The sequence below is a fragment of the Arvicanthis niloticus genome, chromosome 4, assembly GCF_011762505.2.
Source record: "Arvicanthis niloticus isolate mArvNil1 chromosome 4, mArvNil1.pat.X, whole genome shotgun sequence".
Taxonomy (NCBI): domain Eukaryota; kingdom Metazoa; phylum Chordata; class Mammalia; order Rodentia; family Muridae; genus Arvicanthis; species Arvicanthis niloticus.
Window position 1 is genome coordinate 75913755 of NC_047661.1, and position 140463 is coordinate 76054217.

The 140463-nt window shown below is 45.9% G+C and overlaps 3 protein-coding genes, 1 long non-coding RNA gene and 16 other non-coding genes across 23 annotated transcripts in view; 9 read left to right on the plus strand and 11 right to left on the minus strand.

Moving 5' to 3' along the window:
- Positions 1–6320: 6320 nt before the first annotated feature.
- Trnah-gug (transfer RNA histidin (anticodon GUG)) lies at positions 6321–6392 on the plus strand. The gene has a single exon. It is a non-coding gene; the product is annotated as a tRNA-His (tRNA).
- Positions 6393–16758: 10366 nt separating this feature from the next.
- LOC117707965 (U1 spliceosomal RNA) lies at positions 16759–16923 on the plus strand. Its single transcript, XR_004606703.1, has one exon. It is a non-coding gene; the product is annotated as a U1 spliceosomal RNA (small nuclear RNA).
- A 1067-nt stretch (positions 16924–17990) lies between these two features.
- Positions 17991–18064, plus strand: Trnan-guu (transfer RNA asparagine (anticodon GUU)). Its single transcript has one exon. It is a non-coding gene; the product is annotated as a tRNA-Asn (tRNA).
- A 912-nt stretch (positions 18065–18976) lies between these two features.
- Trnah-gug (transfer RNA histidin (anticodon GUG)) lies at positions 18977–19048 on the plus strand. Its single transcript has one exon. It is a non-coding gene; the product is annotated as a tRNA-His (tRNA).
- A 2749-nt stretch (positions 19049–21797) lies between these two features.
- Positions 21798–21869, minus strand: Trnah-gug (transfer RNA histidin (anticodon GUG)). The gene has a single exon. It is a non-coding gene; the product is annotated as a tRNA-His (tRNA).
- Positions 21870–22781: 912 nt separating this feature from the next.
- Trnan-guu (transfer RNA asparagine (anticodon GUU)) lies at positions 22782–22855 on the minus strand. The gene has a single exon. It is a non-coding gene; the product is annotated as a tRNA-Asn (tRNA).
- Positions 22856–23922: 1067 nt separating this feature from the next.
- LOC117707977 (U1 spliceosomal RNA) lies at positions 23923–24087 on the minus strand. Its single transcript, XR_004606714.1, has one exon. It is a non-coding gene; the product is annotated as a U1 spliceosomal RNA (small nuclear RNA).
- A 3388-nt stretch (positions 24088–27475) lies between these two features.
- Positions 27476–27547, minus strand: Trnah-gug (transfer RNA histidin (anticodon GUG)). Its single transcript has one exon. It is a non-coding gene; the product is annotated as a tRNA-His (tRNA).
- A 10929-nt stretch (positions 27548–38476) lies between these two features.
- Trnaq-cug (transfer RNA glutamine (anticodon CUG)) lies at positions 38477–38548 on the plus strand. Its single transcript has one exon. It is a non-coding gene; the product is annotated as a tRNA-Gln (tRNA).
- A 7652-nt stretch (positions 38549–46200) lies between these two features.
- LOC117707942 (U1 spliceosomal RNA) lies at positions 46201–46364 on the minus strand. Its single transcript, XR_004606684.1, has one exon. It is a non-coding gene; the product is annotated as a U1 spliceosomal RNA (small nuclear RNA).
- A 1957-nt stretch (positions 46365–48321) lies between these two features.
- On the plus strand, positions 48322–48485 carry LOC117707953 (U1 spliceosomal RNA). The gene has a single exon (XR_004606692.1). It is a non-coding gene; the product is annotated as a U1 spliceosomal RNA (small nuclear RNA).
- Positions 48486–51506: 3021 nt separating this feature from the next.
- On the plus strand, positions 51507–51580 carry Trnan-guu (transfer RNA asparagine (anticodon GUU)). The gene has a single exon. It is a non-coding gene; the product is annotated as a tRNA-Asn (tRNA).
- Positions 51581–55166: 3586 nt separating this feature from the next.
- Positions 55167–55239, minus strand: Trnak-cuu (transfer RNA lysine (anticodon CUU)). The gene has a single exon. It is a non-coding gene; the product is annotated as a tRNA-Lys (tRNA).
- Positions 55240–55983: 744 nt separating this feature from the next.
- On the minus strand, positions 55984–56055 carry Trnah-gug (transfer RNA histidin (anticodon GUG)). Its single transcript has one exon. It is a non-coding gene; the product is annotated as a tRNA-His (tRNA).
- A 722-nt stretch (positions 56056–56777) lies between these two features.
- Positions 56778–56849, minus strand: Trnag-ucc (transfer RNA glycine (anticodon UCC)). The gene has a single exon. It is a non-coding gene; the product is annotated as a tRNA-Gly (tRNA).
- Positions 56850–57225: 376 nt separating this feature from the next.
- Trnae-cuc (transfer RNA glutamic acid (anticodon CUC)) lies at positions 57226–57297 on the minus strand. Its single transcript has one exon. It is a non-coding gene; the product is annotated as a tRNA-Glu (tRNA).
- A 2110-nt stretch (positions 57298–59407) lies between these two features.
- On the minus strand, positions 59408–73726 carry LOC143442069 (uncharacterized). The gene is made up of 3 exons (XR_013109974.1): positions 73582–73726; positions 66593–66839; positions 59408–59684 (listed from the first exon to the last, which is right to left on the minus strand). It is a non-coding gene; the product is annotated as an uncharacterized LOC143442069 (long non-coding RNA).
- A 34-nt stretch (positions 73727–73760) lies between these two features.
- Hjv (hemojuvelin BMP co-receptor) lies at positions 73761–76485 on the plus strand. Of its 3 annotated transcripts, none has more exons than XM_076932964.1 (4): positions 73762–73899; positions 74049–74149; positions 74295–74842; positions 75316–76485. In XM_076932964.1, exons 3-4 carry the CDS (start codon positions 74525–74527, stop codon positions 75937–75939), a joined length of 942 nt encoding a protein of 313 aa, XP_076789079.1. In that variant the 5' UTR covers positions 73762–73899; positions 74049–74149; positions 74295–74524; the 3' UTR covers positions 75940–76485. The 3 variants fall into 3 exon arrangements, with proteins under 3 accessions (XP_034356219.1, XP_076789079.1, XP_076789078.1); XM_076932963.1 differs by having other exon boundaries at positions 74053–74149; XM_034500328.2 differs by lacking the exon at positions 74049–74149 and having other exon boundaries at positions 73761–73899.
- Positions 76486–114996: 38511 nt separating this feature from the next.
- Txnip (thioredoxin interacting protein) lies at positions 114997–118926 on the plus strand. Its single transcript, XM_034500566.2, has 8 exons — positions 114997–115525; positions 115920–115992; positions 116107–116254; positions 116373–116475; positions 116609–116865; positions 116974–117130; positions 117243–117394; positions 117511–118926. The coding sequence occupies exons 1-8, from the start codon at positions 115276–115278 to the stop codon at positions 117559–117561; spliced, it is 1191 nt and encodes a 396-aa protein (XP_034356457.1). The 5' UTR covers positions 114997–115275; the 3' UTR covers positions 117562–118926.
- A 14211-nt stretch (positions 118927–133137) lies between these two features.
- Positions 133138–140463, minus strand: part of Polr3gl (RNA polymerase III subunit GL) — a 14958-nt gene continuing 7632 nt past the window's right edge. Inside the window, exons 2-8 of one of the 2 annotated variants that reach the window (XM_034499455.2) lie at positions 137453–137620; positions 137019–137148; positions 136251–136319; positions 135861–135917; positions 135424–135497; positions 135193–135306; positions 133138–133892 (exon numbers count right to left, since the gene is read on the minus strand). In XM_034499455.2, the coding sequence (XP_034355346.1) occupies positions 133806–133892; positions 135193–135306; positions 135424–135497; positions 135861–135917; positions 136251–136319; positions 137019–137148; positions 137453–137578 (657 nt within the window). In that variant the 5' untranslated portion in view covers positions 137579–137620 and the 3' untranslated portion in view covers positions 133138–133805. The remainder of the gene's footprint in view (positions 133893–135192; positions 135307–135423; positions 135498–135860; positions 135918–136250; positions 136320–137018; positions 137149–137452; positions 137621–140463) is intronic. The other variant, XM_034499457.2, reaches the window with a different exon arrangement.

The following is a 140463-nucleotide window of genomic DNA, read 5'->3' on the forward strand; positions in this document are numbered from 1 at the left end:
ATGCCTTTGTTTCACCCTCAGAATATAAATTGTCTGAATCTGTAAATAAAGTTGGTTGTTGCATGAAACTTTAGTCCTCTTCATTTTAAGGCTCCATTCTCCCAGATCCCACTGGTCTCTAGAGAGGTAACTGTGACACCAAAACAGGAGCCACATTGTCCCACATTGTTACTAAGTCTCCATTCCTTACAAGAATAAGCTTCCATTTCCTAAGCCAAATGTACTGCAATCCATGTTTTTCAGCCTACCCTGAACTTGTAACCTCATGATGCTTGCCCACCTCTTGTTAAACTCCTGAACCTATATGATGTATTCTTGCACTTCTACCCCACAGGTGGCCTTGAGTCCCAAGTCCCCCACCCTTCTGTCCAGGTGCTAACACCCAATTATCTCAACACTTGTTTTCAATCAACCCCAACCCTTCCCTGTAAAAGGGACCTCGAGAGGCTGGAGACATGGCTCAGAGGTTGAACACACTGACTGCTCTTCCAGAGGTCCTGTAGAGCTTAAAATTAATAAAAAAGCTCTGATTTCGGTTTTAAACTCAAATATTAACTTCCTCCAGGGACACATCCCGGGAGAAGCACATTTCAAAGACTCAAACATTCCAGGAAGAAAGACCCAAGATAAGAGTTTATGAGCCCTTAGCACAGTAAAACCTGGGTAAACAGAAGCTACTTAATCTGACCTTCTTTTAAAGATGAAGTGTAGATCTGAGTTACTTAGAAACCGAGCCTGGGAACAGAAACCAGGCTTGGGAACGGCTGTTTGAAATCTTTTTTAATATTGTCCAAGAAGCAATTAACTGTCCTTGTGAACTCTGTATATAAACCATCCTTTGCCTGAGTTTGGGGTTCCTTCTCGCTTGTGAGCAGAAGGGCTCAGGTGCACTGGCCACTATCAACTCATCAGTTCATCAATAAACTTCATGCGATTGCAGCGAGTCCAGTCTGTCCTAGGTTCCGCTCCCAGCAACCACATGGTGGCTCACAACCGTCTCTGATGGTCTCTTCTGGTGTGTCTGAAGACAGCAACAGTGTACTCATATACATAAAATAAATAAATCTTTTTTAAAAAAAAAAAAAGGACCCCAAAAGCCAGTGAGGAGCCAGCCTCTGAAATCCCCATTTCGGGTGAGTGAGGCAGTCATCTGGCCAGTCTTTTGTGCATCAGACAGTCATGAAAATGTTTTTTCCCTCAGGTCTATGAATGTGAAATGTCTCCCTGAGGCTAAAGTGTCTGAATAATTGGTTCCCAACTGGTGATACTGAGAGGGACTCCAAGACCAAGGACTCAACACAAAGGAGATTTATTTGCCCCAGAGAGACAAAGGTCAGGGAACAAGAGACAAAGACAGGAAATAGAGGACAGGGGAGAAGAGGAAGGGAACAAGGGAGAGGGGAAAGAGGTATTTGTCCCTGAGGGACAAAAGATGGTCTCTGGATAAAGAAGGAGACAGATGTGGCCTGAGGCAAATGGCACTATTTATAAAGGGAAAACCTCCTTTAGAATGAGGTGTTTAATTTTGATTGGTGACAGGTTAATTAGTGTGGCAAAAGGGGGTTTACACACTTAATTCCTGCATTTGGGAAGCAGAGGTCAGCAGATCTCTGTGAGTTCAAGGCTGGCCTGGTCTACATGAGTTCCAGACCAACCAGGGCCAGAGCCTGGAGAGAGAAGGATGGGGGTGGGGCTTAGATTTTTTTTTTTTTCAAAAATCTATTTTAATAAGGGTTCCCAAATGCTTTGACCCATCTTCTAGCTCACAGACCAAAGGTTGGGGAGAAAAGATGGTGAATAGGATACAGGGATGTGGACCTGTTTAGAAGTTAGGTCTTTGGAGCCATTCCAGTCTTCTTTGTCAAGAAACTAACAGTCCAATTCAAAAGTGCCACCAAACACGAATCAGCCGTGGCAGCAAGATCTAGCAGAAACAGCCAGGCCTCTGTGGGAGCAACCAGAACCAGCCGGAATGCCAGGAGAAGTTCTCTGCCATGCCTCTCTCAAGAAAGTGAAGATCAGCAAAGTAAAACCAATGAAGCATTGTACAGCAAGCAATGCAAGCAGTGTCACTGTTAGGCCCTACTTATACTCTCTCCAAACATCACGTGCCCTCTCATGGGTCTGCTTCAGCAAAACATCACAAGACACAGCCAGAAATTTCTAAGGGGGGAGGCATTCAAGGACTCAGTTATCACCATTGGAAAGCTTCTTAGAGACCTTGGAACTTCAGCTGCCCAGCCTAGACAACACAGCCCATGTAGGCTATATCTGCCATGGCTTTCCTTTATACCACCTGCTTACTTCTGTCAGGAAGGCATAGCTCCCTCACAGGTATATCAGCTGGATGTATATAATGTATGCTGTGCTGAAAAAACACATTAGAATACTAATGTTCACATGCCCCACTGAAGTAAAATGAAGAATAGAGAGGAAAGCCTTCAACCTCCGACTAAGGGCTCTAAGAGTCCGAAAATTGCTGAAGGAAGGCCCCAGACTCAGATAGTATGCAAAGACAAACAGCGTTTATTCTGCAGTAACAACCAGCATCCGTGGGTCAACCATTCTTCAAAATGGTAACCTTAGACAAAGGTACACAGGCCTTCTTAAAGGGAATTAGAGGAATTTTTAAAAGGATTAGGTAATGTAAAATTTCACTGGTAGGTGCTAGGGGGGTGGTCACAGGTGGTCAGTAGTCTGCATTCCTGTCATGAACGTTTAACCATAAAATGGGATAGGGCTGCCCAGCACAGATGGCTCATCCTAAGGTATTTCCCCATTCTGTGGTTATCCCCAGGCTGTTCTTTGGGAGGGGGTTTATGGCCTTGTTCCTGCATTTTGTGGTCTGTTCCTGGAGCTGGTGCCTTACTGCCTTCTTTTCTAAATCAATCCTGGTCCTTAAATAGAGGCAAATGGGGTTTATGTTGTCCTTTCAGGGGAAGTACAGAAACTTGACATAATCTCCTATCTGAAATCTCCCCCCACTCAGGACAAGAAGCAGACAAAAACCATGAAATGCCAGGTTGCCAGACTCTGGGAATCAGGTAAACCCTGGGAGGTGAGAAGGAACAAGGCCATCCTGCCATGGACCATCTCACTGCCTTCAGATAGTGCCCATACACCAAAGGGGTCTGAGCCCAAATCCCAGGAGCAAGGGTAGAGTCAATACCATAATAACCAGTAGAGAAAATTTTTGCAGTGTCTATACAACCAAGGAATACCAGGCATGCCAAGGCACAGGCAGTCATGATCCATAACAAGTAGAAAAATTCATCAGTGAAACAGAACCTAATATGTCAGGGTGTCAGAATTAGGAGACAAGACTTTTGGTTACTATGCCTGAATTTCATAGGCCCAAATCTTTAAAAGGAGATTCAGAATATTTAAAAGCAGTCAAATGAAATATTAGAGATTCAAAGATGCTAGAGAGGACAGCTTCCCTAGAGGGATTAGCAGCAAGTAACACGTTGCAGAATACCTGATCAGAGAAATAGATCCATAAGTAATTGAAAATATCCAAACTGGGGCTGGAAAAATGGTGTATTAGTTAAGAGCACAGGCTGTTCTTCCAAAGGACCCACCTTCAATTCTCAGTACCCACCCAGAAGCTCCTGTCTGTAACTCCAGCCTCGGGTTCTGAGGCCCTCTTCTGGTCTCCTAGGGCACTGGTGAATGTATACATGCTGGCAAAACCTTCACACACATACAAACAAACAAACAAATAAGTAAACATTTAAAAAAGAAAATACTTAAACTGAAACCTAAGGACAAAGAGAAACTGAAAACTTAAATTGCCTAATATGTGAAAACTAAGCTTCATGTAAATTGTGCATAGAGAAGGAAGAATGTTTGAAGAAACAATAGCTGAAAATTCTCCAGCCATAACAAAGATTACCATGTTATTGGGCATCCACTAGAGAGGAATACTTGTGTTTATGCAGATAGAAGAAAGTCATTTTTAAACTGGGCAGGGTATTGAACACGTTTAACCCCAGCACTCTGTGAGTTAGAGGCCAGCCTGGTCTACAGAGTGAGTTCTAGAACAGCTGTTATACAAAAAAACCTGTCTCACAAAACAGAAACAAACAAAAAAGAAAGTCGTTATTAGTCAGCTGGTGGGGAGTACACTGGGGGTTTTGGATCCTGACGTAGCCCTGATCCTTTCTCAAGGTGAGCTCTTAGGCAAACAAACAAACAGAAAAACAAACAAACAAACAAAAAAATCATACTGCTGGTTACATACATCAGTCAGCAAGAACAGTTAGCCAGAAGCAGACTACAGAAGCCAAGAAGCAAAGTTGGTGCATTCAGACTCTCTCCCAGAACTACCGACTCTGATGGCTAGGTCTCCGTTTTCATATGGGCAGGTGTGCTGTCTACCTGCTGAATTTTATGACCTGAATGATACTTCCATCGTGGTGTCAGTTGTGTTAAGAAAAGTCTGGGCGCCTGCTAAGGTCTAGGGGCCTGTTTCAATTAAAGGAAGAGACGCAAAGAGCCGAGGAATCCAGTCTAAGAGTCATGATGTAAAATAAACCCCGGAGAGGTTGGAGTCAACTCCAGCGAGGTGATGTTGCACAAAGACAGAGCTGATGTCAAACTTCTTTCTGTAATTTCCAAGACTATCAGAAAACATGTGACGACACAGCTAAGGCAGTTTTTAAAAACACTGGTGGCAAGAAAAACCCATGCCATAATATTTATCTTATAAAATTGGAGCCAGCCTTGATGGCAAAGACCTGAAATTCAATGCTGGAAAAGCTGAGGCAGGAGGATGAGGAGCTCGAGGTCTGCCATATTCTACTACTTAGGACACTGGAGGCCTGCCTGGACTGCAGACAAGTCTACTTTTTTTTTTTTTTTTTTAAATAAAGTCATTTAAACAAGGGCATTTCAATAAATGTGGGAATAACTCACTGATAGATGACATACCACACAGGAGTCCTCCAGGTAGTGAGCAAACACCAGATGGAAATCTAGTTCAACCTGAAGAAATAACAAACGTCACAAAAGGGTGTAGATGTCATTTATTTTAATAATAATAATAATAATAAACTCTTTTAATAAATTGAATTTTTAAACACTCAAATAAATGTAATAACCTGGATTATAAATCCAGAACACAAGAAGAAAAATGATCAAGAACAGCATTAGGAAGGGAAGAACGTCATTTAAACATGGGTCATGGAAAGTACAATAGAAACCCTAAAGGAAGCACTGTAAGAGTTTTAGAAAATAAGCCACCAAAAGAGAGGGGACAATTTTGATGATTTTTTTTTTTTGTCTTTTTTTTTTTTTCTTTTTCTGGTTTGTTTTGTTTTGTTTTGTTTTGTTTTGAGACAGGGTGGAACTCACTCTGTAGACCAGTCTGGCCTCAAACTCAGAAATCTACCTGCCTCTGCCTCCCAAGTGCTGGGACTAAAGGTGCGCGCCACCACTGCCCGGCTTTGATGAATTTTTAAAAACACAAACACTCCAACAGGGCAATTAGACTCCCCCAAGGAAAACTTAGATCATTGACAAAGATATGGGGACAAGAAGGGGGACCAAAGTTCATATCAGATTTCATGTATGATATGTAATCAGAAAATCCTACATCCAATTTAATTCAAGATGTCAATAGCAACACAAATCATTGATGCAGGAGAATGTCAAAAATACCTGCACGGTAAGGAACCCAGAGACTGACGGGGACTGTTTTGTTATTTGAAAGTGTCTGTTTCTTCCCTAACTCTTTGAAAGGATCCCAGGGAACGACTTTAACTTTTATTTTATTTTTTTTATTATTGTTTTGAGTAGGGTCTCACTGCATAACTCTGAACTCACTATGTAGACCAGGCTGGCCAGAACCACCATTCACAGCCTCTCGAAGCACCAGCCACACCAGACTTGGAGGGCAATAAAAGTGTCTAGCAAAAGTAGGGCAGGGTAAACAAAACCAAGACACACATGAGCACACAAAGAAAATGGAGTCTAAAGCAGGGAATCGAACTTTTAACCTTCCCACTACAAAACAACCTCACTACCCAGCTGGACCACAGAAGAAAACAGGAACATGTGTTTTATCGCAGTATGAGCAAGTCTCTATCTCAGTGCCAGTTGCAGCCACAGCCTTCTGGGTCACAGACCTCTTAGAAGCTTCGGAAATAAACAACAGATCAGTCTGTACCGAGCTCACTTTCATCCCTGTGCCGCCCGTAGCCGAATTACTGTGCAGGCATCCGGCAGAAAGCAGACACTGAGGTCAGGGCCAGGAAGAAGTGGATTGAGGCTCAGTCAACAGCGGGAGAGGTTGTAGCTCACTGTCTGGTGTGTGGTTCGCCGTGATCGTATAGTGGTTAGTACTCTGCGTTGTGGCCGCAGCAACCTCGGTTCGAATCCGAGTCACGGCATGACGTCATGGCTATCTTTTGCACCACTCTGAACTCTTAGCCACAGATCTACCTGCTTCTGCTCATCCTCCCCAAGGGAAAGTGGGAAGTGCAAACAACTGCTCTCTCCCAAGCTCTATGATCCTGTTTGCCACTGCCCTGCTCTGAATAGCAGGTCTTTGAGGCATCCTTACACGTACAGACATTCACTTACAGGCGATTGTTTCCAGCATCAGCAAAATTATTTGGCAGGAAATGGGAATGAACCTTTAATGTCTTCGAACCCATCTTTACCGTCTGCAGCATGCTGTTATCAGTCAGCGTTCCTTCTTCATATTTGTATACATATAGTAATACAACTACTGAAGCATCTTACGATAAAATGGTGCTGAAAGTCAACATCTGGATCAAATTACTGTGAACTTTCCTCATCCCAGCAAGGGCTGTGAGCGGAGGGGGTAGGAGAGAGAGGAGGGACAGGATGCATTTATGAAGGTCAGAGGAATTGAAGCAACTGTGCTTTACCACACTTGCAGGGCAAGTCCTCCCACCCACCTTAAAAAGGTGAGGCCTGTAGGCTTTGTTTGTTTGTTTGTTTGTTTGTTTTGGGTAGGGCCCCTCCTGCCTTAGACCCTGAGTGCTAGGATTACAGACATTAGCTAACAAGGCAGCTTGAGTTTTGTTGCTTGGTTCTCATGAGTGAATGCACCTCTGCTGTCCTGTCAGGTTTTCCCCATAGCTTTTGTGCCTTGGGAATCTGTCCTCCACAGAGTGGTTATCACTCTCTCGTTTGGTTTCCTTTTGGTTTGAGTGGGAGGGCGATGTGTGTGTGTTCCATTACACTGGATTCCATCTTGGGGGGCCTAGAGCATGCTAAGAACCTTCTCCAACACTGAGCTACAACACCATCCTTATTTTGGTGTAATGAATGAGTGTGGCTACCATGTGTGAATGGGTGCATTTGCTTCTAGTGTGTGAACTGTTGTGGACAGACTGTCTGGTCTGTAGAGTCTTTATACCTTCCACTCTAAAGCATAAGAAAGGGTTTGTGGACCAGAAGATTCCTTTGCTTACAGGACAGAGTTCCTACATCCAGTGTAAACTTACCAGATCTCATGCGGTAGCTCAATCTAGCCTTAAAATTCCTGTGTAACCTCAGTGTTGTGATAATCTCTTACCCCAGTAAGCCTGTATAGAAAACACACAGCCCAGTTATTAGATTTATAAGCTATATGTCTAGACTGGACAAATCCATCATTATACTAACTTATTCTCCACCTATGAGACCCCTTGTTACTTGCAGCTTCTCCAGGCCATGTGGATCTGCTCCATATTGGCTTCCACATCCTCTCTCTCTCAGTCCTTCCTCCTTCCCTTCTCTCTCTTCACCTGTCCTCACTCTCTTAAGACCTCCAGTCCCACCTTTCTGGTGGGGCTGTGTCCAGGCTGCTGGTGTGGAAAGCATACTCACCTGGCAGGGGAGAGTCGGTGGTCACAAAGGCGGCTTTTCCATGGGGAGGCTCACGTACTGGACTTGGAGTGTGCTGACCCCTGCGACTTCTCCAAACTCTCATATCTGAGGTTGTTCACAGACTTCAAAAATTGTATTTATTTTCCTCTGGAAACGTCAGGTTTTGTTCCCCATTGGTGTGTGCTTAGTGGCTGTTTATAGATAAAATGCATGCATGTTTATTTTAATTTCCTATACTTTTGTTTACTGGTTTCTTTGCAAAACCTGGGACACTGAAAAACTATTCAGGGAGAGAAAAGTGGTGACCGTGTAGTGATACGTTCTCAAAGAAGTTCCTTTGCCACAATAAAGGATTGAATTCAGAAACGTTCAGCGTTTGTTTTCACTTTTCCAGTGCTAGGTACTGAACACTTAAACCCATAGTCTCTGCTCCCTGTCATCTGAGGAGTGACCGGTCTATTTGTCAAGTCTTTAATTCTTTGAAATGACAGCTTAATTAGTTGTAATGAATGAGAAGGTCCCTAAGGTCTGAAGTCTGGAGTTTTTGTTTTGGTGTTGTTTCTTAAAACCATACAGCACACTTATAGGTGAGTAACTCAGATTTTGGGTTGAATTTCTTCTGTGCTTGTTTAAGGCTTGCACCAAGCTTGGGTTTAGTTGCCAGCACAAAGCTTCTCAGTAAGTTTTGAAATGAGTCCCTGGCAAGTGAAAGAACAGGGAAAGGGTTGCTAAGAGACAATTCCTCCTTTGTTTCTTTTGTTTTCTCTCCAGACATCCGCTGTTCTTCTTTAAAATCCAACCTTATGATTTTATTGTTTTCATGAAAAATCAACTTGCCCTTTCTCTTCTTGTCACCTCCCAGTTCAAACTGCTTTTTATCCCTTAATAGCCAGTGTTCCAGTGTTCTCTTAGATCTACAGTCAAGTTCCGAACACGATCTTTGTAAAACATTTTTTTTTCCAAATATGCTTTGGTGGCCAGTGTAGGTTCTCTGTCACAAGGACACTAAACCTTGCCCTTCCTTTACTGTCATTTTGTGGAGCTGGTGCTTTCCCAGTTCTTGCAGAAAGTTGAGTGAGTTTTAGAAAAGTTCAGCATACTTGGTGGTGTGCTATCCGGTCAGAAAGCTGTTACATGAGACTTAACAGTTGCTATGAGTGGGATAATCACCCTGGTTATTGGCATGTTCTTAGGAGCCAGATGGTTAGGCTCATACTCCAGGTTTCATATCCATGTTCATAAACTGACCCTGGACCAAAAGTTGATTCATGTCTGGGTCTCCTTTCCTATGTTTGCCACCCTAGGCATTCTGGGGTTGTTTATAAAGGTTTTGTTTGTTTGTTTGTTTTTACATTTGGAAGAGAAGTATGTTCTGTTACTCAGTACTAGGAATGGATCTGAGGGCTGTGTGCCCTCCACCACTGGGCTATCCTATCCGTACTTCTCACTTTTCATTTTTACACGAGGTGTTGATAAGGAGCCAGGGTGGCCTAGAACTCACTGCATTGCCCAGGCAGGCCTTGAACCACCTGCCTTAGCCTCCACAGCAGCTCGGATCATGGTCCTGAACAGTCAGTTGTCTCTGTATTTTGTTTTGTTCTTATAAATATAGATTTAATACAGAACAGAGTCCCTGTCCTCACTACTCCCCTCTCCCCATCTGGTGACATCTAGTTTAACTGAGGCTCTGCATCAAAACTAGGAACCCCAACAGGCCAGACTGCAGCTCTGAGTCCTCATTCATGGTTTAAGCTCGGTTTCCAGGCATGCACAAATGCATGTGGGCTTCTCTGCTACTTCCCCCACAAAAAACTCCCCAAATGGATCTACACCTCTCATTGGCTCCCTGTTTTCTGAGTGTGACCAGAACATTCTTCCTCTAAGGAGTAGGTTTTTGTATGTGTCTCACACTCCAGGGCCTTCAGCTCAAGCAGAAACGTAAGGCTTCCACTTAGCCAAGACGTGCCCAGGGACAGGTAGGGCACTTGTACTGTGCACCCATACGAGGCTCACAGAAAGTGGGAAGGAAGCACCCACCCAGAAAAACTGATGTAGTAGAGATGCCCGGTGAGTGGGAAGGGCCTTGGAAACCAGTTTTGAGTAGGTCAGGGAGACTGCAGGCAGGTAGTCTTGAGGGTCCCCACCCCCAAATCTTCAGCTCCCTTTCTGGTTCAGCATTCTGCTCTCTGGGATTCCACTCCCACCTCAGGTCTCATTCACTCTTCTTATGGCTTTCTATCCCCGCTCTGTCTTGTCAGGTCTCTTCCTCCCTCCTCTTCAGGTTGTGCTCTCTCTCTCTCTCTCTCTCTCTCTCTCTCTCTCTCTCTGTGTGTGTGTGTGTGTGTGTGTGTGTGTGTGTGTTCTGTTCTCTTGGGGCCAGATGCTGTCTCTCACTATCTGAGCCTTGCTCTCACCTGACCCTCTGCAGAGTCCAGTCGGGTCCCTAAACACTCTCCTCCCAACTGAGGACCTGTTTCATGTACTACAATATCAAGAACAAAAGAGGGACGGATTGCCAAGTGACAGCTGCCCCTGCTCTATGCCTGTATCTCTCCCTGTCCTTCTCAACTCTTTGTCTACCTCACTCTTCTGCCTATACTCTCCCACGGGTGCTATGGTGCCACAGAACCCTCACCATAGCTGCCTGTTCTATCTGCCCCAACCTCCTGTTTCCATGCCATTGCGGGTTCCAGTGCCGGCTCTGCTTCTTTTCCAACACCTTTGATGGCTACTGTCCCATGTGTGGGAGACTTGCTTTTCTTCTGTTGCTGCGATAAAACACCAAATCCAAGCGCAAATTATGAAAGAAAGGATTCCTCTGGCTTATGGTTCTAGAGTGAGAGTCGGTAACAGTGAGGCAGGCAGGCATGGCCAAACGTGGCCAAAGCCAGAGGTGACAGATCACACCTCCAGCCAAACACAAGAAGCAAAGAGGGAATTAAAAGTGAGCGGAGGCTATAAACTCTTAAAGCCCACGTTCCAGTGACACACATCCTCCAGCAAATTCCATATCTCAGTGGTCCCATGACTTCCCCACATCGTGGGACCAAGTGTTCAAATACATCAAACTACCACACCTACCCTACACATGCCTTTCATCCCAGCACTCAGAAGACAGAATGGTAGATCTTAGTGAGCTCATGGCCAGCCTTGTTTACACAGCAGGTCCCAGGGCATCTCCACTCTACACATCTCTACCTATCTCTCCACTAATCTCTGTACCTCACTCTCCCCTTCTCTGTAAAGGTCACACTAGCCCAGCTATGTTTGCCTTCCTCTTTCCTCTCCCTCTCTCAGCTCCTGCTGTGGTTGGTCTTGATGGGCATGCTTGCAAAAGCCTTTTCAGAAAAGATCCACCAAAGTGGGAAATGGACCTTCAAAGCAGATGGGGTTTGCCAGTCCAAAGCCTAGGTATAATAACATGGGCCGAGGAAAACCAGTGTGTGCCTGCCGATTGGCACTTCTGCCCTACCAGCCTTTCTACCTTCAGAGCATTAACAGTGTTGGCCTGACACTAGCCTTACAGCCTAGACTCAATCCCAGTGGTCCCTGGGAGCTCCAGGCCATCACCCCCAGCCTGGAACAGTAGAACCATCCTGTGAGATGATGGGCTGAATTGGTTTCTCTGCCTCCCAGTACAGTGATCGATGTGGTGGACTGGCAACCTGCCCTCTACAGAACGCTGCTGCATTAGTCACTTTGCTTCTTGCTGTGACAAAACACCAGAGGAGAAGCAAGTTAAGGAAGAACTTACTTTTGCTCATAATCTGAGAGTATATCACAGCTGGGAAGACCCAGCACCCCAAGTGTGGGGCAGCTGATCACACTGTATCTGCAGGAGAGAGAGAGAGAGAGAGAGAGAGAGAGAGAGAGAGAGAGAGAGAGAGAGAGAGAGAACGAGCCCCCACTGTGGACTGAGCTGAGATGGTCCTGCACACCTCATTCAGGACAAGCCTTCTCACCTTCATCAAACCTCTCTGGAAATCCTTACAGGCACACCTGTGGAAAGCTTCTGCTGTGCCCTAAAGGTGGAGCCTACTGCCTTAACCCTCTTGGGGTAAACAAGTCCTTATTTGGTGAGGAGGCTGGGCTTGCCAGTAGCCTGATCTCTCGTCATGGGCTGATGGGCAGTCCACTGGAGGCTACTTAAGCTGCACTCGAGGGAGGCACGGGGGTGGGGGGTGGGGGTGGGGGTGGGGGGGTGGGGGGGGGGTGGGGGGGTGGGGGGGGATGGGGGGTGGTGGGTGGTGGGTGGTGGGCACACCCTTGATGCTGTAACTGAAAGTCATTCCTGAGTAAAACTGTCACTGGAAGGAACTGGTGTGCTAGTCTTTCTTCCCTGCTGGTCAGGGTGGTCAGTGCGGCACACACACCTAGCATTTTCTAGGTGATTCTGAATCTAGGCCCAGTTGACAATGAAGATCAGCCACCATACTCCTACAAAGTTCCTTTAACAAAAAAACAAAGTTCCTCAGCCTTTAACAAATCCCACCCCCAGAGCAGTTACTTATTTGAGCCTCTCTGTCTCCCCTTGGTTCTGGATATGGCATGACCTGTGGTGAGGAGCACTGACTCTTCAGCAGTGTCTGGAGCACACAGCAGGAGCACAGTGCTCTGACTGGTGGAGTAGGGGAGCACTCAAATTTGGAGTCAACACTGCAGAGTCAGGACGTTTAAGTCATATGCTCGGACACTGCTACAGTGAGAAACTTGTCTACTTGTCCTCCCGATGCAGTTGGGCCGAGGGATCACAGAGTCCCCAATTGGCCTGCTCCTACTGCTCAGGGAAGCTGCTACAGCACTCGCTTCTGGGTCTTTGCTCATCACAAGAAGCACTGCTTAGAATACCAGCCTACAAACCGCCCATATGACACCTTTATTTTTAGAGACAGGGTTTCTCTGTTTGTCTTGGCATGTCCTCTCTGTAGACCAGGCTAGCATCTGTATGAACTGATAACATGAGCACTCCACAATACAGGAAGGTTTTATTGTAGATATGAGAGAAAACAGCTGTGAGACAGGAATAATATACCGTGCATGTTAAGGTTTCTGTTTGTAATCAAGATAGGTAAGAATAAGGTCCTGCTTGTCCTAAGTTGTTTTGCAAGTTAAGGTTTTTGTTTGGAATTAAGAAGTTCCTGTTTGGGTTGGAAGAATGGCTCAGCAGTTAAAAGCACTGACTGCTCTTCCAGGGGTCCTGAGTTCCCAGCAACCACATGGTGGCTCACAACCATCTCCAATGGGGTCTGATGCCCTCTTCTGGTGAGTCTGAAGACAGCTACAGTGTACTCATATAAACAAAATAAACTCTTGAGAGAGAGAGAGAGAGAGAGAGAGAGAGAGAGAGAGAGAGAGAGAGAGAGAGAGATCTCCTGTCTGCCCTGTGTTAAGTCCTTGGAAGGTGAGGTTTCTATCTGTAATTAAGAATACATTTCTGTGGCACCACCAATAGGTGTAGGTCAGCTCTTGTGTATGGGGGCCCAGTGGAGGCTAGGAATGACCAACTCAGCTGCCACCCAGGCCCAGATCCAGAGCATTGAGTTGGCCCACCCCAACATCTACCCCATCTATGAGCTGCTGGAGCATATGAAAGGGCCAGTCCTGTGGATATAGCTGCAGGATCTCCATGCCTCTTGGCAACAGCAGGAGATCCAAAAGGACTCCCAGTGAGGATCCAGTATCAATGGTGTAGCAGAAGCCAGAGGCCTTGAACCAGACCAGTGACTCACTGCAATGAACATTATCTAAAGTAATTTGGGCAAAAGGCTATATACTGTGCAACACAAAAGGGTATATATTACAGCTTCCAGTGCTACTGCATCATATGTGATGGGGAAGCTGGAAAGACAGAAGAGCTGAGTGGTAATGTGGGAATTTCTGGTTTCTTTGGAGAGTCATTTGTGTCATGTGATGTTTCTCTGGAAACTGCCTTTTGAAAGGATGTTTTGCTGAGGCAGACACATGCTGTTTGGAAGGAGTGTAAAATCAAACCCAATAGACAGTGAGTGACTCTCTTGCATTGGTTTGCCTTGCAACACTTTGCTGGTCTTTGCTTGTTGTGACTTTGTAGAGGGAAACTCGCCAAAGAACTCATGGTATTCTGGCTGCTTCTTGCCACTTCCTCTGACTCATGCCAATTTGACAGACCCTTGCGGTTTCTGCTAGACTGTGCAGCTGCTACTGATTTGTGTTTGGTGTCTGCTATTGTACTGGACTGTTGATATCTTGATATCAAAGATCAGACTCACCCCCAAAGAACTACTTCTAAACAGTTCCACAACCCCCTCTGTCCTATTAACCATCTTTCTCCCCTGCTTTTGGTTAGTGGGCTAGAAGGGAGGTTGAGACATTAAAGAACCCTAAATAAAGTAGGCTTTGAACAATCTAAGCCTACAGAGTGGTGTGTAAACTGCAGAACTGGAGACGTGACAGCTGTGACAGGTGTGAGAAAAGGCCGTGGTGAACAGAGGAGCAGGAGCAGGTCATTAACAGTAGTGTCGGCAGGGTCGTGTACAGCAGCCTGGAACTTTCTCAGACTCAGCCCATGTACAAGCTGCCCAGCTGCACAATTGCCCTGGCTCTGAACAACTCCAGGATGCTGAAGATGAAGAATGGACATTTACTGGATTGGACCTTTTCAAAAAGACCTCCATGGTCCATGCTTCTCCCAGAGGCCATGCTGGTCAGCGCCCCAAGCTTCAACAGAGGACCATATTGATACCTGTGAGCTATAACTGCTACTGGACACCAGGCAGAGGTCCTTGGCACATGCTGATGCCAGAGACCAAGTAGATGTTCCTGGTCTGTGCTGTTGCTAGAAACTCATGTGGCAGCCTAGGATCCATGCTTCTGCTGACTGTTAGAGGCAAGAAAGCTACCCTTGCAGTGTTATGGATAACCCAGACACACAGTAGACAAAGAACATGAAAGCCTTCTGTGACAACCCCTGCCTATACCCCACGTCAAAGGTGACAGTCCACAGAGGTGGCCATCAAGGAGAATTTTATTTTAAAAGTTGTGAGGTGGGAGTCTGGAGTATAGCTCTCCATGGTTGGTGGCTTCTGACTGGGGTGCAGGCAGAGAACTCAGCTTCCCTTGAGAGGTGGGAGATGGCCACTAGGACTTTGATCATGTTCCAGTGAGTGTATGGACGACATAAAATGGACTCTTTTTTTCTTCTCCTTTCCTTTTTGGGGGATCATGGGGCAGGGAGCAGACATGGGAGGACTGGGAGGTGAGGGGGATAGGAATTTATGACAGGAGATTCCCAAATAATTAATAAAAATATTATATTAAAATAAAGAGAAGTTCCTGTTTCTTAGAACTGATGTAAACTGCTTGCAACCTGTTCACATAATTCCTTGTTCCTTCCAATTCTATGGATCTTTTCAACAATGTGTAACAGCCACCCTCTCACCCCAGTTAACATCGTATCTCCTATAAAAGGGACTTCGAGAAACCAGCAGGGGCTGCTCTTTTAAACCTTGACATAGGGTGAGGAGCCGGTTGTCCAGTCCCCAGATGCAAATACATGTTGATTTATTTGGACAGTCATGGATTTGGTCTTTCCTTTGAGACTTTATCTAAGCTGCTTTGGAACATGAGCTGTCAGGATGAGCCTTCCCACAAATTCTAAGCTAACACATACACACACAGAGACACATACACGTAAAAGAAGTCAGTGTTTTGTTTTTAAGGAGGGAGAAGCAGCAGATGAGAGAAAAGCTTCTTTAATTAACCATAAATTTTATACACATTTTAAAACCCCACTGAACGCATTTCTTCCTGGCCAGCCGGGAACTAACTATATAGACCAGAGTGGCCCCAGACTCACACAGATCCACTGGCCACTCTGTTTTTCCCGGGTGCTAAGCTGAGTTAATGACTTTCTCCACCCGACTGTCGCAGTATTATATACTGAATTTTAGTGTGAGGAACGAGGAGAAAGTCACATTACAGATAAAACCACATAACACTATAGTTTCGTTTTGTTCTGTATTGCTTTTAGAACTTTTTGAGACAGAGTCTCTCACTTTGTCGGCCTGGTCAGCCTGGTCAACCTGGAACTCACTGTGTAGCCCAGGCTGGCCTCAAACTCCCAGAAATCCACTTGCCTCCTCTGCTTCCCAAGTGCTGGCCATGGAGAAGATGTATGTGCACCACATACATGCGGGAGCCGGAGGAGGTCCGGAGAGGGCATATTGGATCCCCTGGGCCAGGAACCCAGACTTGGGTAGCCCCACCTACCGACGTTCCAACTCAGTGTCAGTTTCGTGATGTTCCTGTAGAAGAGAACACAGAAAGCGACAGGTTAAAAAACTCAAGAGCCCTTTAAACTCCGTCGGTGGAGACCCGCGGCAGGCAGGTGGGAGCAGCGCAGGGAGGAGACCTCTGCGGTAGGGCTGGCTCCTGTGCTGCCTGACGACAGTCTCCGACTCGGAACAGGTGGGCGTCCGTGCGTCCACACCTCAAACAGTCAGCCACAAGGATGCGGGGACCTGGGGGGTGGGAGGAGGATGGGGAGGGGGGAGGGAAGAGCGGCTAGTGAGGGGTGAGAGACGATGCCAGATGATTTGTCTCTGGACCTTCAACGCTCCAGCACTGCGCAAAGCGAGAAAGTTCAACAGGGCCCGCGAACCGGGCGGCGAAAGGTAGGGACGTGATGTCACCTCTGGGTGCCTGACAGGGGCGGGGTTTATGCAGATGAGGGTCACGCAGGGGCTGCCGCGGCCGCAGGCGCCGGGAAAACGCGAGTGATTTCGCCGCGGCGTGGGAGAGACGCGGGTCCGCGGGCGTCATCGGAGCGCAGGGATGGCGTGTGCGTCCGGGGAGGCCCGCGGTCGGGCGGGTTGAAGTGACCATGCGTTAAGGGTGGCGGGCCGGCGGGTGTGAGTCGGGGCTGGGTGCGAGGGAGGCATACTTACCTGGCAGGGGAGATACCATGATCACGAAGGTGGTTTTCCCAGGGCGAGGCTCACCCATTGCACTCCGGGTGTGCTGACCCCTGCGATTTCCCCAAATGCGGGAAACTCGACTGCATAATTTGTGGTAGTGGGGGAGCTGCGTTCGCGCGCTTCCCTGATAATCTTGTACCAAAAGCAGACAGTCGCCTTCTCTCCCGTTTTTGAGGTTTCCGCGTGAAGCCTTGCTTTATCCTCACTCAAAGGTGGGGACTGCCTTGGTTTTCCTCATCCTATGTTTCTTCAAAACGTCAGCTCAAGCGGCTGAGCTCAAGGACGAGACAAGCATCAGGAAAATAATGCCGTAGCGAACTAGGTTGTAAGCTTCGGGAGAAAGGGAGAAAAAGTCTACTTGGCGATTTGACCTCTTGGAGACTTTGTCACTTATGCCAAACAGCACAAAAGGAGCAGGTCTCTTCAAACAGCCGTCTTCAAAGGTTCTCGGTTCCCGAACTTAACTCGCGACAGCCCTGCACACCACTTCCCGGCTCGTGGTTTAAAGTCAGTACACGAGTCACCCCGCACAGGCCTTCAAGTTGAAGACAGAGACGCTTGCTAGGAAGCGATTCTTCCTTTGCCCATTGGTGGGGTTTTGGGTTTTTGTTGTTTTGGCCTTCCCCCTCCCCCCCTTTTAAATACAACATCGCGAGTTTATTGTCTTCCTAACAAAGTTGGCTTCAAACTGCATCAGCTCGGTTCAAAACGCCCGAGTCTCTCAATTAGCCAACATTCTTTGGATACAGCGTGGGGCTCCACCGGCCCCCGCCGCTGGTACGCTGGTACGCTGCAGTGGGTACCCCCGCCTCGGCCCTCCGCCCCTCGCCGGTCCCTCTTTCACTCCCCGGTCATCTCCCTCCATCTCTCTCCCGGTCCGGTCCACACCGCACCGCCCGCCTCCCCCACGCGCACCGCGCGGAGGCTCTAGCACACGCCCCGGGTGACCGGCCCCTCGCGCGTCCGTGCTCCGGGTCTGCGAAAGGACCTGACCCCGAGGCGCACTGATGGGCGCCGGGGCTGCGACCCCGCCAGCGTGGGGCCCCCGTGGGCCCGCGATCCCCAGGTGGCGGCGGGATCCCAGCGTCCGGGAGGCGCCGGCTTCACGGTGCCACGGATCCCGCGGCCCTCGCAGGTGTGGCCGCCGCGGTGACGCCCGCCTGAATAAGGAACCGGCGTGAGTCTTCAGACACCGTCTCTGTGGCGCAATCGGTTAGCGCGTTCGGCTGTTAACCGAAAGGTTGGTGGTTCGAGCCCACCCAGGGACGACGGACGGCTACGCCTTACCTTGGCTTTTAGCAGCCCGCTTTCTAAACAGCCGCTCGCTCGTTTGGTGACTCGTGAGCCCGGAAAAGTCACATTCCTACACCCTACCCACCCGCACAGACGGACGTTCCCGTAAAGCCAAGGGCTTTACCTTGGCCTGTCCGTCGGCGAGGAAAAGGCCCCCACATTTTGCTGTTTGTTTCTTTTGGAAAGAGAACAACCCCCGCCTGGTGGCCTTCGTGTATTTGGGAGTGGGTAGAGTGGGAATCCCTTCTCAATAAAAGAAAATGACCGACGAGTCGCCAGATTATAGTAACACAGGTAAACGCTATAATCGGACCGTTGCTCCACCCTGTAGGAACTTTACAACTTTACACCACTGGACTGCTTCTAGGAAAGTCCGTGGACCGCTGCTGTGACACCCCCAGCTCTTTGGCAGGACCCCATACCAGTTCGCCCCCTCCCGAGGTGCCCCGGCCACCGCGGAGACCAGGGCGATGGAGGTCCATCGCGGGCTTGGGGGAAACAGCTGAAGGGCTCCCGCTGCGCCTGCAAGAACGGCCTCGACCCGCGCGCCGGCTTCACCCTCACCGGTGGGTGGTCCGGCTGAGGCGCAGGCCCGTGCACTCCGCGCCGCTCCCAACGCGGCCGGCAACCGTCACTTCTGCGGGACCACAGGCGGGGCTGGAGCCTCGGAGGCGAGCAGAGGCCGCTCCGCGGTCCGCACCGGGCGCTGGCCTGCGCTCCGCCGGGGCGGCCCGGGCGGGCAGCTCGGTCAGTCCGGGGGTCGGCGCCCAGCGGGGAGCGGACGCCGAGGGCAGCGCAGGAAGGACCCGGCGGGACTGGACGGAGGCTGGGCCCACAGCGCCAGCACCGGACGAACGGCGCATCGCACGCCGCCGGGCCCGTGGCTCGCCGTGATCGTATAGTGGTTAGTACTCTGCGTTGTGGCCGCAGCAACCTCGGTTCGAATCCGAGTCACGGCATATGGCGTCCTTCTTGCTCCATGTACTGCTTTCTTGCCTCCTGTTCGTAGGAACCCTGCATTCCCTGCGTGCCCTACATCTAATTAACGTCTTGCCTCAGGCTCTAGGCTCCTTCCCTGGAGGACCCCTACAGCTGACTTAGAGGAACAAAAAAAAAAAAAAAAAAAAAAAAAAAAAAAGCGTGTTGCTGTTGTTATTGTTGTTGTACACTCTGAGTCTTCAAAGTCAACCAACCACTCTGCCTCAGGCAGGTCAGTCTACCTCGCTTGTTTCCTGCGTCGGGGCTTTTTCATCGCCGTTCCTTTTGTTGTTGTTGTTTTTTGAGTCATCGCTGTTCCTGAGACCTAGGGCATACTAAGCACACTTTCCCGTACACCCAGATTTGGTCTTGTCACTGGATTTGAAGTAGACTCTGCTCTCTGTGTGTGTGTGTGTGTTTTAATGAAACACATATAGTCTATTCCACAGACTTTTAAATTCTGGTTCTTAATTATGATCTAATCCCAGCATTAGGAAGCAGTTGTAAAGCCCACTGGAAAAAGAACTCACGATCCCTGGAGAACTGCAGACACACCCCAAATCACTCAAGAGAAACACAACTTGATGCAATTGCATGAGGTTTACTGGCTAGCCAGGGCTGTCTTCCCAAAAGCCCACGCAGGGGCAGAGGAATTCATCCCCGAACAAAAGAATTTTACAGCTTTTAAGGGGGAATTACAAACTAGGTGGGGGTGGAATTTGGGAAGGGGGAAGGCTGAGAGTGGAGTTAGGGAAGGGGGAAGGAGGGGGAACAGGTCACTAGGTCATCAATACATTTGATCTCAAATTCTTAAGATGGATGGTATGTCACTTTATAATTGGCTATTTCAAACTAGTTTCACACTATATATCATGAGCTCCAGTTCAAGGGGGTCAGGCTAATCTCGAACTTTTAGCATCCTGCCACCAACTGTCTCAGGGTTGTTAGTTCAAAGCGCAGCCAGGCTAATCTCTGGCCCATAGCATCCTGACACCATACATCTTATGGTTTGTTTAGTTAAGGCCATCTATTCAAATGGTCAGCTAATTTCCTGGGACTGAGGCGACACAGTGTTTGACTTACAGGTTTTTATATCTTTGCTTTTAAGAGTAGGGTTCAGGGGATCAACTTATGATTTTTCTATCTTTCACAGTCACCTCTGAATTAGAGGTCAGCATTCTGTAAAGCCAGAACTACACAGGGAATCTATCTCAAAAAACACCCTTAGGCAGGTAGATAGGTAGGTAGGTAGGTAGGTAGATAGATAGATAAAAAGGAAATAAATTGATTCTCAAATTGATTCTCAATGCTGTATTCTTTTCTGACAATTAAGTATTCTTTAATTATTCTTGAGCAGTAAAAGAAAGGAAGGCAGGAAGGAAGCTTACAATAGTGATGCTCCCGCCCAGTCTATCATTATTCACAACAATTTGTAAATTACAACAATTTGTTTCAGAGGAACTGACAACTTGTCAATAAACCTCTTGATAGGTTTGGTGAGTGAGTTATCCTTTTCTTTCAGAAAGTTAATAATGTCGAGAAGATATATCAACAGTAAATTCTAGTCATTCCATTTCTTCTGATGGTGGACTAGCTTATTTGTGTGAATGCCAAAGACTAGCTTTGCCATGTCAGGTAACGAGGGGGATGTCTGTAGTCAGCGATTAATCACTCTTCAGACTTTTCTCTAAGGGCGCAAAACTTACTTCCTTGGGGCCAGCCAGAGAAAATGATGAAAACACACACTTTTAAATGTGTCAAGTGAGTTTCAAATTTGCCTGTCAATTTTTTATTCTGTAACACAATAAAAATGTTTCAAATAGAGCTATCTACTTTAAGAGTACGTTTGATGTAATTAGTCTCAGTCTTGCCATCCTGCACTATAATGAGAAGACCTTCTTGTTAAGTGTGCTAGTGTCGCGTCTCACTTCACATGGTCTTTAGAATAGACCGTGGGAGGCAGGGACTCATGCTTTTTAGAGCTCTTTGAACAGGAATATGTGTTATACACACACACATATGATGTAGATATAACATCTGGACACGGGGATACTGGGAGACACTGTGACACAACGTAACTTTCATGAGATGGTTTCTATGTTTTGTTTATTTTCTTGTTTGTTTTTTAATTTGTTTGTGGAGTTTGCAAGAGTGGAGGGCAGATACCAGGGAACTGGGAAATGAGTGGGACTGGCGTGTATGATGTGAAACTCACAAGGATCAATAAAAATTTGAAAAATCAATGGAGAGGACTATGAAGAAGAGGAAGAGGGAGAAAAAACCCTATCATTTCTAAGACAAAGTACCAGATAGAAATAGTCACGTCATGCATTACAGAGATGAAAAGGTGTTGCTCAAAAAAGAAAGTGTGCTTAGTATGCCCTAGGTCTCAGGAACAGCGATGACTCAAAAAACAACAACAACAAAAGGAACGGCGATGAAAAAGCCCCGACGCAGGAAACAAGCGAGGTAGACTGACCTGCCTGAGGCAGAGTGGTTGGTTGACTTTGAAGACTCAGAGTGTACAACAACAATAACAACAGCAACACGCTTTTTTTTTTTTTTTTTTTTTTTTTTTTTTTGTTCCTCTAAGTCAGCTGTAGGGGTCCTCCAGGGAAGGAGCCTAGAGCCTGAGGCAAGACGTTAATTAGATGTAGGGCACGCAGGGAATGCAGGGTTCCTACGAACAGGAGGCAAGAAAGCAGTACATGGAGCAAGAAGGACGCCATATGCCGTGACTCGGATTCGAACCGAGGTTGCTGCGGCCACAACGCAGAGTACTAACCACTATACGATCACGGCGAGCCACGGGCCCGGCGGCGTGCGATGCGCCGTTCGTCCGGTGCTGGCGCTGTGGGCCCAGCCTCCGTCCAGTCCCGCCGGGTCCTTCCTGCGCTGCCCTCGGCGTCCGCTCCCCGCTGGGCGCCGACCCCCGGACTGACCGAGCTGCCCGCCCGGGCCGCCCCGGCGGAGCGCAGGCCAGCGCCCGGTGCGGACCGCGGAGCGGCCTCTGCTCGCCTCCGAGGCTCCAGCCCCGCCTGTGGTCCCGCAGAAGTGACGGTTGCCGGCCGCGTTGGGAGCGGCGCGGAGTGCACGGGCCTGCGCCTCAGCCGGACCACCCACCGGTGAGGGTGAAGCCGGCGCGCGGGTCGAGGCCGTTCTTGCAGGCGCAGCGGGAGCCCTTCAGCTGTTTCCCCCAAGCCCGCGATGGACCTCCATCGCCCTGGTCTCCGCGGTGGCCGGGGCACCTCGGGAGGGGGCGAACTGGTATGGGGTCCTGCCAAAGAGCTGGGGGTGTCACAGCAGCGGTCCACGGACTTTCCTAGAAGCAGTCCAGTGGTGTAAAGTTGTAAAGTTCCTACAGGGTGGAGCAACGGTCCGATTATAGCGTTTACCTGTGTTACTATAATCTGGCGACTCGTCGGTCATTTTCTTTTATTGAGAAGGGATTCCCACTCTACCCACTCCCAAATACACGAAGGCCACCAGGCGGGGGTTGTTCTCTTTCCAAAAGAAACAAACAGCAAAATGTGGGGGCCTTTTCCTCGCCGACGGACAGGCCAAGGTAAAGCCCTTGGCTTTACGGGAACGTCCGTCTGTGCGGGTGGGTAGGGTGTAGGAATGTGACTTTTCCGGGCTCACGAGTCACCAAACGAGCGAGCGGCTGTTTAGAAAGCGGGCTGCTAAAAGCCAAGGTAAGGCGTAGCCGTCCGTCGTCCCTGGGTGGGCTCGAACCACCAACCTTTCGGTTAACAGCCGAACGCGCTAACCGATTGCGCCACAGAGACGGTGTCTGAAGACTCACGCCGGTTCCTTATTCAGGCGGGCGTCACCGCGGCGGCCACACCTGCGAGGGCCGCGGGATCCGTGGCACCGTGAAGCCGGCGCCTCCCGGACGCTGGGATCCCGCCGCCACCTGGGGATCGCGGGCCCACGGGGGCCCCACGCTGGCGGGGTCGCAGCCCCGGCGCCCATCAGTGCGCCTCGGGGTCAGGTCCTTTCGCAGACCCGGAGCACGGACGCGCGAGGGGCCGGTCACCCGGGGCGTGTGCTAGAGCCTCCGCGCGGTGCGCGTGGGGGAGGCGGGCGGTGCGGTGTGGACCGGACCGGGAGAGAGATGGAGGGAGATGACCGGGGAGTGAAAGAGGGACCGGCGAGGGGCGGAGGGCCGAGGCGGGGGTACCCACTGCAGCGTACCAGCGTACCAGCGGCGGGGGCCGGTGGAGCCCCACGCTGTATCCAAAGAATGTTGGCTAATTGAGAGACTCGGGCGTTTTGAACCGAGCTGATGCAGTTTGAAGCCAACTTTGTTAGGAAGACAATAAACTCGCGATGTTGTATTTAAAAGGGGGGGAGGGGGAAGGCCAAAACAACAAAAACCCAAAACCCCACCAATGGGCAAAGGAAGAATCGCTTCCTAGCAAGCGTCTCTGTCTTCAACTTGAAGGCCTGTGCGGGGTGACTCGTGTACTGACTTTAAACCACGAGCCGGGAAGTGGTGTGCAGGGCTGTCGCGAGTTAAGTTCGGGAACCGAGAACCTTTGAAGACGGCTGTTTGAAGAGACCTGCTCCTTTTGTGCTGTTTGGCATAAGTGACAAAGTCTCCAAGAGGTCAAATCGCCAAGTAGACTTTTTCTCCCTTTCTCCCGAAGCTTACAACCTAGTTCGCTACGGCATTATTTTCCTGATGCTTGTCTCGTCCTTGAGCTCAGCCGCTTGAGCTGACGTTTTGAAGAAACATAGGATGAGGAAAACCAAGGCAGTCCCCACCTTTGAGTGAGGATAAAGCAAGGCTTCACGCGGAAACCTCAAAAACGGGAGAGAAGGCGACTGTCTGCTTTTGGTACAAGATTATCAGGGAAGCGCGCGAACGCAGCTCCCCCACTACCACAAATTATGCAGTCGAGTTTCCCGCATTTGGGGAAATCGCAGGGGTCAGCACACCCGGAGTGCAATGGGTGAGCCTCGCCCTGGGAAAACCACCTTCGTGATCATGGTATCTCCCCTGCCAGGTAAGTATGCCTCCCTCGCACCCAGCCCCGACTCACACCCGCCGGCCCGCCACCCTTAACGCATGGTCACTTCAACCCGCCCGACCGCGGGCCTCCCCGGACGCACACGCCATCCCTGCGCTCCGATGACGCCCGCGGACCCGCGTCTCTCCCACGCCGCGGCGAAATCACTCGCGTTTTCCCGGCGCCTGCGGCCGCGGCAGCCCCTGCGTGACCCTCATCTGCATAAACCCCGCCCCTGTCAGGCACCCAGAGGTGACATCACGTCCCTACCTTTCGCCGCCCGGTTCGCGGGCCCTGTTGAACTTTCTCGCTTTGCGCAGTGCTGGAGCGTTGAAGGTCCAGAGACAAATCATCTGGCATCGTCTCTCACCCCTCACTAGCCGCTCTTCCCTCCCCCCTCCCCATCCTCCTCCCACCCCCCAGGTCCCCGCATCCTTGTGGCTGACTGTTTGAGGTGTGGACGCACGGACGCCCACCTGTTCCGAGTCGGAGACTGTCGTCAGGCAGCACAGGAGCCAGCCCTACCGCAGAGGTCTCCTCCCTGCGCTGCTCCCACCTGCCTGCCGCGGGTCTCCACCGACGGAGTTTAAAGGGCTCTTGAGTTTTTTAACCTGTCGCTTTCTGTGTTCTCTTCTACAGGAACATCACGAAACTGACACTGAGTTGGAACGTCGGTAGGTGGGGCTACCCAAGTCTGGGTTCCTGGCCCAGGGGATCCAATATGCCCTCTCCGGACCTCCTCCGGCTCCCGCATGTATGTGGTGCACATACATCTTCTCCATGGCCAGCACTTGGGAAGCAGAGGAGGCAAGTGGATTTCTGGGAGTTTGAGGCCAGCCTGGGCTACACAGTGAGTTCCAGGTTGACCAGGCTGACCAGGCCGACAAAGTGAGAGACTCTGTCTCAAAAAGTTCTAAAAGCAATACAGAACAAAACGAAACTATAGTGTTATGTGGTTTTATCTGTAATGTGACTTTCTCCTCGTTCCTCACACTAAAATTCAGTATATAATACTGCGACAGTCGGGTGGAGAAAGTCATTAACTCAGCTTAGCACCCGGGAAAAACAGAGTGGCCAGTGGATCTGTGTGAGTCTGGGGCCACTCTGGTCTATATAGTTAGTTCCCGGCTGGCCAGGAAGAAATGCGTTCAGTGGGGTTTTAAAATGTGTATAAAATTTATGGTTAATTAAAGAAGCTTTTCTCTCATCTGCTGCTTCTCCCTCCTTAAAAACAAAACAAAAATAAACAAACGAAACACTGACTTCTTTTACGTGTATGTGTCTCTGTGTGTGTGTGTCTGTCTGTCTGTCTGTTTGTTGGACTATTACTCGTGGTTGGTGGCCTGTGTACACTACTGCAAATGCCTCCTGGGGTCAGAGGCCTGAGGTCCTTTGGTGCTGGATTTACTGGTGCCTGTGAGGTGCCTGGGGTAGGTGCTAGGAGCTGAACTTACTCTCTGACCCATCTCTCCAGTCATCCTTTGACTTTGTTTAGACCGTTCTGTGTTTTTGATGTACAAAACACAATGCTTCTTCAACAAGGGGAACAGACAGACATGGCTGATTCTCTAGCTGGGTCTCCTGTGACTATGGACGGCTGGTGCTAGGATGGTACCAGTTGGCAGCCCATTTATCTGGGGCTATCTTAGCTGCATATTGCAATACTACTTATTGACCACCTTTGTGTTTGTGTTTCATTCTTTTGACTACTAAGTAGATATTAAAAACAAACAAACAAGCAAATGTAAAGATCCCATACTTGGGAGACAGAGGCAGGTAGATCACTGTGAATTCAAGGCCAGCCTGGCTGGTCTACATAATGAGGCACCCAGGCATATACAGTGAGACCCTTTCTTGAAAAACAAACAACGAAAAGCTATACCCTGGCTCTGGGTAGCTGCTTTTCAGTTTAATGTTGTAAAGGATATTGCAAATTCTTTGCCCTGGCTTATATTCTAGGTGGATGGGAGGGAGGATGGTCTAGGCACACTCCCAATCCCTGGCCCTCTAAGGCATGGAAAGGACAGGCAAAGGCAGAGGTCTCATCAGATCTCCCATGGAAATCTGCCTACAGCTTCCAAGGAAGAGAGACGAGTTCAGAAGCCTTTTGTAAGTATCTCCTACCTAGCTTCTCAACTACTGCAGTGGAGAGCTGAGTCCTGAGTGCTCCGGCTGAAGTTTCCAGAGTTTTGTGTTCCAGAAAAGCAAACTGCACTAGGGACACAGGCTATTACTAGAACTGAGACATGTTTACTGGGAAAGGAAAAGCAGAGGAGCACAGACTCAGGCCCCTTCACGGTCATTTACATAGCATCCTCGTTTTCCTTTTGTGTATCATGGGTTTTCCTCACCCATGTTCTTTTTCTTTTATTGTAGTATCCTGGCCGTGGAAGTGGAAGTGTTTGCAGTCTCTCTCTCTCTCTCTCTCTCTCTCTCTCTCTCTCTCTCTCCTTTAAAAAAACAAAAACAACTGATATCTGTGAAAAACAGGAGGTGAAGCCCCCCAAGGAGCCAGAAGGAGCTCCTTTCTAACAGCAGCTGGAAAAAGAGGAAGAAGTTGGGGGAATGGACTAATTAAATGTTTGCAGTTGCTGAGTAGCTCACAGGAGACAGTGTGCTTCCTGCTCTGTGAGCCCCTCGGTGGCGGCAAGTCTCAGGCCCTTTCTGGAAGCATTCTTGCCCTATCTCAGAAACCAGGCTGAACTCAGCTCATGCCTTAATCCAGCCGTTGGGAGACTGAGGCAGGAGGACCATAGCAACCTGAGGCTGTACCACACAAGGATCTGAAAATAGCCTGGGCTACCATCCTGTTGCAAACAAAATCAGTGAGCTGTGTAGTGCTAGACGTGAGGACTGTTTGTCTGTAGGTGAGGTAGTCATCCAGGCTCCAGTGGGGGATGGAGAGAGAGTAGTTCTTGCTTCCTCTCCCCACATGGGACACACAACACCTACTGTTGCATGAGGTGTATTGTTCATACACTGTGATCATACTCATCAAGACCAAAATCTGGTTTGGCTGTCGCTCAAAGATAGAGCAAGTGTTCAATATGCCCTACGCCTTAGGATAACTGCCCAGTGTGCATACACACACACACAACACACACACACACACACACACACACACACACACATATATATATATATATGGATTAAAGTAATTTACTGTAAGAACCTGAGTATGGATCCTTTTTTCAATGTCTAAGCAGTTGTATATTTTAAGTGAAATAAGCTTTAATAAATGTATGTTAGCATAAAAATTGTGGGAAGGATCATCCTGATACCACATATCCCAAAGCAGCTGAGAAGTGGCAAATACTGAAAAATCCGGGAACAAAATGAGTGTGTTTGATCTAGATAGCAGAAACAAAAGATCGCTGGGCAGAAGGACGATAGTGCCGAGACTCGGATTCGAACCGAGGTTGCTGCAGCCACAATGCAGAGTACTAACCACTATACGATCACGGCAAGCCACACGCCCAGCGACAGGGTCTTCTGTCGGAATACTAAGCACTAAACGATCGTGCTCTATGGTCCCGAACAATTATAAAGACCCGCTGGGAGCTGCAGTTCTTTAGCGCCCTGCCCTGACCTCGGCCTTTTGCCCCTTTGCTTCCTGCCGAGCGCCTGCGCAGGGTACTTACAATGGCTTGGCGGTCTAGGAGGCCCGGAGGCGTCTCCTGGTCTACGCTGGTTTCCATGCTTCCCTTCGGCCTGTAGTACAGAAGGCGGCCGCAGTAGCTAGTGCTGAGCCTGAGAGTTCTCGAGTTAGTTGAATGATGAGGGCTGCTGCTGAGAAGGCCGTGGGCCCATTCCACTCTTGTAGTTGCTATTTTCCCCAGGGCACGTGATAAACGAGGCCTCCATCGCTGTCTATCTCCGGAGGGGGGAAACCCCATAGGGTCTTTTAAAAAAGCTGGAAGAAAAGCAGTGGTCTATAGAAGCAAACCTTTAGAGACCAAAACCATCACCTCCAGTCCCCGGATTCTTTACCGCGCGGCCGACTCTTTGTTTCTGTGATTTATTTTGCTTTTTCCATATACTGTGTACATTAAATTGGTTCTGGAATTTTCTGACTGAGAATTATGCTGCAGTCTCTCTTCTTGTATGAATTTCTTTAGCCATGGTGTGTTTCTGTGAGGTAGAATAGCTACCCTAGAATAATGTCTCCGTGTTTTATTAAGACCCTTTTTGTTTTCTCTGCTTTGGGAACTGGTCTATAACTTTTATTATTTTAAGGTTTAATTTTTATTACTTTAGGGTTTGAGACACATGCCTTTGGGTCCCCACAGCCTGTGTTTGAGTGACATGCTCCTGTTTCTGGTTTCTACTCTACTGTTGAGTATTTTTGCTTCTTCCCATGTTGTGGACCCCACACTCCACGTTATTACTTTTGTCTAAAGGGTCAGATGTGTCTAAAAGTCATGTCAATATCAACATAAGTGATATCTTCACCATATCCAACATTCTTCCTTCTTTGTGCCTACAGGATTCCCTCCTACGGTTGTGTGTGGGGAGGTATCCCATGCTAATGGTTTTGTTTATTTGTTTGTTATTTTGCCTGGAGGTGGGTTCTCCGCAGCCCTGGCTGTCCTGAACTCCCTATGTAGACCAGGCTAGCCCTGAACTCCCAGATCTGCCTCCTGAATGCAAGAAATAAGCGTGTGGACCACTGCTCCTGGCTGGTTATGAATTCTCAAGGTATTTATAGGTCTTGATGTACTTTTGTTTTACTGTTTTGTTTTGTTGCTGCTGCTGTTGCTGCTGATGCTGCTGCTGCTTCTTCTTCTTCTTTTCTTCTTCTTCTTCTTCTTCTTCTTCTTCTTCTTCTCTCTCTCTCTCTCTCTCTCTCTCTCTCTCTCTCTCTCTCTCTCTCTCTCTCTCTCTCTCTCTCTCTCTCTCTCTCTCTCTCTCTCTCTGTGTGTGTGTGTGTGTGTATTAAAAATTGTCTTTGTAGTCCAGGCTGGTAGGGTGCAATGGCTACTCTTAGTTGTCAACTTGACTACATCTGGAATTTCCTAACACCCAAATGTCCAGGTGCACCTGTAAGAGATTTTTTTTTTTCTTAATTAAATCACTTGAATTAGAAGACTCATTTCTAATCTGGATCTCTGAAGTGGGAAGATACACTTTTAAACCATATCTTTTGAGATTTATTATAACAGTTATATATATTTATTATAACAGTTATATGTATAGAGAGAATGCTATCTATATATAGATATCTATATATCATTCTATATGTTGTGTGCCTAGAGGAATAATAGAGCAGGGCATGGCCTTGAACTTTTGATTCTCCCGGTTTAGCCTCTCCTGTGTTGAGATTACATGCAGGGGCCACCAATACCAGCTCGATTAACTTTAAGAGAATTTATATGGCACAGAATTTGCAGTTAATTTTTCATTGTTTTTTGCTTCAGCACTTTAAAGATTTGGTGTAGCTGTCTCCTGACTTACATGGCTTCTGGTAGAATCCTGGAAGTGCAGAAAAACCTTGATACTATCCTTCTTTTTGTTCCTGTGTATATATACATTGTGTTTTTCTTGGACAACTTTGAAATGTTTCTCTTGGCCCTAGGATTTGATTAAAATGTGTGAGCTAATTTGACTTGATGTTTCTTGTATTTATTAGCTACAGAACAAAGCCAGTCATATATCAATGCATTTATTAAGTAGGTTGGTGGGGACCACAGGAAAAATCTCAAGGGTTTCAGATGCTGTCTGGTGACATACTTAATTTTTTTGATTGGCAGAGCCTACTTGTGTACTTTTTTCGAGACAAGATTTCTCTGTGTAGCCCTGGCTGTACTGGAAATCTTTCTGTAGACCAGGCTGGTCTCAAATTCAGTGATTCTCCAGCCTCTGCCTCCCAGGTACTGGGATTAAAGTCCATGCCTCCGCTGCCCGCCCACATAGTTGCTAGGGATACATTTTAGGGGCTAGGGAGATGGCTCAGTAAGGACCCGGGTCCAATTCCCAGCACCCACATGGCAGCTTACAAACTCACTGTCTGTAACTCCAATATCTGGCACCCTCATACACACATATATACAAGCGAAACACCAATGCATATAAAATAAAAATAGACAAATTATTTAAAAATTATCTTAAAAAAAGAATATATTTTAAAGATTTTAATAGTCACAAAGATGGTAGGTGTGACACAAGTGGGCAATGAAAAGCCTTCAAAGGGACTAAAAACAGCCCAAGATAATTTGGCTCTGGGCCTTACAGAAGATTTAACATAAATAGGTTTTCCTGTGACCACCCCACCATGGGAACTTTGGTTTATAGACATTTGGGATGCAATAGGATGACATCCTCAGGGGAGCAATTGCTGGAGGCCAACTGTACCATGTCAGTAGCACACCTTCTGGTACATCCCTGGCTATGGAGATAATTCTGCTCAGAGAATTCTAACAGGTGAACAAACCATGCTTTGATTGCTCCTAGCATTTAGGTTGAGGTATACGGAGGCACAGAGGGAACCACAGGCTCGTGATTTGTTGAGATGTGGCAGATATCTCCCACCATATACCTGTCTTAGCAGCAGGATCCTGGCTGGTTCTGGTTGCCCTAAACTGACCTTGGTTGGTATACTAGCTGCTAGCTTCCCAGCTGTATGCAGCAGGAGAGGCCTGTACCTACTCTGAGAGGACACTGGGATCTCTGTTTCATAGGTAGTAGTCTCTTCAAAGTCCCCCCTCCCCTTTACTCACACTTTTCAAGTACCCCAATTCTTCATGAGTTACGGTTCTTAAGTTTTCCTTATATTTCATGAATCTTGGTCTTTGTTGTTATTTTAGTTTGTTGTTGTTCTTGTTTTGTTATGCGATTTATTTAATATATATGAGTGATCTATCTGCATCAACACCTGGGCATCAGACCCAATTATAGATCGTTGTGAGCCACCACATGGTTGCTGGGATTTGAACTCAGGTCTTCTGGAAAAGCAGGCAGTGCTTTTAACTGCTTTTAACTGCTGAGCCATCCCTCCAGCCTCAGTTATTTTAGTTTTTGTTTGTGTATGTGTACATCTGAGTGCGTGCCTGTGCACCATGTGCATGCAGGAGCCCGTGGGGCCAGAAGAGGTATCAGTTCCCTGCAACAGGAGTGGTTGTAATCCATAGTGGAGTGGGTGCTGGGAACCAAACCTGGATCTTCTGAAAGAGCAGCCAGTGCTCTTAACCATGGAACCATCTCTCCAGTCCTTGCATCATGTTTTTAACTTCTAAAATATAACTGAGCCATATTCCACATCTTTACAGTTTGGCCTGTGAAACACAGGCAGAAGTCTCCTCTCCTGCCGGGCATGTTCACACATGCCTTTAATCCCAGCACTTGGGAGGCAGAGGCAGACAGATCTCTGTGAGTTCTAAACTGGCCTGGTCTAATTAGTTAGTGCCAGGACAGCCAGGGCTACACGGGAAGGGGGGGGGGGGAGGGGGTGTCTTTTCTCCTACTTCTTTTGAGACAGGGTCTACTATGTTGCCTGGAACTCAGTATGTAGATCAGGCTGGCCTCAGATAGAGAGCTGCCTGCCTTGGCTTTCTTAGTTCTGGGATTAAAGGCATATGCCATCATGCCTGGCTGTTCTCTCCTAATTCTAACCTAATGACACATCCGATTCTGTTTCATTGATGGATTTTTCTACCCATGGGTCATGGCAACCTATGCCTTGACATGCTTGATGTCTTATTTAGGGTTAAAACTCCCTGTCTGTCTTAGTTTGAGTTTTATTGCATCAAGGAGACACCGCTACCATGACAACTCTTATAAGGGAGAACATTTAAAAATGAGGCTGGCTTACAGGCTTACAGCTTCAGAGGTTCAGTCCATTATCACCATGGTGGGGAGCATAGCATCATGCAGGCAGACACGGTGCTGGAGAAGAAGCTAAGAGTACTACATCTTGATCTGGAGGCAGAAATAGGAGATTTTGTGTCACACTGGGAGTAGCTTGAGCACTGGAGACTTCAAAGCCCCCCCCCCCAGTGACATACTTCCTCTAACAAGGCCACACCCTCTACCTAATAGTGTCACTCACTATGGGCCAAGCATTTAAACATAAGAGTCTATGGGGACCATACATATTCAAACCACCACAATGACGGAAAGTCAAAGGGGGAGGAAAGGGTTTATTTGGCTTACCCTTCCATGTCACTGCTCATTATCAAAGGGAGTCGGGGCAGGAACTCACACAGGGCTGGAATCTGGAGGCAGGAGCTGATGCAGAGACTACAGAGGGATGCTGCTTACTGGCTTGTTCATCATGTCTTGCTCAGCCTGTTTTCTTATAGGACCCAAGACCAGTAGCCAAGCAATGCTGGGTGGTAGGTCCTCACCAACAATCACTAATTAAGAAAATGTCCTATAGGCTGGCCTATAGCCTGGTCTTATGGAGGTCATTTTCTTTATTAAGGTTCCCTCCCTCTCAGATGACTTTAACTTGTGTCAAGTTGCCATAAATCTATCTAGCACACTTGGTATTCCTTAGTTGTATACAAACATTGTGAAGTTTTTCTCTACTGGCTATTATGGTAGTCACGCACATTCCCCAGAGACATTTGACTCTCCGATTGACCCTGGGATTTGGCCTCAGACCCTTTGGTAGGTGGGCACTATCTGAAGGCAGTGAGGTGGCATGGCAGGACTACCTTATTTCTTCTCACTTCCCAGGGCTTACGTGATTCCCAGGGTCTGGAAACCTGCATCTCATGGTTTTTGTTTGCTTCTTGCCCTGCGTGTGGAAGGGAGAGTTCATATAGGAGATTATGTCAGGTTTCTGTACTTCACGCTAGCCAGAGGCTGGAGACGGCTTTGTTCTTTGTTTCACTTCAGTGGGACATGTGACCATCGGTATTCTAATGTGCCTTTCCAAACATTTTCTTTTGTGCATTGTCTTTTTGTCACAGCATACATTATAGATTATATACATGCACCTGACATACCCACAAGGGAGCCGTGTCTTCCTGATGGAAGTAAGCAGGTGATATCAAATAAAGCCATGGCAGATATAGCCTACATGGGCTGCTTTATCTAGGCTGGCCAGCTGAAGCTCCAAGGTCTTTAGGAAAGTTTCCAAAAGTGATACCTGAGTCCTTGGGTTTTGCACAGGCCTAGAGAAGACCAACTGGAATGAGTTCACCTTATTTCCTATCAAGCAGCCCCTTTGCAATAGGAGGAGAATACTGCTGGTACCAGATAAGCGAAGGATGTAATTCCTTTTCCTGGCCCCCATAGTGTGATGGGCACACCTAAAGCTGTGATGGAATGGCCTGCCAACCCATCATCTCGTTCCTGGTGTGTTTCAAGGCCTGAGGACTCTCTGACCTGGCTTGGTCCCCTGCCGTTGACTCTGCCTACCTGACTGCTTTCCAGTCCACCAGTTCCCTGTCTGGACCATTTCCTGTACCCAGCCTGTTTTCTGCTTCAGGTCTGGTTCGATTCTGCAGTTTCACAATTAGACCTTACTCAGCCTCTCCCTCCCAGCACTGGTCTACTTGATTATCTTATCAAAATGGACTCTTTCTCAGCCTACTTCTGAAGCCGGTTAAACTATACCGCAGCCTTTTAAACTTGTACTCATTCTGTAAACCATATAGATATACAGATTCTGAAATACATATATAAAGATTATTGCAAGATGTGTGATATGAATTAATATTAACAATTATTATTGGAATAAAGAACTTGCATTGGACTTAACCAAACTACCCAGGTAGGTTTTTTTTTTTTTTTTTTTTTTTTTTTTGTGGTTTGTTTTTTGTTTTGTTTTCCAAATTGCCATCACTGAAACTGCTGAATCTTGTGAATTTTTTGTTATTCAGTAAATTCTGGCATAGTGGAAAGACACAGCAATTTCTGCCATAATAATGCACACTGGTTAATACTTCTGCTCTCACGGCTATAGAAAGCAGCATGCAGATGTGTGGGGAAAAAAAGGCTTGGGGATCCCAGGGTTCCTCCTGCCATGCTGTGGGTAGTCGGCTGGGAATGCTCTGGGTTCCTCCAGCTGGAAGTTGGGCCCGGCTGTTCATTAACTAAAAGCCTCTCCCTGGCTCCTCACTGTTCCTCATAGTGGCGCAGCCCCAACACACGAGGAAGCCCTTGGGTTTCCAAAACTGGTGGATTGTGGATGGATCTGGATGCATTCCCCTCAAACCCAGAATCGACCTGAGTTAAAAGGGGAGGGGAGGAGGGGGGAGGGGCTGGGGAGGAATGTTTAATCGGCTCCACCTCTGGCTTTCAGGTACCTCATTAGTATGTAAATCTCTCTAGGGCCCTCCACCTGTGTACATGACTGAAGGGTGGAGGTGGAATGGAGATTAGACCTCGTGTTAGGCCCAACACAGATGGATAAAAATTCTATAGTAAACCCCACTAATCTGTATGATAATCTAAAAAATCAATAACTTCTATGTATTTCCTTCAGGAATGAAGGCTTACATCCAGAAGGGCTCTTCGTACAGTTTGACTGCACTGCTTCTTTCATGCACGTTCCCCTTTCCTAAGACGCCTTAGCTCTAGAAACTGACGAGAGCCGAGGACCATCGTGTGTCTGGCTTTTCTCTAGATCGGTTGCAGTTGCAGAAGATAACAGCCATTGGTCCCACGGCACTTTTACCAAATGCTGGAAAGATGGGAAGCTTCCCTTACTGCTGCATGCTCAACAGAAAATACAAGGTTCTTCAGGATAGTAACAATTAAAAAAAAAAAAAAAAAAAGAGGGTACATATGAATGTCAGCTACCATACAAATACTCAGAAACCTACCTTATAATACCAGAAGCTCACTGACAATACACTGATGGAGAAACTGAAGCCAAAAAGAGGAAAACAGTAGCTGTTCTGTAAGCTCACAGCCGTCTAAAGGCAATGCTTGTCAATTGCACATCTGTCTGTTACAGACTTCCATTGGCTCCCACAGTGTCTCGGGTGGATTTCTAAGGACAACAACCTGCCAAGAAATAACAGAGCTGTGGTGGTTCTTCCTGGTTGTCACCTTGACTTCATCTGGAATGAACTACAATCCAGAAATGAAGGCACACTTGTGATCCAGATCTTCAGGCATAGTGGCTGTGAAGAGCTTAGACCCAGGCAAAGTAGTACATGCCTTTAATTCCAGGGGACTGAGGCAAGCAGATCTGTGTTCAAGGCCAGCATAGGACAGAGCAAGTTTCAAGTCCAGGTGTGGGGGTACACATTTTTAATTTAGACCATATCTTCTGCTGGAGGCCTATATAAGGAAAGGGGAAGTGTTCGTTCTTCTTCTTCTTTTTTAAAAGAATTATTTATTTAATGTATGTGAGTACACTGTAGCTGTCTTCAGACACACCAGAAGAGGGCATTGGATTCTATCACAGATGGTTGTGAGCCACCATGTGGTTGCTGGGAATTAAACTCAGGACCTCTAGAAGAGCAGTCAGTGCTCTTAACCACTGAGCCATCCTCCAGCCTGTGTTTGTTCTTCTTTGTCTGCTTGTACTTAACTTTCCAGGACATCTGTTGGGACCTACTTCTTCAGGATTCCAGCTTATGCAGACCAGCTAAAATACCTGGCCTCTTGGGACTGAGGAACCATTAGATTCTTGCATGACCCATTTGCAGCTGCCCATTGTTGGGTTAGTTGGACTGCAGACCGTAAGTCATTCCAATAATTTCCCTTAATATATGGAGTCATTCCGTAAGTTCTGTGACTCTAGAGAATCCTGATTAATACAGTGGCCAAGGGCTAGAGAGATGGCTCAGCAGTGTAGAACACTTGTCCTTGTTGGGGAACATGGGTTTTATTCCTAGCACCCACAAGGTGGCTCACACCCATTTGTAATTCCAGTTCCGGGAGATGTGTCTAGGTCACTGTTCTATTGCTATGAAGAGACACCATGACCAAGGCATCTCATAAAAAGAAAGCATTTCATTGAGGGCTTGCTTACAATTGCAGAGGTTTAGTCCGTTGTCATCACAGCGGGGAACGTGGCGCTGGAACAGTAGCTGAAAGCTACATCCTGATCTGCAGGAATTGGGCACCTCTCCTAACCCTTCTAGTCCTTCTCAAATAGTGCCACATTCTGATGGCTGAGCACTGAACCTTATACACCTAAGGGAGCCACTCACTCAAACCACCACAGGACCTGATGGGTCTTCTGGCCTCCAGGGACACCAGCATTCACATGGAACCTGTGTATACATATAGGTGAAGCACTTATATGTGTAAGATAAATAAATCTAAGTGTAGCCACTACTATCTGCATGCTATTCTCTCTCATGTGGAAGAAAACAGCAGCCACAAAAAGAAACCAAAGGTTGGTTTCTTTCTTTCTTTCTTTTTTTTCTGAGACAGGGTTTCTCTGTGTAGCCCTGGCTGTCCTGGAACTCACTCTGTAGACCAGGCAGGCCTTGAACTCAGAAATCTGCCTGCCTCTGCCTCCCAAGTGCTGGGATTAAAGGTGTGCACCACCACTGACCACCTAACCAAAGGTTTGTAAAGAAAGTTGGAAAGGCAAAGAGGAAAGGAACCATCTGGGTAATCTTCCCCCTGGACAAGCAGTTTGTCAGGAAGCTAGCTAAGACAGTGGTTCTCAACCCTTTCTTCTTCTTCCTCCTCCTCCCCCTCCGTCCTGGAACTTGCTCTGTAAACCAGCCTGGCCTGGAACTCAGAGATATGCGTGCCTCTGCTTTCCAAATGCTGCAATTAAATGTGTGCTTCATCACGCCTGACAGGTTTTCAATCTCCCTCTCTCTCTTTTAAAGATGTATTTATTTACTCATTTTATGTGTATGAGTATACTGTAGCTGTCCTCCTCTTCCTCGCATTCTGCACCCCACAAAACTCCATTCCTTCACCCCCTACAGCCGCGCCCTGCACGCGACTGTCTCCGCAGGTCTTGCTCCAGGCTCCTGCCCTGCGCTGCTACCTGACCGCACCCTGCTACCGTCCCTCCCGTCCCGCCTCCCTGAGCTCCTGCACCGCGCTCTCCCACGCGGACCGCGCGGAAGCTCCAGCACACACCCGGGGTGACCAGCCCCTCGCTCGTGCTCGGGGTCTCGGAAGGACCTGACCCTGAAGCCCACTTGGGCTCTTTCGCAGAACCCTGCTGTGTCCCTGGAACTGGTGGATCCACCAGTCTCTACTATAAGTTCTGGGATTAAAGGTGTGCACTACCATACCTGGGAAAAAAATAAATGTTTATTTAATTATTCTGATGTAGGTGATTTAGAGTTTCTTGCTTAGCCTCAGACAAAGCACCCACAATGGGGACAGGGACAGGTGCTGAGGCACAAATTTTAGTCATTTTCCCACAAACAAGTGTCATTTTTGAAGGGTGATGTTGAGTCAGGGTTTCTTTGTGTAGTCCTCGCTGCCCTGGAACTCATTCTGTAGACTAGGCTAGCCTCCAACTCTGAGATCCGCGGGCCTCTGCTGGTATTAAAGGCTCCACTCTCCTCCCCTTTCCACCCCCCCCCCCCCATCACCTACCACCCGGCTACAAGTGTCAGTTTTGAAAATAAAGACGTTTTTCTCCTGGAGAAGCTGTCAGACTGAGAATGCCTGGAGGTGTGAAGTTGCTACTTAGCAAACGGAAGCCCAGTGTGAACACTGGAGCAAAATTAATCATGTCACCAGTCAGAAAAGGACTAATCTCCAGCTAGCTGCCTCCCACCCTGACCATCTTGTTTTGCTGCTCAGGGAGTGTCCTCCATTGCTCTGCCAGCCGAGTGCTAAGCCGGCATGCAGGATGCGAAATATTTATTTCTTTAAAATATTAATGTGTTGTCGGTCACTCCTACAACCCCACCCCACCCGTGCTTTTGTTTTTTTGAGACCTGGTTTCTTATTATGCAGCCCTGGCTAGCCTGGAACTTACAGAGCTATATAAATCTGCCTCTGCCTCTCAAGTGTTGGAATTAAAGGAGCAGGTCCAGGTTATTTTAATTTTAAAAAAAATTAGATACTTATTGTAAGAAACACAAAACCTACCAAAGATATACAAATGTGTATATTCGAGGGAAAGTATGAAGCCTCCTTCCTTCACATCCCCACTCCCTCCCCACTCCATGGTGGACTCACTTTATCTATTACAGGAAGTAAAGGTGTGTCTGCAAGCAAGACAGGAATTTCTGAATCCCAATCTTGGTGTTTCTGGGCAGTGGGGTAAGGCAAAGTGCGAGGCAAGAACACTATCACCATTTATTAGGGAAATTTCACATCTGGTCAGGATTGAAGGGTAATCTGAGAAGGATGACGGAGGCTGGAAGGACTCTTTCTCAGCTCTAAGTTGAGTAAGCTTGATCTTGTTTTCATAAATGCAGAAGAAATACAGTAGGACCAGCAGGAAGTTAGATGGTAGGTAATTCCACAATCCTAGGTGTATATAGAACATATACATGGCATGTGGGTTCCATGGTGTAATGGTGAGCACTCTGGACTCTGAATCCAGCGATCCGAGTTCAAATCTCGGTGGGACCTTTCTGTTTACCTTAAGAAGAAAGTTGTTGTTTTCTTTCACTTAAGTGAGACTTCAGCCCTGTGTCTGAGGTATGAGACTGGGAATAAGAAAGCACTGAGAGAGAGGCCATACAGAGGAAAGTTGCCCCATACTACCTGGCTCCAAGTCCTTACTTTGCCAATCACTAGACCCCAAACTCACCCAATACCCGCTGCCCCCTACACAGGTAAACTGTACCAGGATGTCTGAGTGACATCCCGTGAGCAAGTTTTTCAGTGCAGGCTGGATCAGATGCTACAGTTGCCTTTCTATGTTGGTCTGTTTTGTTCTGGATCTTGTTTTACTGGTTTTCAGGTAATACTGTGGCCGAGCATCCTCTGGAAGCATCTTCATCCTGTAGCAAAGGCTTGGTCTAGGCTCAGAGAGATAGCCAGAGTCTGAGGAGTAGACTCCTTGCTGGCTTCCCTGGCATGGCCTAGGTAGGGTACCCACAAAAGCTCCAAGTTCCCTCTGCAGGCCGTTCCCAGAACCTTTTTTTTTGTTTGTTTGTTTGTTTGTTTGTTTTGTTGTTTTGTTTTTTTTTGAGACAGGGTTTCTCTGTGTAGCCCTGGCTGTCCTGGAACTCACTCTGTAGACCAGGCTGGCCTCGATTCCCAGAACCTTGTATGGAGAATGAGAGCACCAAGGAAAAGCAAGTTACTAGAGATAAGATATATACCAACCACCACGCTGACTGCATTCATGGATAACAGCATTTCAGTTTGTTTGTTTGTTTGAAGATTTATTATGTATACAGCTTTCTTCCTGCATGTATACCTGCAGGCCAGAAGAGGGCACCAGATCTCATTATAGATGATTGTGAGCCACCATGTGTTTACTGGGAATTGAACTCAGGTCCTCTGGAGAGCAGATCTTTCCAGCCCAGATAATGGCATTTCTTAGGGGACACACTGAAGTGTTCAGAGGACTGCAGTTTCCATAATTAACATTGGACAAATAAACTTGAGAGAAAAAGTGAATACAAACTCGCATTCCTTTGTATAGACCTAAGCATTTGAAGCTAAACTTCACAGTCACTTATATTACTGTTTTGGATTCTGGGGTTTGCAATCTTAGGTGTGATGGGTTTGGGACACACTGTCCCTAAACATGGCACCTTGGTACATTAATTATGTTAAGCAGAAGCTGAAAGGACTCTCGTTCCTCCCTGTCCTTTCTCCCTGGAAGCAGGTGCCAAGACCCTCATGGGAGAGGTGCCATTGTGTAGCAGTTCCTAGAAGATTAAAACCTTCCATATTGGAGGTACTCTGAGACAGATTTAAAGGGGAAGTAAACAATAGCTGTTCTAAGGGGAAGTTTAGACACTAGATGCGTTTTTAAAGGGAGATGAAGTGAAACACTGTATCCTGCAAGGAAACTCAAGAAGTAAACAAATCAATAGCTCCAGGAAGTTCCTGAAACTGACCAGAGTCTCTAGGGCCCTCATTCCTCAAGCACACACACAAGCTGTGAGACTGCAATGAGATGCTCTCAGACTACCTGAGCTACCTGGGAAGCACACTGTCCTACCTGTGAGTGTCCTGCAGGTTGTGCAGTGCACTCCAGGCTTCCTGCTTTTGTGAACTGCCATCCATGCTATGAAGGGCTTTGGGGATGAAGCAGCTGTCTTTGAGTTGTTTCTGCTTCTGTAAGTAATCCCAACAAAATTAACTGGTTATCCTGTGGCCTTGGTGGTTTCTTCTCTGTTCCCTATCTGAGATGATTTGGTGTGTGGGAGTGAGTTTATAGCTCTCTAATACAGTGTGGTTCTCCACCATCTTAAGACTACTACCCTTTAATATAGTTCCTCATGTTGTAGTGATTCCCAAACATAAAATTGGTGTGTTGCTTTTCTTCATAACTGTAATTTTGCTGCAGCCATGAATCGTAAATGTATGATGTGCAAGATATCCTATATGTGACTCCAAAGGGGTTGCGACCCACAGGTTGAGAACCACTGCTGTAACATTTACGTCAACAGGAAGGGCCTTCACTAAGATTCAGAAAGGGAGGAACATCTTTACCACTGGAGACAAGAACACAGAGGAGGGAACAGGAGGCCTGGCTGAGTTTCCCTGAGTGTTAGCAGTGTGCCCCAGACCTCTAGCTCTGGCATTATTTCTCCACAGCCTGCTGTTCCTCAGAGCCCATGTTTGAGTCCTGCGGTTCACTTACTTCCTCTTTTCAGTCATGAGAATGAACTTGATGTTAGGTTGGAACCCCGGTTCATTTCCCGCCCTCCCCCAAGCTAGGAAACCCCATCTGCCTCCTTTCCCCAACTCTTCCCACACAGAGAAACTCCTCCACATGTTTGGAGAAAACTCCGGGCTAACATGCCATCATTCCTCTTCTTTGAGTTTCCAGCAACCCACTCAAGAGTGTCTGCCCAAGAGCTCAGTTTTTGACCCTATATGGACACATTCCCACCTCCTAGATACACATCAACATCCCACACCAGAGACCCATAAAAACGCCTTGTTTTAGCCTCGATGTGTGACTTCACTGACCTCCCCTTGAGATCTGTGAACCCATCCAAGAGCTGCCTCCTAATAAACCTGCCTTTATCTACTTTTAATCTGGTCTAATCTGGCCTATATCTGCATCACTGAGGGAAAGAAAAAAAAAAAAAGCTTTTCACTAAAGAGCAGATGGAAGAGTGAAGGCTGTAGCAGGTTCTCTGAAGGTCCTTGAGGAGCAGATCTGCTGGGAACTCAGGTTCTGGGATCCCTCAGCCCAGGAATGGCTGCTGCACAGAGAAGACAAGTGTCCTCTCTGTCACAGGGTCTGCAGCATGGATAACTACCGAGGGTGTAACCTGGATACAATCGGTTTTATAATGCCTTGTCTGAGGTGTTGTACCCCGAATAGAAAAGCTCCCATTCAGTGAATCCATGCAGTGTGCCAGCCACCACCGAAGAGCTGTGTGTTCGTTCATCACTCATTTGTTCCTTAAAACAGGTCTGTGTCATGGCAGCATGTTTCATTAAATGTAAGAGGAACAAGGAGAGACGGGCCCAAAGACACACCTCCACAGGTAGAGAGATCAAGGCCAAGGGAATTAAGGAGACGCATGAAAGCTGAGGAAGCCAATGCAGGTGGTGGATGTGACGCCGGGAGGAAATCCCCAGTCACAGAGATGCACACAGAGAAGAACGTGGGTATGTGCAGAGAGCAGGGATCCATACAGGACAGCAGCAGTGATGGCGGAAAGGAGACAAAGCCAGAAGGAAATGGTAGGAAGACAGAGGATGAGGATAGACAGAAAGGGCAGGTGTCAGTGGGGAGACAGGAAGCCATGGCACCCACAGCTGTTGGGCACAGTCAGAGGAGGAACACAGCAGTGAAGTCAGAGAGACTGGAGAGACTGGGGGAGACGGAGATCCAGTAGGGACAGGGCAGGCAGATCTGGTTCTTGATAGCCTGTCCCCATTTTGTTCTCAGCCTTTGGGTGTTCATGGTCCTAAATGGTGGGTGAAGCAGGGTCAGCAGTGGGAAGGAGCAGGGTCATGCTATAGGTGTGAATCAGGAGTCCAGAGAGCACCTCCCAGGATTTCCAGGTCATTGTGGACCAGAAAAAAGAGCTGTAGCAGAAACCCATGAATAGTAATAAGCAACAGAGAACATTTATTCAAAGCACTTGCAAGTGGTTGATGGAGCTGGGAAAGGGTCATGAGAGTCATGGCTCTGTGTGTGGTCTGTGTAGTATCTATCCCTTCCTCTACATTTATGCTCCACACTTCCTCATGTCGTATCTCTCACGGGCGTCCCTCGTGGGCAGGGGCTTCCAGGCTTTCTGGCCACTGACTTTTGACATCTTCATCCTGAGTCTTCTCTCCATCTTCCTCATTGCCACAGTCTACTGGACCCTTTGATCTTCAGCCTGGGCTCTGCAGAGGCAGGGTGGGCAGCAGACCCAGAGAGCGGGGAGCAGACACCAAGAGATTGAGAAAGAGGTCCAAAAAGTGGGGGACAGGGACCTTAAGGCCTGGTGTAGGGTGGACAGACATGCAGAAGGCAGGAGGCAGGGAGCCCAAGAAGGAGCTAGAGACTTGAAAGAAGGAGGGGAACCTACTCAGCCCTAACCAACTGCCTGCTTGCAGTCTCACCTGCCTGGAACGAGTTTCTAAGGCCCGGTCCTCTGGCCTTTCTCTGCATAGGTCCCAGTGTCCCATGTCTGGGCTGGTGCTGTACCCAGATCTATCTGTGGGCCTTGTTGGAATTCACACACTTGGCTCTCCCTGGGTTCATTTTTGCTAACCAGAATCTTTATTTTCTCTGTGGGCTGGGGGTCTTGGAGAATGGACTCTATACACAGACAACCCTCTTGTTAGAGAAAGACTGCCCTAAGGGACACAGGGCTGTATAGCATGGGTAGTGGCTCTGGGATTTCTTGAGTGAGGTGACAGGAGAGCCAGCAAAACATACACACCACTCACAGTAAATAAACTGTGAAGGCCAGGAGGGTGTGGTGGCCTGTTTTTGTAATCTAAACACTTCTGAAATTGGCTCAAGAATGGTAGAAATTCAAGGCCATTTATGATAGGTAAGAAGAGCCTGTGCTATTTGAAACCTGGTCTCAAAAACAAAAACCAGAAGGGGCTGGAGAGCTAGCTACATAGTTAAGAGCTCTTGTTACTCTTGCAGAGGACCTGGGTGTGGTGTACAGTAGCTGACAATGATCTGTAACCACATTTTCAGAAAGTCTACTTTGGTGGACACCAAAAATTATGTGCTACACATACAAAAATATATGTATACATACATATATGCAGGTATAACAGTTGCGCATAAGAAAAAGTAAATCTAAAAATAAAAATAAGGCTGGTTATTGTAGTACACTTAATCCCACCACTTAGGAGGCAGAGGCAATCAGATCTGTGTGAGTTCTAGGCCAGCCAAGGCTACATAGTGATACCCCTTTTGAAAACAACAAGGAGTCAGATCTACAGTGTAGTCCCAGGTATCAGACATATACAATGTTTTCCAATCTATAATGAGGAAGAGAAGAACACGAAGATTCCCTATCCTGTATGTGCCATTACTGGTGAAAGTACAGTTATCTTAATTTTAAAAATTAAAACAATGGTGTCCAGGCCAGCTGGACAAGCAAGTGGGACCCTTAGACCCTGTGGAGAGGACTGAGATGCGGGAGAAAATAAAAAGGCACAGCAAATCAAGAAGTCTGATCAAGCTGGCAAAATTTTTATTGTTCACACAGGTTATATACTCTGAAAACAGGATATGGGGAGGGGTAGGAAAGGAAAGAGGGCTTTTCAGGTGGAGGAAGCTAGCTGCAGCTGTGGGGTCTACTAAGTTATTCCTACAAAGCCTTGCCATTACCAGGGATTCTAAAAAACATCTATCTAGCAGGATGTTGGCTAAATCTAGAGATCAGGAGGAAGGGTTACTAAGGTGTGTTGCTATGAGGCCTTGTTTTGAAGTTCTGAGAACTGACAAGTGAATCATGGAAGGTAAGCAGAAAGAAGACTATTGTAGATAGGAAAGCCAAGGGTGAGTGTTTGCCAAGAGTAAGGCCTTGCCATGGCTTCCCACACCGTGGTGGGAGCTTGACCTGTTACTTATGTCCTTAGTTCTAGTTACTTTGAAGCCTAGGGCAAGAGGACCTAAAGTTCAAGGTCTGTGTAGACTACAGAGCGAATTCACAGCCAGCCCTGGCAATTCAGCAAATAAAAGGTAAAGGAGAGCTGGAGATCTGTGGAAGAATGCTTTGCTAGCAGCAGGAAGGTGGTCCGAGGGTCTATATCACACTATATACCTCAGGAATGACAATTTAGGTAGAATTTGGAACTAGAGAGTTTTCTCAGTAAGTAAAGGCCTCTAGGCCTGACTACCTTGTTTTCCAAACTCTACCTGGCTAGCACATATACTAAGATGAGTGAATAAATAATTTTAAAAGTCTTTAAAGAGCCGGGCAGTGGTGACACACGCCTGTAATCCCAGCACTTGGGAGGCAGAGGCAGGCAGATTTCTGAGTTCAAGGCCAGCCTGGTCTACAGAGTGAGTTTCAGGACAGCCAGGGCTACACAGAGAAACCCTGTCTCAAAAAGAAACCAAAAACAACAACAACAAAAAGTCTTTAAAGATAGAATTTTCTTCCTAGTCTAGTGGCCATACCACCCTGATTTCACCCAGTCACCCCTGATCTGAGGCAGGTAATCGGAGTCAGCCCTGGGTAGTACTAGGACAGAAGAGTTTGAATCCCAAAACAAGCTTACTCACAGTAACTGAGCAACAGGGATTTTGGGAAACTAGAGCGGGAAAGACAATTCGACTTGGGATTTGAAAGGGGAACTGGAATCAAAGGCAGTCTGAAGAGTCAGTGCTGTAGAAGCAGATTCAAGGATGGCGGTTCCTCATGGTGACTGAAGAAAATGCTCTTCCAATCTTCCAATGAGGTTCAACATGTCTTAGACTCTTTGTTTGCCAAATAAATGTATTGCAGTTTTTTCCTAGACTACACAGACACCCCATCTGAGTGCCTTTCCTTCCCTCACAGAAATCAGGCCAAGATCCCCAACCTGCAGTTTGTCTTCCGAGGCAAAGGGAGCTTGGCACCTGAAAACGTCCGAAGTCACCGTGCGTCCACGACACACTTAAGAAATACTGACTTAAATATTTGCTTAAAACTAGAGAAAACCCCTATGACGGGAAAACTTGCCGCCAATGTCCTCGTTATATGTATGCACCTTATAAAAAAAGAGAACATAACGAGCCCTTCACGTGTAGTGGCTCACAAGTGCCTGTAACACCAGCTCTCGGAGGATCTGATCTCTGATAACACCCAAACGTCCTATACAGAGACACAACAGAATCAAACATACATCTTTTAAATATTTTAAACACACACACAAAGAGAGAGAGAGAGAGACAGAGAGAGAGAGAGAGAGAGAGAGAGAGAGAGAGAGAGAGAATGAGAATAAAAAGATACCATAAGGAATCTCCATACTCCCACCACTTGAAAGTACGGTTACAGACTATGACGTGTGTTACAGTAACCTTCGTCTTTCCTTCTATACTGTACGTCTGTACTTGCAGGAGTATAGGCATGTATCGAGTGCAAGTTGCAACCAATCAGGAAAAGCATACAGGTGGCAAGGTTTTTCTCTTAGCACCCCAGGTTGAGGAATGGCTTTTATGAACAGATGGCCATTGTCGCTCGGGCCATTTTTGTTTGGTATCTCCACAGAGAGAAGACCCAAGGAAAGCAGCAAGGCTTGCAAGGCGGGTTCGGTTGGCTTGTGCGGAAAAGGAAGCTGAGGCAGTTCCCTCCAGAATTGCGAGTTATTTGGAGGGAGAGCTAGCCTCAAGTGAAGGAACTGGAGAGGTAGCTGTCACGGACAGAACAGGACAGGACAGGACAGGACCACAAAGAAACCCCAGGCCCCCAGATCTGTGTGCTCTGAGTTGGAGGGTTCAGGACAAAGACACCGTAGGTGCAGGTTGAACTCCTCAATCAGGAGGCAGAGGAAACCCAAAAGTCTTGTACCCTAGCTTCGAGGGCATAGCACACGGCACGGGACAGACAAAGAACTGGAGCAGGCTGACAAGACACTGCGCGACAAGAGGAAGTTGCACTGATGGAAAGCAGTCTTATTTTTCGCACCAAGAAGATCAGGGGAGAGCGCGAACGCAGTCCCCCACTACCACAAATTATGCAGTCGAGTTTCCCGCATTTGGGGAAATCGCAGGGGTCAGCACACCCGGAGTGCAATGGGTGAGCCTCGCCCTGGGAAAACCACCTTCGTGATCATGGTATCTCCCCTGCCAGGTAAGTATGCCTGCCTCGCACCCAGCCCCGACTCACACCCGCCGGCCCGCCACCCTTAACGCATGGTCACTTCAACCCGCCCGACCGCGGGCCTCCCCGGACGCACACGCCATCCCTGCGCTCCGCTGACACAGGGGATCCGCACTCTCCTCCACGCCGCGCACGAAATCCCTCGCTTTCCACGGCGGCTGCGGACGCGACAGCCCCTGCGCGACCCTCATCTGCATAGACCACGCCCACGCACTGACATCTAGGATGACGTCCCAGTCACTCCCGCTACCCTTCTACGCGTTCCCCGCCGAACAGTGCAGCGCGCCCGCCAGCTGGGAGGAGGCGAAGTCACCCTGCCCTGCTGCCCTTCTCTGCGCCTCACCGGTACAGACCACGCACCATCCGCGGCGACCCGGGGAGCACGACACGCCCCTCCCCTTCGCCGGTCGGCGTGGTGAACTTTCTTGCCTGCGGGCAGCTGGAGTGTTCAAGGTCCTCTGGAGAACAATCGCCTTGAATTATCTTAAAGCCTTTAAATAGCCATTCTTTGCCCAACTCTGTGACCTAACCTTCTTGTAATGGCTTTTAGTAGGTATGAATTGAGGACTGCTGTGTTTAAGTAAAAGGCGTGTATCACAGGAAATAGAACATGTGCCACGACTTCGAAGGAGAAATGCACCAGAAAACTTCTGGTCGTGTTTCAGTGGCTTCTTGCCGCTTACCCGGACTCGGACCGATTGTCAGAGACTTGCGGTTTCTTCTGGATGGAACTGCCGTTACCGATTCATAAACGGTGTTTGCAAATGGATCAAGCTACAGCGGCAGATTCGTGCAAACTAAACTGCTATCTTGACAAGGAAAATTGAAATTGTGCCCCCAAAAGATTTATAAACAGGTCCGCACCCTCTTTTACCCTATTAACTTTTCCTTTCCATTATCTCTGGTTGGTGGTGGGCTAAAAAGAAAGGTCTATTAAAAATACGTCTATTAAAATACGTTTTAAAAATATCAACAATTGTCCTCCATTCCCATAATAAAGAGAAACAACCTCGACTTGGAACCAGCCTTTACGGCTCGGTTAGGCTCCGGGTCACAAATAACTTATGTCATGGTTGCCACTAACATCCCCTGCACCTCACTCTTAGAAGAAAAATATAATTCTTCAAAATGGACAGATGTCTTGGGTAACAACTATTAGAAAAGAACAACACTGGTGTACTTAGAAATAATTCTGTCCCTTTAATCCCAGCACTTGGGAGACAGAGGCAGGCGGATTTCTGAGTTCGAGGCCAGCCTGGTCTACAGAGTGAGTTGCAGGACAGCCAGGGCTACACAGAGAAACCCTGTCTCAAAAAAAAAAAAACAAAAAACAAAAACAAAAACAAACAAACAAAACCCCAAAGAAATCTGTCAATACCTTTGCTGCGTAAATCTCTGACCTGCCTAAGTTCCTAAGTTTACAGTATTGTCTCTGTATTTAAATTGCTCCATGTATAACAAGGGGACAAGACCGAAGAGAAATATAAATATATAAATATATAAAGACCGGCGAAGGGGAGGGGCGTGTCGTGCTCCCCGGGTCGCCGCGGATGGTGCGTGGTCTGTACCGGTGAGGCGCAGAGAAGGGCAGCAGGGCAGGGTGACTTCGCCTCCTCCCAGCTGGCGGGCGCGCTGCACTGTTCGGCGGGGAACGCGTAGAAGGGTAGCGGGAGTGACTGGGACGTCATCCTAGATGTCAGTGCGTGGGCGTGGTCTATGCAGATGAGGGTCGCGCAGGGGCTGTCGCGTCCGCAGCCGCCGTGGAAAGCGAGGGATTTCGTGCGCGGCGTGGAGGAGAGTGCGGATCCCCTGTGTCAGCGGAGCGCAGGGATGGCGTGTGCGTCCGGGGAGGCCCGCGGTCGGGCGGGTTGAAGTGACCATGCGTTAAGGGTGGCGGGCCGGCGGGTGTGAGTCGGGGCTGGGTGCGAGGCAGGCATACTTACCTGGCAGGGGAGATACCATGATCACGAAGGTGGTTTTCCCAGGGCGAGGCTCACCCATTGCACTCCGGGTGTGCTGACCCCTGCGATTTCCCCAAATGCGGGAAACTCGACTGCATAATTTGTGGTAGTGGGGGACTGCGTTCGCGCTCTCCCCTGATCTTCTTGGTGCGAAAAATAAGACTGCTTTCCATCAGTGCAACTTCCTCTTGTCGCGCAGTGTCTTGTCAGCCTGCTCCAGTTCTTTGTCTGTCCCGTGCCGTGTGCTATGCCCTCGAAGCTAGGGTACAAGACTTTTGGGTTTCCTCTGCCTCCTGATTGAGGAGTTCAACCTGCACCTACGGTGTCTTTGTCCTGAACCCTCCAACTCAGAGCACACAGATCTGGGGGCCTGGGGTTTCTTTGTGGTCCTGTCCTGTCCTGTCCTGTTCTGTCCGTGACAGCTACCTCTCCAGTTCCTTCACTTGAGGCTAGCTCTCCCTCCAAATAACTCGCAATTCTGGAGGGAACTGCCTCAGCTTCCTTTTCCGCACAAGCCAACCGAACCCGCCTTGCAAGCCTTGCTGCTTTCCTTGGGTCTTCTCTCTGTGGAGATACCAAACAAAAATGGCCCGAGCGACAATGGCCATCTGTTCATAAAAGCCATTCCTCAACCTGGGGTGCTAAGAGAAAAACCTTGCCACCTGTATGCTTTTCCTGATTGGTTGCAACTTGCACTCGATACATGCCTATACTCCTGCAAGTACAGACGTACAGTATAGAAGGAAAGACGAAGGTTACTGTAACACACGTCATAGTCTGTAACCGTACTTTCAAGTGGTGGGAGTATGGAGATTCCTTATGGTATCTTTTTATTCTCATTCTCTCTCTCTCTCTCTCTCTCTCTCTCTCTCTCTCTTTGTGTGTGTGTTTAAAATATTTAAAAGATATATGTTTGATTCTGTTGTGTCTCTGTATAGGACGTTTGGGTGTTCTTCTAAGTCAGATCCAGAGCTGGTGTTACAGACACATGTGAGCCACCATATGTGGTCTTAACCAGCTAACCATCTCTCGTTCTTATTTGAGTTTTTAAATTCAAAATGTTGATGACATGTCTTTTAAGAACAGGCTGTGGAACGGATGTGGGTAAGCGAGAGCAATGTATGAGAGGAAGAAAATCCCAGGTTTAGAAAAGAGTGTTGGTTGAAGATGGGTATTTGCAGGCAGCAGACATATACACTGAAGATAAAGAAGAATGTAATAAAATTTTTATTTTTGTAGCTCGCTCAGTAGGTCAAGGTGTCCTAGAACTCACTGTGGTTCATCCACCTGCCTCTGCTCCCCAAACTAGGATTGAAGCCCAGAAGAAGGGGTTGTTTGTTTTGTTATTGTTGCTTTTAGGGTTTTATTTTTTGAGACCAGGTTTCTCCATGCAATAGCCCTGACTGTCCTTGAACTTGATTTGTAGGCCACAGTTAACCTAACACAGAGATCCACCCACTTGCCTCTGTGCAGGGTCACCGCACGGGGCTTTTGTTCCGTTTTGTTTTAAGAGAACTATTTGGAGGCAGTTGTAAGACAGTGATTATGGGGTGGCCATCAGAACATGGGGACATTAGGGCCGATCTCACATGATCTCTCTTCTGGGTTTAAACAAATACACAGTTGACTTTCTTCATAGTGGTATGTCAGCAAAGTGATTCTGAGCATGTTTTCAGGAGCCATGCTACCCTGCTTTCAAATCCCGAGGTTGACATTTCATGTCAGTAGATGTGGCTGTCTTTGTCCCCAGTGTTCTCACATCCCTCTTCTTCCTGGCATCGGGGTCCACCAAGGTCCTCTGCTAAGCACCTATCACCCCGAGCTAGCCAAATTCTGCTATCTTTCTGCTATTGTTTCTCTCAGTACCTGGAATAGAATCTGTGTCATCCCTGTCTGTCAGAAAGCCATTAAATCCATTATCTGTATTTACAGCCGACTACCTCCAACAACCAGGCATTTAGTTCTGCATTATATACCCCCAACACGCACCAAAGCCCCCCCCCCGCCCCCGAACCTTCCCCCGCACTACTTCCCAGACTCTTATGTCCCCATTAACACATACCTGCAACATCCAAGTTCCACGCTAGTCCCCAGGCTGTTCTGGTTTGCACACTTCTCTCCCCTGCAGCTATCTGATCTGGTCCTCTTAAAACTGGCGAGGCTTTCCCTACCTTTCCTGGTCTCTCTGTCCCAGAGAGATTGCCATGGAACTTTAAAACTGACCAATAAACCGTGCTTTCTCCCCATGGAGTGGTCCCCATCCGCGGTGTCACTGTGTTCTCGATTAGGCGATGGACACTCTACCGCTGCGCTGTCCGCAATCCTCTTTTTCACCTTTGATTTGCCGTGATCACGGTATTACTCAACTGTACAGGATGACTATATATAGTCCAGGCTGGACTTGTGATCCTCTTGCCTCAGCCTGCCAGAGTCTGTGGATTACTAGCCTGGATAAGTAGGCTCGGCTTTTGTTTTCAACAGTTCCCACAGCCACTGGAGGAGACCCAAAGACTAGGCCACTTTCCCCTGAGAGGCGGGGCAATGGGTTTGTCTTTAGTGCACATGGAGTTCCCACTGAGGACCTCTGCCAGATTCTAACAGCTCGGGGAATGTAGGAAACATTCCTCCAAAAAGCAGGTCTGCTTTTCTCATTCTGGAGTCCTCGTAGAACTAAAAGCCCTCCGGGACATTTTTTTCTTTGGAAGTCATGTGCTGGAATGTCTTTCTCTCCAAGCGCACACGCGCACGTGTGTCCCTGGGTGCCTGGCGAGCTCTGGAAAAAGTGAAGAAGCCGCGGGGCACGCGGCGGGCGCAGGGGCTCGACCCACCTGCACTCGGGCCTGCGGGGCCCCGGGTGGAGGCTGAGGATGCTACCTGAGTGGACGAGTGAGCGGCTGTGGTGACCAGTAGAAGGCAGGCGACTCTTGAGACTGAGAAACTGGAACCCCGCGTTGGGAGGAGGTCTGAGGCACAGAGCTGAGTTCCGCCGGATTAATATGCAAATTTGCTAAAGACAATTAATGTTCTCGGTGTCTTGATTTAGTTTCTGGAATGCTGGGAGTTTTGCAGATCACAAAAGCTGAAGACGGCCGGAATAAACCGGAAGTTAAAAAATATATTCTAAGATTAGCAAATGGATTTACAGCCTCCACTCTGCATGTCTCTGTGGCGCAATCGGTTAGCGCGTTCGGCTGTTAACCGAAAGGTTGGTGGTTCGAGCCCACCCAGGGACGGTGCCTTTTGCCTAGTTAAAATTCTCTTCTCTAGTCATTTAAAATTAGATTTGTCTTCCTTAAAAGTCTGAAGAGTCCTTAAATAATACAAGAAGACTCCAATTCTACAAAGACTTCTAACCTGCTACTAATTCAGCAAACGTAGCTTTCCCATAGTCTATGTCTGGGGTCTCAGAATTCCTAGATCCCCTAAATAACTATTTCTTTGCTTCACAAAATGACAGTATTGCATGCTGGTCCCCCAACCCAGCCCTCAGAATAAGACTTTGAAGAAAAGGGCTAATAGAAAAACTTCTCAAATTCACCCACTATTTGATGAGAAAAGCTTGGAAACATTTGTGTACACAAATCAACGTTGATTAAAAATTAGCCAGTATAGTAGTTTTTTTCAGTTACAACATCAATATTTCCATTTTTAATTTTATTTCTGGCTGTTCAAGTCTGTAGCCCTGTCTGTCCTGGAACTCACTCTGTAGCCCAGGCTGGCCTCGAACTCAGAAATCCTCCTGCCTCTGCCTTCCAAGTGTTGGTATTGAAGGTGTGCGCCACCATTGCTCAGCCCTCTTGTACTTTTAAAGCAGGAGAGGTGAGATTAAATTTATTCACCTACTTTGGCCTTTTCCCTTTCTTTTTTTCTTTCGTTTCTTTCTTTCTTTCTTTCTTTTTTTTTTTTTTTTTTAGGCGGAGAGGTATTGTCCACTCTTAATTTTGAGACAGAGTTTTATGAATGGCCAAGCCTGCCATTCTAAGTGTGTAAAACCAAGTAGGCTTTGACTTGTGACCCTTGCACCTCTGCTTCTGGAGGTAGGTGGGATTATACACCTGTACTGCCAAGCCTGAACAACCCTCAGATATGTTACATTTCTCCCTAGTTTTTGAAAAGAAAACAAGAGCGAAGTGTCTTTGACTGCTGCCAGTGTAGAGGAGATCTGATTAAAACACCTCAGCCGGGCTGTCCTGTTCAAAGTAAAATATTTGCTGGGCCTTTAATCCCAGCACTCAGGAGGCAGAGGCAGGCAGATCTCTATGAGTTCAAGGCCAGCCTGGTCTACAGATTAAGACCTTGTCTCCAAGGGCAAAAGAGGTGAAAAATCTATAGTTGGGAGGCTCAGGTCAGAGGACCTTGGGGAGCCATAGCAAGACCCTGTCTAAGAGCGCGCATGTGCATTCTCCCCCTCCCCTCACAGTCACATCTGAGCAGAAATAGAGCACTTTCCTAACCACAAGTGTGAGAAACACCATCCATTGTCAGTTCTAATAGTGACTTTCACTTCTTTACCAAGTATGTTTTTTAGCTTTGCCCATTCACCTCACCCTCTAGATAAAAAATTATTAAGATTTTCCAACATGTGGAACAGGGGGCATTAGCTAGGACTTATTGCATAGCCATAACCTATTGGTAGAAATCTGTATAATTATTATCAAGATGAAGTTATAATTTCTTAAATGGTACAAAATTTACTTTGATTTCAAATTTAAGGTTTTCATTGGTATGAGCCTCTTATTAATATAAAAATGAGATGAATATTGATACTCTCATGGGCATTGTGCCTGTATAACACATTTAGGAATACAAGGCCTAGACCCAGCCCTTTTTTAACTGATTTGGGACGGTTAACCTATGAGTTAAGGGACTATAGCAAATTCATGGTTTTGAGTTTATTGTTAGGGTGTTTTCCATATTTTATTTAGAAATAGCTGAGAGGAGTGAACAGACAACAGTCCAGGTTACCTTACATGGATAGTTGGTTTTCAAAACATCAGAAGTCCATAGAACTGATGCTACAAATATTTATATATAATGTTCATTTTGATTAGAGACCTGTCTGCTCCTGACAGCTTCCTGTTGTGGATTCTAAGAAAAAATTGAGCATCCTTGGAGATACTCCAGTTGTGCGGTGACAGCCACTAGGCAAGAATTGCCTCTCTCCATCTACAGACAAATTACTGTCCAGAAAAGGACACACTTGCAGAATAGTTCACTGATTATATCTGCCTAGACAGAGTAATCAGCCCTTAATAATCCTGCATCACTAAGGTCTGTCAGATGATTCTGGGCCAGAAGGCTGAAGATTTGATGCTCCAACGTTCGGTAGTATAGGGGCTTTTCAGGTGTTCAGTGGTCTCTATAAATTGGCTAAGTTTTAGAAGCTATGCTTAGTGCTTCCCATAACTTCAGTTAACTCAGTCATTCTGGATTTCTGATGGGGTTGAAGACCTATAGTCTCATAACCAATCCTGGCTATTTACTTTGAGAGAAAAGATCTGAGTAGATGGTTTCCAGCTGACATTCATTCTAAAGCCAAAAAGCCAGGATCAAAAGTAAGTGTTTTAGTTAGAAGAGATGACAGAGGTTCTGGTTAGTCAACAGAATGATGGACTGGGTATTAGGACTATCTTGTACCTCACTGGTACAATTAGGAATAAGTATGCTCTAATGTATTTTGAGAGAAAAGTTCTACTTTAACAGGAAGAGTGATATGTAGGAGGAGCTAAGTGGGAAGGAGTACTGAGAGGAAGAGATGGAACAAGGAGAGAAGATGAAGAAGAGGAGAAGCTAGGTGATGAGAGAGAGAAAGAGAGAGGGGGCATGGAGGCAGATGTTTACATGTCTCCACCAGTCAAAGATAGTTTTTATATCTAGGCTGGGTTTTGGGTTACGCTTCTGATTGAGCATTACCAAACTTATAAATCCTTTGATTAACATTTAAAAAAAATCGTATAAAAGCAAAAAGGAAAGGGGGGGCATGGGACAGGGGTGTTCTAGGGAGGGGAAATGTGGAAAGGGGATGGCATCTTAAATGTAAATAAAATATAAAATAAAAATAAAATTTTCCAACATGGGAGGCTGACACAGAAGCATCATATTTCCTGGGCTAGACTGGGCTGCAGAATGAATGAGTTCAGGTCCAGCTTGGGCAAATAAGCGGGAATCTTGTCTCCAACAAAAAGGAAAAAGGGTTTGGTGGGGATAAGGACTTAGCTGAGTGGGAGAGAGTTTACATAACGAACTTGAAAGCTCTGGATTTGATCTCCAACACCCAGAGTAACTCAATAGTAACGTGTTTGCCTGGGTAGAAACTCTCCTACAGTTCTTCTATGGATGCTATTTGGTCTTCTTAAAGCAGAGTCCTGGATAAGATGAAGGAAGGGACAGAGGAAAGCCATAGGGCGCTGTTGGGCAGTTAGCATGGAACAGGGACCCAGGTCTCCCACGACTCTGAAATCCCTGGCTGGAATCTTTGTAAATCTAGAGTTTGGAATAAATGGGGTAAAGTTTTGGAGTAATTTGCAGGTTTGTATTATCATCGTCATTATCGTTATTATTAATGGTTATTTTGTTGTTGCTGGGATTTTTTTTATTGTCGTTTTGTTATTTTTTTTCAGCCAAGGATTCATTTAATCCAGGCTGATTATAGAACACCTTGTGCCTTCTCCTCCTAAGACCAGTTTAAAACAGTGGTGTAAATGAAAATTTTGATGCTTACGAGTCGATTCCCAGCTGAGATGAGAATCAAAATTGCAAGGAGCAGGGTTTTTAAAACAAAACAAAAACAAAAACCAACCCAGAAGTACTAAAAGAAAGCGCCCAACGTGGGGCTCGAACCCACGACCCTGAGATTAAGAGTCTCATGCTCTACCGACTGAGCTAGCCGGGCCCTGTAGATAATACCTCTTTCTATGTCTTTATAATCTTGTGTATAATGGCGCAATTGTTCCAATTGTCGTTAGCAAAGTTCCAGAACCTATAATTTAGTGCCTTTTGTCTGATACTCTTGATACACAGAGACAGGTGGGTCTCTCTGCCTCCTCCAGCTCTTTCTGAATGGTATCACTGAGAGCTGGGTTTCTGGGGCGCGTAGCACTGAGGAGCAGCCGAGCGAGCGCGCGGACGCGGAAGGCAGTCCTTGTGGCGTTCGGGTAGTGCGGGACGGGTGTGAGGGGACTTGTATTTCCGGAAGCTGGCTCTTCTACCCTGGTGCCTTTTTCGATGTAGACCTCTGTGATGATGGCTCCGGGTGTGAGAGACTCTTACTGGGAAAATAGGTACTATTCATTCTTCTTCGGCAGAAGTTTGTTTTTAACACCAAGTTTGTGATGCCCGAGTAACAGGCCATCTGGTGTAGAATCGACAGAGACACGGGCGCTCTCCTCCCTAAGTGTTTGGTTCTCCGACAGAGAGTGGATGTGCCAAGTTTTAGTATCACCGGGCTATTTCTCCCTTGCGTTTGGGAAGGCAGGAACAGGCTCCTTTGCAGATCTGGCTCTTCCCAAGAGTTTAGGATCCTCGTATTGGATAAGCCGCGTGGAATTATTTAGCGGACTCAGTTTTACCGCAAAGGCAAAATCAGAGCTTTGTTAATTAGTAAATAAAAAGGCTGCAAAGGGACGGTACTACTAAATGCCGTGACTCGGATTCGAACCGAGGTTGCTGCGGCCACAACGCAGAGTACTAACCACTATACGATCACGGCGAGCCACCGGGCAAGCAGCGGGTTGCGGCCTCAATTTAATGGCCTTTGAATGAGAGTAGCCTTCCTGCGTTGTCTGGTTTATTTAATGTACTCTATATGGCCGTAATGTCAAAAGTCTGGCTTTGTAAGCTTGATGCTTCCGCAATACTAGCGTGAGCATCAACTCCTCGCTTCCCGGGATTTCCTGACCTGGGATGAGAAACCGCCGCCCGCCGCCCGCCGCCCGCCGCCCGCCGCCCGCCGCCCGCCGCCCGCCGCCCGCCGCCCGCCGCCCGCCGCCCGCCGCCCGCCTATGTTGTTTCTCTCCAAAGAAACAAGCCATTTTGCAGGCATTCCCAAACCACATTCTCATTTACGTCTCCACCCTGTGCTCTGGAATCAATGGTTTTGTTACCAGAATGGTGCAACCAGAAAAGAAGCAGAGCTGGTGAGGGAGCCCTTCTCCAGGGCGGTGTTTCCTGGCTCCACTCATAAAGCGATACCTCCCTAACCGAAGGCGGGGCTGCCTGTAAAGTATCAGAAGAGAGTCAGCCATCATTTTAGATACTTCCCTAAAAAAACCGAAAAAGATTATCCGTAGATGTCTGTGACGCCATTCGCTGTTCGAACAAGATCCGCATAGTGTATGACACATAAACGCTTGGAAAGAAACTCGGGAGGGTTGGATCTCAGGGATCAGGGATCGTTGGATAGCTGAACGTAAAACGTAAAAAGTAACCCAATGCGTTGGCCGGGAATCGAACCCGGGTCAACTGCTTGGAAGGCAGCTATGCTCACCACTATACCACCAACGCAGGTCATGTCTGTGCTCGCTTAGTTTTCTTATGAAGGCTAGAACAGACCTTTTTTTTTTTTTTTTTTTCCTTGCAAATTTATTCTGATTGAAGAGAAGAGAGAGAGAAAAAAAATTTATAAGACAGAAGAGAGATGACAGACAGACACTCTAGGATTCGTCCTAGATCTTTAAACTTGATCTCCAAGTTTAAAGAAAATAATTTTTTTTAATCGTTTGAAGGAAGCTTCTAGAATCGTGAGATCCAGTAAAAGGCTCTGCTATGGATATTACTCATATGTGATATTCTTTAGAATAAATGTAGAAACGATTGCACTTTACATTTTCATATTTCTAGTGATTTTTATATTTTTCTAGAAAATTGAGAAAAAAAGTATTTCCCTGACCGGGAATCGAACCCGGGCCGCGGCGGTGAGAGCGCCGAATCCTAACCACTAGACCACCAGGGAAGCTGACTGGCTCGTCCGGTTAAGATCATATGACTCGAAATAACTGTGTGATTCCGTTCATCTTTGGTGAAGTTTTAAAATTATACAGAGTATCTTCTTCGTATTGAAACTACTTTTCCAGCGCATCTCTTTTAAATAAATAAAAACAAAAACAAACAAACAAAAAACCAAAAGAGTTCTCAAGCCTAGCTCTTAAGCCCTGGAGAGAATTCCGTACACAGGATCACACTCCCAAGACCAGAGAGACAAACCTCTGTAGACAAATCGCCGGATCTAGCAGGGGCTTTGGCAAAAGTACCAAGCAGTTTTCTTAGAGGGTATAAAGAGCATCGTGGAAGGAGCGCTAAAATGTTCTAGCTAAAATGTACGGTATAGCAGCTCCAGCTGAAACTCCTGCCACAAACAGGTTGTGCCGAGACTCGGGAAAGGAGCCTGCTGCTTACTGCGTAACAGTGCTTCAGTTTAACTCCCTAGGGCGTCGCCCAGCCTTAAAAAAAAAAAAAAAAAAAAAAAAAAAAAGGAGTATTCTGAAAGATTGAGGAGAAAGAAAATTGGTGTGGATTCCCAGATGAAGAAACCTTGTCAAGTCCTATCCCTAGCCACCCATTTCCCAATCAAGGTATAGAACCGAACGTGAGGAAGACAGAGACAGAGAAAACAACAAATATGGCAAAATGGTGGCAACAAGGCAATGAATAGAACGTTTGTTATACTTTTTTTTTTTCATTTTTGCTGTAGTTTTGAAACTGTTTAAAACAAAAATTAAGTAAGCAAAGGCCGCTATTGGTCCTTGTTTGTTGTTGGGGGCGGAGGGCATGTGTGTGTGAACTATCCATGAAGAGATTACCTGTACACATCAGTTCAAATAGAATACTTTTTAAAAACAGCCCCCTACACCTGGGTGGGATTATCCTTTGGCTTATCGTCAAACCCTTACCTACAGTGAATAAACGTCACTTTTGATAATGAATTATAAAGAAGCCATTTAAAAACTGAGTCATTAACGATGCGCGCCTATCAACAGGGACTAACAGAGAAGGGAAGGGCAGCGTATGGGGGTGATCAGGGACGGGTGTCTTTCTGACTGCTTTGATTTGTTTTTGAAGAGTGTGCTAAGATGTTAAGTAGTAACCTTCTAGTTCTCTAGCTCTTTTGCTCCAGATGTTTTCACTGAACCGATATCTGACAGTATCAAAACCCTCAGGGCAGCATCTTGGAATTGGTAAAAAGGAAGCAAGCGTATTTCTCGCTGGACTTGCAGCTATTTTCTTTGGATTGCAACATTCCCTGCTAAGGAGAAAAGGAGAGTCTCAAGAAGCTCACAAGATCCCTTCCAGTGGTTCTATACTTAATAAACAATAGCCAGGGAGAAGACGCTTTGTGACGCTGCCTGCAAATTGTACAAGGGACTGACTGCAGTAGCTGATCGGTCACCCAGGCAAGGCTTTTCAGGGATGCTAAGAACCCCGGAGTTCTTGTAAGTAACTCAAACTCTGGGGCAGCAACATAGACTTGGGTGGAATTAATTCTTTGGTTTATCCCCGGAGCCTTACACGGAGTGAACAGACAGACACACGTTCAGTGTCCTCAAGAAAAGTCATACAACATTCACAAGAAATCATAAATTCAAAAGAAATAAGCTTTTGGAGGGTGAAGATGAGTAAAATATATTGTATGAAAAAAAATTAAATAAAAAACAGCTCATGCTGCTCTTCAAAAATGAAGGGGGGAGAGTAGTTCAGCCTGCCTCCGTTTGGTCGACAGTGCCTTTTCGCCGATTATTCTGCCACCTGCTGGTGATTTGGGGCAACACAGAAAACCTAGGAAAGCGTATGTGCTCTGAGATGGAAATTTGCCACTTGTTAGAAAATGGGTCTGGGGTCCCAAAAAAATGACAACACAATCCAAAATATTTCGGCAAGGCAAATAGTTTTTCTTTCGTGGAAGGTGCGTACCAAAGCCAAATCAAGCAGGCAGACACCCGCAGAGAGCATCCCCCTGGGTTTTTTCCCCCAACGCAAAGAGATTCCTGTGCTTCTCAAACTTAGCCCATTGACTAATTTAAAGTGCAGCTCATGAAAATAATTCAAGTTGAGCACCCAGTACAACCTGGAACGCAGATTTTTTTATTTCAGGAAGTACTGACCCTAGAGGAATTCGAATTTCTGCGGTACCATTTCCTTGTTTTTTGTTTGTTTGTTTGTTTTTATGAAGTGTCGCCTTATTTATCTCTTTGGAAAAAAAAAAAAACCTTCATTTTCTTCACATTTTTCCACACCACATCTCAACGTCAAAGCACAGGACAGGGTTACTCTCCTCCTCCAGGCGTGTAAGAGTGGATACATAAGAGGTTTCATTTTGTTTTGTCAAACATTCACAAATAGCACCTGAATACAGAAAAATAATACAAAGAAAAAATTTTTAAACTACCCCATCTGGTTAAAAACAACACATTAATCCCCTGAGTCCACAAGTCCACAAGTAAGATCAAGCCAGGCTTTTCTCTAACTCCTCCTGATATGAGTAAAACCCCTGGACATTGTGTATAAAGAGATAGAAAACTGAAAGGTGGAGAGAAGGAAGCAAACCAACCAGAAGTGGGGACTTTTCTGGGCTCCCCAGCCACCCACATAGTCCAGATTTGGAGTCAAAAAAAGGCTGACAACTCGGATGGCCAGTACTTCGAGGTAGAGGCAGGAGTATTAGTTCAATGTCATCTCAAAGGGAGTTTGGAACCAGCCTGGACACATAAGACCCTGTCTTCAAAAACAAAACATAATAAATAAACATTAAAAATTCCTAAACTGCATGTGGTACCACATACCCCTAACCCAGAAGTTCAAGGCAAGCCTGGACTACACAGGCTTGTGTGTAAATTTTGTTATATTGTGTGTGTGTGAATTACACAAAAGCCTGCTGTGTACAGACAAAGGACCAGGAGAAAGGCTGCCTCACAAGACAGAAAATGTCTTAATAATAATGGCTCTGTCCTAGTCAACAGCACAGAAATAAGCTGTGGCTTACTCTACTCAGACTGCAGCGGGTGCCCAGACTTCTGCCCTCAGCTGGCCTCAGAGAAGATGCTCATCCCTGCTGGGATGGTAACAGAGAAAACTTAAGGCATTTGAATTTCACCAAAATTCAGTGATAACAAAGCAACCCCATCTCCCTGGGTCACCATGGGCCACCTGGGGTTGGTAAGGAGCTGGTACCTGAGATTGGTCCAGGCTAGTTACAGGTGGTGGTGGTGGTGCTCACCTTTAACCCCAGGACTCAGGAGGCAGAGGTAGGAGGATCTCTGTGAGTTTGAGGCCACCCTGAACTACAGTTAGTTGCAGGACGGCCAAGACTATACAGAAGAGACCTTGTCTCAAAAAACCAGGTAGACAGACAGACACACACATATATACATACATACATACATACATACATACATACATACATCTATACATACATAGTCCTTTAATTAGAACAATAAAGATGGCAGTCTCTCTGAGGGACTGGGTACTGTGTGCCAACATACAGGAGGGCTTGAAACTTTTGTAAAGCAAAAAAGGGAACTTTGAGGTAAAAGATTCCATCTGCAGATCTGTTACCCTGCAGTCTCAAAGTTGTAAATAGCAACAGAGGTTGCTGTGTTGATCTATTGGGAGCTGCCAGGATTCCAGCTGACTGAAGCTGTTACTGAGCTCTCGAGCCCAGATCTCAGATATTCTTAGGCTTTTAAATCATTGCTGTTCACAAAGGCCTACAGAGGACCTAGATTCCTGTGTTTGCCTGGCTGTGTGACAAGACAGGTATTCTCACCACCCCACCCCCACCCCTCTGAGTTCTTTCACCAATAGAAACAGAAAGTTAAGAAGTTTAAGATTAAAGCATTATACCCCCAAATATATACGTTTCAGCCAAAAAGCATTTATCATACCATAGGCAACATTTAAATGACTAGGTCTGAGGCATCGTTGTTGCTTTGAAATGCTCAAGATTCAGCAGGGTTTGTACGTGCTAGGCAAACACTCTACTCCTGAACCATATCCCTGGCCCTACCTGTTTTTAAGACAGAGTCTGGCTTGGCTGCCTTGACAGTTTCAGATTCCTAGGGTTAGGATTCCCCTTCCCCAGCATCCAAAGTAGCTGGCACTCCAGGTACACACTAACACTAGTGTGCGAACTCTAATATAGTAAGGCAGTCATTATAAAAGTTACTTTAACCAGTTGGGTGTGGTAGAGCACACCCTTTTTTTTTTTTTTTTAAGATTGGTTTATTTATTTATTATGTATACAGCATTCTGCCTGCATGTATGTCTGCAGGCCAGAAGAGGGCACCAGATCTCATTATAGATGGTTATTAACCACCATGTGGTTGTTGGGAATTGAACTCAGGATCCTGGAAGACTAGCCAGTGGTAGAGCACACCTTTAATGCCAACACTTGAGAGGCAGAGGCAGGGGTAAAATCTCTAAAAGTTTAATGCTACCCTGGTCTCCATAGTGAGTTCCAGGTCAGCCAAGACTGCATAGTGAAATTCTGTCTCAAAAACAACAAACAAACAAAAAACCCACCAAAACAAAAAACAAAAACAAGGGGGCTGGAGAGATGGCTCAGTGGTTGACACCACTGACTGCTTATCCTGAGTTCAGTTCCCAGCAACCACATGGTGGCTCACAACCATCTGTAATGGGATCTGATGCCCTCTTCTGGTGTGTCTGAAGACAGCTACAGTGTACTGTAACTCTTTTAAAATAAATTTAAACAAAAACCAAGCCTATCTGTGGTGGTGCATGCCTTTACTCTCAGCACTTAGGAAAGCAGAGGCAGACAGATCTCTGAATTCAAGGCCAGCCTGGTCTACAGAACAGCTAGGGCTATGTAGAGAGACCCTGTCTCAAACAAAGCAAAGCAAAACACAACACACACACACACAAATAACTTTAACAAGGGCTAGAGATGTAGTTGTTTGGTAGAGTTCTTGCCTGGCACACACTCTAATCCTTGCTGCTGCAGAAATCTGGATGTGGTAGTGGACACCTGTAATCCCAACACTCAGGAGGCAGAGACAGAAGGATCAGAGGCTCAGTGCCCACTTCATACCAGCCTGGCCTACCTACAAAACAAAAACATGGTGTCTTAGGTTGGGTTTTACTGCTGTGAAGAGACACCATGACCATAGCAACTCTTATAAAGGACAACATTTAATTGGAGCTGGCTCACAGGTTCAGAGGTTCAGTCCATTATCATGGCAGGAAACACGATGGTTCGAAGGCAGACATGATAATGGAGAAGGAACCAGGAGTTCTGCATGTGGATTGACAAGCAGCTGGAAGAGAGAATGAGTCACTGGGCCTAGTTTGAGCATCTGAAACCTCAAAGCCCACCTCCAGTGACACACTTCTTCTAACAAGGCCACACCCACGCCAACAAGGCCACACCCACTCCAACAAGGTTACATGACCTCATTCTTTGAAATAGTGCCACTCTCTATGAACGTATTGGGGCCGTTTTCATTCCAGCCACCGTGTAGATGGTGTAGATGGTTATAAACTTAAAACAGAGGTAGAAAATAGCAGTCGTCAGTGAGGACAAGCAAATCTCACCAAACAAAAGCCGCCAAGAAGCGAGATCAGAAAGTCACATATTGGGTAACTTTCTGTATTTGACATGTGCGGAGTAGATAAGTTTGTAGAGACAGAGAGACTGGTAGCTCTCCAAGGTTGTGGGATGACTGGTCAGTGGGTTCAGTGGGTTTCTTTTGGGGTGGAGAGAAACTATAGAGCTAGAGAAGAGGACGCCTGCGCCTGCGCGGTATCTTCAGATGCATAGCAAATGCGCTGGGTTTTACTTGTTAGCTTGTTGTGTTGGTTTCGCTTTGGGTTCTTTGATTTTGAGACAGAGTCTCAGGTAGGCCAAACTGGCCATAACCTGACTCTGTGGCCAGGTTATCACCTTTAGCTCCTGGTCCTCCTGCCTCCACCTCCAGGTGCTGGGATTACAGGCATGCTTTGACTCATGCTGTGTTTGAGGCTAGCCTGAACTACATAGAGACACTGATGCTCAAAAAGTTGTTTTAAAAAGGGTTTCTATTTCTCTCTCTCTCTCTCTCTCTCTCTCTCTCTCTCTCTCTCTCTCTCTCTCTTTCTTTCTTTCTTTTTTTCAAGATAGGGTTTCTCCGTGTAGCCCTAGGCTGTCCTGGAACTCACTTTGTACACAAGGCTGGCCTTGAACTCACAGAGATCTATCTGGCTTCTGCCTTCCAAGTGCTGGGATTAATGTCAAGAGCCATACCTGGCAAAAAGTAAAAATGGGGTTTTGTTTGTCTGGCTGTTTGGGTTTTTGTTTTGTTTTGTTTGTTTGTTTGTTTGTTTGTTTGTTTGTATAAAGACTAGATCCTGGAGTCATGAGAGTGGGAAAGATGGCTCTACCCCTCCAAAGCTGTAGCACTCCAGAGAGCAGGCTGGAACCTCAACTGGGGAGCACAGTAAGTAGAGCTGGCTATGGTGGGATGGGTGCTGCCTGAGAACAGGAGAGTTGTGTGCACAATTCTCTTGTGCACAGGGATGGCGTTTAACGTTCAAATCTGAGTCCTCCCGGAGATGCTGGGTAGGTGAGTCCTCCCGGAGATGCTGGGTAGGTGGTATGGGGTGTAGTCTGAGTATCAGCACCTGTAAAGCTCCCCAGCTGGCTGCTCTGCACACCCAGGCTTTCCTGCTGCGGCTATTTCAGGACTGGCAGGCTGTGTGTCCATGGGATACTGTATTACTTTTATTTTACATTCAGCTGTTACTCTTACATTGGCAAGAGTGCACCTAGCCTAGAGGGCCTTAACTGTTACATAGTTCTAGCTACTTTTGTGTGCCTGGCCAATATTTGAAGACTTCATTCAGGCCAATTAGCTTAGCAAGTTCCTGTGTTGTGCTAAGATTCAAATTTAATTTAGGATAATTAACACAATCCAAAACTGAGGCGAAACAAGGTTGTGTGTGTGTGGTTTTGTTTGGTTTTTGTTGTTGTTGTTTTGGGGTTTTGTTGTTTTGGGTTTTTTTGGCCTTTGTTTGTTTTGTTTTTTTTAAAGACAGTTTCTCTGTAAAGCTCAGCTGTCCTGAAACTTGCTCTGTAGATCAGGCTGGCCTTGAACTCACAGAAGTCGGCCTGCCTATATCCTGTTTTCTGGGATTAAAGGCAAGCACCATCATGGCAGCCATTTGGTTTAACATTTAATGAGAATACAAGACACTAAGTAACAGCAGTGGCTAAAGCAGAAACCTAGCAAAAAAAGTCATTACATGACTTGCAATAAGTGTTTGGAGACAAGAAACAACAACAAACCTAAGACTTGAGTTATCAACCCAAGAGGATTATTTTCTTATGGTAAATTCTGTCAATCTGACTTGGTTATTTTATCTACAGCATTATAATACTATGTCCTGGGCCAGTGGAATGGCTCAGCAGGATGAAGGTTCTTTCAGGTCAGGCCAAGCCTGAGTTTGATCCTCTGGATCCACATAGTACAGGGAGAGAACCGACTTCTAAAACATGTTTCTCTCTCTCTCTCTCTCTCTCTCTCTCTCTCTCTCTCTCTCTCACACACACACACACACACACACACACACACACACTAAATGAATAAGTAATTACTTTGAAAACATTTTAAGTTGAGTGTAACATACTTTTGATCTCAGCACTTAGGAGGCAGAGGCAGGGGGATCAATGTAAGTTCCCGGACTGCCAGGGCTACACAAAGAAAATCCTCCTGTCCCCCAGTCTAGAAATCGCCTCTTCTGTCCTCTTCACCTTAGAGTCTAAGTCTGTGTGTATCTTTTCTATTTATTTCCACCAAGACACAGGCCCTGGAGAATCTACTGTAGCCACAGTGATACATGACTTCTAGGCCAGTAAGTCTGGGTTTGAATAGGGTGTGCCACTACTCATATTTATAACAAAGTTATAATGAAGCCTCTCGAGTCTGAGCTCCTCTGTGAAGCAAAGACTACGAGCTACCTTACAGCTTAAAGTTTGAAGACACGAATTCTGATCACTCAGCATGTCTCTGACAGTGGCGCCTATAAACAGAGGCTTCTATTTTATGGTTACTCTTGCGGTGGGTCAGCTCAGGGTGTCTCATGACTGCTGTCCCTGGGCCATTAGGACTTCTCTCTCTTAATGACTGAAGGTCAACATACCTTCTCGACAAGGTTCTCAAGTGTTCAGTTAACCTTGTCTGAGCCTGTCCGTGCTTTCAAATGTGGCTTTACCCCTAAGACCCACAAAGTATTCTATCCCACTAAAAACTGTATACAGGTTAGTTTCAGGCACTCTGATTATTTTGTAAGCTTTCCTAGCTAAAGCTTCTTTACCTTTTTTTTTTTTTTTAAAGTGGTAAAAATTATCTTACAATGTCTAAGCATAGTAAGTATTTACCTCTAAAATCTACCTCGTGATGACATCATCTCCCTGGCCACAGCCAGTGGAGTTTGCTTCTTTCCCCATCTCCAAACCTTATTTTTAAGATTTAGACCATGATAATACTTTGAATTTCAGTTGTCACTTTTCTGTCTTCTTCTTCTTTCTGGTATTTTACTTTTATTCTTTGTGAATTTATACATTGTATTTTGATCATATGCCTCCCCCAGTCTTTTTATATTAAGTTTAAGATTTTTTTGTTTTACTTTCTTTATTCTTCTTTTAATTAAAATTATGTTTTCCTATTATTTTAATGAATATGCTTATACTACACACATAAACAATCATTAAAATGCCAGGCAGTGGTGGTGCACACCTTTGATTCTAGCACTTGGGAGGCAGAGATAGGTCTCTGAGTTTGAGACCAGCCTTGTCTACAAAGAAGGACAGCCAGGGCTACACAGAGAAACCCTGTATGGAAAAAATAGTATAAAAATAAAGTAGCCATGATGGAACATGCCTTTAATTCCAGCAACTGAAAGGCAGAGACGGCTGTTCTCTGTAGGTCTGAAGCCAGCCATGGCTTCATAGACAGACCCTGTCTCAAAATCAAACAAACCATAAAACTAACCAATTTACCTCTTTTGTTTTTCAAGATAAACATTTGTATAGTCCTGCTTGATTCTGGAACTTGCTCTGTAGATCAGGCAGGCCTTGAACTCAAAATTCTGCCTGAGTCTGCATCACAAGTGCTGGAATTAAAGGGGTGGGCCACCAGGCTCTGGATCTATTATTCTTAAACAATGTCTTATTCCTTATTCACTGTTCTATTTCTGTGAAGAGATACCATGACCAAGGCAACTCATACAAGAAAGCATTTAATCGGGGGCTTGCTCACAGTTTAGAGAATGAATCCTCCTTTGTTGTCATGGTGGGGAGTGTGGCAGCAGGCAGGCAGTGTGGCAGCAGGCAGGCAGGCTTGGTGCTGAAGAAGTAGCTGAGATTGCTGTGTCCTGAGCCACAGGCAGCAGAGACAGGCACGGGGCTTAGCATGGACATTCGAAGCCTCAAACCCAGTGATGTGCTTCCTCCGACAAAACCACAGCTATGCCACGCCTCCGAATCCTTCCCAGACAGTCTACCAACTGAAAATGATACATTCAAATACATGAGCCTGTGGGGGCAAGTTTCACCCTAACTACCACAAGCGATGTGAGGTCTCGGAGAGTTCTAATCACACTGCCCACTACATCCTCCGTTATTCCTATTTTTACTTTAATTAGATTGTTTTAGGGAGAAGAAGGTTAAGACAGGGTCTCTGTAACCCAGGCTAGTCCCAAGCAATCAATCTTCCTTCTTCAATCTTCAAAATAGTCCTATGTAGTTTCTAGGGCAGGGCCAGGGGAACCTTCAGTCTGAAGGTTCAGAATCACCATGTCAGGACCAAGTAAGGGTTTGTTTTCTCTTTGCTTTTTCTTTTCACGTGTGTGGGTGTTCTGCCTACATGTATGTGTGTATACCACTTGCATGCAGTGGCTTCAGAGGCTGGAAGAGGGTAGGAACCATTCACACCAGAGGTACAGACAGTTTCGAACAGTTATGTGGGCACTGGGAATCAAATATTGGTCCTCTGAAAGAGCAGCCAGTGCTCTTAACCACTGAGCCATCTCCCCAGCCCCCAAAGTACGTTTTTGTTTTTTAAACGTATAGTAAATAGATTTGCCAAAAATCTATGTGTGGTCACCATTGTATCTCCATCTTAATGCATCTTTCTAAATATTTTCTTTTTCTTTTTCTTTTCCAGTAAATCCTTTGACAGTTTTTTTCACAGAGGATCTGATGAGGTTAAATTTAAGTTTCAGGTGGTTTGAACACCTTCACCTGTTTAATTGTTTTGTTTCTGTTTGATTTTTTAAAGTGGATCAAACAGTGGACCCCAGGCTAGAAGCTAGGCCAATGGGCGCCGCCCCCAGTCCTTTGGTGTCATATCCAGTCTACTCTTTCCTTCCCCAATTTTGTTTCAATTTACTGTTATTTTTTTCCTATAAGATAGTTTTACAATCTGAATTTGTATTTCTGAGATCCATTTGATGTTTCCTGAGTCTCCTGTAACTTAGTAAATAGTTCTAGACAAGGGATTGATCAACTTCAGATTGAAATGGTTATTTTGTTTGTTAAATGGGGTTTCTCAGTGTAGTCCTGGCTGTTCTGGAACTCAGATCCATCTGCCTCAGTCTCTGGAATGCTGGGATTAATGGTGTGCACCACAGACTACCAGATTGAAATGTTTTATTATTGCTTTTTGTTTGTTTGTAACAGGGTTTTTCCTCTGAAGCCCAGGCTGACCTTGAACTTCTGATTCTCTTGCCCTCTCCTGATCATCACATAACATACCATGATGAGTCCATCTTTCATTTTTTGTTTTTTGTTTTTGGAAGGCAAAGTAGCGTTGTATGCCTAACTACAATCAGAAGAACATATTTTTCTCTCTTTAGTGATGAATTGGTTTTTTTTTTTGCCTAGATACATTAACTCACTAGAAAGTATAAAATGCTGGCATTATGATTGTCATGTTTCATTTATTTATTTTTGAGATACAGTCTCAAAATAGTATTTTAATAGTAAATACTTAAATTTGCCAGAAATCTACTTCTGTGTCTAGTGGCCTACTAGCCTAGGCCTACCTGGACCTTTCCAGCCTCCCAAGTGTTGGGATTAAAGGTGGATTGCCTCCATGCAGTGGGCATCTTCATTTATTTACTGAGTACTTCTAGAATTTTCCCATCATTTTAAGATATAGTTTTCATAAGAAAATCAGAATAAAGCTAGGAATGATGACCCAAGCCTGGAACTCAGCCATGTGGGAACAGGGGATCATCCTAGGCTACATTTTGGATTGGAAGCTAACCTTTGAAACTTTGTCTTCAAAAATACAGAAAACGGGGCTGTTGAGGTGGCTGGATAGGCATAGGTGTTGTGTTTATAAAAAGATAAGGAGAGGGAATATGTTTGGTGGACGTGTAGTCAGGTGTGGGGAAAGGGGATGCTTCCGAGGGCCCATGCTGAGACATCCCTTCCCTGAGGGACCAGCCACAGACGGTACAGTATAGAATAGAGTTTATTTAGGGCAGGGAGGGGAGCTGAGACAGTAGTAGAAACAGAGAAAGGCAGGGGTGGGGGAAGGGAAGAGATGAGAAGTAGAGAAGTACAGGCTGACCATGAGCGAAGAGAGAGAGAGAGAGAGAGACAGAGAGAGAGAGAGAGAGAGAGAGAGAGAGAGAGAGATTGAGAGAGAGAGAAAGAGGGGAGAGGACAGAGTGGGAGCTTGGTTGGATCCCCTGGACCCACACAGCGGAAGGAGTATCAGATCTTGCAAATTGTCCTGTGACTTGCATGCCTGTTCTGTGACACACACACCTGCCCCCTCCACTATCAAAACTATAAATAAAAGTAATGAAAAATTTAACCCCAAACTGGTTAGCTATTTGGTTCTTTCCGTTTAACAGCACTTCTCAAAACGAGCGACACAACAACTTTCTCCAATAATGGCCAGTCACTTTTTACTGTTAAATATAACCGTGAACTTAGGCTTAAAATGTTTGATGTGTGTCAATCCAATATATTCAGTTTCCATTTTGATAACTAATTTGCCCTGTCTTTGGCAAGTGGCAACTACTACATTCTAGTTGCCTTCTGATTCCTTTTGATAAATTTTGTTTGTTTGCTTGCTTGATTTGAGACAGGACCTCACTATGTAGCCTTGGCTAGCCTGGAACTCCTTATGTAGGCCAGGTTGGCCTGAAACTCATAGAGATCCATTGGCCTCTGCCTCCTAAGTGCTGAGAATAAAGGCATATGGCACCATGTCCACCTTGATACAGTATTTTAAAGCTTTCTTGTTTATCTTGGATAATTCCTGGCTCTAAATGGAAATAAGTTATTTCTCCAAAGAATTCTGGTTTCTTGTAGTGGGAAATCATACTTCTGTTCCACAGCCTGGGCATTAGAAGTGTTCACTATCACGTGCTCACATTATGTGCATTTTCATGCAATGCCCGAGGAGACCAGAAGGGGGCTCTAGGTCCCCTGGAGTGATTTAGATTAGAAATTACAGTTTTTACTTAACTTCATCGACATGAATCAGCATTTCTACCCCACATCAAAGAACGTGGTTCTCAAAAACCCCACTATTGGCCACCTGTAATTACAGCACCCAGGAAGTTGAGGCAGGAGAATTGCAAGTTTCAGGCCAGCTTGGGCTATTTGGTGAGTCTCTGTTTCAAACCAAACCAAAAACCCACCATTATTATTTAATTTAAAAATAAGGTTTTATTTTTGAATGTGCATTTGTGTGTGGGTTAAGTAGTTCCCAAGGAGACCAGAAGAGAGCACTGACTCCCCTGGAGCCCCCTGATATGGATGCTGGGAGCCAAACTCAAGCCCCCTGTAAAACCAACACGTGCTCTCAACTGTGGCTCCATCACTCCAGACTTCATTAATTTCTTTTTAAGCCCACAGCATACTCAAAATAGTTCCAGAATAATACCAACACCACTGTCAATGATAATGAGGACTATAAAACACTTTTGTACTAGTTGGGCACAGTGGCCCCTGCCTATAATCTAGCATCATCAGGATAACGGACTCAGTCATCTGGCCAACATAGAGAGTTCTAGGCCAGTGGGGACCACACATAAAACAACATCCCATTTCAAAACAACAACAAATTCCTTAAAATACTTTTAAAAAAATTTATGTGCATGTGTGTATGCCTGAGTGTATGTATCTATGTGTACCACATGTGTGCAGAAGCCATCAGAGGTCAGCTGAGGGCATTGGAGCTCCTGGAACTGGAGTTACCATTAGTAATGAGCTGTCATGTGGGTGATGGAGATGGAACCTGAACCCTCTGTAGGAGCAGCGAGTGCATTAACCACTGAGCTCTCCTTCCAGCCTCAAGAAACTGGGTTTTGCATGTATTTTTGGTTTCAGAGTATATACCACTTTGCATATTATAGACAACCTAGTCTGTCTTAAACTCACTTGATTAGTTTAGTTGGGGGATGTCTTAGTTAGGGTTTCTATTCCTGCATGAAAGAAACAAGTTGGAGAGGAAAGGGTTTATTCAGCTTATACTTCCACATTGCTGTTCATCACCAAAGGAAGTCAGGACAGAACTCAAGCAGGTAAGGAAGCAGGGGCTGATGCAGAGGCCATGGAGGGATGTTACTTACTGGCTTGCTTCCCCTGGCTTGCTCAGCCTGCTTTCTTATAGAATCCAGGATCATCAGCCTAGGGATGGCACCACCCACAGTGGGCCCTTCCCCCTTGATCACTAATTGAGAAAATGCCTTACAGCTGGATCTCATGGAGGCATTTCCTCAAGGAAGGTTCCTTTCTCTATGATAACTCCAGCTTGTGTCAAGTTGACACACAAAGCCAGCCAGTACAGGGAAATTTTACAGAATAAAAGTTCTTGGGATGAGGGCTGGTGAAGTGGCTCAGCAAGTAGAGGCACTAGCTACAAACCTGACATTTGGTTCCTAACACCCACATGGTGGGAGGAGAGAGCTGACTCTTGTAAAATTTCTCACATCCACATAGGTACACACAGACACACACAGAGAGACAGACATACTCTAAATAACTTATGTAAAAGATTATTGTGATATGGCCTTGTATAGTTGAGAAAAAACTAAATTCATTATAAAAAAAAAATACCTGTGTGTTCCCACACTTCTCTTTTGTAGAGAGTGTGTGTGTGTGTGTGTGTGTGTGTGTGTGTGTGTGGGACCATGTACCATGTGGACCTGTAGACTGTGAACTGCATGCAGAGCTGCCTGGGCCAGAAGCTTTCATGACACACTTTGTAATCAGTCCTCTGCTGCTTTCCCTTGGCAAGTACTTCGAGACGGTGTCCCAGAAATGCCACCACGTGAAAAGATGGGACATGGCTAAGAAAGAATCTCTTCTCTCCACATTTCACCTATCTCACCCCCCTTCTCCGTGGATCAATAATCTTCAAAACCACCTCTGATTCTTCTTCACCTCTTTGCCTCTGTTACCATCCTGTACCCGCCCCCATAACCTAGAAGCTTCTGATTTTTGTGTTTGTATTGATGAGGAGGAGGGAGGAGGGATTGTTGCACAAATTAGCGTAATGGAAAAGGTGGAGATAGAACAGACAGCTGCAGAGATCCGATCCGGACAGACGGAATAAACCCTCCTCCGAAACAATTCTGCTCTCGGATTTCTCCTCCGGACAGCTGGGCCTTTCGGCTTCTGAAATAGTTGGCAGAGATGGGGGAGGGTCTCTGAACAATGCTTGCCGTCCATCTTCAAAGCCAGCCACCTCTACCTAACGTGTAGAAACTCAGTGGGATCCTCAGTAAAGAGAGGATGAGAGCAATGAGTGACAGGCGTCACACAAATCACCGCCAGCTGTCTTAAAGGCCAGGAGTTCATTACTGGGAATGCTGGAGGACTTGAGTGGCAGCTTATACACGCTGCAGTTGGATCTATGACTTGGCCATCATCTTTCTTGATCCTCTCCCTCACTTGGTACCCAACATTTCCATATTCCATCCTTATTCTGTTCATCATTCCTGCTGCCTCAGCTCCCACACCCTACTGCCACCAACGTTCCTGGAATTTTGGACCTCGCTATTTTTAAAACTGTCAACTCAGTAGGCACCTCCCTCCTCCTCTCAGCTGTCCAGTACTTGGGCCAACCATATACTCTCCCAACCCCCTCCCTCCACACCAAACCTCCTCTGACTTTCTGACCTCAGTGAGATTGCAGCCAGTCTGGGGGATCTGGGAGAAACATGGAAGAAGAGATGGGAGATCCCCTGGCTGGAGCAGACCAACAGAATAGGCAACCATGGCTGGAGAACCGGGCATCAGAGTAATGCTTGACCTCCGGAAACAGTAAGTCCAGATGAAATGGCAATTACTTTGATAAGCTTTTGGGTCAAGGCCAGAACTTCATAAAGTTACAGACAACTGTTCTAAGATCTCCCCATACCAGGTACCCCAATCTTCACTTTTCCCCCTGCCTCAATGTTTTGCTTTCCAAGCCATGGCCATTTGAAGTTTTAATGCTGCCTCTCTCTGGCTTTCTTATTTTCCTCTCCGTCTTACTACACCAAGACCTTGAGGGAGGGGGAGGGGGCAGTGCTAAGGACTGGACCCAGGGCCTTGAGCATGGTGAACACTCATCTACCACTGAGTTACACTCCCACCTCTACCTTAAGCCGTCTCCGACTGCCTGCTCATATGCTTATGGGTTTTGACAGAAGAAAGGAAGACAGCCCCTCCCCATTATCTGTTCCCCTCACAAGACCAGGAGTGTCTGGGTTGTGCTTTTCAGTGGGGTCTGGAAAAACACATTAACTGTTGACCAGGCAGAAACAAATATTAATTTGAATGCTTGATTTGTACCCCATCCTGTGAGAGAGGGATCATAACGTTAGCACTCTGGAGAGGGGAGAGACCAGCTCCCTTTTCCCTGGGAAGGTGACATCCTAGACAGGGCATCTGCCTACCATGTTACCCTGTGTGCCCTTATAAAGCAGTGAAGAAAACCGAATCGGCAGGTGGCTTCTGGTTTGGGAGGGATTCATAAGAGGTATGTTCTTAAAGCATGATCAGATCCCAGTGTTACTGGGCACCCACTGACATGATCAGGACCTCACGTTCCCCAGAGATCCTCCATTTTTGACACATCTGCTGTTTGGTAGTCAGGATGGGGCAATACAGTGGACTCTGCCCACTGAGGTCACTCAACCTTCCCTCCACCACCACTCCGCCCCCGTGGGCGTATTGCATAAGGGACCTGAAGGTGGCCACAGGAACAGGGCACAGAGGCTCACCAGCCACACTCACCCTCTGGAAGCCTCCTTCTTCCCAAGATCCAGTCTGTTTCATTTTTGGCTTGATCTCCTCAGATTCTCTACCCACCATCTTGACTGGTCTTCAACCCTTCTCTTTCCCCACACTCAGCCAAATTTCTTCTTCCAGTCACAGAAGTACCCGGCGAAATTCACTAGGTAGCAGGCTCATCATCTGGGAAGAACCAGTGCCTGGGGGGACCTGGCTGGATAGGTATGGGGGATCGAGGCCAGTCCCCTAGTCCCCGGTCCCCCCATGGCTGTCCTCCAACTCTAAGCGCCCTCGCCCTCCTGCTGCTCCTCTGTGGACAGGGTAAGGAAGGGACAGGGAAGGGCTGGGCATGTCTACAGGTTGGGATGCTGAGTAGGAGTGAGCACGTGTAAGTGAGGAGGGATGGGTGCTGGGTCCCGGTCACCTGCCAACTCTGAAAGAGGCCTGTCTTGTTTCCCATTGAACCTGAGGAAGGACACAGATGGCGTCCTTAGACCCTAGGGAAAAGAAGTCTGACTGCTCTACACGTTTTTAGTAGAGGAAAGGAGGAAAGGAAGCGAAGAATAGGAAGGTGAAGGTTGGGGTTGGGAAGGCGCCCACGCTGAGTGGTAGGAACGGTGGGATGGCGGATGCCTTTTGGCAGTTAGGCGCGTACTGGACTTGGATAGAACCTGAATCTGGGCATCGTCTCACTGTCCTCTCCCTTCTGTCCCCAGCTCACTCCCAGTGCAAGATCCTCCGCTGCAATGCCGAGTACGTCTCGTCCACTCTGAGCCTTCGGGGAGGGGGCTCACCGGACAAGCCACGTGGAGGCGGCCGTGGTGGGCTGGCCTCTGGTGGCTTGTGTCGCGCCCTGCGCTCCTACGCTCTCTGCACGCGGCGCACTGCCCGCACCTGCCGCGGGGACCTCGCTTTCCACTCCGCGGTGCATGGCATAGAGGACTTGATGATCCAGCATAACTGCTCACGCCAGGGTCCCACGGCCCCACCCCCTGCCAGGGGCCCCGCCCTGCCGGGGGCCGGGGTTGCGCCCCTGACCCCAGATCCCTGTGACTATGAGGCCCGGTTTTCCAGGCTGCATGGTCGAGCCCCGGGCTTCTTGCATTGTGCCTCCTTTGGAGACCCCCATGTGCGCAGCTTCCACAACCACTTTCACACATGCCGCGTCCAAGGAGCTTGGCCCCTGCTAGATAACGACTTCCTCTTCGTCCAGGCCACCAGCTCCCCGGTGGCATCCGGAGCCAACGCTACCACCATCCGGAAGGTCAGAGATTCAGTTTTCCTCCCAACCTTCTTGAGTCCTCTTACGGTCCATCCGACGACCACTCCTCCTTCTTCCGGCTATTCGTCAGTCCCCCAGCTCCCTGTTCCTTGCCTTTCCCAAACATTCCCTTCCATCCTGAATGGCTTCCTCCCATCAAACATTTGCTCTTGTAAATGTAATTCCTCTTAATGGGAATTTCATTCAAATGTAGTAACTTGAAAGTTGCTGAGATTGAGACAAAAAGAAGAGAGAAAGTGGGCGGAGGGAGGGGGAGAAGACAGACAGAGATATTAGGAGGCTGAGTAGGAGTCAGGTACTATTGATGGGACACAATAGGGGATAGGATTAAGGACTGAGGACCAGGAAGAAACTTTGCATCTCTGCTGAAATCAGATCCCTGACTCTCTATGCAGCTTGCTTGGAGTGAGGATGCTTTGAGCCCTAATGAACTATTTTCTCTCTTGTCCTCATAGATCACGATCATATTTAAAAACATGCAAGAATGCATTGACCAGAAAGTCTACCAGGCTGAGGTGGACAATCTTCCTGCAGCCTTTGAAGATGGTTCTATCAATGGGGGCGACCGACCTGGGGGTTCGAGTTTGTCCATTCAAACTGCTAACCTTGGGAGCCATGTGGAGATTCGAGCTGCCTACATCGGAACAACTATCATCATTCGGCAGACAGCTGGACAGCTCTCCTTCTCCATCAGAGTAGCCGAGGATGTGGCGCGGGCCTTCTCTGCTGAGCAGGACCTACAGCTGTGTGTTGGGGGATGCCCTCCGAGTCAGCGACTCTCTCGCTCAGAGCGTAATCGCCGTGGGGCTATAGCCATAGATACTGCCAGAAGGCTGTGTAAGGAAGGGCTTCCGGTTGAAGATGCCTACTTCCAATCCTGCGTCTTTGATGTTTCAGTCTCCGGTGACCCCAACTTTACTGTGGCAGCTCAAACAGCTCTGGACGATGCCCGAGTCTTCTTGACGGATTTAGAGAACTTGCATCTTTTCCCCTCAGATGCAGGACCTCCCCTCTCTCCAGCCACCTGCCTGGTCCCACTTCTTTCAGCCCTCTATGTTCTGTGGCTTTGCATTCAGTAAGTAGGCCAGCAACCCGTGACTGGTTTGGAAATAATATGAGGATAGAGGTTGGTGTGAGAAAACACAAAGATGTGCCAAAGGAAACAGTGGGGACAGGAGACAACGACGCTTACTCAATCAGACGAGGGCAGTCCAGGGCTGAAATGACCCTAGAATAAAGATTCTGAGCCAGGGTTTTGCACTCCAGACCTTGGTATGGGCTCTTTGCCATGAATTCCCCCAGTTAGTGATTTCCTACTTGTAATGAAATTCTACTCTCCGTCCACCTGATATCACTCCTACAGGCCTAGAGATTGTGCAAGTGCTAATGACCAGCAAAACATTAGGGCTGAGATATCTTAAAGGCAAAAACTAAAAAGGGAAAACATGATTCTCTGTAAGAAAGTCGACAGAGGAGAAGCTAACTGGGGGAAAGCCTTTTGGTTTAGAAATGAAGTGGGCATTGTCTGGCAGAGGAAGTCAGCTTTTGGAGACTGGCACCAACACCGACACTGGCATCTCCACCCCTTCCTAATCTGTTATTAAATTGATGACTTCTCCACCCTGTCCTCTGTTGTCTGTGTTGAATCCCTTTATAGACGTGTGGAATAGAGTCGAGGCTATGTGTTCACGCCACTGAAAGAGGCCTTACAGTTATCAGCTCTTGTCCCTCTTAGAGTCTACAGGCTGTTGGAAAGGGAAAAAAAATGGCCCACAGGAAGGAGTCATGAGTGTTTGTGTTTTATTTTCGGTGGAGCCTCATGTAGCCCAGGCTGGCCTTGCATTGCTGGTCCGACTGTCTTTACTCCTCAGATGCTGGAGTTGAAATTTGTGGAGAATTGTGGAAATTTGTGTGTAATTCTTCATTGGATTCTGTATCGTTTGGATTCCTGTGGGAACATGATTGTTAAGAACCAGAGTAATGAGACGTAATAAGACACAGAGATGGCACTGTAGACGGTAGGAGAGGAACAGTTCAGGAAGTGAAAACCATTGGCAGTTATCCACAGCGTCATGATTAGTGATGAAACCAGCGGGACTCTAACAAGGAGTCATGAGATAGTTAGATAGGCAGAAGGAATTACAAAGCACCTTAAGGTGGGACCAAGGAGTTCAGATCTGATCACAAACACTTATGCTTAAAATATATGTTGTAAACACATTGAAAATGCATGGGCCTGGAGCGACGGCTCAGCAGTTAAGAGCATTGACTGCTCTTACAGAGGATCCAGGTTCTGTTCCCAGGGCCCACAATGCAAACAATGACCTGCAATTCTAGTTCCAGGGACATACCTTCAGGCCTCCTCTGGCATTTGTGTGCACATACTGCACATAAATTCATGCTGAACAAACACTCATACACATAAAAATTTTAAAATACTCAAGTTTTGCTTCACCACTCCGTGCTCCCTGTCTTTGTCTCCTCGAATGGAAGACACACACACACACATTTCTTGCTAGACACACCAGCTTACTTTTAAAATGCCTTGGCTACCTCAAAGGCTGGGCACTCCTAAACCTTCCCCTGCTACCCCAGGCCCAATTGGGGAAGTGGCCAGTGGCCACATGGCTGGTTGGCTTTATCTACTGCCGATACTGCATCCCATCCTTCTTCCCTGAGTCATGGTATTTCTCTCTTGTTCCTCTCTGTGTCTTCATCTGAGCAGCTCTAAGGACCCCGCCCCATGCCTAGCCATTGGCCGTTGGCATCTTTATTAATTGATCAAAAACCAAATTGGGGACAAGGACTTTTAGTGTTTGGACATGCAGATTCCTGACTGAATCAAAGCATCAGAACCAATCTCCAACATCAAACACACACACATACACATAAAAATTTAAATACATATACATATGCATGCATGCATTAAGGGCTCGGCATGTGGCCCAGTGACAGAGCATTGGCCCAGCATGTACAGGGACCCTGAGTTTGATCGACAGTGTTGCAAAATAAGAATAATGACAATAATACTAGTAATTATTTTGGCTTGTTGTGGTGGCATGCTATAGTAATCCTAGCACTCAAAGTGGAAGCAGAAGGATCAGGAGTTCAAGGTTTTATATATATATATATATGTGTGTGTGTGTGTGTATATATATATATATACATATATATATATATATATCAGTATATATACATAATATATATATATTAGCTGGGCTACATGAAATCCTATTTCAACCTTCCTCAAACTAAACTAAGTAATAATAATTATTATTCATAACTTTCTCAGAAAGATAGTCTTCTTTTTAACTGTACCTATCACTTCATGTCTACCTGTCTGTCCACACACACACACCTGTCTGTACACACACACACACACCTGTACACACACACACCTGTCTGTACACACACACCTGTCTGTACACACACACACACCTGTACACACACACACCTGTCTGTACACACACACCTGTCTGTACACACACACACACATATACACACACCCCTTATCTTTATGGTGGTGGAGGGTTTCTGTGCACTGGGGATGTGCATACTGTCTAAGCAGTGCACCCAAGAGTATATCCGTTTCCACTATAAGGAAGTCGTAGTGCAGAAAGATTGAGCAACTTTCCCACGGACATACAGATCATAAGTAGCAGAGTCAGAGACTGAACAGACGCAGTTTGGATCTGAGAATGTAACTCGTAACCAGCTGGCATATTCCTGAGAAAGGAGAGGGACAAGGGATTGTGATTATGGAGCCAGGCAGAGGAGGGGGATTGAGGCAGTGGATGGCACTACGAGAGCTCTCCTCTTTTCTCATGTGAAGCCAAAGAGCAAATGTCGGGGGGGAAAAAGGAAACAAGCCCAAAGCAACCCAGTTTGCAGAGGAAAAGACTACGGTCAGCTGGTGTGCTCTTTGGGGTGTTCTACATAAGCACTGCTCCTAACCACACGTAGTGCCTCAGCCCTCTCCTGCAGGTGCTCCACGCTCTCCTGTGGGTGCTCCACGATCTCCTGCAGGTGCTCCACGCTCTCCTGCAGGTGCTCCACGCTCTCCTGCAGGTGCTCCACGCTCTCCTGCAGGTGCTTCATGCTCTCCTGCAGGTGCTTCATGCTCTCCTGCGGGTGCTTCACACTCTGCTGCGGGTGTTCCATGATCTCTTGCAGGTGCTCCACGCTCTCCTGCAGGTGCTTCATGCTCTCCTGCGGGTGCTCCACGCTCTCCTGCGGGTGTTCCACGCTCTCCTGCAGGTGCTCCATGCTCTCCTGTGGGTGCTCCACGATCTCCTGCAGGTGCTCCACGATCTCCTGCAGGTGCTCCATGCCCTCCTGCAGGTGCTCCATGCTCTCCTGCAGGAGCACCATGCCTGGTTCCTCTCTCCTTTGCAGTTCTCATCTTTTCTTTGACATCTCTCTAGAAACTCTGACCATCCCCCAAAGTACAGTCTTTATATCTTCTGAAACAACCTTTAGCTCATATAGGAAATAATCCATTCCAATAGGTGTGTGTGTGTGTGCGCGTGTGCATGTGTGTGTGTGTGTGTGTGTACAGTACCTACTGCTGTACCTTAACTTACAGACAATATGGGCACTTTAATGGCATTTGCTTAGTTTTGTTTTTTACAGCATCTTATGTAGGCTGAGCTGGGCCTGAACTTGCTACTATAAAAAAGGCCGATGCTCCTGCTTCTGTTTTCCAAGTTTTGGTGTGTGTGTACAGTCAGGTGTGTGTGTGTATAGACAGGTGTGTGTGTGTATATAGGCAGGTGTGTGTGTATATAGGCAGGTGTGTGTGTGTGTATATATAGACAGGTGTGTGTGTGTGTGTGTGTATAGACAGGTGTGTGTTTGTGTGTGTGTGTATGTGTGTGTGTGTGTGTACAGACAGGTGTGTGTGTGTGTGTATGTGTGTGTGTGTGTGTGTGGTTGGCCTGCACCACCACGAAATCTACCCAGTACTGGGGACTGAACTCCAGGCTTTGTGCATGCTAGACAAGTACAATGCCAACCGAGCAGCATCTCCAGCCTTGCCAACATGTTTGAACGAAAACCGCTCATTGTTAAAGAGCAACTTTGTTCCTCAGAGGTGGGACTTTAAAAGAAGAACTTCATAACCAATTGACTAATGGCATTCTTTTATGGCACCAGTCATATAAAACTCTTCCTTGCTGAGACTCAGGATTCAGCTCTTTCCCCCATGGGATATTTAAAAATGACTAGCTCAAATGAACACAAGAAAAGACAACCAGCATTATTAATAATAAGGACATACAAACCAAATTAAAACCGTGATGAGAGAAGGCTGGGGAGACAGATGCTCAGTAGGTAAAGTGTTTGCCACACGAGGATCTGAGCTCGGTCCCCAGCACCCACTTAAAAGTTATGCACAGTGACGCATGTCTGTAACTTCCTTCAGACTGGTGGACTGGGACAGGCAGATCCCTGGGGCTTGCTGGGCAACCAATGGAACAGAGATGATGACTTTTAGGCTCAGTGAGGCACCCAGTCTTAAAAACTGAGGTGGAGGGCCAGTGAGATGTTCAGTGGACCCATGTGTGAGTGTGGCAGGAAAGCCTGTGCTTCTGAGATTCCTTTCCTGGGGAGACTAAGTGCCTTCAGGTACCTCATTAGTATGTAAATCTCTCTAGGGTCTGTTTACACCCTCCACCTGTGTACCTGACTGAAGGGTGAAGGTGGAATGAAGATTAGACCTCCTGTTAGGCCCAACAAACCAGTTATTATATTTATTAGCTGTATGCCTAGATTGGGCAGATTTATCACCATACTAACCTATTCCCCAGCTGTGAGACTCCTTGCTACTTGGGGCTTCTCCATCTTCCTTCCAACTCTTCTTCCTCTCTTCCATGTCTCTCTCTCTCTCTCTTCTCCCTCTCTGAGACCACCAGTCCCACCTTTCCCTTCCACTGCCCAATCATCAGCTCTGGCCTTTATTTGGCCAGTCAGAATGGGGAGAAGGTTTAGTGAGATCACCTGATCACGTGATCTACTTGTCTTTGGGCCGCCCCTCTTGAGGAAGCAGAATTAACATCAAAATACAAATAGCACCAGGGCAACCCACAACATTTCCTCCCTTTTGTCCAAATAAAAAATATAATTTATATCTTTTTTTCTCAGATATAAATTGAGCACAAGCCTCACAATTATTCAAATGGTAAAATATGCCCTTAACGCCTAGCCTATCATATTTGTCAATTTACATTAAGCACTCAACCATCTATCCTAACTTAAAGAGTTTACAATTCTATACCTGAATTATGTTCTGATTTTAGTTTGCATTACCATCTGAAAACCATCCTTTCAAGTCTATATCATTCATATCTCTCAATGCTAAACAACTTAAGTTTGCTTATGAGACTATAACTAGTCTTCAACCCTGTCAAAAATTTGAGAATGAATTAACTATTACCTGAGTAAATAAGAAGCACAAAATATAGCTTCTAAAAGTTAAACAGATTGCAGAGACAGCTGGCTATCTGGACAGCCCCTAATTTCTTACAACACTGGAGCATCTGTCCTCAGCCTTCTGGACCAGCACCATCTGACAGACCTTGAAATGAAGCAGGAACTATGAAGGACTAGTTTGCTCTGTCTTGGCAGAGCTTAGCAGTCAACTATCCCACATCTGTTTGTCCTCTTTGAACGGTATTTTGTCTGCAGATGAAATAGGCAATTTCTTCCCAGTGACTGCCTTGCCATGATAAGCAGCCTCACTTGAAGGTGAAGATGGTCAGGGTCTTCTCTGAACCATGAAGGGGGAAGCTGTCAGGAGCAGACTTGTCTCCTGGTCAAATGATTCTTAATAATGAAATAACATTAAATATCACATTCTGTGGATTTCTGATGTTTTTGAAGACTATGTAAAGTATATCTGACTTGTTAAACCTTAACTCTTAGCCATTTCTTTTTTCTTTTTTCTTCTTTTTTTTTTTTTTTTTTGGTTTTTCGAGACAGGGTTTCTCTGTGTAGCCCTGGCTGTCCTGGAACTCACTCTGTAGACCAGACTGGCCTCGAACTCAGAGATCCACCTGCCTCTGCCTCCCAAGTGCTGGGATTAAAGGCATGCGCCACCACTGCCCGGCTCTCTTAGCCATTTCTATTTGAGTAAATTGAAAACATTTTATCATAATTAGATCAGAATCTAACATAGCCATGAGTTTACTGTCTGGCTCTTAACTTGTGATACTAATCATCCGAAACCGTTTGTAATAGCAGCTATTAGAAGGACTGCGTCTGAGCCTTGTATTCTTAAATGAGTTGCATGGACACAATGCCTATCTAAGAGTAACACTATTAATTTCAAATTTTATATCAATATACAGATTTATATCAATAAAAATCTTAGTCTTACCGGGCAGTGGTGGCTTATGCCTTTAATCCCAGCACTTGGGAGGCCGAGGCAGGCGGATTTCTGAGTTCGAGGCCAGCCTGGTCTACAGAGTGAGTATCAGGACAGCCAGGCTTACACAGAGAAACCCTGTCTTGAAAAACCAAAAAAAAAAAAAAAAAAAATCTTAGTCTTAAAATCAATATGCAAATTCTGCACTAATGTAAGAAATTATAACTTCAATTTTGCATCAGTTATAAAGATTTCTATCAATGTAAAATTATGGCTATACAATGTTTTGTTTAGGAGTAAATTTGATACTTGTTTATTCCTATCATTTCTATGATATTACTATATCCCCCTTTACTCTTCCACCCCCTTTCCTTTACTTAAGAAAGAAGAATAGAGAAGAAAGGAAAGGTAGAAGAACTCCAGCATGTGAGCCCACTAGTTTCCTCCCCATCCAAAGCTATGACATTTGCAAACTATCCCTTAAAATTACAACAAATCTATAATTCATAAAATAACCAGAACCATCCACTCCAACCTAAGGGACTGGGACCACAATCTTCTTTTGTCTGCTTTGAGCTGAATTCCCTTCTGGGAGTCTTAGGGAAATAGGAAAATTGGTTTTGTCAAAGTAGGGCTAGCTGGCATCATTTGCCTTCCAGTCTCTATGTGCTAAGAAAGTTCATGGCTTAGCTGAAGTCCTGACTGTAACAGTCTGAAAGGCTGGATGGGCGAGCTAGATGTTCAGGAAAAGTTCTGGAAGCAAGTATTTAAAAGAAGCAGCTTCTATGTAGTTGAGGTAGAATCAAACAAGGAGCTGGAATGGAAGGTCCCAGAATCTCAGCATCCCAGAGTGTGAACCTTGTCAGGGCTGTCTCTCTCCTCTTTCACCCTGCAGTACACAAACCTTACAAGCAACGTAAAGTTCTATAAAGACATTCATATGGGTCGTGCAGGGCGCACAGATCGGTTAAGGAAAATCAATAAAGAAAGACAACTGCTCTTCTTCAGAGCTTAGTTTGATCACATAATCAAACTACAATATAAATTTCCATCCATGCCATCTTAAAGGATGATATGTAATAACAAGTCATGAGAATGTTTGTACCCAATAAGTGTTATTAGCTGTATATAGACATTTTAATCTCAGCCAGTTCCAGAGCTGTCTCCATAGACAGAGACATAAATATCACCACATATATATCACCTATTTTGTTTGTCATTTTAGTCTCCCTTTTCTTCTCCATCACTGAGGTCTTTGTGTGTGTGGGCTCCCTTTGTCATGTCTGATTTTTATCAACTTGAAAGAAACTCATAGCTTTTCTTTTCCTGTGGAAATATACTCTCAACCCCTCCCTCAGCATAACACATTTCCTGGTTTCCATTCTGATGTCAGAATAGCCTTTAAAAAAAAAAAAAAAGGCAAGTTTAGTTCAGTAGTTTTCACCATAATCCAATGTCTTTCAGCAGCTGTAGTTTTTGTTCATTAGCATTTAAACAATTTAAGGTTAACAAAGCACTATGTAATGTATCTCTGGGTCTTTGTTGCCCCCTCTGCCTGCTAAGCATCTCCTTTAGAGTGTGATTAGATCTCTCCACAATCACTTGTCCTGTAGGATTATGTGCTGTGCCTGTAACATGTTTTATATTATAATATGTAAAAAAAAAAACTGTTTCATCTTATTACAGACATATACTGGACCTCTGTTCGTTTTAATTTGTATGGGCATTCCCATAATGGCCATAACTTCTAACAGATGTGTAATTACTGAATCAGCCTTAAGGCAATAGCCCATTGAAGTCCTGAATATGTCTATAGTATGGTGCACATATTTCACTTTGCCAAACTCTGCAAAATGGAAGACATCCACTTGCCAAATGTCATTTCTTTGGGCACCCTTAGGGTTAGTTCCTGTAGGCGATGGAGTTTGATTATAAAGTGAGCAAGTAGGGCATTGCCTCACAATTTCCTTGGCTTGTTGCCAAGTGATTGAGATTCTTTCTTTAAACCTTTGCTGTTAATATGGTGCTTCTTATGGAATTCTGAAGCCTCTGGTACACTTCCTATCAATAGCTGATCAATTTCATTATTACCTTGTGCCAGAGGGCCTGGCAGATCTGTATGCCATCTTATGTGTATTATACACAGTGGATAACTCCTATTTCTGATCATTTGTTGCAGCTGAATAAATAGTGATTTCAATTCAGATCCACCCTGAATAAGTTCAGCAGTCTCTATGTATAAAACAACCCGTTCTGCAAACTGAGAGTCAGTCACAACACTAAAAGATTCTTGAAAATCTGACAACACCATGAGCATTTCCTATAATTCAGATTTTTGATCCGACTTATAAGGACTCTCAGCCACCTTAGTTACATTTTCTGATTTATATCCTGCCTTTCCTGATTTATTAGCATCAGTAGGGGCTAAAATGTAGGGGCTCCAGAAATTTGGAATTCCCTTTATTATATGAGGAGGGAGAATCCAATTAGTTCCTTTGATGAACTGAAGCTGCTTGCTTTTAGGGTATCTGTTGTTAATCTCTCCCAAGAAGTTACTGCATGCTCTTTGCCAATGTTCATCTTGTGGCCACAACGAGGCAATCTCTGTATTAGTAAAAGGCACCACAATCTCAGCTGGGTCCATTCCAGTTAATTGTCAAAGTCTCAGTTTTCCTTTTAGTATCAGTTCAGAGACCTTTTCTATGTAGGTTTTTATTTCTCACTCTGTTTGTGTGCTAAAAGTCTCCATTCTAAGATATAATCTTCTCTGCATGAAAATTCCTTAGGGGAATGAGTAGAAGGTACGTTGACTAAGATGCAGGCCACCTTTGGATCAATAACATCCAGATGTGTATCCTGCCATTTCCTTTCTACCAATGCTAACTCCTTCTCAGCCTTGGCTAATAATTTCCTCAGGATGTTTAAATCTTTATTATCTTGTAAAGTTCCAAATAAATTGCTTAGCACTTGAGTACCCAAGCCAATCGCAGGCCACAGCCAGTTAATGTCTCCCAGTAGCTTCTGAAAGTCATTAAGGGTCCTTAATTGGTTTCTTCTGATTTGCACCTTTTGTGGCAAAATCTTTTGTAGGCTTATTCTATATTTTAGATAATTAATAAAATCCCCTCTTTGTATTTATTTAGGGGTGATTTGCAATCCACAGCAAGGCATGGTTTTTTTTCTTCATCAAACATTCTTTCTAGGATATTTATGTCTGAATCAGCCAACAGGATATCATCCATATAATGATAAATAATGGACTGAGGAAATTGTTTGCAAATCATCTCCAATGGTTGTTGTACAAAATATTGACACAAGGTGGGGCTATTTAATATTCTTTTTGGCAGCACTTTCCAATATCTTTTTATTGGACAACTTCTATTAAACATAGGTACTAAGAAAGCAAACCTTTCCTTATCATGTTCATGAAGAGGAATTGTGAAAAAACAATCTTTTAGATCAGTCACTATGATAGCCCATTCCTTAGGCTACAAGGAAGGCAATGGGATTCCAAGCTGCAGGGAACCATTGGTGAATAATCGTATTAAACACTCTGAAATCGCTGGGCAGTGGTGGCGTACGTCTTTAATCCCAGCACTTGGGAGGCAGAGGCAGGTGGATTTCTGAGTTCGAGGCCAGCCTGGTCTACAGAGTGAGTTCCAGGACAGCCAGGGCTAAACAGAGAAACCCTGTCTCCAAAAACAAAAACAAAAAACAAACAAACAACAACAACAAAAAGAACACTCTGAGATCTATCAACATTCCCCATTTGCTGGACTTACCAGAGAACTCCAAGGACTGGTGGACTCCTCTATATGCTGAGCCTCCAGCTACTCCTGGACTAGCTGTCCTAGCGCCTGTAATCTTTCTTTTGTCATAGACCATTGATCAATCCAAATGGGTTGGTCAGTTAACCACCTTAGTGGTAAGGCTGTTGGTGTTTTAACAGCATTGGCTCCTTGATGTAAAGCTGAATTGTCAGCCCCTGCTGTGTCTTGTTTATGGACATCCTGGACAGTCCATAACTTCCTTTGATAATGTTTCTTAACTAATTTAAGTTTTTTTTTTTTTTTAAACTAGGAGCCTGACAGGTTTTGTGGCCAGCCTCTGAAGCTGAAGGGATACTAATTTGTGTTTTCCATTGTTGTAGCAGGTCTGTTCCCCATAAGTTTATGGCTATATCAGGCATATATGGCCTCGATTTTCCTATCTGAACCTCAGGCCCTGTACATTTAGGGCATCTGGTGCTTTGCTTTATTTGGGATAAAGTCCAACTCCTTGAAACTGGAGACTACTACTTGAAGTGGCCAATCTACAGGCCAAGATTTTGGAGAGATAATGGTGACATTTGCTCCATTGTCAACCATTCCTTCAATCTCAATTGTATACTATTATTTTAAGCTTGGGCCTTTGATCTTCTATAGAAGTTTGCCAAAATATTCATTTTTGGCCCCTTTTTAGTTTTTTTTTAAAATTGTTTGTAGAACTTGCCTCAACCTTGTCTGGTCTCACAACTTCTGTTTTTAGAATAGTGATGTTTAATTGTCCTGAGGGAAGAGAACTCTCCCTATCTGCCTTGGGGCCTGTAAGGGCCCTGGGAGTTTTTTGCTAAAGTATGGCCCCATTTGTCTGTTATTGCTTTACATTCCCTAGCCCATTGTCGGCTTTTGCCAAATTTTACATATTCCTCTAGGCGTGGGCTCCCTTTGGGGATTAATTTGGTCTTCTCTGCAGTTTATGCTGAAATGACCCTGTTCACCACAATTAAGACATTTGAAATCTTGGGTCATCTCAAGGCCTCTGGTGGCAGCTTCTCCTATTAAGGTTGTATCGAGTGAACGAGGTCTAACATCAGCTGTGTATCTAATCCACTTATCTATTGATGCTGACCCTGACCTCAGTGGTCTGATTATTTCTTTGTATTCAGCATTCAAATTTTCAAAAGCTAAAGACTCGATTATTGCCTTTCTTGCTGCTGGATCTGACACACTCCTTTCCACAGCTGAAGTCCGCCTTTGCCAAAAGTCAGGGAAGGTTTCTTTTGGACCTTGCATTGCCTGAGAAGATGGTTCAAATCTTTTCCCTGATTCCGTGATTTTGTCCCAGGCATTTAAGGCTACCAAGTGGCATAATGCCAAGATTTCTTCATCATATACAGCCTGCACCTCTGTCTCAGCAAAGCGACATTCACCCAGCAGCTGATCTGTGGAAATCTCTCTACCCCTGGCTCTATTTTGTCATGTTATCTCCTTCACTTCTTCTTTCCACCATGAGAACCATTGTAAATGTGACACAAGTTCCAATATTGCTTTTGCCATATTGTTTCAGTCTTGGCGGATTATTCTATTTTTAATAGCCCAAGAAGTCAAGATTTGTTCCCTGTTCCTCTCCTGTTCCGAGTTCCTGTACTCTCTGTTCAAGGTTCTGCCTCCACATTTTAATTTTTCTTTATATTGTAACTCTGATATTCTGCTGTCTATTTTATTTTGATTAATTTAACAGGTTCTCCTCCAAGCTTTGTTTCCAATCCTCAATATTTTCTCTCTGTCACTCAATCTGCTCTGTGAGCTGGTGCATCCCTTGTTCTAGCATCTTTTCCAGCTCCTGCCTCCTTTCTGGTGCTTATCATGCCCTCTAAATCCCTCTCTCTTTAGTTCCAGTGTTTCCTCTAAGCCATGTTACCAGGTCTTAAATTTCTCCTTCTGTTCTTCAGGCTGCTCTGTAAATTCCTGTATTTTCTGTTCTAGGCCCTGCTTCCATGACTTTAGTTTCTCTCTATGTTGTGATTCGGATATTGTAGTCTCTACCTTATTCTGATTTGCTAGTTATAGTAAATTATCCTCGAGACTCTGCTTCCAGATTTTATTGCTGCCTCTTTGCTGTTCAGTCTGGTCTATGAAATTCTGCATCCTGGGGGGGGGGGGATAGGAGGTTCCTTGGTGGTGAGGGGAATGGGGCAAGGGGATAAAATCTGAAATGTAAATATAATATCCACTAAAAAAAAGGAAAAGAAAAGAAATTCTGCATCTTTTGTTCTAACATCTTTTCCAATGTTTCCTCCAATTCTTTTTCTAAGGCTTGTAATTTTTTATCTAGGGCCCTGTCTCTTGAGAAGACATAGTAAATCAAGCTACTCAATATTGTAATAATTATAACTAACAAGGTGTCAATTTCCTTTAAATCTATCCCTGTCACACCGTTCAAAATATCCCATAAAATCTGGTTTCTCATCTTTATCTAAAAATTAAGTCGCCTAATCTGGAGCTTGATGTGCCTTTGTCTCCCTCTGCTGTTCTCATCGGAACACTGCAGTTCACTTCGGGACTCTCCTGCCTTTGTTTGGGAGCCTCTGGCATTCGCCCACCAATCTCAATGCCAATTGGTGGAGCCGGGCTGGCTGGTTGGTCTGCGTCCTGTTTAGACTTGGGAGGATACGGTGTGAGCGAGCACGGGAAGGCTCCCTAAGGCGGATCAGCCTGCTACGCTTGTGAGAAAGCTTTGGAAGGTTAATTACTAGTTTTTGTTTTTGTTTTTTTTGTTTGTTTTTTTCAGCTGTCTAATCTCAGCTGTGAAGGCCTTTCTACAGGCCATCGCGCCCCAGAGTCCTTGTTTTAGGCTCCCGGAACCCCCAACCGTGGTGCGACACCAGTGCTGCCCAAGTCCCAACTCAGGCTGGGGTGCTGCCTCTGGCTGCCATGGTCTGCCTTTGGGGAGGGAGCCTCCCAGCAGCTCTCCGTAGACCCCTCAGACCCACTCAACTTTCAATCCACACATTGCTGCAGCCCTAGATCGCAGCCCCAGCCGTTTCGGCGCGGGGTGGTGGTGGTGGGGTGAGCTTTTATCTCAGGTTAATTGGGTTCTAAGCTATAAGTAGGCACACCAAATGTTGCGGTAATTTCTTATCCCAAAAGTTTGTATAAAAACATTACAACCAGTTATATTTATATTTATAAACTATATGCCTAGATTGGGCAGATCTGTTACCATACTAATTTATTCTCCAGCTATGAGACCCCTTGCTACTTTCAGCTTCTCCAGGCCATGTGGTTCTGTTCCATCTTCTTTCTATCCCCTCTTCCTCTCTCTCAGTCTCTCCTCCCGCTCTGAGACCACCCTTCCTACCTTTCCCTTCCACTGTCCAGTCATTGGCTCTGGCCTTTATTTGACCACTCAGAATGGGGAGAAGGTTCAGTGAGATACCTGAGTACTTGATCTACTTCTCCTCTAGAGGAAGCAGAATCAACATCAAAATGCAAACAGCACCAGGGCAACCCACGACACTGCCTTGTGTGTGCTAGAAATCAAACCCGACTCCTCTATAAGAACAGCAAGTGTGGGCTCAGCAGTTAAGAGCACTGGCTGCTCTGAGCCACCAACCATATGGTGGCTCACAACCATCTGTAATGGGATCTGATGCCCTCTTCTGGTGTGTCTGAAGACAACTACAGTGTACTCATATAGATAAAAAACAATAACAACAACAACAAAACCAGCAAGTGCTCTTTAACTCCATGCCCAGCTTTAAAATGAAGATTTGGGGGAATCAAAATTGAGCTCATGCTTGGTTTTTTTGTTTGTTTGTTTGTTTGTTTGGTTTTTTTTGGTTTTTTTTGGTTTTGTTTTTTTGTTTTGTTTTTTTTTTTGTTTGTTTGTTTTTTTGTTTTTTGAGACAGGGTTTCTCTGTATAGCTTTGGCTGTCCTGGAACTCACTCGGTAGACCAGGCTGGCCTCGAACTCAGAAATCCGCCTGCCTCTGCCTCCCAAGTGCTGGGATTAAAGGCGAGCTCATGCTTGTATAGCAAGCACTTTATCAGATGAGCTCTCAGTGCCTTGGCAGGTATCTTTAAAGGCATGTAGACACTCTTGGCATCATGGGATCTGACTATAATTCTACTTAGGCAGCAGAGGCATGAGGCCCACTGTAGGCTCCAGGACTGACTAGTCTATTCATGTAGGTAATACGTGGATCAGCCAAGGGTATATATAGTAAAAGCCTTAGGAAAGAAAGAAGAGGGTACAGGAGAGGGAGGCAGGGATAAAGAGATAGAGACAGAAAAAAAGAAAAATAGGTAGATACAGACTGACAGACAAGACAGACAGACACAGGAGTTGGAGATGTAGCTAACTTGGTGGAGTGTCTGTTAGCATGTAAGAAGTCCTGAGTTCCATCCCTAGCACTGAATAAAAGGGCATGGTGATGTAATTTCTTTAAATGGTAGAACAATAAACGTCTGCATTTGCCATAATAACTAGACTTTCTACTCCTAGGAACCGATTCAAAAGAAATGATAATATGTCTACCCAAAACTGCAGAAAAGTTTTCTTTGTAACTGCCAAGTGCTAGTAGCATGTGACTTTCTTGGTAAGATGTAAACAAGTGTCTGTTCTCTCCAGATAGGACACTTATGATGGAGCAGAGAAGATGCCATCCAAACCTAGCTGGGGTGAATGGTGAATTTAATGGGGTCACAGACAGGAGCATGGGTGACTCCAATGTTGTCACATCCCTGGAAAGCAGTGCCCCAAATGGGTGACACTTGTGAAAACTGCACACCTGGATCTCACTGAACGACCTGCGGGCACTGCTGCAAGCCTCCTTCTCCCTAGCAACTGTCACTGCTTATGTAACACTCAGGAGGGGCCTTGTGTATCTAGAATCTTCTGAACTGAAACCCATGCCTTTCATTAGCTTCTGGAGCTTCCCAGCTCCTCCAGAAGGGAATGTTTCAACCAGGAGGAAATTGCTTAGAAACAGCCAGCAACAAGTAAGGGCAGGCAAGCTGTGCTAGTAGGATGGCTTGGCAGTGGCATGAAACGATAAACTCTGAGAATGCAACATCTCAGCGCAATAGTCCAAGGTGAAGGAAACCTGCAACAGCCTTGTTTTCCATTGCTATAGTGAAGTGACTGAGACCGGATAACTTCTGGTGAGAAAGCCATGGTAGATGGCACCATGGCAGTGTGAGAGAGAGAGACATGGAGGGACAGGAAGCTAGTTCAAATTCTAGGGTGGGCTCTCTCTTATAGCAAGTTGCTCTAGTGAGAACTAAACCGGGGCCCCTGGGAACTACCTCAGTCTCTCCTAAGAGCAGAGGTCTCCACTGACCAAATGCTATCCACTAAGGTCTGTTCCTTACAAGTCCCACCACTTCAACACCACCACCATAAGAACCATAACACCAAGGGACAGGTTGCATCAAAACCAGGGCAGATGGCTGGGCAGTGGTGGCACATGCCTTTAACCCCAGCACTTGGGAGGCAGAGGCAGGTGGATTTCTGAGTTCGAAGCCAGCCTGGTCTACAGAGTGAGTTCCAGGACAGCCTGGGCTACACAGAGAAACCATGTCTCGAAAAACCAAACCAAAAAAAAAAAACAAACAAACAAACAAAAAAACAAACAACAACAACAAAACCCACCAACCAGGGCAGATAGCTGGAGCTGAAGCAGGAGGATCAAAAAAGTTCAAGGTCAGTCAAAATTCTGTTCCTGTGTGGATGAGCAGTTTTGACCTTGGCTAGCCAACTCTCCCCAATAAATCTCTGTTGATTGCATCCAGGTATGGTTTCTTGTGATTTTTGGGTGGTTGTGATTTCCTGAGACTTGAGTAAGGGTCTCCCGAGTTTGGGGGGGTCTTCATTTGGGGGCTTGTCCTGGATTTTGCGACCACCCTAATCCAAGAACCCCACTGGGAGGTGAGGGAACACTACGGTTTTCTGTCTGGTTGTTGTGTGACCTTTTGTCTAAATTGCCTGGTTTCTAGTGTTTCATGTGTTGGGTTGTCTAAATCATCTGATTTCTCATGTGCCATTTTGTCTAGGTTTGTCTAAGTTATTTGGTTTCTAAGTTGTTTGTGCCCATCTGTCTGAATTATTTGGTTTCTGAAAAGTGCACTTTCGGTTTGGACTGGCAGCTGTTTCTGCCTCGTGAGGGGCAGTAAACCATTTCTGTCTTGAGAGGAGATAAATGAGTGATTAGCAGACGTGCTGTGAGGTCACTAGCTGCTGCACCCCCCCCAGAGACGCCTGGGGGTTCATCTAGGTGCCAGAGAAGATGTGGAATCCCTCTCGGCTGGCACTAGCAGTTGAGATGGGTTTTTGTTAGTCTTTTTGTGTGCTAACAATGGGGCAGAGAGAAAAGGTCAGAAATGGCCACCGCAGCCTAGGGCAGCGGTTGTTGTGCTCTCTCTTGTTGTGCTCTCATGGCAGTGTGTCTATTTTTGGGTTGTTCATTGCTGGTGTGTTAGAAATCTGTTAGACTTGGTCCAGCATAGGCTGGTCAAGTCGTCTGAATCTGTTAAATCTGAATCTGTGAAGACTGGCCATGTTGTCTGGTTATTGGAGTCTTATTTGGAAGGCAGAGGCAGGTGGATTTCTGGCTATCTTTCTATGCCCTTATTGTGTAACTTGGTCTCTTTGTGTGTGTGTTTTCTTGGCAAATTGTCTGTGTTAGCCGTTAATCTGTGTTAAACATCCTGAGTTAAAAAGAGATAACATGATCACCTGCAGAGAAAGAGATGAAGCTGCCGGTTCAAGAGTGCCGATGCAGAGCAGAGAGGCGGGCAGGTCCTTTAGTAAGGGACACCAACCAAGGTTCGGTTTTGGACAGCCCACCTATCACATGTAGGGTGCTCTCTAGATAACACCACATGGAGGGTGTCCCTGCCCAGCCCACACTTGGTGGAAGCCAGCTCGTGGTTCTCCAGCACAGCCCCTTTGAACCACCCAGCCAAGCAAGTTGGCCGCCACCTAATTTGGTGTGTGTGTGACCTAGGGGTCGATGCTATAACGAATTGGTTGCTTTTCACCTGCCACCTATGAAGATAGATAGGGCCCAGGTAATTAAAAACCTGGCAGTGGAGCCAGGGCAGCTGGACAAACAGGCCCAGCAAGATTATTCACCTGAAAGTTATAATTATATATTTTTTATTAAAAGTATAGTGAGTGAATAGCGATGAGATTTCTAAAAAAAAAAAAAAAAGGAAAAGTAAATAAGTAGCGCTGAGACAAGTCACGTGATGTGACTCCAGCTTAGAAAGTCTGAACCAACAAAGCTGCCTGCAGACAGGTCAGACAGGTCAGGCAGTTGCCTACTACAAGAAGTTACAGGCTGTCCTGAGTCAGAGAGCCAAAAGAATAGGCCTCCATTTTGGTACAGATACAAATTTATAGTAAGAAGTAAGTTAGTAATCAAAGCAATAGATAGGCCAGGATCCTCAGACACCTAGATCTAGTGCCCAATATAGTCACCTAGATAAATCTAGTGGAGAAATACCCTCCCCGCCCCCAATAAAAGCCTTTTTTTCCCCGCAAGGCCCTTGTAGGTTCTGGTCTTCAGGAGTGAAGAGCAAGAGAAGATACCAGGAAAAGAATGTTCCCTCAAACATGGGGACCCCATCAATTGATCAGGCCATGGTCAACAGCGGGCTACAGAAGGTAAGGGACACCCAAAGGCCCACGCCAGATCCCGTTGATAGATCTTGTGTAAGAACATGAGACCCCACTAATTTTGACCAAGGCACATGAGGTTAAATAGGGAGGCTAGAGAGACTACAAGATAAGTCATTAGAAGGTTTGGTGTAAGTCTAGAGAAAAGGAGTGGAGAAGATAAAAGGTTTAGTGTAAGATAAAAGGTCTAGTGTGAGTTGCTGAGACTAGAGAGAGGTGAAGGAAAAGAAAGGTAACAGGAAAAGAATTTACAGAAAGCAGAGAAGAGGGACTCCAATCAAAGAGAGATAAGAAACTCCTTGAAAAAGACCAGTGTGCACATTGCAAGTAAAGGAGCCAGCTTCGGGGTCCAAGAGGGCCCTAACAAATAGAAGCCAGAGCCAGGAAATCCCAGGCCTTGAAAAACACTCCAAATAGCGAAGATATTAGCTCTGTGTGAAGACAGCTATTGAGATAGACGGGGCGGCTTGGAGCCACCCAACTCTTGCTAGACACAGGGTCCTCCTCCAGGCCAATGGGCCAAAATGTATTCATGGACTACCCAAAAATGGTGGACTAAGAGATGGGCTGGATATCCCATTCATTTATGGTCATCCTAGACTGTTCCTACCCTCTGTTGGGTTGAGACTTACTCCCCAGATGGGGGTCCAAATAAACTTCCTACCCGATGGGCTACAACTAACTGACAAGAACTCACGGGTAGAGGAAAGGCTTCTCCTATTGACTCCAGCCGGGAGCCAAGGTAACCTGTTTTACAGACAGGAGCAGTTTTCTCCATGCTGGTCAGAGACAAGCCAGCGCTACCGTGGTGGACACAAATGTCATCTGGGCTGACTCCTCACCCCTGGGATCATTGGTGCAGAGAGCAACCTTGGAACCTGGGGCCGACAAGCAGGTATGCTTTTGCCACAGCCCATGTCCGCAGGGCTATATACCAAGAGAAGAAACCCTGATGAAGCCAGCAGCTGTAAATATTCATTGCCCAGGACACCAAAAGGGAGGAGACTCAGTGGCCTGAGGCAATAACCGGACAGATAAAGTGGCTTGATACAGGAGCCCTTCCCAGTTTTGGGCCTAAGAGATGGCCTCACTTAAAACACAGAGTAAGAGAAAGAACTCAGATTGTTAGGCATCCTGCCAGCTACTATCTAGAGGAAAAGAGATAATGGTGCACACAAGAAGGGAGAACTATACTCCCCAGAAAACAAAAGACTTACCAGACTAAATGCACAGATAGACTCTTAAGATATGAGTGCAACCAAGCAGCCAAGAGATTTAAAGCATATAATGGACCTCAGGTTTTGGGCCAGAGAAATAATAAGACAGTGTAAGATATGCCAGCAAGCAAAGGCTTATGAGACTTAGAGTAAATAAGAGAATACCTAGGAGAAAACAGCCTAGAATAGGGACCTTCCGTAGGTTTCAAGTGTCCTAGGTAATTACATCAGATAGAAGTTTTACTTTCGTTTTTAAGGTAAGTCAGAAATTGACAGAGATATTAGAAGCTCCACTGTTTATACTGTCTCCAAAGCTCAAGACAGGTAGAGAGAATATACAGAACCTTAAAACTAAATTGCCCTTGGGAACTGGAGCTGGCTAGAGTGTCACTTGTCCTTGTTCCACACCCAGAACGTCCCTTTTGTGTGAGAAATAATTTTTCAGGCTACTAAGAGACTGTTCCTGGCGCTGGTGACTGTCCCACCTCCTTGAAGTTCACTAACACCTGTGCCTGATGCCAACTGGAGAACATCCAGATGCCTGAGCAACCTCCTGCTGTTTAGCTCAAGGTCACCTGCTATTCTACAAAGAGCAGCAGGCCTTGACTCCTGAGACATCCCACCCTAGAGGCACAGGGGTAATGCTGCCTTAGAGGGTGGGGCTTAGGGTGTGAACACAAAAGGTTAAATGACAGCTTGTGATTTCAAGATTGAAATAGAAATGTGAATCTAGAGTTATATAGATTTGTTCCTTTTGCAATTTCTCTTTATTATATATGTGATTTCATGTGTATGTAAACAACTATGTGCCACAAAATATGTAAAAGTCAGAGGACAACTTTGAAAGTGTGTTTGAAAGAAATAGAAACTTTTTGAGACCCCCTAGCTAATAAAATAGAGCCCGAGGACCCCTGCTAACAGATACTTAGTGTCTAAAATTGATAAATGGTGAGCTTGCAGTTCAGGATTAACCCTTTATAAATCTACTTCTGTCTTAGATGAGGTCAAAGATTATTAGATACTTGTCCAGCTAGTTCCCCGGGTTTACTACCACCCTACAGGTACTCTTGAACTTGAGTTTGAGATGGACGGTAGACGCTTCCGCAGAGAGCCTATTTTCCTTGATTCTAGCTGTTACATTGAGACTAGGAGTGGCCACAGGTGTAAAGACATGTGCTGCTAAGAGGACTAGACTTGCTGTTTCTTAATGAAAGAGGTCTGTGTGCTGCTCTAAGAAAAGAATGTTAAGGTTAGACCAGAGACAGAAAGATAGGCGCAGCAAAGTTGATTCGAGAGTTGGTTCAGTAAGTCCCCTTGATTGACAACCCTATTATCCTCCCTGGCTGGACCTCTTGTGATTTTACTCTTGCTTTTAACCATAGGTCCTTGCATTTTAAATAGATTAGTAACTTTTGTTAGAGAAAAGATAAGTGCTGTTCAGCTTTTTGAGTTGCGCCATCAATACCGAGCTTTAGGTCAAGAAAATGAAGATTACAATGATACTGAGGTCTAAGTTTTTATGATTAAAAACCTAACCTAATCAGAAAATAGGGGATGTAGAGTGAAAAATTATAAAGACCACTTTATGAAATATATATAGGCTTTTTCTTTACCCTAAACCTGAGCAAAAGAATGCAAGTTCCAGAAAGCAGAACTGGATATAAGATTTCAGACTTTCACTGCCCTGGGACACATTCCGGGTGGAGGGCATTATCCCTGAATCAGAAGACACTTGCTGGATTAACATTCCTCAAGCCTATGACAAGTGAAAAATAGTTAACCTGAAATAGTTGGTAATGACAGGGTAGGGCACAGTGACATGGTAAAACTACATTTTTAAGAAGAATGAGTATGCAGAGTGATTTTCACATGGCTCTAAATCATTTAGGGTGGGCTTCTCTGAAATGTTCCACTGTTCTTGGTTACCCCCCTTGAGGTTTTCCCAGTGTTACAGCCTGCTGATGTTCAAAATTTGTAACCATGCGAAAATGCAACCAATCATCTGTAACCTCACAAAAATTCCTTCCTTTCCCTACCCCATGCTATAAAAGAGCCCCTCAGCTTGCTGGCCTTTTGTCAAAATTCTGTTCCTGCGTGGACGAGCAGTTTTGACCTTGGCTAGCCAACTCTCCCCAATAAACCTCTGCTGATTGAAAAAAAATTCAAGGTCAACACTGGAAACTTAGACTCAATAAATAAGTCAGTTACATAGGGCTTGGCAAGTCTGGGATTCCAGCATGTGGGAGGACCACACATTTCATTGATAGCTGGTCTATGTGGAGACATTGGGGGGGGGTGTACATTATTACTCTATTACTGTTTTCTTCCACTTATACAAAAGGAGAAGATGCAAACTGACAAAAAGTTAGAGACGAGGCTTGGAGATAGCCAGAGAGAGGGAAAGAGGCAAGAGAGACATTGGGAGTGGTGACATACCAAGTTCCTTGATGGACCAATCATTCCATGGACATATACACGCACGTATATACATTTCGTTGTTGTTTTTTTGAGACAGGGTCTTACTATGCAACCCTGACTGTTCTGGAACTCACTCTGTAAAGCAGCCCAGCCTTGAACTCAGAGATCATGCCTGATAGATGGACATATATATTAAAACTCATAAAGTTATACCCTGTCAATGAGTGCAACTTATTGTAAATCAGGTACACCTAAATAAAGTTGCAATTTAAAGAGGGTGGGGAACCGCAGCATGGTGGCCTGCACCTCTGATCACAGCACTGGAGGCAGAGGCAGGCAGAGCTCTGTGAGAACCAGGTTAGCCTGATCTAGAGAGTGAGTTCCAGAACAGCCTGGGCTACAAAGAGAAATACTGTCTCAAAACAAAACAAAACAAAACAAAAAACAAAATGGTCGTCCACATTTTCCTCTTCCTTTGGTGAATGGGATAGAAAAAAAAAATTCAAACAAAAGTCGAAAAATCACAGGATGGCAGGGAAAGAAAATAGAACAGTTATTTTATGTGGCTTTTCAAGATAGGATTTTTCTCTGTGTAGCTCTGGCTGTCTTTGAACTCACTCTGTAGATCAGGCTGGCCTTGAACTCACCACTGCCTGGCTATATTTGTTACTTTACTGTTATCACAAGATCCATCTTCTTTTCTCCAGAGTGTCATTCTCAAAGTCATATACAATAAAAGCATCTGCAGTTTTTTTAAAAAAACTGAACATATATAAATATTTATTCATATATATGAATATATATATATATATATATATATATATATATATATATATATCTCCCTGTGACTAGTAATTCTGATTTTCCACTTTCACAAATTGTCAGCAGGTGGCGCTAATGACTAAAAAGTTATTCAAAGAAGACTGGCAACTCTGCGTTTCTTTCTTTCTTCCTTTCTGACAGCTTTTGTGGCTGTTCTGGAATTCACTGTGTAGACCAGGCTGGCCTCGAACTCAGAGACCCACCAGCCTCTACTTCCCGAGTGCTGGGAATAAAGGCATGCGCCACCAACACCTAGTAAGAAAACTCAATTTCTAAAGAGTGTCTGAACCTCCACCCCACCCCAGTAACACAGTCACTATCATGGCTCTTGGTCCCACAGCATACTGAAGACATCGTACATTTTGGTCGCAGAGCATGGAGAAATCAATTTAGAACTGAGCAGGAAACTTCTAGCTTTGATAGTGCTGGAAGGTACTAGGCAGGCCGCTGTGGAAGAAAAGACATCAAAGGTCTCACTCCCTGTTGGACCCTGCATCTACAACACTGATCTTCTAAGTAAGATGCAGCCACTACATATAGTGTCATGGCTATTTAGGGGGTAACCAACTGCTTTCTGGTAGGATGTGAGGCCTGCTCAGTCAGTGGCCGAAACCATTGCTGAATTTTTCTTGCAGATGCTTAAAAATGCAGAGAGTAATGTTCATCTTAAGGGTTATCTGTGGATTCTCAGTCACTGGACATATCCAGGTGAACAAAGCTCACAATTTTAGAACTCATGATCGTATCAATACATAAATGAATCCCCCCGACACTAAGAGTGACCATCACTGAAAAGAAGCAAACTGTATGCCTTTAATCCCAGCACTGGGGAGGCAGAGACAAGTGAATCTCTGTGAGTTCTGGTCTACAGAGCGAGTTCCAGGACAGCCAGGGATACACAGAGAGCTGCCTCTGGGATTGAAAGCCTGCACCACTACACAGGAACCTAAGTTAATATGTTTCATTTTGTATATATACATATATAATTCCATTTTTTTCTTTTCTTCAAAAGACAGAATTTAAAGTCCCAGGCTAGCCTGGGCCACAGAGTGAGACCCTATCTAAAACAAACAAACAAAACACATTAAATGAGAAATATCAAGAAATGGACAGAGATACATTTCAGTCCATTCCTAGAATGAGGCATTAGGTCCCATCTCTAGCACCAGCAAAGAAAAAATAAAACAAAGCAAGCAGACAGTGGTCAGTTCTTGTCAACTTGACACAAGGCAGAGTCAAATGGGAAAGAACAAACCTCCTGAGAAAACGCCTCCATTAGATTGGCAGGACAACCCTCAACTGAGAAAACGCCTCCAGAGGGACATTTTCTTGTTAATAACTGATGTGGGCAGTGCCAGCCCTGGGCATGTGATCATGGGTGGTATAAAAAAGAGACTGAACAAGCCATGGGGAGCAAGCCTGTCAGCACTGTTCCTCCATGGCCTCTGTTTGAGTCTTTTTTCTCTAGGTTCTGGCCCTGACCTCCCTCAGTGATGACTATAAATGGAAACCAAAAGAAACCCTTTCCTTTCCAAGTTGCTTTTGATCAAGATGCTTATCCCAGCACTAGAAAGCACACTAGGACACAGGATGCAAGCGCTAAATACTGAGAACATTCGGGAGAGGGGCCTGAGGAGGGCTGCTTTCTGAATGCACCCAAGAGAGTAATTTTTAAAAGATTTTTTAATTTTTTAACATTTAAATATTTATCTTGATGAATTAAAAAAGAATTTTAAAATATTTTCTTTAAATTTTGTGGCCGTCTTGAGTGTAGTTTATGGATATGAATGCAACTCCACTGGGGGCCATCAGAGGTCGCTAGTTGGATGCTGGAACAAGACAGTTGTCTGAAGCCTGGAGCCATCTCTCCAACTCCATGTAACGTAATTCTTAATTACATTACATTTCATTTGGGAGTGAGACATTTCTACCTTGGCTTGAACACATAATCCCCTTCTTCAGCGGTATCAGGATGAACCCAACGCCAGCCTTTGCTACAGACAGCCGGGTAAGCCCAGCAACACTGCAGAGCCACATCCCCATTCCCCCACTCTTTTTTTTTTTTTTAAATTTATTTTATATTTTATTTACATTTAAGATGCCATCCCCTTTCCACATTTCCCCTCCCTAGAACACCCCTGTCCCATGCCCCCCCTTTCCTTTTTGCTTTTATACGATTTTTTTAAAAATGTTAATCAAAGGAATTATAAGTTTGGTAATGCTCAATCAGAAGCGTAACCCAAAACCCAGCCTAGATATAAAAACTATCTTTGACTGGTGGAGACATGTGAACATCTGCCTCCATGCCCCCTCTCTCTTTCTCTCTCTCATCACCTAGCTTCTCCTCTTCTTCATCTTCTCTCCTTGTTTCATCTCTTCCTCTCAGTACTCCTTCCCACTTAGCTCCTCCTACATATCACTCTTCCTTTGAGAGAACTTTTCTCTCAAAATACAATTAGAGCATACTTATTCCTAATTGTACCAGTGAGGTACAAGATAGTCCTAATACCCAGTCCATCATTCTGTTGACTAACCAGAACCTCTGTCATCTCTTCTAACTAAAACACTTACTTTTGATCCTGGCTTTTTGGCTTTAGAATGAATGTCAGCTGGAAACCATCTACTCAGATCTTTTCTCTCAAAGTAAATAGCCAGGATTGGTTATGAGACTATAGGTCTTCAACCCCATCAGAAATCCAGAATGACTGAGTTAACTGAAGTTATGGGAAGCACTAAGCATAGCTTCTAAAACTTAGCCAATTTATAGAGACCACTGAACACCTGAAAAGCCCCTATACTACCGAACGTTGGAGCATCAAATCTTCAGCCTTCTGGCCCAGAGTCATCTGACAGACCTTAGTGATGCAGGATTATTAAGGGCTGATTGCTCTGTCTAGGCAGATATAATCAGTCGACTATTCTGCATGTATGTCCTTTTCTGGACAGTAATTTGTCTGTAGATGGAGAGAGGCAATTCTTGCCTAGTGGCTGTCACCGCACAACTGGAGTATCTCCAAGGATGCTCAATTTCTTCTTAGAATCCACGACAGGAAGCTGTCAGGAGTAAACAGGTCTCTAATCAAAATGAACATTAATATATAAATATTTGTAGCATCAGTTCTATGGACTTCTGATGTTTTGAAAACCAACTATCCATGTAAGGTAACCTGGACTGTTGTCTGTTCACTCCTCTCAGCTATTTCTAAATAAAATATGGAAAACACCCTAACAATAAACTCAAAACCATGAATTTGCTATAGTCCCTTAACTCATAGGTTAACCATCCCAAATAAGTTAAAAAAGTTAAAAAAGGGCTGGGTCTAGGCCTTGTATTCCTAAATGTGTTATACAGGCACAATGCCCATGAGAGTATCAATATTCATCTCATTTTTATATTAATAAGAGGCTCATACCAATGAAAACCTTAAATTTGAAATCAAAGTAAATTTTGTACCATTTAAGAAATTATAACTTCATCTTGATAATTATACAAATTTCTACCAATAGGTTATGGCTATGCAATAAGTCCTAGCTAATCCCCCCTGTTCCAACAAAACCACTACTTTTCCCTAGAAAGACAGACCATTATTAACCACATTAGTCCCCAAGCTCAGGGAATAGGGGCGCTGACTCTTCTTTAACTTCTTCAAGCTGATTAAGGGCGTTGAGATTTTAGAAGAGGGGTTGGGGGGAAGAGTAAGTTGATAAGCCTCTGATGCTGTGTCTTCACTGAATCCAGATGGAATTCCAGGACATTGGAGGTTTGGGCAGGTCTGCTCAGTATGCTTGATGAGTAGATACACCAAGGCTGTGTATTCTGCAATATACAATTCTCAGAACAAGTTTTAGTATCAAGAAAAAAATTTTTTCCCACCCCCAGGGGGCTGACATTTTTTTAAAAAGATGTTGGTTCTGACGACTTTTTTTTTTTCGCTTGTTAAAATTGGTTGTAGTATTTACGTTTCAGATTTTATCCCCTTACCCTACTTCCTCCCACCACCCAGAAACCTCCTATCCCATCCCCCTCCTCATGCTTCTATGAGGCAGTGACCAAACCTATCCCCCTCACTATCCCCTCCCCGCCCTCACATTCCCCCCCCCCACTGTGTGTTCATTTTTTTTTTTTTATGGGACCAAGAAACTCCTCTCCCAACTATGTCCGACAAGGCCATCCTCCCCTACATATACCTCTGGAGTCTTGGGTCCCTCCCTATGTGTTCCCAGGCTGGTGGTTTAGACCCTGGGGGGGCTCTGGTTGTTTGGTATTGTTGCTTTCCACCTGGGGTCACTAACCCTTTCTGCTCCTTCAGTCCTCTCACTAAGTTCTCCATTGGGAAACCCCTGATCATATCAGTGGTTAACTGTGAGCATCGTCCTCTGAGTGTGTTAGTCTTTGGCAGACCTCTAAGGAGACAGCTATATCATGTTCCTCACATTATGCACTTCCAGCCATCCACAACAGTGTTTAGCTTAGGTGGCTGTACATGGGGTGAATACCCAGGTGGAATGGTCTCCTGATGGCCCCTCCTTCAGTTTCTGTTCCATGTTTTGTTTCCCTATTTGCTCCCTTGAGCATTTTTGTTTCTCGTTCTAAGTAGAACTGAGGCATCCCCTCTTGGTCTTCCTTCTTCATGAGCTTCATGTGGTCTGTGGGTTGAGTCTTCACTAATCCAAGCTTTTGGGCTAACATCCGTGGAGATATGTTTGTGTAACTATCTTCTTTTGGGGTTTTTGGGAGATTACTTTCTTGCTTTTTCTAGGTTGTAGTTTCCCTCCTTGTGTTGGAGTTTTCCACCAATTATTCTTTGAAGTGCTGGATTTGTGTTGAGATACTGTGTAAATTTGGATTTGTCATGGAATATTTTGGTTTCTCCATCAATAATGATTGAGAGTTTTGCTGGGTATAGTAGTCTGGGCTGGCATTTGTGTTCTCTTAGGGTTTGTATGATATCGGTCCAGGATCTTCTGGCTTTTATGGTCTCTGGTGAGAAGTCTGGTGTAATTCTTATAGGTCTGCCTTTATATGTTACTTTGCCTTTTTCCCTTACTGCTTTTAGTATTTTTTCTTTGTTTTGTACATTTGATGTTTTGACTATTATATGGCGGGAAGTATTTCTTTTCTGGTCTAAACTATTTGGAGTTCTGTAGGCTTCTTGTATATTTATGGACATCTCTTTCTTTAGGTTAGGGAAGTTTTCCTCTATAATTTTGTTGAGGATATTTACTGGTCCTTTAAGTTGGGTGTCTTCCCCTTCATCTATACTTATTATCCTTAGGTTTGGCCTTCTCATTGTGTCTTGGATTTCTTGTATATTTTGGGTTAGTAGCTTTTTGTATTTTGCATTTTCTTTGACAGTTGTGTCAATGTTTTCCATGGTATCTTCTGCATATGAGATTCTCTCTTCCATCTCTTGTATTCTGTTGGTGATACTTGTGTCTATGACTCCTGATTTTTTTTTTTAGGTTTTCTATCTCCAGGGTATTGTCCCTTTGTGATTTCTTTATTGTTTCTACTTCCATTTTTAGATCCTGCATGGTTCTGTTTAATTCCTTTTCCCGTTTGGTTGCATTTTCTTGAAATTCCTTAAGGGATTTTTGTGTTTCCTCTTTAAGGGTTTCTATCTGTCTACCAGTGCTCTCCTTAAGTTCTTTGAGAGTGTTATTTATGACTTTTTTAAAGCCCTCTATCATCATCATGAGAAGTGATTTTAATTCTGATTCCTGCTTTTCTGGTGTGATGGGGTGTTCAGGGCTTGCTCTGATGGGGGAGCTGGGTTCTGATGATGCCATGTAACTTTGGTTTCTGTTGCTTACGTTCTTGCTCTTGCCTTTTGCCATCTGGTTAGCTCTAGTGCTGCCTGTACTTGCTGTCTCTGACTGAAGCCTGTCTTTCCAGTTATCTAGCTTGTGTCTGATCTCCTAGGGGTCCAGATGTCTCTGTGATCTTTTCCAGCTGCACTGATTACAGTGGTACCTCTAGGATGCCTCAGGATATGGTGCCTCCAAGGTAGTAGTCCAGCTAGGTGTCTGCTGTTCTGGGTGCAGTGTCTCCTCTAGAATATCTCAGGATATGTTGTCTGACGCTCTGAGTTCAGTTGTTCCTCTGTGGCTCTGGGTTGAGTGGACCTTCCAGTATGTCTCAGGTGGAATCCGGGGTCCACACAACAGCAGACCTGGCAGAGGTCTGATCCAGGCCTCAGATCTGAGAACTAGTTTCTAAGACACTGTCCAAGTTAGAGCGCCTGGGATCCCTGCTTCCTCTGGGTTCTTGGAGGTTGGGGGCAGAGCTGCCACCCAAGATCTGCTCAGTGCTCTCCCATTCCCCAACTCTTACCCCCACCCCCACCCCTGTCACGCCCCCCCCCCATCACCACCACACCCTCCCTGTCACCGCCACCCTTGTTTTAAAGACAGGTGCTTACACTGTGGCCAAGGCTGGCCTAGAACTCAGGTTTCTCCTGCCTCTGCCTCCCTAGTGCTGGGATTAAAAGAGTGCACCCCAAAACCCGACCCTTGAAACTTGAGGCTTCAATTGCTTCACAGATCAACCTGCAACATCTCCCTCCCTACTCCATCCATCCATCCATCTTAGCAGGTTTCCTCCTCCATCTCAAGGAAAAAAGATAATATGCACAGCAATGTAATCACTGTTCTCAAAATCAGTGTCAGGAAACTAGCAGCAACATGGAACGGGGAGAAGGCAGAGTATTGGGAGCCAACACTGCTCAGTTCCTGCCCACTTTAAGGACAAAGTATTTATCACCATCACAATAGCAGTGAAACTACGTTTCCTGAAATAAAAATCATGTATGGCCTCTCAGATGTACAGTCTGTGCGTGTGTGTGTGTGTCTCTCTCTCTCTCTCTCTCTCTCTCTCTCTCTCTCTCTCTCTCTCTCTCTGTGTGTGTGTGTGTGCGTCTCTCTCTCTCTCTCTCTCTCTCTCTCTCTCTCTCTCTCTCTGTGTGTGTGTGTGTGTGTGTGTGTGTAGGGTAGGCTCTGATAATTAAAGCCAGCTTCAATACTATATTAATTAAATCGGCCTCAATGTGTCATTGTCCCCATGTATATCAAGGCTGTCTTGAGAATGTTTTCTGTGATTAGTTCACAGAACCAGTGTTTTTAAGACCAAGGGTGGCACGTACCTGTCTCTAATATAGAGCATCTTCCACTTCAAGCATTTACTAAGTCATATGTACATATTTGTTTTAAACAACGTCTTACACTGGAGCCCGCTCTGAAGCTTAGCTTAGGTTTGCTGCCAACAAGAGGTGATCCTCCTGCCTCCACCTTCCGACTACTGTGACTGCATGTTAAGGCAACCATCACAGACTTATCAAATACACATATAGCTGTTGTTTCAAGACAGGGTCTCTCTGTGTAGCCCTAGCTGTCCTGGAACTTAAACTCACAGAGATCCACCTGCCTCTGCCTCCCGAGTGCTGGGATTAAAGGAGTGCACCACTAGTTTCAGGAGATCCAATTCACACCATAACCAGCCAATTATTTTTTTTTTATTTCTTACTTTTAGTAGCATACAAACAATAGGATTCTTTAGGCACCAGTCATATATACATGGTACATATGCATACATGCAGCCAAAATACTCCTACACATAAAATGAAAACAATTCTTTATATCTTTTTTAAATTAAATTAATCAGCTGGGCAGTGGTGGCGCACTCCTTTAATCCCAGCAGAGGCAGGCGGATTTCTGAGTTCGAGGCCAGCCTGGTCTACCGAGTGAGTTCCAGGACATCCAAGGCTATACAGAGAAACCCTGTCTCGAAAAACCCAAAAAAAAAAAAAAAAAAAAAAAAAATTAAATTAATAGCTCTCCAGTCTCTCTTCTGCTTCACCCCACTCTAGAGGAGATCTGAAAGGCCCTGTGCTAAAATTAAATCATCTGAAACAGAAAGAGGCTGTGTCAGGGGCTTATTTTCTGTTTGTGAGGAAATGTACAGTCCTGCCTCTGTCACAGCCAAGTCTACAGGTAATCAGAAGGGTGTACAGTGGGCTACGCCAGTGGTTCTCAACCTGTGGGTCCCGACCCCTTCAGGTATTGACTGACCCTTTCACAGGGGTCCCCTGAGACCATTGAAAACGCAGACGTTTACATTACAATTCATAACAGTAGCAAAATCACAGTTATGAAGTTACAACAAAAGTAATTTTATTGTTGGGGGGTCACCACAACATGAGGAACTGTATTAAAGGGTCAGTTCTCTGCTATATTAAAAAAAAAAAAAAGAAGAAGAAAAAAAAAAAGAAAATGTGCCTTATATTTGGTATTGCAGCGGTTGAGAGGTGGAGGCAGGGGAATCACTACTTTTTCAAAGCCAACCTAAGTAATAGCTGATTAAGCTAGAATCCATAAGCTAAAGTATTTCATGGATGTATTTTATTTTAATCTTTCACCTTTTTTTTTTTTTTAAGGTGGGATCTTTTATAGTCCAGGCTGCCCTAGAACTCAGAAGATGCCCTGGAACTTCTTTTGCCCCCACCCCATCTCCCCAGTGCTAGGATTACAGGGATATGCCAGCAGGTCTACTTTGGTGCTAGAGATCAAACCCAGGACTTCATGCATGCTAGGCAGGGCTCTACAAACGAGATACCGCCTCTCCATCTGTGATCCTTCTTTTGAATTCCTGTTTTAAGACAGGGGTTCACTTTATCCCAAACTGGCTGGCCTTGAACTTCTAGCAATTCTCCTGCCTCAGCCTCCCAGTACAGAGATTGCACTCATTCTTTAAGATTTCCTAAGTCCCTAGACTGTTAGGTCATGTGATAATATGGTTCCCACCTCGGAGGAGCTCAATAGAGTAACAAGAGGCAGGCACTACAGAGTTGGTAATCAAATTTGAAGGTATTTAGCATGCCACCCAGATACCAAGGTTCCAGTTAAGTCTGTTTGGAGAAGCCACAGAAAACTGCAAAGGATGTGGTATTTTACTGTTTGAAGGATCAGAGAGGCACTAGTGGAAAGATACTTGAGCCATATGTCAGATGATGTGAGGGTAAGCTATAAGTGACCACAGACAAGTTACATCCTGCTAATCACAGTGTTCTCTCCTCAGAGGCATCATCTGCCCACCTCTGAATAAGAATCAGCTGTCTTGCAATTTTTGTCTTGAGACAGTTTCACTATATAGACCAGGCTGGTCTAGAACTTACAGACACACCTCTGCCTCTTCCTCTCTGCCTCTCTGCCTCTCTGCCTCTCTGCCTCTCTGCCTCTCTGCCTCTCTGCCTCTCTGCCTCTCTGCCTCTCTGCCTCTCTGCCTCTCTGCCTCTCTGCCTCTCTGCCTCTCTGCCTCTCTGCCTCTCTGCCTCTCTGCCTCTCTGCCTCTCTGCCTCTCTGCCTCTCTGCCTCTCTGCCTCTCTGCCTCTCTGCCTCTCTGCCTCTCTGCCTCTCTGCCTCTCTGCCTCTCTGCCTCTCTGCCTCTCTGCCTCTCTCTCTGCCTCTCTGCCTCTCTGCCTCTCTGCCTCTCTGCCTCTCTGCCTCTCTGCCTCTCTGCCTGTCTCTCTGCCTCTGCCTCTGCCTCTTAGTGTTGGAATTTAAGCACTGTGCCCCAACCCTCAGCTTGAAAAAACAAACAAACAAACAAAAAACCACCTTATTTTTATTTTTTTGTGCATTGTTGTTTTGCCTGCACATACGTCTGTGCGAGGATGTCAAATCACTTGGAGCTGGGTTATAGACGGTTGTGAGCTGCCATGTGGGAGCTGGGAGTTAAACTTGGGTTCTCCAAAAGAGCAGTTAGTGCTTTTAACCCCTGAACCCCGCCCCCCTTCTTTCAAACACAGGCTACAAAAGAAAGCACTGCTAATCGTCAAACGGGTGAAAGGTGGAAGACCACCTTGTATTTAGTTTCTTCCTCAGTCACCGCTTTCTTTTTCTCATGATCAGGAATCATCTCTGCCTTTCATTGGAAAGTTCTAGATCAAGAGTCAAGTCACCACAAAGGCTCCTGTGTTTGTGATCATTCTTAGACGGAGGATCGTGTTAATGCATTTAACTACCCACTGGGAGGCAGGGCTGAGCCAACTGAATTCCTGAAGGAGTAAAGAAAGGATTTCTCAGAAAAGGACAAGTTTTCAGAAAAGGCTAAGGACGGAGTGTCCCGTCTCCCTGGAGCGGTTACATCAACACAGCCTGGTTGGAAATACACCATCCTCCCTCGCTGCCTTCACCCCTTGCTCTGATACATAACTCATCCATCCATAGATTCCGAGGAGGGAAGAACCGGAATTAAAGTGTACATCTTAACATTAATAACAAAGGGAAGGAAGACTACACGTCTGCATTGCTATGAAACAACACTAGAGTCTAAGTTTTGGCGTATTCTCCTTTAGCAAGGTCCTCCAATCCATCCGCTCAGTCTCTACTTATGCTCTGAGCTGCACTCCATAGGTGCTAGGAAGAACGCATAGCTACAAAAAGCACTAGTCCTGCTCTCTAGGAATTCAGTATCTAGGGAGGAAAAACCAACTCGCCTGAGAAGCATAACAACATGCTAGGGAAGATTTAAAGAAGAATGATAAAATCGTATTTAGTTATAAGGCAAAACCTGAGAACACTTGGCACCAAGATCTCAGAGGGGAATACCGTTTGACTGTCTACTGGGAGCGGGGTGGGGACTGGAATTTCAAATGCTGAGGCTAAGGAGGGAAGGTATTCCAGGAGAGAGAGAGAGAGAGAGAGAGAGAGAGAGAGAGAGAGAGAGGACTTCACAAAGGAAGAGGAGGACATTAGAAGGACACCGAGTACCCAGGCCTGGCTGACTACAGGGAACTAGATCAGGAAGCAGTAGGCAACAAGGTCAGGCACGTTTAGCTGAGACCATATTGTAAAGAATTTAAATGCAGGAAGGACATTTGAGTGAGATTCAGTAAGCACAAGATTTTGGATAATCACAGGAGCTGGCAGGAGAAAAATGTTATATTAATCTAGCTGCAATTTATAGATGATAGTGGGGGGATTAGCTAAAAAAACTATTAAGAAATCTGAGGTGGGTGTGAATGTACTCGGAAGATGGACATGGAAAGCTCAGGAGATCAGGGCCAGCTTGGGCTACGTAAGACCCCACATCCTTCTCTCTCTCCCATTTTTTTTTCTAAAAAGGGAAACATGCCAGTGTATAGGGGATGGGGGAGACGCATATTTATTACTTGATAAATTGAATTCGAGATGCTAACTAGAATGCTGGAGATAGGCTGGTTACACAGTAGAGCACTTTTCTGGACTCAAATTCACTTTGAACTTCTGATTTTTTGTCTGTTTGTTTGTTTTTCGAGGCAGGGTTTCTCTGTGTAGCCCTGACTGTTCTGGAACTCATTCTGTAGAATGTACTAGGCTGGCCTCGAACTCAGGGATCAGCTTGTGCTGCCACAGCTGCTGCCACCACCCGGTGTGAGCTTCTTCCTATGCCTCTTGAGTGCTGATCAAGCAAGCCTAGGGTTTCATGCATGCTAGGCAGGAATTACAGCCCCAGGCCCTGGATTTGTGAGTTTTGTTTGGTTTTGATATATTACTTTTTATTTAGTAGATTTATTTATTTATTATATGGGTGTTTTGTCTGCATGTACATCTGCATAACAGAAGGGGGACTCTGATCCCATGAGACTATAGTCATAGAGCTGTGAGCTGTCATGTGGTTGCTGGGAGTTGAATTCAGGACCTCTGGAAGAGCAGTCAGTGCTCATAACTGCTGAGGCATCTCTCCAGGCCCTAGATTTATTACTTTTATTTTATGTGTATGTGTTGTTTTGCCTGTATGTGTGTCTGTGCACCATGTGTGTGCTGATGTTCTGAACCTGGAGTTACAGACGGTTGTGAGGCACCATGTGGGTGCTGGGAATGGAGCCTGGGCTCCTCTTCTAGGTCCTCTAGAAAAGCAACAGGGACTCTTGACTAGGAAGCCACCTCTCCAGCCTCTCTGCCACCCACTGGTTTAATATTATTTACAAAGGAATGATATGCAGATGGAGAATGAAAAGCAAAGAGGCCGAATGGGCTGAGGAGTCCGCTCAGTGGTTACAGAAATTGTTGTTGCTGCAGAGGACCCGGGTTTGGTTTTCCAGCTCCCACATGGAGGTCCCACACTTTCGCAGCACAGGCATGAATGTGGTGCACAGATGTACATGCAGGCAAAATACTCATACACATAAAATAATAAAAATAAACCTAAAAATTAAAGAAAGCAAGAGGGGGGAAACACCAAGGCAAACATCCTTGGGAAAATTTCTGAGAATGTAAAAAGAAAAGAAACAAAATAGAATTGCTAGCAAAAGAGAATAAAAACCAAAAGTCAAGATCAACGTCCAGTTCTTTAAATGATGGTTTTTAAACTATATAGTTGTTAAAGAAACCTTACTTTGATGTCTTCTAAAAACAGTGAAGAAACCCTACTGGAGCCTCTCGTGGCCTTGACCCCATAGGGGTTGTATATCAGATATCTGGTATATCAGATATTCACATTACAATTCATAACATAGCAAAATTACAGTTAGGAAGTAGCAAGGAAATACCGAAATGAGGAACTATATTAAAGGGCTGACACATTAGGAAGTTTGAGAAGAACCACTGCCTTCTCAGGAAAGGAAGGAGAGAGAAGCCAACCAGACAAACCTGATTTAAGAGAATCTCTCTCAAGTCTTAAGCCAGCTGTGGTACAGTGGCCATCCTGGCACTCAGGAGGCAGAAGCAGGAAGATCAGTTGAGCTCCTGGACTTCAAAATTAGCCTGGGCAGCAAGGCAAGATATTGTCTCAGTGTCTAAAAAGAAAAAGACCTCAGAACCTCAGCAAAGGAGAGCGTGGGATTCCAGGTGAGGTGTTTTAGACAGGAGACCCTTCTTACCCGCTTTCCTTTGCTTTAGGTACCTATGTTGAAACCTTGAAAACAGGCACCATCTTCATCAGAGCAAGCTCGGGAATGGCTCCAACCAGATATTAGCTGGTTATCTGAGGGCTTATCTTGCAACCAAATAAGGGAGCTATTTAGAGTCCACTTTAAGTCTAAAAGTCTGAGAGTCTTGCCCTGTATCCTTTACAATGCCATTACAAAGATCAAACAAGGTACATGTCAAAGCACCAAGAGGCAAGGTCTCACATCTGTGTCTGGTGCCTGAGGAAGTACGGACCCTCCATGTGGGAGCTGGAAAACCTTGCAACAACAATTTCTCTAAGCACTGAGCCGACTTTCCAGCCAGTTGTGCCTCTTCTTTCTTTGCTTTTCATTCTGTCCATCTGAATATCAGTCTTTTGTAAATAATATTAAATGTCTCACTATGTAGCCCAGGCTAGTCTTGAAGTGGTGGCTATCCTTCTGCCTTACTCTCCCAGTACTGGAGTTACAAGAGTGAGTCACCTGCCTGGCACAGAACAGATAGGCCTAGGCTGAAGTTCTGGATGTACTTACAAAACCCGTGACCTCAGGCGAGTCACTGCACCTTTCTGTGAGCCACTGGGTTATTGTGGTAATTAGATGAAACAATCCAACTTTAAATCCTGTTTAAAAGGAGAAGGTAGATGATGAGATGACTTTACAAATCAAATAGCATTGCCATGAGTCTGCTGATGAATCTCAGTTGAGGGAACGCCGCCCGCATGCTCATTTAGTTCCAGCACTAGGGAGACAGGCAGGTGCATCGCTGGGAGCCTGAAGCCTGCTGGACATCCATAGTGAAATCCTGTCTTTAAAAAAATATATAGGTTTGAGGTCATCCTTGGCTACATAGCAAGTCTGAGCCAGCCTGGGATACATGCAACCTTGTTCAAAAAAAAAAAAAGTATGAATTCTTAAGATATATTTTTGAGGTGTTCTTATTTATCTATGACTTGGAGTCATGTATACAGCTGGGCAGTTTCAAGTCCCACAGACTCATTTCATATGCCCCACCCCTAAACTAACCTTCCTTAAGGAAAGACAGGGAAGAAGTGGATGAAGGAAAAGACATATTTTACAGTGATTTAAAAAAAAAAAAAAAAAAAAAAAAAAGCTGTTTTGCATTCCCAGCTCTAAACATCTGCAAGGCCAGAGGTGAAAGAATAAAGAAATGGAGGCCTGGCTTGGCCTCCTGTCCACAGGGCTGCAAGTTCTGGCTACCCAGTTGTCTAGAGTAAAACAAACAGGGCAAACATCATTGCTTCCTACTGGCACTGTGACTTAACTTGCAAGACTCCGCTCCCCCTGGGCACTTCTGTCCTTGTCCCTGTACCCACAGCCTCTGTTCTGTTTTTGTAGGGCAGGAGTTTAGAACACTTTTTTCTTCCTTCCATCCAAGAACTGAGACGGTACGTGCGTGTGTGCCGTGGTGTGTGTGTGTGTGTGTGTGTGTGTGTGTGTGTGTGTGTAAAGAGGAACAGATTGTTATCAGAATACCAGGTGAAAGGTTATAAACAACCCTCTCCAGGAGGCAGCCAATTCAGAACACGCCTTGGCTATAGGCCCAGGAAGCAGCTGCCACTGCCAAAGTTAAACAGATTTTTGGCCTAACCCAGAACAAACAAATGGTCTGAGCTGAGGGCTGCAAATTAAGAAGAAATGACACCATACAGGGAGCAAGTCACAGAACTGCCTATAGGATTTTTCTTAATTAAAAAAGTTCAATACTCCATAGACAACCCCAAGTAAATATCAGCATTACCTCCTCCGAAAAGTCCCAAGGCCACGCCCTCTGACCCCTCAGCAGCCTCCCTCTCCCTTTCACCTGATCTCAAGATTTAAAAACAATAACTTTTTACATTTAAATTTTTAATTTTGGGTGTCTCTGGAGTGAGTGGGGGGGGGAGGGGAAGCATCAGAGTTGGTTCTTTGTCTACTGTGTGGATTCTGCTATTAAACTCAGGTTGTCAGGCCTGGCACCACCCACCCCTCTGGTTCTCTTCAAATCTTCTGTTGCTGGGGCTGAAGAGATGGCTTGGTGGTTGATAACATCAGAGGAAACAAGTTTTGAGTCCCAGAACCAAAACGGCAGCTTACAGCTCTTGACTCCAGTTCTAAGGCATCTGACACCCTCTCTACCTGCATAAGGCACATATGCAGAAAAAAAAAAAAAAGAAAAGAAAAACCCACCCAGACGCATCCAATATTTTAAATTTTATGTTGCTATGTACCACACTATTTAACAATATCGATATATGCACTTTTGATAAATATTTTGGTATTTCGTACCATCGGGCTAAGATTTTCTCAGATGCCTGCTACAGGCACTGAGAAACTAAAGTTAGTGTGAGACCTACCTTTCTTATCCTTAATAAGCACTGTTTATCATTGGAAAACGCCTCAAGCCTAGTTAGTTAACTTCTGGAACAAACACGCACACCCTGAGGATCAAGGTGTTCCTAGGCCTTGGTATTGTGTATATGTTTTTCAACCTTCTGTGATGTTCATCTCTAAGCTTGCTTAAGATTAAGGTTGAGTTGTAACTTGTTAGCCTTAGGGTGTCAACCCAGTTAAGGTGTGTGAGCAAGGGGGGGGTTATTGTTTATGAACAGCAGTGAACAGGCTTCTAATTGTGCATGCAAAAGCTTTTTACTTCTCCATCTTATCTCAGGGCTACTCTCTTTACTTTCCAATGCAAGCAAGGAACAAGGCGATAGATAATCTCCTAATAATTCTGCCCAAATATGGAAGGAGTCTGGGACTCAATGACAAGGCTCCCGCACGGGGTTGGGGTGCGAGTGGATGGGTGGATAATAGGTTATGGGGCAGGGGTGGAGGGGTTTCGGGTAATCCTTCTACACACAAGAGTTTTTTTGCATACTTAATACTTATTTCTCTAGGCAGCTCCTGAGACATCTCTCAGCAAGGTTTGCCAGATAGCCAAGTGAAACCAATACAGCTTCAGCTCTGGTGAAACTGAAACAGGCTTAAGGAAATGTATTTCATTTAGTGAATTAGGAGAGGACAAAGGGAAAAAAAAAAGTGACGGATCATTTTCTTCCTTTTTTGTTTGTACCCACCCCTTGTTTCCTGGAGAAGTAGGGACAGAGCAGTGTAAAAGTACACACCTCACTAAAGCTGCAGTGAGGTAAACAAGGGAACATAAACAAAATGTTCCCCAACTTCACAGGTACACTGAAGAGATGAGGGGATAAGCAACAGGATGTGGACACTCCCTTACTGCTTCCGTTCCAGAGAAGAGAGAACACAATGCAATGTAATGGGTGAAGAACAGTAGCAGCGCAGAGGAACATGAAATGAGGGGGACACACCAGACCATTAACCAATAAAGGACTGAAAGCCAGATTTAAAATATCTGACAAGTTCTCTCCTTGGCGTTTTATTCTTCAATAGAAGTGCAATAGGAGCACATTGCGTGGGCTCTTTCTCACTAACACAACTGCACTCTCGCCCTCCGCTCCATCCCGAAGTATCCTTGGGGCGATGGGATTGTTTTTCACAGACTTGCGAACTTGTGAGCCAGGAATAAATGGTCACCTCGAAATGAATTGCGCTGGCTAAGGCGAGGCATGAAATCCTCTCCTAAGCACATTTTTCTTTCGCCTAAAAAAAGAAGGAAGAAAAAATCAACAAAGCACACACCCAAACAACCCAGCTCCCAAGAGGAGTCCCCTGGATGAGGCTCAGGGTCGCCGGGTCCCAGCCTCCCGGGGGGAGCCACGCGCTGCCCCGGCCCCGCCCCTCCTCCTGGCAAGACTGCGCACCCGAACAACAACCATTTTCCCCGCTAGGAGCACACCGTGTCCACGCGCCCCTGCGGCCTCGCTGATTGGTTGGAGGCCTGGTAAACAAGGACCAAGTAGCCAATGGAAGAACTGTGCACGAGGGCTGCACGAGCCTTCGGGCCAGCACTCGCGTGGAGCGGCAAGCCAGGCGGCTATATAATGCCGTTTCCGGCTCTCGCTTGACACTGCGCCTCTGGTCTCGGAATTTCCAGAGTTCCTCCGGTTGCGGAAGACAGCTGTTATTTTTCTCCCGAAAGCTTTTGGCACAGCCAGCAGGTTGAAACTTCCAGGCACCTTTTGGAGAAGTTGTTAGGGTTTGCTCGAGGCTTTCGTTACATTTTTATTTGGGTTTTCAAGCCCTGTCTGCCTTTCGGAGAGTGAGCTCTAAGTTTGCTGTGAAGGGTTCTTAAGAGGCTTTCCTCTCCGGCTTCCGTTTTTCTTGAACCCACTCGGCTCAATTATGGTGATGTTCAAGAAGATCAAGTCTTTTGAGGTGGTCTTCAACGACCCCGAGAAGGTGTACGGCAGCGGGGAGAAGGTGGCCGGCCGGGTGGTAGTGGAAGTGTGTGAAGTTACCCGAGTCAAAGCCGTCAGGATCCTAGCTTGCGGTGTGGCCAAGGTCCTGTGGATGCAGGGGTCTCAGCAGTGCAAACAGACCTTGGACTACCTGCGCTATGAAGACACGCTTCTCCTCGAAGACCAGCCTACAGGTACTGCTCTTTGCAGGGCGGATGGTGACTTGGGAGGACTTGGGGGGAGGGGGCACTAAATGTTTCGAATTATTGGTTTAAATGGTTTGAACTGTGGTCCCTATAGTTTTACTTTTTACTTTGCAAGTTTTTCCGCTACCCTCCACCCCCCACCCCCCCAGAGCGATTTGAACAGTTTCTGAGGTGCTATTTCCTGAAGGTGTTGCCTTAGCTACACAAATTAATGTATTCGTGGGTTGTGCAACTTTCTGTCCAAGAAAGTGCCCTGGAATCTAGTATTCCATAGTGTAAGAGATGAAAATGGAAGTAAGATAGTCTGATGCCAGGCACTCCTCCAGATGCATCTGAAATGTGACAAGAAGCCTAAAGGCCCCTTGCCTTTGTTTCCCCGCAGGTGAGAACGAGATGGTGATTATGAGACCTGGAAACAAATACGAGTACAAGTTCGGCTTTGAGCTTCCTCAGGGGTAGGTATCCACCGAACGCACCTTGGAGTCTTTATTTCTAAGTCTTTCCCCTCCGTTGATCTCTTACATTTCTTAGAGAGCATTCATTAATTTTTGTTCATTGTTTTGACACAGGCCCCTGGGAACATCCTTTAAAGGAAAATATGGTTGTGTAGATTACTGGGTGAAGGCTTTTCTCGATCGCCCCAGCCAACCAACTCAAGAGGCAAAGAAAAACTTTGAAGTGATGGATCTAGTGGATGTCAACACCCCTGACTTAATGGTGAGGGTTTTTTTGTTTTTTGTTTTTTTTCCTGAAGGTTTTATTCTCCTTGGTCAGGGATAATAAATTAGATGAGTGGGCATTGAAACATCTCAAAACATTGTTTCCTTCTACACAGGCACCAGTGTCCGCCAAGAAGGAGAAGAAAGTTTCCTGCATGTTCATTCCTGATGGACGTGTGTCAGTCTCTGCTCGAATTGACAGAAAAGGATTCTGTGAAGGTAAAAACCTAGTCCTTAAAATACTAGACAGGCTAGCCAAACTGCGGGGTCTGGAGAGGGTCGTGGGGTAGAGGCAGAGGAAACGCTGTCAAATTTAATGGAAATTCATACTTCCTCATTTTTTTAACTCTAGGTGATGACATTTCCATCCATGCTGACTTTGAGAACACATGTTCCCGAATCGTGGTCCCCAAAGCAGCTATTGTGGCCCGACACACTTACCTCGCCAATGGCCAGACCAAAGTGCTCACCCAGAAGCTGTCGTCCGTCAGAGGCAATCACATTATCTCTGGGACTTGCGCTTCATGGCGTGGCAAGAGTCTCCGAGTGCAGAAGATCAGACCCTCCATCCTGGGCTGCAACATCCTGAGGGTTGAATACTCCTTGCTGGTGAGTGAGGAGGGGCTTGCTTCTGGAAGAGAGACAATTATTTGTTACAAATTCAGTGCTTTCTCCATACAACCCGGCTAACAAACAAACTGCCACCTTCCTTCCTAGATCTACGTCAGTGTCCCTGGCTCCAAGAAAGTCATCCTCGATCTACCCCTAGTGATTGGCAGCAGGTCAGGTCTGAGCAGCCGGACATCCAGCATGGCCAGCCGAACAAGCTCCGAAATGAGTTGGATAGACCTCAACATCCCAGATGCCCCAGAAGGTAAGCTACAACTGATGAGTTCTCTTGATTTTGACATGCTGGGGCTTGTGGAGTTGGGGTGGTCTGACATTTATTTCTTAGCTGGACGTCTGACCCCGGTTTCTCTCTGTAGCCCCTCCATGCTATATGGACATCATTCCTGAAGATCACAGACTAGAGAGCCCCACCACTCCCCTGCTGGATGACGTGGATGATTCTCAAGACAGCCCTATCTTTATGTATGCCCCTGAGTTCCAGTTCATGCCCCCACCCACTTACACTGAGGTGAGAATCACTATTTCTTTAGGGTCAATATATTGCCTCAGGCCTTCTGAAGGAAGGATTAGTGTGGGGTTTCTATTTACCTAAAAAAACTAAAAGTCTCCTTTCTGTCCCCCCAGGTGGATCCCTGTGTCCTTAACAACAACGACAACAACGACAACGTGCAGTGAGCCTGACGAGACGATGCATCTGAACCAGCTCATTTCTTTCTGCCTCTCTGCTTGAACTCCAGTGTTTCAGAGACTCTGTCTCTACAGTGGGGACCGGGTACACCCCAGCCTCTGACTCCACAAGATGGGTGGTAATCAGTAGGCAGGTCTCCGGCTTCAAGTGGTGCAGACCAGTGCCCGCACTGTGGTGTATAGGAGTGTTTGCTGGGTGGATATCAGAACGAACACTCTAGAAAAATTCAGACCTGGCCCACTTTCTCAGCGTTGGAAATGAAGAGATTGCGCCTGTTTTTTGAGTCAGGGTATTACTGACCTTCTGGCATGGTCTTTCCAAGGTGTTTTGTTGTTTTGTTTTGAAGGGAATTTTAGGTTGTTAAAATAACAGCAGACCATGAACTTCTGTGCCATGGGGGACAGCCAATTTCACATACTAGAAAAAGAAAAACCATGGCCAAAATTTTGTTAGAGGAGTGTTTTTGTTTGTTTTTTAAAATCAGTGTTCCCGTTTTTATATCTTCACAAAGAAAAAAGACCTTCCACGGCCGATGGGCGTGCAGCCTGTGAGAGTTGGCTTAACCTTGGGGGCAGTGGTGACTGTGCCCACTGATGGCCATAAAGGCTACTTTACAGCCAGTTGCACTGTGCTCTCTTGTAAGCATAATCAGATGTGAGAGTCTCTTATTTTTGTGTCACTCCTTGGAATTGATTCTAAGGTGATGATCTTAGCACTTTAGCTTGTCAGTTTTGTATTCAGTCTTCGTTATAGATGTAAGCTCCATTATTCTGTCTCTTAAGGGTTAAGCCCAGTGACAGGGAGGGTGGGGGTAGGGACTCTATCCCAGAGCTCTGTAGACCAGGCTGGCCTCAAAGATCCACCTGCCTCTGCCTCCTGAGTGCTGAGATTAAAGGCCCAGCTTGGTTATTACTTGTGAGGCTTTATCCCAATGCACAGCCTTCTGTGACTCTCACACTAATCCTGTGAAGGATTGCGGCTGACCGCGGGACCCTGGGTGTCACTCTGCTTTGAGATGCCCCAACACCGATGGAGGCGCAGTGAGGACTGCAGGTTTTCACGGAAGCCCCCAGACCCATTTCCTGTCCAGAGTTAGGAGAAAGTACTGCTTTCATCACTCAGCCTCAGCACTTTGTTCTGTGTCCTGTGTCAGCTCCAAGCTCCACCCTGAGCAGTCCCCCTGAGAACTGTGCAGCCAGAAAGTGTGAGCTGATGGAGGTTTCGTTTTGTTTTGTATTTTGTGTATCTTTTTGTATGATTAAAAACTATATTTTGTACTTATCCAAATATATTTTCACCCCAAAGTGGGGCTATCCTTTGTTAAAAAAATAAAAGTTTTTTAATGGCAAAAATGTTTTTTTCTTGTCTGTGAAGTTACTAGAAAGTGGGTATCTGTAAGTTTCCCCTGCTTCACAATGCTGAAAGCCTGTGGAGAGAGCAGTCTCTTGACCCTGAGTGACACAAAGGCTGAAGAATCCTCAGGATCCAGTGATAGACTCTAACCACATCCATAGTACCAAATTTCTTCAGGATCAGGCTTGCTCCTGTAGCTAAGGATAACCTTGAACTTTGATCATTTTGGCCCTGCCTCCAGTGTGGGGATTAAGCGCCTGCTTGGGTTTTTTTAGTTTGTGTGTGAGTGCAGGTGTGAGCAGCTTTTGTTTACACAAAGGCAAGGAGGATTTGGGGTGAAGGGACTGGGAGGCAGGAAGCCGTCCTGGTGCTCCTTAAAGCTCAGCAGACAGTCCAGAGAATGGTCCCGGTCCCAACTGGCAGAGGCCTCAGTCCACCTTAACCAAAAACAGGATGGCTGGTGGGGATGGAGTTTTTTTTGGTTTTGCTTTATTTGAGACAGGTTCTCTGGTGCTCAGGCTAGCCTCAACCTGGAAGTAACCCTGTCTCGGCCTCCCGGGCACTGGGGTTAGAATACCACAGTCTCCATCACTTGGTTTTTATTGAGAATTTCCCCCAATATAAATCTGGTTTATACGATGAAAAGAAGTATTTCAGACTTAAGAGTTCTAGTTACAGGGATTAGATGCTTCAGAAGCAGCTACAGTTTTCTATATTTACAGTTTTTTGGTTTTATGAGACAGGGTTTCTCTGTGTAGTCCTGGTCTATAGGCCAGGCTGACCTCAAACTCAGAGATTCACCTTCCTCTTTCTTACCCCAAGTGCTGGGATTACAGTATACCACCACCGCCTGGCTCTTTACAGTTCTCAGGAGGCAGTGTCCACCCTTAGTCCTTGGGACCTGTTTTGGAATTTTCTATTTCTTACTAGGGTATTGATGACTGATAACCATTTCACTGCTAATTGAAGTTATTTTGTTCAGGAAAAAGCTACACGCGTGAGAAACAGAGATGGCAGAATACGTCATTCAGTTCTTCCTGGTTTTTGGTTCATCTAAATGTTTTCCTTCAAAATGGGCTTTCCATAGCTCTCTATACACCAGCACACTCTCTGAAGCACTGTATTAGCAACCAAGGTGAAAGTTGATATGGTCATGGACACCTGACACTCAGCGTTTGCGAGGCAGAGGCAGAAGGATTGCCAAGAATTTGAGACAGCCTTGGCTACAAGTACCACCAGATCAGCTAGGGCTACAGGGCAAGGGCTTGTATCCCCAAAACAAACCACAAAACCACAAAAAGCATGTGAACACAGAACTGAACAGAAATTGAAATTGAAAAAAAAAGAAATCCTTTTCTGAGATAGTAATTGATTTTTATCATCCATTCGCTGTATCACGCCTGCTTACTTCCGTGCCTCATTTAAAAACAGACGGTCATTTGTGTCTGTATATGAATGGGTACATGGGTGTGGGCCACAGTGCCCAGGGAGGTCAGAGGACACATGTGGACCTGGTTCTCCCCATCCACCTTTACATGATCCCAGGGACCCATCAAACACAGGTCACCAAGCTCACAGCAAGTGCCTTTATCCAAGCCAGGTGACATGGTTTCCTTCTTTGTCTTCTGATACTGGGTCTCAGTTAGTCTAGGCTGTGTCTTCAGAGTGACCCTGAACTTATGATCCTCTTGCACCACCTTCCTAAGCACTGGAATTGTAGGCACCCATGTGTGTCCACGATCACTTTGTGTACTGCTGGAGACTGAAGTCAGCTTCCGTCTACACTGGATGAACACTTTACCACTGATCTGCATCTTAGATTCCTGCTTCCTTTGTCTATTTAGTGTACTGGTATCTAGCCCTCCCCACTGCTGTAAAGACTCTCTCCTGAAGTCCTCCCCCATTCCTCACCTGTTCAAACATTTAGTGGCTCCTCCCCCTTTAATTTTGTGATCAGGAAACTAGGTCAAAGTTGATGGAAAAGTTTTTGATGCAGCTTGGTTTCCAGGGACTTGAGGGTTGGAGCAGGCACAATGGGAAAGAGAGCTAGGCTAAGGGATGGAGAGACCAGGAAGGTCTGTGCGCTTGTGTACACAGACTTGTTATGAGTGCTGAGTGGCCAGGAGAGGACAGATAACGACACCCAAGGCCACTCAAGAGATTTGATCTGCAAGAGGCAGAGCATATATCCCTCTCCTGATATCCCAGCCCCACATCCAGCACAAGATTTTATTTGTCTTTCTGACACTGGTCTCACTCTGTCACCCAAGCTAGCCTGGAACTCACTATGCACGGGCGGGTGGGCAATCCTACTACCTCAAGCTCTGAGCACTGGGTTTATAGGTGTCGCTCAGCATGCCTGGCCTAAGGAGTTTTCTGTGACAATGGACATGCTGTGTGCTGTGGAGCCAGGTGGAGCAGTCAAACCATGACTGAAAAATGGCATTTTAAATTCTGTTTAATTAATTTAGACTTAAATAGCATTGTGTCGCTAGACATTGCCATATCATGAGAGCTGACTCTGAGGAAGGAAGTCGTCCGGATCTGCTCCCCAAGAGGAAACCCATCCCTCCAGAGAGCACGGCAGGATGCCCTCTGCTTCCTTTTGCGTTCTCTACACAATTTCTGCCTCACCCTGGGACATTTTCTGCCTGAAGGCTCATTTCATGCCACCTCACCATGGCTGTGCAGTTTCCCCACCTAGCACTGGGTCTCACTTTCCCATGCTCTTCTCAAATGGCTTTCCATTTTTAAAGAGCTACAACCTCCGAGTAAGGCCGTTAGTAGGGCTCTAGTTCTGAGTATTATTTATTCATTCCTTAGGTTCAGTCTAGTACTGGAAGATCTGAGAAAAGTCAAAAAGAAAAAGTGAGAACACCCTAAAGGAAATAAAAATAATAGAAGGGCCTGGTGGCCTGTCACCCCATCATATGGGAGACTGAGGCAAAAGGGTCAAGAGTTCAAGCTAGCTTGGGGTGCACAGCAAGCTTTTGTTTTTAAGACTAGAGATGCAGCCAGGCAGCAGTGGCACAAGCCTTGAATCCCAGCACTACAGAGGCAGAGGCAGAGGCAGAGGCAGGAGAATCTCTGTGAGTTCGAGGCCAGCGTGGTCTACACAGTGAGTTCTAGAACAGCCAGGGCTACACAGAGAAACCCTGTCTCAAAACAAACAAACAAAAACAGAACAAAAAGACTAGAGACACAGCTCAGTTGGTACTTTGTCTAAAATGCATAAACTCAAAGCCTTGAATTTGATCCCCAGTAGCATATTAAAAAATGCCTGGTGGGAGGCAGACGCAGGACGATCACAGTTCAATCAGTCAAGCCATATATATCTATATAGTGAGTCTGAGGCCAGCCTGGGATACATGAGACCGTGTCTCAAAAAAAGCAGACAGATCAGGAAATCCAGGCCATCCTCAGCTAAGTAGTAATGACTTTGAGGCCAGGCTGGGTTCCAAAACAACAGCTATAGGTAGTTACTAAAAAACAAACAAACAAAAAACCCAAGGGCCTTCTCTAAACAGAAAGAAAGTGCAAGGATCCAACTAGAATTGGGGCATTGGGAAAAAAATCATGGACAGAGGATGAAACTAAGCATACGGCCAGTAAGAAATAATCACACATGAAGACCTCTGTCTGTCTGTCTGTCTGTCTGTCTGTCTGTCTGTCTGTCTCTCTCTCTCTCTCTCTCTCTCTCTCTCTCTCTCTCTCTCTGTGTGTGTGTGTGTGTGTGTGTGTGTGTGTGTATGCATGCTCTCACTTTGGGTGTTGTTGCTCTGACTTTGTCCACATTTTTTGTTTGTTTGTTTTTGAGATAGGATTCTCACAAGTTCCAAGTTCCCGAATCGGGCTACACTGGCTGGCCAGGCATCCTCAGGGGCCCCCTTGTCTGCACTTCCTGGGATGAACATTAGCCACTGTGTTTTACATTTTAAATAGCTTTGGGGCTCCTACTTAGACCCTCCTTCGTGTGTGGCAAACATGTTACTGAGTGAGGCAGCTCCCAGCCTACCTTTGACTAATTTTTTAAGTAATCCACAGAGTCCTGCTAGAGGACTTGAATCACCTCTAGGTGACAGAACACAGAAGGGAGATAAAGAATACATTTAACTGGACCTCCTGCTCTAAGCACCCAGACAGGAAGAAGACGTCCTATCCACAGTACTTCTGAGGTTGAAACAAACTTCCAGAGGCAGCCACAGACCCAGGGTTGCAGGCCTTGGGCCAGTAGGTGATGGCTCTAGAACCTGGGAACACTTCAGTGATTAGCCTTCCCACAGAGTTTCTGCCTTGCTTTCTCTTTTTTTGCTGTGATAAGCACCATGAATGAAAGCAACTCAGGGAGAAAAGGGTTTTCTTTGGCTTACATGTCCAGATCACAGTCCATCAGTGAGGGACGCCAAGGGCAGGAATCTGGAGGCAGGAGCTGATGCAGAAGCCATGGAGGGGTGCTGTTTACTGGCTTGCTCCTCATGTCTTGTTCAGCCTGCTTTCTGATACAGCTTTCTTATATACCTGCCCAGAGATGGCCCCACCCACCACGGGCTGGGCCCTCCCACATCAGTCATTAATAAAAATGCCCCACAGACCAGTCTGATGGAGGCATCTCCTCAATTAAGCCTCCCTCTTCCCAGATGACTTTAGTTGGAATTAAGTTAACAAAACACTGACCACCACAGGTACTTAGGAGAACTAGTTATTAAGAATGCAGACTCTGAATCCAAACTAAATCCTACACCTCCTGTGACACCTGCCAGCGTGTGATGCGGGGCAGCTCCACACCGCAGGCTATTCATTCAGTACTGCTTTGCTGTAAAGCTTTATGTATTTTATTTTGTATGCATGGCTGTGTCTGCAGGTATGTCTGTGCTCTATGTGCCTTCCTGGGCCTTTGGGGAGCTAGAGGACAGCATCAGATCTCCTGGAACAGAAGTTACAGATGGTTGTGAGCTGACACTGGGTACTGGGTCTAAGCTGAGTTAAGTGCTCTTAACTGCTGCCCCATCATTCATTTGTAGTTTGAAATAAGGCAGAGAGCAAATAGGGAAAACTCCCAATGTGGATCTCTTGTTTCATAGCTGTGTGCACCCACGTGCGCGCACACACACATACATACACACGCATGCACACACACACGCACACATGCGCACACACACACACACACACACTGATGTAGGGGCTGGAGAAATGGCTTAGTGACTAAGAATACTTGCTGCTTTCCAGAGGACTGGATTCAGTTCCCAGCACACATATCAGGCAGCTGAAAAGCTCCAGCCCCAAGGGATCTGAATCCCTCTTCTCATCTCCTTGAGCACCCATAGACACATGGTAGTCACTAACACACATGCAGACCCATAAACTAAAAGGAAAAAAAGAACAAATTTTTTTAAAAAGATAAAGTGTAGTTATGTAGTAAGGGAAGAATGCATCTGGGCGCTGTTAGCACAGGAATATGCTTGTTATTCAGAGTAAGAGCGGGCTGGGCAGAGTGGTGCATGGCTATACCCAGAAGAGAGCCTACTGCCACAAATGTTCTCTGACCTCTTCAAGTGTATTGTAGTGGAATCTTCTAAATTCTTTGGTTTACACAATTATGGGAAAGCTTTCTACCATTTAGTATAGTAATCAAGGGCCAGAGAACACAGACATACAATGTGATAGAGGTCTCTTCCTTCTTCTTTCTTTCTTTTTTTCTTTTTTTCTTTCTTTCTTTCTTTCTTTCTTTCCTTCCTTCCTTCCTTCCTTCCTTCCTTCCTTCCTTCCTTGCTTCTCTTTCTTTTTTACATTTCTTTTGACTTTTTTATGTGTATAAGTGTTTGCCTGCATGTATGTATGTGCACTACTTGTATGACTAGTGCCTGCAGGGGTCAAAAAGGGCCCAGAACTGAAGTTAGAGATGGCTGTGAGCCACCTTATGAGTTTTGACAACAGAGCCTGGTCCTCTGTGAGACTCATAGGTGCTCTTCCTGTGAGCCCTCACTCCAGTCCGAAGGTATTTTGTTCTTTTTTCCAGAGATGGCCTAGCTGGGTAGAGCAAGGGTCATAGGCGTGAGCCTACCCATGGGGCTCAGGTCAGCTGACCTGGATTGTTCTTGTCCTGTCCTGACTGTTCATGGGACTTGATCCTTTTCTATTCTTTGTTTAGCCTGTTACATAAAGAGGAAAGAATGAAAGAACTCAGTGCACTGAGGTGTTTCTGTGTTCCTGCTGCTTGGTCATCTCCAGGCAACAGTGGTGACAGAAGGAGAGGGACAGAGCATGGAGACAGCATTGTGAATCCCATGTGACCTGCATCTCAGGATATCAGGTGAGGTCCATTCTCTGTCTTGTTTTTTTACGTGATGGAACTGCTGAGTGGACATCTTCAAGTCCGCTAAGCAGTCAGTAAACAGGTTCTTGGAAATGTCTGACTGGGTGCTTGTCAAGGGTATTTTTAACCTCCTGAACAGATGGAGAGAAGAAGGGTTCCAGTTGCTGGGAGAGGAGGGCAAGTGAAGGGGCTCCCTTCTATGGATGAAAACTCCTCCCGCCGAGATCCCCCTCCTGCCTTCCAGACTCGTGGCCAATGTTTTGTATTCTGCTCTTTCTCTCTGCATCCATGGTCCTTCAACTTGCCTCACCTTCCAGGGCAGAAGCTTAGCTTCCTGTTCCACACTCAAGAGTTTTCTCCTTCCAAACCTTCCTAGATCAGTGGGCGTGTCCTTTTCTCCCCGTGGAGAAAGAGGTGGCCCTGCCAGCAGCACCTGAGTTCTCTATGTTACCTCCCTGACCAACCTGTAGGAGGGCTCCAAACTCTCTTGAAACCTCATGGACCCAACTGTCCCTATTCCTGAGAACAGAATCTAAGACTGAGAAACCCAGGTTTGGGCTTTATACACCTTGGGAACATAGAAGAGATGTTTGCTTGTGAAGATCAGAGATTGAAAATGGTGTCATGTTGACAAGGCTGCCTAGAGATCTAGGTCACCGGAGAAATGGAGGAGCTAGGGGAGCAGTCAATCAACAGAGAGCTTAGGAGAGCCTGTTGACTATGGGAGGAGGGGTCCTGGAAACAAGCATGGAAGTGTGTGTGTGTGGGGGAATTATGGGAATTCTCAAATGGGCTTTATCTTCTCTTGGCCTTTTTGTTTTGTTTTGGTTTTGGTTTTTTGTCTTTGACTTGTTTTTGGGGTGTGTGTGTGTGTGTGTGTGTGTGTGTGTGTATGTTAAGACAGGATTTCTCTTGCATAGCCCTGGCTGTCCTGGAACTCACTCTATAGACCTGGTCTATAAAACAAAACAAGTGCTGTGATTATAGGCGTGTGCCACCACTTTTTAAATCACACACCTTGCCATCCCCAAAGACTTCGCTCTCCTCTCCTTTTGTCTCTTTCTGTGTCTCAGCCTTTTCTGATACTTTATATCCTGTTTTGTGGTAAAGGAAGGCGTCCTCAACACAGGTACACCAAGTTGCTGGGAAGCCTGCAAGAAGACATAACTGGCTTGCCATAGAATCCCAGCTCCAACATGCTGTGGTTCCTGTTTCTCTTCCTGTATTTTAGCTGAAGTTGGCAGAACAGCACAGCAGAGGAAATGCTAGGTCAGAGGCAGAACACACACCAGCCAGAGCAGCTGCGCGTTTAGAATCCCGTACAACCTCTCCCTCAGAGCTTGAATTGGTTGTGAACATTTAGAAACTGTATTACAACATTTTAGGGGCCTGGTGTGGCACTGCATTCCTGAAATCCGGTATTGGAAGCCTGAGGCAGGAGGATTAACAGTTACGGGCCACAATCATAATATAACAGGCTTAAGAAAGAAAAGAAAACAAGGAAGGGGGCAGGAAAAAGGTAAGACAGTTTAGAAGTAAAGGCACTTGCCACCTGAGTCTGGTGACCTGAGTTCAATCCCCGGAACCCATGTAAAGTTAGAAGAAGCCAAAAGAGTACACAAGTGTCCCCTGAGCTCCATGTGCACACCATAGCACAAATGTGCCTGCATTTACACCACATCTCAAAATCCAAGTGGGGAAAATTCCAGCACTTAGGGAAGCTGAGGCAGGAGGATCAGAAGTTGCAGGCTATTCTCAGCTGCATAGCAAGTTCCAGGTCAGCCTGGGTTACATTAGACCTTGTCTGTCACATATATACATACATGCATAATACACACATACATGTATCACACATACATACATACATACACACAAGAGAAAAATTATGTGACACACCCTGAGAACTTCAAGGATAAGTCTAAAGATCTCTTGTTTACAGCCACCTCTCCTGGTCAGGCCCCCCAACATCTCCTGAGAGGTTTGTAGAGCCACTGACACCCTGGGCAGGTGTGAGAGCCATGGCTTGGACTGGAAAGCAAGACTCAAAACAGGATCCAGGCCAAGTAAGGGAGAGGTGAGGAGCTGAGAGCAGCCAGATCCAAGTATGGTCAGGCAGGAAGAAGTTATCTGGGTGCCAGGAGAGACGCCTAGGGGAAGGAAATGAAGTTTGCAAAGGGCGCCTTCTCTCTTACAGAGGGACTGGCTCTCCCACAGAGCACCCATCTTTGCTAACTTCCCTTTACCACCCTGCCTGGCAAAAGCATTCACTGAGAAGGGAGTTTCCTCTCAGAATGGTTGCCTCTGAGGCCACAGCAGGGCAAAAGGAAACAGAAATACAAGGCTTCTTTCCTGTCTAAAGGGGACTGTGGGAGGCATTTCCATGATAAGAAAGACACCCAATTTAGACAGCCTTCTCTCTCTCTCTCTCTCTCTCTCTCTCTCTCTCTCTCTCTCTCTCTCTCCCTCCCTCCTCTCTCTCTCTCTCTCTCTCTCTCTCTCTCTCTCTCTCTCTCTCTCTCTGTGTGTGTTTTGAGACAGGGTCTCTTATAGCCCAGGCTGACCTCAAACTCACTATGTAGCAGAAGAGATCTTGAACTCCTGGTTGTCCCTCACCCTGCCTCTACCTCACAATCCCCTGCCCTTGTTAAGACGAAGACAGGCTTTAGTTGCTAGATGTGGTAGCACAAACATGTGATCCTAACCCCAGCACTCAGGAGCCAGAAGGCTCTCAAATTTGAGACCAACTAGAGCTCCTGTCTCAAAAAAATCATGAAGGCTGGGAGGTGGCTCAGTCAGCAAGGTGCTTGCTGGGAGGTGGCTCGGTGAGTAAGGTGCTTGCTGTTTGAGGCCCTTTGTGGTGGCTACTCCCTGCAATCCCAGGACTGGGAACATGGACACACGTGGGTTGCTGAAGTCAACGCCCAGCCATCCTAGCCTACTTCAAATGCACACGAGGTAGACCATATGTGAGGAACAGCACTTCAGGCTGCTTTCTGCCCTTCGTACTTACAGACATGCATGAGCACACATGTGCACATGAACAAATGAAAAACTCACATCAAGACAGGAACAAACCAAGAGTGGGGGTGCATACCTGTAATTACAGCACTTTAATTGGTTTTTTGGGTTTTTTTGTTTTGTTTTGTTTTGTTTTGTTTTTGTTGTTGTTTTTTTTCGGGGGGTGGTGGTTGTTTTCATTGGTTTGTTTGTTTTTCCAACAAAGGGTCTTATGTAGCTCTAGTGGTCCTGGAATCCACTCTGTAGACCAGGCTGGCCTCTGACTCACTCAGAGATCCACTTGCCTCTGTCTCCCAAGTACTGGGATTAAAGGCGTGAGCTACTGTGCCTGGCAATCCTAGCACTTTGGAAACTGAGGCAGAAGGATTATTCCATGTCCGAGATTAGCCTGCACTCCACAATAGATCCCAGGCCTGGCCTCCCTGTCTTAAATAAAATAAAATAAAACAAAAGCAAACCAGAAATAGTGGTGTGTGCCTGGAATCTCAGCACTTGGGAGATGGAGGCAGAAGGACTAGGAGTTTGAGTGGGTACATGATCACCTTTAAGGACAGCTTGGGCTACCCGAGACCCTGTCAGGAATGAAGAAAGCCAAACACAAACATGGGTTTAACTGAGCTCCTCCTGGCAGGCAGTGATAACACAGGGTGCTGGGGATAGGCTGAATTTGGATATATTTCCCCTCTTTACCATAAATCCAGAGAGGCAGAACCATAGGACTGTGTAGGAAGCACAGCCCATAGCTGATAATCCTGGGATACAAGGTGGATTGAATTGAAAATACAGACTCTGTGATCATGGAAACCTTAAACCCTCTGGCCCTGTAGCTGGGGTGAGGTCAGTGTGTGCTTACTAACTCCCACTGGGGTAGCTAGAGTTAGGCAGTTGACAGAAGAGACACATTAAATCCTGTTGGATTAGGTGAAGCGTTCTTGGTAATACTACTAGAAACTAGAATTCTGTGTTGGGATTTCAAATTTCTATGTCTGTGATTTCCTTGGGGGAATGTGGGTCTCAGTAGGGGAAAAGTCAGTGGAGAAAAGGTCACACTAGCCTGGTCAGATTACCTCACTGGACTATTCCTGTCTGGCTCATTTATCCCCTTACCTTCTGGCCAGGCATATTTAAGGACAGATAGCAAGGACCTGTATCTGCTGCAGCTTTTTTTTGGTCAGAAATGTCTGTGGTGTCCTTGATGTGACTCCTGACTTGCAGGTTGTAACCTTGAACTCTTGGTTCCAGGGCTTTTCTGTCTCCCTACTAGTTTCGGGAGTTGCTGGTCTCCAGCTATCCTGGCTGCAGAGGTTCTTGGAAACAACTGGCGATGTGCCTGAGGTATCTTTAGCTTGCCTGGCCGAAAATAAGGTGGGAAGATCAAGGGGATTGAATGACGGCTTGGCAAAATGGGCTTGTCCCCACCATTTGGAGGACAAAGGTTGGAGTGACCACTCGGGATCAGTTGTACTGCCTCAAAGACAAAGTGTCATACAAATCAAGTCATATTTGGACTTTGCCCTGCCTGGACTCCTGCTTTCACTAGCAAGTGACCTTGTTGGACCAAGCCAGTGACTGGAGTCCCAGTACCATTTGCACCTTGACAAGTGGGTCCACACCAGCCCTACTGTGGAGTAGGGGGTCTCAGGAGACAACTTGTCCAGATTCATGTATCAGACATGAAAGAACTGAGGCATGGAGTCTTGACACAACTTTTCAAAGGATACAAGACTATGGAGAAAGGAGATGAAAGCCATGAGGCGATGCTTTGCCTGTCTGAGATGACGACCATTCCCCTTGACTTAGCTTCTTGATTTTTTTTCTTTTATTTCTTTTGAGACAGTGTCTCCTGTGCCCCAGCTTGGCCCCAAATTTTCCATATAGCCAAGGATTATAGGCATATGCCTTTATGTTCGGTTATATGGTGTTGGGGATAGAGTCTAGGACTTTGTGTGTGCCAGTCAAGTGCCCTATCTACTTGAGCTACACCCCCAATTCACACTCTGCTTCATTCTTGACCGGCCTACACCCTTCTTTACTTTCAAAGTTCAAAGAACCATAAAAATAAGTTACAGAAACCAACTACCTTTTCCTTACCAAACCATGGACACCTAATCTCTCCATCCACCAGACTTCCAGCCCTCCCGTTTCTTTTGTTCTCCACTCTCAACCCAAAGCTTGCTGCATCCAGATCTTTCTTTTGTCCTCCCTCAAACCACGTGAGTCCTGTGTCTGTTCACTGACTTCCCATCTCACACACCCTGCCCAAGTCGGTGAGGCCTGTGAGGGTAGGTGTGGAACACAGTAAGGGAGAGGAGGTTCCCTGCTCTAATCTGGTCTGCAGCCCAGGCTTGGAAGCAATTTAGACAATAAAAACTGCCCTTAGTGGGTACTATGTACCCAGGTGGCAAACTCTGCCTGGGTCGATGTACATTTGTATGCAAGGCCTCAACTGTTATGCTGCCTGCCTCTCCAGGAAGAATAGCTTTGACCGTCTGCTGGGCCTAGGCTCCAGCCTCTGCCTGTCTGTTAGTGCTTGTGGGAAGTTGGGGAAAGGTCAGTGGAAATAGTTTAGCTCATGCCTGGAACATCCAATTAGGAATCTGGGGAAGCTGCTGGGTCTCGTGTCACCGGCTTTGTCCAACAAGGTCACCTGCCAGGCAAGGCGGGAGTCCAGGCAGGGCAGAGTCCAAGAATGGCCTGGTGTTTATGACACTTTGTCTTTGAGGCAGTATGACTGGTCCCAAGTGGTCATTCCAACCTTTGTCCTCCTTGCTCCTGTGCCATGGGAAAAGGGACATGAAGGGGCGGAGTGTGGAAAGATGGGTGGGGATTAGTTTCCTGCCCTTCTTTACCACCTTTAGCTTGGGATCTTAGTTCCCATTAAGAAGTCCCCAGGGATGTGAGATGGCTCAGGTGGTGCCTGCCTCCAAGCCTGATGACTTTACTGTGAGCCCCCAGAACCATACGGGCAGCAGGAGAGTACTGACTCCTGCAAGCTGTCCTCTGGGCTCCCCACACAAGCCATTTTGAACACCCTTGGCCAAATAAATGAAGTGTAATAAAAAAATGGAGTTTCAGGCAGAGGCAGGCGGATTTCTGAGTTCGAGGCCAGCCTTGTCTACAGAGTGAGTTTCAGGACAGCCAGGGGTACACAGAGAAACCCTGTCTCGAAAAAACAAAAACAAAACAAAAAAAAAAGACTTTCCAGAGGAGCATCAGGTGGGCTAGCCGATGGCAGTGTCTCTCAACATAGATGTGGATGTTAGTGGTGATGTTTAGGATGGTGTCTCCCTCCACTGTGTGTGCATGGGACGAAGTGGGGAAAGACAAAAGAAAAACAACAACAAAAACCCCAAAACGTTCAGGATTTTTTTTTTCTTGCAGTTCCCTCCCTAGCTACAGTCACTGGTTGTAGAACTGTGGGAAACCCCAGGGACAAGTCTCCGGGCCCCACCCTTCACTCACCTCGGAGAGCTAGAAAAGGAAACACATCAATCATCACAAATTGCTCAATAACTCTGGAATGTTCGTTTCTATTCCTGTTCCCGTCTCCGTTTCCTTGGCCGGGCTTCTATCCCAGCGCTTGCTACCACATTTAAACGAGGCCTTTAAGGTGCTTTTCCTCCATGGAGTCGAAGCTCGTCTTCTCCCTGTACAATGGGGTCAGAATTACCTGACCTTGGATTTCGGCTCTCTAACCCACGATACTGTAGGAAATTCTGTCGGCCTGTCTAAAAGTAATTGGGCAGTTTATTGGATGCTTCTCCCACAGTCCATCTTTAAACTTTTAAATGCTCAATGGGGCCTCCTGTGGTAGCACCCGTGTCTATGCAGTTCTCCTTACTCTGTTTCTATACTGGACACGCAACTCACTCGTGGCTGTGGCATGTCAAGTGCATGCAACCAATCAGCTCGAGGAAGGCTTCCTCAGAAGCCAATCAGAGCCCAGGGAAGTGACCTCACCCAAGAGAGCGCTGTGTGGGCGAGGAAGCCTCTCTTAGAGCTATGAGTGTCCCTAAATCACTCCCTTTCTCCCCACCCTCCTTACTTCCTGGAAGATAACACCGCCTACCCTGTCCCTAAAGTGGAGTGAGAAAGGCTAATTCCACAAAGGAAAGAACAAAAAAATATGAAGCTGCAAGCCACACCCTGGTTGTCGGTAGAGAACAGTATATTTAGGGAGATCCCTAAATATGCCTTTCAAAGTGGGCTCTTCAGGTCCTGGAAGAGAACCATGTAAGCTGAAAACAGTGAGTCACTCCTCTCTCCCGGCCCCTGGCTTTCTTGACTCTCTGCACAAAAATAGCTGCAATCACTCTTCGTAAATAAGGACGAGATCAAGGTCAAGTGTGAGAAAGGAGAGGGCTGGCGTCCTGGTAAACATGCCTGAATATGCAGCCTCATGTCCCCGTGCTGCTGGAGGCCAAAGGCTGGGGTAGTCTGTGGGAGAGCCTGTGCTTTCCCCCATCAATGCGTTCAAACAGCATTGCAGATGAGTTCCTGAATGTGCCCCACGGAAGGGTTGAGAAATAATGGTCAAGGCAGTGACACCCCTCCCCCACAGTGTCACACTGGACAAGCAGAGGTTTGACTCTGGTGGCACAGGCCTGGGATCCCAGCTTGGGAGGCTGAGACAGTTGAAGGCCTGTTTGGGCTACAGGGCTAGTTCAAGGCCAACTTAGGCAACTTAGCAAAAACCGCTGTCTAAAAAAATGTAAAATAAATATACACAAAGAGCTGGGGGTAAGACTCAGTGATAGATCCATGTGCAAGGCTGTAAATTCAAGCCTCCGAAAGGGGGCGTGGTGGGGAAGAATGGCTCCACTGGATATCCCCTTCAGCCTTTCCTCCTGCCCTTTCCCAGTAGACATCACTCTGGGTGTAGAGACAGATACAAACCTTTTATTTAAAAATACAAAACAAGCCTTACTCCCTTTGACTGCCTCCACCCCAAGCACCCCCTAAACTGTCACTGCTGTGCAGCACAGCCCCCGGGATCACACAGGTCACCTGGATTCTGACTGAATAATTCTTCCTCAACAGAAGTAAATACTAGAGCCGGGCGGTGGTGGCGCACGCCTTTAATCCCAGCACTTGGGAGGCAGAGGCAGGTGGATTTCTGAGTTCGAGGCTAGCCTGGTCTACAGAGTGAGTTCCAGTACAGCCAGGGCTACACAGAGAAACCCTGTCTCGAAAACAAAACAAAACAAAACACACCCCCCTAAAAAAAAAAAGAAAAGAAAAAAGAAAAGAAGTAAATACTAGTAAGTCTGGTGTGAAGGTGCATCCCTGTAACCTCAAGACTTGGGAGGTGGAGATGAGAGGATCAAGAGTTCAAGGCCAGCCTCAGCTACATATTGAGTTCCAGGCCAGCCTGAGCTACATGAGATCCTCTCTCAAAACCAATAACAGGAAATTCCCTAAGTAAATAAGGATATTTAGTCCCTATATCTCAAATCAAGAACATATATGGGCTCGGGTTTTCAGCCTATGGCCCAGGTGTTCAGCCTATGGCCCAGGTGTTCAGTTTTCAGTCTATGGCCCAAGTGTTCAGTATATGGCCTCATCCATATTGTCATCGCTGTCCCCTCCGAAGTCCTCTCCATTGTCAAAATACGACATGATGTAATCAGTTTCCTGAGATGTAAAAAGAAGCAAAGATCGGGAATGATTTCAGAGTTTCCTTCTCTTTGTTTCCAGGCTCTTTCCTTCCCAAATATACCTCTCCAGGTCTGGGACATCCCTATCAGCTGTTATAAATTTATTTTACTTTTTATGTGTATAGGTGTTTTGACTGCCTGTATGTGTATACTGCTTGCATGCCTGGATCCCTCAGAAGCCAGAAAATGGTACCCGATGCCTGGGACGTGTAGTTACAGGTGGCTGTGAGCCACCGTGTGGCTGTTGGGAGTGGAGCTTGAGTCCTTTGGAAGAGCAGCACGTGCTCTTAACCATGAGCCATCACTCCAGCTTCATGTTATAAAAGTTAACATTATTTATTTGTTTATTTGTTTGCCTGTATACGTGTGTTATATATGTGTGTGCATGTGTATCCTGGTGCACATGTAGAGGTCAGGGGACAACCTGCAGGGGCCAGTTCTTTCCTTCTACAATGTGGGTTCTGGGGATTGAACTCAGGTCATCAGGCTTGGCAGCAAGCCCCTTTGCCCTCTGAGCTATATCACTCGCCATGTATGTATTTTGAGAACAGGCCAGGGATAGATGAACTGGGGAAGGGCTTTTGTCTTTTGGTAGCACTGTAACTCTCTGAGAACATCTCCTGTGTAAGAGTTGAAAGCCCAGGGATAGTGAGATGGCTCAGTACAAAAGGCACTTGTCAAGCCAGAGGACCTGTGTTCAGTAACCAGAACCCACATGGGAAAAGGAGAGAGCCAACTCCCACAAGTTGTCCTCTGATATCCATACATTTGCCATGACACATGCAAACACACACATGTGTACATGTATGTATGCACACACATACACACACACTCATGCACACATGTAATAAAAGATGGCTTGGATGTTAAAAGCCTTTGTTGCTCTTCCAGAGGACCCAAGTTCAGATTCCAGCATCTACGTTGGGCAGCTCACAACTGCTTGTAACTTCCAGTTTCAGGGGTTCAGAGACCCTCTTCAGGCCTCATCAGGCACCAGAACACACTTGGTATACAATCATCTAGAGTCTTGTATGCTAAGGCTGGAGGCTTACTCATGAAATCCCAACAGCAGGGAATAGAAGCAGGGGGATTTCTGGGGAGTTCCTGGTCAGCCTGGCTTACATAGTGGAGACCCTGTCTTAAAACCAAAACCAAAACCAAAAATACAACAACAGCAAATCTTTAAAAAAAAAAAAAAAAAAAAAGTTGTGAGCCCACAACTTGTTCCCGAGGGAGAAAGGCGGGGTGGGCAGGGTCGGAGCAGAAGTCCCCTTCACCTCCTCATGCTCCTCTTCATCGTACTCCTCTTCCTCCCCCTCCTCCTTCTCTTCTTCTTCTTCTTTCTCTTCATCTTCATCTGAAGTTACTTCCTCCTCCTTCTTCTCTAGAGTCTCATATGAGAATGAATAGGAAGAGAAACTCACACTCACAGAACACGGGGAGAAGTGAGGCTCTAAGGGATGGGGCCAGCTGTCGCCAGCTGTCGATCGATCGCACTTCCTCCTCACCTCTAGTTTCTGTATGGTCTCCTCCTTCACCTCTGTGCTCTTAGGGGCCCTCTTGGGAAGGATAATGGTGGTCCCTGTTTGGAGGATCAAAAATGGGTCCTTAGGAAGCACATCTCCTAACTAGCTTTCTTTCTGGTTTTTAAACTTTGTGTGTGTGTGTGTGTGTGTGTGTGTGTGTGTGTGTGTGTGTGTGTGTAACACACACGAGGAAGTTAGAATGAGTTCTTCCTTCCAATATGTGGGCCCCAGGGATTGGTGGCGGTGTCTTTATCAGCTGAGCCATCTCTCCCTCCATCCTAACTGAGCCTACTCCACCCTCCTGAGGCAAACACGGCACTCTGCTGCCCTCGTGTGGTCTCTGGCAGCAAACATGGCGGTCTGCTGCCCTCCTGTGGTCATTGTGGCACCGGCTAACGTCCTCCTGCAGATTCACTCACGCTCCTTCTGTACTTTGCGCACTCGAATCTTGAGCTCGCTGGGTAGTCGCCGCCAATCTGGAAAGAATGGGAGTGAAAGTCAGCAGGATGCTGTCTGGCTGGGGTCTTCCGGGAAAGATGGCTGGTACTAAGGGGAAGGGGAATGTCTAAAAGGAAGGAAGGAAGGAAGGTTGGTTGATTTGAAGATTTTCAGAATAAAAGTGCAGGCTGGATGCCTCTGGAGAGGTGGGCACTGTTGTTACAAACTAGGGCTTTTACGGAGAACCTCAAAGTGCTGCAAAGCACATCGAAGACTCTGGTTTTTAGATGTTGTACAAGAAAGGGAGGGTGACGGTCTGGGGCACCTCAAGCATCTGAAAGAAGGGCATTCAGAGAGAGCCAGTCACTTACCAGGGTTCCAATCGATGGCGTTGTCAATTGGCCCAGACATCTGATATTTGTCTGAGTAACGTTCCACATCTGGGGGTCAGAGCCCACGAGTCAGAGTTTTATTCGTAGAACATCTGTTCCTAAGGGTCTGCCCTTCCTACGTATCGACCACCTTACTCTAAACCAGAGCCCAGTGCTGCCAGCTTGGGTGAAGGCCTTGACTTTCCTCCAGCTTGCCTTTTGTCCAAAATCCTCTTCTGAGAAGCAGTGTGCTTTACTGGATAGGACACACTGGGATAAAAACCAGGGTTCAGTCTTCTGTTTCCCTCTCACTAATGGGGTTAACTTGGTAAGTCTTCCAGCTTTGGGCCCTCAGCTCCCAGGGACTCAGTAAAAAAGCAGCAACTGTCAATACTTCTCATCAAGGACAAATATCCATTCTCCCAAGCCTGCCAGCAGCCCTGCCTTCTCCAGTCTCCTGCTTTCACTGGTGAAGGGGAGAAGGCTTTGCACAGGTGGGGTGCTCAGAGGCCCAGCATCAAGGTCTCTCCAAGTAATGAATTGGAAATTCATTTGTACATCCGAACTAAGATGCTAACGCTTTAATGTTCCACTAGCCCCCAGATTAAAGTTCAAGTCAAATCTTGACTGCGGCGATACATTTCAGACACAGAAGGCTCTCTCCATTAGACAGTAAGTTTCCTAAGCCTCTCCAGCCCCCAAGTGTGCTGAGCGTGGGCACTGCCTATAGAATAAGGCCCTAAACATGACACTAGCCTTTCTACTGACCTCTCTTGGGGACAGCTGGACGGATGAAGTAGGGGAGCTGCCTCATGGCCCCACGCAGCTCTTGCTTCAGTGCCAGGACATACTCCCCTTCTTCTCCTGCGGGCAGTGGCACTGGGTGGAACTCCAAGGGCTGAGGAAGTACAGTGATTAGTCAGGAGCACTGCAGTAAAACCTTAAAGGGATTTTCCCCAAGTAAAATCCAGTGTTCTCAGTAAGAATGGGAGGCCAGGAAGATGGAGGGCATTGAGAGCTGGAGAGTGGAGGGCATGAAAAGTGAAGATAAACACTTCTTTGGTTGGAAAACACCTTCCCATGGGGCATGACTATAGAGACAGAATCAAGGTGTGGATGGCTCACATGGGCCAGGATTCTGTGCTCACATGAGCTCAATGCGGGGCACATGTAAGGCTGAAGAAGGGAAGGGAGACACTCACAGGGAAGAGTGGAGAGGGCTGGAGAGTGGGTGGGGGCAAAGCGTCACCCTTCCCAATGCCCACAGCCTCCATGTTGAAGGTTAACTGGCCTCGGCCACGACCCCGGCCCCCACCCCGGCTGGCCATGGTGGAGGGGGCCTGGATACGCAGAGATCCAGTGAGAAAAACCTAATAAAGACAAAAACAAAGAGATGAAGAAGTACACTAGAAGAGACATGAAGCCACGGCACTGCATGACACATGATGTTCTATGGCAGGTGGCATTTTCCTCCACATCCAGGTTCAAACCCAGGGCTTTTCTCATGCTAGGCAAGTACCCTACCTTTGGGCTAAATTCCAAATCCTTTTTCTGTGACACTTAAAAAAGTCAATGTGATAGGCCATGGAGGGACGCGCCTTTAGTTTCAGAACTTGGGACGCAGAGGAAGGAATTACTTTGTTTAGGCCAGGTTGGTCTATAGAACAAGTTTCGGGACAGCCAAGGTTATACAGAGAAACCCTGCCTCAAAAAAATGCAAAATAAGTAAAAGATATACTTACTTACTAACTTACTTAAAACATAAATAAAACATTAGGAGTGATACCACAAACCTGTAATCCCAGCCCTGTACATGGAAGGCTAAGAAAGAAGGATTACCAGTTTCAGGCTAACCTGGTCTACATAGAGTTCCAGGCCACTGAGGGATGAATAGCAAGATCATGTCTCAAAATAAACAAAGCTGGAGAGACTTTGTTCAGTGGTTAAGATGTGCATTGCTTTTGTAGAGGAATGGAGTTTATTCCCAGTACTTGTGTCTGGTGTCTCACACCATTGTAAACCCAGCTCCAGGGAATCTAACACCCTTATCCGACCTGCATGGGCATCTGCACTCTTGTGCTCACACTTTTAAAACATTTTTAAAAATATTTTAAACATGATTTGGAGAGACAGCGTGGTGGTTAAAAGTATCCAGTGCTCTTGCAGAGGACCTGGGTTTGGTCCACACAGCTCACACCAGGCAATTTCCCTTGTCAGTAACTCTGCTTCTGGGAGATCCAATGCCTGTCACAGCCTCCATACACATTTTACATACGTGGTACACATATAAATAAAAGTTAATAATGTTTTAAAGTACTAAAAAGAGTTCAGCTAGAGAGACATCTCCGTGGTCAAGAGTGGGTACTGCTCTTCCGGATGACATGAATTTGATTCCCAGCACCACACAGACTCTAGCTCCAGGGGTTCCTGTGTCTTTGGCCTTCATGGACACCTGAATTCATGTGTATACACAGAGATACCCATAATTAAAAACAAGACCAATCTATTTATTTTTAAGATCGTTATTTTTATTTTATGTGTATGGTTTGTTTTTTTGTTTTTGTTTTTTGCAAACACACGCGCGTGCGTGTGCGCGCACACACACACACACACACACTCACATTTGAGTGCAATGCCCATGAAGACCAGAAGAGGGCACTGTTTTCCTGAGACTGGAGCTATAGATGGCTGTTAGCAGCCTGGTGCAGGTGCTGGGAAGAAACCTGGATCCGCTACAAGAGCAAGCAGTGCTCTCAATCACAGAACCGTCACTTCAGCTCCCCAAGAGAACAAAATAAATTAATATTAGATTATAATCCCAAAGTACAAAGTAAACACCCATGAGTCCATCGTGATATAAATGACCGGGAAAAGACAATGTCTCATGCAGAATTCTAAATAATGCAGAATTCTAAATAAACCATGTAGACAGCCCAAGCTAAAAAATAAACAAAGCACGTAGATAGTCCAGGCTAACAGAAAAGGAGCATAATTCCTGATTTATAAGAGTGGGAAATTTATAAGAGTGATGTATGGGGTACCTTATAATGGACACCATTCTAGCCAGTGGCCAAGATCAGCAGGGACTGACAAGGACAATACGGGTTTTGTTTGTTTGTTCATTTTTCTTTTGTTTTTGAGACAGGCTTTCTCTGTGTAGCCCTGGCTGTCCTGGAACTCACTCTGGACAATATATATTCTTAACATTTGTTTCCTCTCGCTTTGATTTGGAGTCTTCAGTAGTTCAGCAGACCTGCGACTAACTATGCAGCAGACAATGACTGTGACCATTTAACGTCTGCCTCTACTCTGGAGGTCCTGGGACTGCAGGGCATGTGCCTCCTTCCATCTCTCTCCCTGCCTTTTAGCCTTCCTTGACAAGGTCTCATTATGTAGCTCAGGCTGTCCTTGAACACTTGTTCCTCCTGTCTCAGCTTCCAAGAGCAAACCTCTATGCCTGTGTCAGATCCGGAACGATGCTTGATGCTTGTACCTCTGTGATCACTGCGCCCAAACCTCCCAAGTCCAGGTAAGTGCCTGAAGAACAACAGCTTCCGACAGAGAGCTATCCTCAGCATGCCTGAGACAGAGGGCTATCCTCAGCATGCCTGACCAGTTTTCTACAAAACTGTCAAGATTATCAAAAATAAGAACCTGAGAAACTGTCAGAGCCCAGAGGAGCCCACGGAGATGAGACAAATGTGCTGTGGTATTCTGGAGGATCATGACACATGAAAAGACCTTTATATAAAAACTGAAGAAATCTGAATGGAATATGAACCTTGAGAAATAATAATAATCACTAGTGGTTCATTGACTGTAACTAATACATTATAGTAATATACAGCCTTAATGAAAGGGGAGCTATGTGCCAGGGACATGTGGGGCCTCTGGGGACGATCAGTTCTTCTGTAAATCTATTTTTTAAAGTTTTGTTTCATTATTTTAGTTACTAAACTACATGCCCAGCCCTGTAACGTGGTTTTCTTTCAGATGATGGGCCTTCATAATTGTTTCTTTTCTTCCTGTTTGTGTATTAATTTTTTCTATAATGTATGAACACTTCTTTTATAATAAAAGAAAATTATTAGGTATGCATTGTGACTTGAGCCTGTAATCCCAGCACTTGCAGGGCTGAGGAAAGAGAAGGGCCAAGCCAAGGAGTCTAGGGCTAGCCTGGGCTACGTAGAAAGTTCTAAACTTGTGATCCTCC

Coding starts and splice junctions, on each gene's coding strand:
- Hjv (XM_034500328.2), top strand. CDS start 73,803: ATGGGGGATCGAGGCCAGTCCCCTAGTCCCCGGTCCCCCCATGGCTGT. Junction 73,900..74,294: donor GCTGCTCCTCTGTGGACAGG/GTAAGGAAGGGA, acceptor TTCTGTCCCCAG/CTCACTCCCAGTGCAAGATC. Junction 74,843..75,315: donor ACGCTACCACCATCCGGAAG/GTCAGAGATTCA, acceptor TTGTCCTCATAG/ATCACGATCATATTTAAAAA.
- Txnip (XM_034500566.2), top strand. CDS start 115,276: ATGGTGATGTTCAAGAAGATCAAGTCTTTTGAGGTGGTCTTCAACGAC. Junction 115,526..115,919: donor CCTCGAAGACCAGCCTACAG/GTACTGCTCTTT, acceptor GTTTCCCCGCAG/GTGAGAACGAGATGGTGATT. Junction 116,866..116,973: donor GGGTTGAATACTCCTTGCTG/GTGAGTGAGGAG, acceptor CTTCCTTCCTAG/ATCTACGTCAGTGTCCCTGG.